General features: G+C 43.0%; 9 protein-coding genes across 11 annotated transcripts; 6 read left to right on the forward strand and 3 right to left on the reverse strand.

Annotated features, from left to right (window-relative positions):
- Positions 1-9,732: 9,732 nt before the first annotated feature.
- Positions 9,733-15,495, forward strand: LOC121581687 (cAMP-specific 3',5'-cyclic phosphodiesterase 4D-like). The gene is made up of 3 exons (XM_045224929.1): positions 9,733-9,746; positions 10,223-10,411; positions 15,387-15,495. The coding sequence occupies exons 1-3, from the start codon at positions 9,733-9,735 to the stop codon at positions 15,430-15,432; spliced, it is 249 nt and encodes an 82-aa protein (XP_045080864.1). The 3' UTR covers positions 15,433-15,495.
- A 421-nt stretch (positions 15,496-15,916) lies between these two features.
- Positions 15,917-31,918, forward strand: LOC121580767 (cAMP-specific 3',5'-cyclic phosphodiesterase 4D). Its single transcript, XM_041895793.2, has 12 exons — positions 15,917-16,032; positions 17,337-17,410; positions 17,548-17,594; positions 17,885-17,997; positions 20,292-20,385; positions 21,182-21,366; positions 21,539-21,637; positions 21,763-21,927; positions 23,847-23,946; positions 24,136-24,413; positions 28,045-28,227; positions 28,607-31,918. The coding sequence occupies exons 1-12, from the start codon at positions 16,009-16,011 to the stop codon at positions 29,138-29,140; spliced, it is 1,896 nt and encodes a 631-aa protein (XP_041751727.1). The 5' UTR covers positions 15,917-16,008; the 3' UTR covers positions 29,141-31,918.
- Positions 31,919-36,247: 4,329 nt separating this feature from the next.
- On the forward strand, positions 36,248-45,316 carry LOC121580769 (ras-related protein Rab-3A). The gene is made up of 5 exons (XM_041895794.2): positions 36,248-36,343; positions 38,263-38,487; positions 41,677-41,795; positions 42,031-42,155; positions 42,808-45,316. The coding sequence occupies exons 2-5, from the start codon at positions 38,263-38,265 to the stop codon at positions 42,996-42,998; spliced, it is 660 nt and encodes a 219-aa protein (XP_041751728.1). The 5' UTR covers positions 36,248-36,343; the 3' UTR covers positions 42,999-45,316.
- Positions 45,317-45,690: 374 nt separating this feature from the next.
- On the reverse strand, positions 45,691-47,528 carry LOC121581463 (transcription factor jun-D). Its single transcript, XM_041896958.2, has one exon. It carries the CDS (start codon positions 47,228-47,230, stop codon positions 46,325-46,327), a length of 906 nt encoding a protein of 301 aa, XP_041752892.1. The 5' UTR covers positions 47,231-47,528; the 3' UTR covers positions 45,691-46,324.
- A 5,026-nt stretch (positions 47,529-52,554) lies between these two features.
- On the forward strand, positions 52,555-55,751 carry LOC121580770 (pyroglutamyl-peptidase 1). Its single transcript, XM_041895795.2, has 5 exons — positions 52,555-52,989; positions 53,892-53,944; positions 54,516-54,632; positions 54,824-55,056; positions 55,387-55,751. Exons 1-5 carry the CDS (start codon positions 52,956-52,958, stop codon positions 55,610-55,612), a joined length of 663 nt encoding a protein of 220 aa, XP_041751729.1. The 5' UTR covers positions 52,555-52,955; the 3' UTR covers positions 55,613-55,751.
- A 1,713-nt stretch (positions 55,752-57,464) lies between these two features.
- On the forward strand, positions 57,465-67,180 carry LOC121580771 (regulator of nonsense transcripts 1). 2 transcript variants are annotated; one of them, XM_041895796.2, is made up of 23 exons: positions 57,465-57,812; positions 58,387-58,523; positions 58,649-58,738; positions 58,897-59,064; positions 59,252-59,432; positions 59,773-59,934; positions 60,057-60,144; positions 60,402-60,500; positions 60,715-60,823; positions 60,931-61,090; positions 61,192-61,310; positions 61,423-61,587; positions 61,864-61,978; positions 62,109-62,252; positions 62,593-62,806; positions 63,549-63,666; positions 63,805-63,961; positions 64,249-64,391; positions 64,667-64,841; positions 65,024-65,105; positions 65,192-65,592; positions 65,700-65,819; positions 65,999-67,180. In XM_041895796.2, the coding sequence occupies exons 1-22, from the start codon at positions 57,645-57,647 to the stop codon at positions 65,814-65,816; spliced, it is 3,312 nt and encodes a 1,103-aa protein (XP_041751730.2). In that variant the 5' UTR covers positions 57,465-57,644; the 3' UTR covers positions 65,817-65,819; positions 65,999-67,180. The 2 variants fall into 2 exon arrangements, with proteins under 2 accessions (XP_041751730.2, XP_041751732.2); XM_041895798.2 differs by having other exon boundaries at positions 60,057-60,141.
- Positions 67,181-75,519: 8,339 nt separating this feature from the next.
- LOC121580772 (homer protein homolog 3) lies at positions 75,520-100,727 on the forward strand. 2 transcript variants are annotated; one of them, XM_041895799.1, is made up of 11 exons: positions 75,520-76,028; positions 76,378-76,426; positions 80,396-80,552; positions 82,446-82,577; positions 82,671-82,778; positions 83,853-83,861; positions 86,361-86,494; positions 89,209-89,365; positions 99,085-99,192; positions 99,526-99,606; positions 99,729-100,727. In XM_041895799.1, exons 2-11 carry the CDS (start codon positions 76,404-76,406, stop codon positions 99,912-99,914), a joined length of 1,095 nt encoding a protein of 364 aa, XP_041751733.1. In that variant the 5' UTR covers positions 75,520-76,028; positions 76,378-76,403; the 3' UTR covers positions 99,915-100,727. The 2 variants fall into 2 exon arrangements, with proteins under 2 accessions (XP_041751733.1, XP_041751734.1); XM_041895800.1 differs by lacking the exon at positions 83,853-83,861.
- A 1,420-nt stretch (positions 100,728-102,147) lies between these two features.
- Positions 102,148-105,644, reverse strand: LOC121580773 (ubiquitin-60S ribosomal protein L40). The gene is made up of 5 exons (XM_041895801.2): positions 105,539-105,644; positions 104,671-104,782; positions 104,402-104,488; positions 103,778-103,880; positions 102,148-102,298 (listed from the first exon to the last, which is right to left on the reverse strand). Exons 1-5 carry the CDS (start codon positions 105,599-105,601, stop codon positions 102,205-102,207), a joined length of 459 nt encoding a protein of 152 aa, XP_041751735.1. The 5' UTR covers positions 105,602-105,644; the 3' UTR covers positions 102,148-102,204.
- Positions 105,645-114,445: 8,801 nt separating this feature from the next.
- LOC121580774 (ceramide synthase 2) lies at positions 114,446-121,443 on the reverse strand. Its single transcript, XM_045224930.1, has 9 exons — positions 121,378-121,443; positions 120,700-120,818; positions 120,046-120,109; positions 119,584-119,634; positions 116,959-117,051; positions 116,261-116,389; positions 115,671-115,780; positions 115,191-115,347; positions 114,446-115,098 (listed from the first exon to the last, which is right to left on the reverse strand). Exons 1-9 carry the CDS (start codon positions 121,441-121,443, stop codon positions 114,880-114,882), a joined length of 1,008 nt encoding a protein of 335 aa, XP_045080865.1. The 3' UTR covers positions 114,446-114,879.
- Between the last annotated feature and the right edge of the window lie 21,524 nt (positions 121,444-142,967).

Below are 142,967 nucleotides of genomic sequence, written 5' to 3' on the forward strand. Positions count from 1 at the left end.
ATGAGAATATCAATAGCTGTTTTTACTACCGTCTCTCCATTGTTCTAGGGAACTTGGTTTAGTTCATTCAAGATTTGTGATTTCAACAAAGCCCTGTAGAGGGACTCTATCCCAAGAAAGAAAAAAACAGTCTTACAACACAATCCTACAGCTCTCAGATCCCTCACTGTGCCGATATAGTGTTGAACACCCACTCCCCAGGATTATGTTGGACTGTTTTCCTTTCTGTTCTTTCTGTTCACACTTTGTCACGCTCGTTGATAGACGGATCGGACCAAGGTGCAGCGTGGTATGCATACATATTCCTTTATTAACTGAATACAAATCAAACCAACAAACAAACGTGAAGTTCAACAGGCTGCACAACCACAAGCCAAAACAGAAACAAGATCCCACAACTAAGGTAGGCAAAATGGCTGCCTAAGTATGATCCCCAATCAGAGACAACGATCGACAGCTGCCTCTGATTGGGAACCACACCCGGCCAACATAGAAATAAGGTAGGCAAAATTCACACCCTGACCAAACCAACGTGACAGTACCCCCCCAAAGGTGCATCTAGCCTCGGTGGCGGCTCCGGCTTCGGGCGCGATGTCGGTATTAACCTCTTCTCCCTTACTGCCTCCCCGTTACACACCCGGTCCGGTCTGGACCCCGGCACAATGCTTCCCCTCTCAGTCCTCCCACGATGCACCAAGCCCTGTCTGGACCCTGGTGTGGGAGCCCTCGACCCCGGAGAGGGGCCGACATCTGGTTCCGGCCCGGAAGTCCTCTCGCGATGCACCAAGCCCTGTCTGGACCCTGGTGTGGGAGACCCCGACCCTGGAGAGGGGTTGATGTCTGGTTCCGGCTCGGCAGTCCTCCCACGATGCACCAAGCCCTGTCTGGACCCTGGTGTGGGAGACCCCAACCCTGGAGAGGGGTTGACGTCTGGTTCCGGCTCGAACCCTGGTGGAGCGGATGGCTTCGGCATGGGGGAAGAGCAGATAACCGGAGCTGGACTAGATACCGGTGGAGCGGACTGCTCCAGCACAGGAGTGGAGCAGCTAACCGGAGCTGAATTTGGCACCGGTGAAACAGACTGCCCCGGCTCTGGTAGGGAGCAGATAACCGGAGCTGGACTAGACACTGGTGGAGCGGACTGCTCCAGCACTGGCGTGGAGCAGCTAACCGGAGCTGGACTGGATACATGCACCACTGGTTTGGTGCGAGGAGCAGGAACGGGCCCTCACCGGATTGGAGACACGCACCACTGGTTTGGTGCGAGGAGCAGGAATGGGCCGTACCGGGCTGGAGACACGCACCACTGGTCTGGTGCGAGGACCAAACCAGGCACGGGCCGTACCGGACTGGAGACACGCACCACTGGTTTGGTGCGAGGAGCAGGCACGAGCCGTACCGGGCTGGGGACACGCACCACTGGTCTGGTGCGAGGAGCAGGCACGGGCCATACCGGGCTGGGGACACGCTCCATTGGTTTGGTGCGAGGAGCAGGCATGGGCCGTACCAGGCTAGGGACACGCACCACAGGTTTGGTGCGAGGAGCAGGCACGGGCCGTACCGGACTGGAGACACGCACCACTGGTTTGGTGCGAGGAGCTGGCACAACCCGTCCTGGCTGGACGCTCACTTTAGCCCAGCAAGTGCGGGGCGCGGGCACCAAGCGCACCGGGCTGTGAATGCGCACTGGAGATACAGTGCGTATCACAGCATAACAGGGTGCCTGAATGGTCCTGCGCTCCTTAAAACGAGTGCGGGGAGTTGGCTCTACTCTGAAACCTGACTCCGCCAGCCTCTGCTCTAAGGACTGAGCTCTCTGCTGCTGGAGGGTTAACTCCGCTCTCAGCTCCTCCTGTTGCCTGGCCAGCTCCTCTCTCAGTGCATCCACTGACTCCCTCTCCCTGTGGGCCTTATGCAACGCCTCCCTCTGAAGGAAGATCTCTCTCTTAGCTATCAGCCCCCGGAAGGTGGTGGTCTCCTCTCTCAGAGAGCTGAGCTGCAGGTCTTGGAGGGCCTCTATCATAGCGGCCTCCTCTTCCTCCACAGTCAGTTCTTTCAGGGCCTCCTGCTGCTGCGCCAACCACCCTGTGTGCCCCCCAAAAATGTTTTCTTGGGGCTGCCTCTCGGGCTTCCTTCGCGGTCTTGAACTACGATGTCGCCGTTGATCCTTTCCTGCCTGGGCTTCTTCCTTCGCCCAGGGTCCCTTATCGGCCAATATCTCCTCCCATGTCCAGAATGTCTTCCCCACCTGTGTCCAGCATGTCTGCTCCTCCTGGCCACGCTGCTTGGTCCGTTGGTGGTGGGATCTTCTGTCACGCTCGTTGATAGACGGATCGGACCAAGGTGCAGCGTAGTATGCGTACATATTCCTTTATTAACTGAATACAAATCAAACAAACAAAATACAAACGAACGTGAAGTTCAACAGGCTGCACAACCACAAGCCAAAACAAGATCCCACAACTAAGGTAGGCAAAATGGCTGCCTAAGAATGATCCCCAATCAGAGACAACGATCGACAGCTGCCTCTGATTGGGAACCACACCCGGCCAACATAGAAATAGAAAATCTAGAATTCACACCCTGACCAAACCAACTAGAGAAAAACAGGGCTCTCAAGGTCAGGGCGTGACACACTTGTGTTTGTTTGTGCGTGAGGGTGTGACTGGTGGGCATGTGAATGAGAGAAGACAATGGCGTCTGTTTGTTTTTTTAAAGTCCAGAAGCACAAAGAGCCATGGTGGTGCTATAGGGGAGCTTCCTCTGCTCTGAACTTGACCCTGAACACCAAACAAATACAGATCTGACATATTCAGCATTTCATTATGGTGTCACGCCTCCATATAGAAGCCCTAGGTTGTACATGTAGACTTGTGGTCTTGCGTCTATAAGTGTATGAACACCATTTGAAACGTTAGAAAAATGCGTTCCAAAAGGGTTATTCGGCTGTCCCCATAGGATAACCCTTTTTGGGTCCAGGTAGAACCCTTTTTGGTTGCAGATAGAACTATTTTGGGTTCCATGTAGAGCCCTCTGTGAAAAGAGTCCTACATGGAACCCAAAGTGGTTCTACCTGGAACCAAAAGTGTCCTACCTGGAACCATTACATGGTTCTTCAAAGGGTTCTCCTATAGTGACAGCCGAAGAACCCATTTTGTGTTCTAGATAGCAAAAACAAAATTCTAAGATTGCACTCATGTTTGTTGATATGGCCAAAATTGGCCGACGCAACACTTCCAATGTGTCAAGTGTAACGGCAATCATATTTCATCTCAACATACTTTGAACATTTCCAAAATTGATTTTTTACTTTCAATACTTAGCAAACAAGATTAGCTCAGCAGTGCGCTAAGGAAACACTGTGTACTCTCGCACAATATGTGCTCCTGAGTGGCGCAGTGGTCTAAGGCACTGCATCGCAGTGCTAACTGTGCCACTAGAGATCCTGGTTCGAATCCAGGCTCTGTCGCAGCCGGCCGCGACCGGGAGACTCATGGGCGGCGCACAATTGGCCCAGCGTCGTCCAGGGTAGGGGAGGGAATGGCCGGCAGGGATGTAGCTCAGTTGATAGAGCATGGCGTTTGCAACGCCAGGGTTGTGGGTTCGTTTCCCACGGGGGGCCAAAAAAAAAAAAAAAAAAAAAAAAGATGTATTCACTAAACTGTAAGTCGCTCTGGATAAGAGCATCTGCTAAATGACTACAATGTAAATGTAATATGGTTTCCACGACACAACTACGCAAATGAACCGTAGTACGCTATCACTGTGTACACTCTAAAAAATTAGTGGTTCAACAAGGGTTCTTCTAAGATCCTCAAAGTTCTTTGAAGAACCTTAGGGTTCTTGGCACTGAAAATTGCCCCCAAAAGGTTCTTCCAAGAACCCCATAGGAGGTGGGGTTCATCGAGGAACCTCATTAGTTGGTGGGGGTTCTTGCAGGAACCTAACTGCCCAACTGAAACATTTGGATTTGAATTTGAAAGGACAGCAGGTGCAGGCACTTAACTGAAAAATGTAAAGATCTCCACAATTTAAGGTAAGGTTTGTGTCTTGTATGATCTAAATTGATATTGTTTTATGATGATACCATCTATCTTTTCATATTTGTGCAAATCTTTCTAAAACAGAAAATGGACACAATTCAATGGATATCAATCAACAAAGAGGTAAGAATATGTCTGCTATAAGAATATGTTGAAGGCTAGCTGTATTGGGTGCAGATGACTGAACTTTTGTTTCTGTGTCTGTAGGTATACAGAGGAGGAGGCATACAAAGGTATGTCAATTGGTGTTGGTATGTTATGCAGATCACATGTACCATCCTCCTCCCTTACCTCTTTAATGAAAATCCCATAGGCCTCTACATTATGGACAAGGTATGTGAATGAAAACCATTATCAAAACAGTTTTTTTTATTCACATTTACCACAAAAACCAAGGTATGAGTACTGTCGTGTGCATGTTTTGTTAATCATCTGTATAATTACAATTTTTTGGATTCACAGACTTCACCCTCCATACACCTCTGATGAATATAACAGGAAACCTGTTTGATCACCATGCACTGCAAAATCATTCTGTCTATGGATACGGAGAACATCAACACATTAACATCAACACGACAGAGGATATATCCATTGGACTTGGGGCTCTGCTGGGAGTTTACTTCATATTTTGATGTTTTTATTCTGCTTTGCTGCTAAAATCCTAATAAACACTGACAACTAAAATATTGTGTTATTGTTGTTATTATTATTATTAATAATAATAATAGGGGAGGGGGGGTAGTTCAAACATTTACCCCAAAAGGTTATTCAAAAAGGTTATTTGAGGATTCATTAAAAGGGGTTCTTTGAAGAACCCTTTCAAAGGGTTATTCTAAGAACTTGTAGGGGTTCCCCCACAGTTTCAATTTGAAGAACCCCTAAAGGATACTCCAGGAACCTTTTCTTTTTAGAGAGTAGTACTCAAGTGAAGGGTTAACAAAGTCCAACCTGATGATTAAGTCAGAAGGCCCACTCAGAAGGCTTTGAACCGGGCCGCTGAGTGGAAGCTCTGTAAGTGGCAGCGAGGGAATGACGGGCGGAGATTTGTTATGGAGACTAAATTTAGCTTGTCATCTGCTTCAAATAGAAACACTACATAAATATTCATGAATGGAGGGAAGAATCTGGCCTCGGCAATGCAGAGGGAGCGGGGGACACAGAGAGAGAGGGAACCTGTTCCACCTAAAAACCTATTTTTAGAACCTCTGATTCTATTTCCCGCACAAAGAGGCTATTTTTAGCAGAGGCAGAAGCGAGCGGAGGCAGAGACAGCAGCAACCATGCAGTCAGAGCATGTGGAATCAGCCAGAGGAGGGAGAGATTTTTTTAAATTTTTATTTCACCTTTATTTAACCAGGTAAGCCAGTTGAGAACAGGTTCTCATTTACAACTGCGACCTGGCCAAGACAAAGCAAAGTAGTGCAACAAAAACAACACAGAGTTACATATGGGGTAAAAAAAAAAAACATAAAGTCAGAAATACAACAGAAAAATATATATACAGTGTGTGCAAATGTAGCAAGTTATGGAGGTAAGGCAATAAATAGGCTATAGTGCAGAATAATTACAATAGTATTAACACTGGAATGCTAGATGTGCAAGAGATTATGTGCAAATAGAGATACTGGGGTGCAAAAGAGCAAATTAAATAACAATATAGGGGTGAGGTAGTTGGGTGGGCTAATTTCAGATGGGCTGCACCATTAGAGAGGAGGGATAGAGGAGGGAGAGATGCACCATTAGGGAGGAGGGATAGAGGAGGGAGAGGTGCACCATTAGGGAGGATGGATAGAGGAGGGAGAGGTGCACCATTAGGGAGGAGGGATAGAGAGAGAGAGGTGCACCATTAGGGAGGAGATATATAGAGAGGTGCACCATTAGGGAGGAGATATAGAGAGAGGTGCACCATTAGGGAGGAGGGATAGAGAGAGAGAGATGCACCATTAGGGAGGAGGGATAGAGGAGGGAGAGGTGCACCATTAGGGAGGAGGGATAGAGGAAGGAGAGATGCACCATTAGGGAGGAGGGATAGAGGAGGGAGAGGTGCACCATTAGGGAGGAGGGATAGAGGAGGGAGAGGTGCACCATTAGGGAGGAGGGATAGAGAGAGGTGCACCATTAGGGAGGAGGGATAGAGGAGGGAGAGATGCACCATTAGGGAGGAGGGATAGAGGAGGGAGAGGTGCACCATTAGGGAGGAGGGATAGAGGAGGGAGAGATGCACCATTAGGGAGGAGGGATAGAGAGAGAGAGGTGCACCATTAGGGAGGAGGGATAGAGGAGGGAGAGATGCACCATTAGGGAGGAGGGATAGAGGAGAGAGAGATGCACCATTAGGGAGGAGGGATAGAGGAGGGAGAGATGCACCATTAGGGAGGAGGGATAGAGAGAGAGAGGTGCACCATTAGGGAGGAGGGATAGAGAGAGAGAGGTGCACCATTAGGGAGGAGGGATAGAGGAGGGAGAGGTGCACCATTAGGGAGGAGGGATAGAGGAGGGATAGAGGAGGGAGAGTGACAGTACAAGCTACTGGCACAGGTATCTTTAGAACACATTCTCATTCCTTCTCTCTCACACACACACACACACACAGCTCCCCTCGCAATGCCACCTCATTCTTGCCAATGTAGAATCCTCTCTCTCTCTCACGCTCTCACACTCTCTCAATCTCACTCTCTTTCCCTCTCTCTCTTCATGTCTCTCTGCTTGTCTCAGCGTTTAACAGTCTGTGCTCTTACTCTTCCCTTCCGCACCCGTCTCTCTCTGTGTATTCTGTCTCTCTCTGTGTATTCTGTCTCTCTCTGTGTATTCTGTCTCTCTCTGTGTATTCTGTCTCTTTCTGTGTATTCTGTCTCTCTCTGTGTATTCTGTCTCTCTCTGTGCATTCTGTCTCTCTCTCTGTGTATTCTGTCTCTCTCCGTGTATTCTGTCTCTCTCTGTGTATTCCGTCTCTCTCTGTGTATTCTGTCTCTCTCTGTGTATTCTGTCTCTTTCTGTGTATTCTGTCTCTCTCTGTGTATTCTGTCTCTCTCTGTGTATTCTGTCTCTCTCTGTGTATTATGTCTCTCTCTGTGCATTCTGTCTCTCTCTGTGTATTCTGTCTCTCTCTGTGTATTCTGTCTCTCTCTGTGTATTCTGTCTCTCTGTGTATTCTGTCTCTCTCTGTGTATTCTGTCTCTCTCTGTGTATTCTGTCTCGCTCTGTGTATTCTGTCTCTCTCTGTGTATTCTGTCTCTTTCTGTGTATTCTGTCTCTCTCTGTGTATTCTGTCTCTCTCTGTGCATTCTGTCTCTCTCTCTGTGTATTCTGTCTCTCTCCGTGTATTCTGTCTCTCTCTGTGTATTCCGTCTCTCTCTGTGTATTCTGTCTCTCTCTGTGTATTCTGTCTCTTTCTGTGTATTCTGTCTCTCTCTGTGTATTCTGTCTCTCTCTGTGTATTCTGTCTCTCTCTGTGTATTCTGTCTCTCTCTGTGCATTCTGTCTCTCTCTGTGTATTCTGTCTCTCTCTGTGTATTCTGTCTCTCTCTGTGTATTCTGTCTCTCTCTGTGTATTCTGTCTCTCTCTGTGTATTCTGTCTCGCTCTGTGTATTCTGTCTCTCTCTGTGCATTCTGTCTCTCTCTGTTCTGTCACATGAATGGAGGGGGGCTTCTGCATCGATTACATAACACAATGTAACAGACTAGCGTCTTCATGCAACATCCCAGGGAATGAAGTGGGTGGAGAAATGATTGGAGTGCCTATTGTAGCCATTCTTACATTGTAGATTTGACATGGGTAAAATCTACATGGGTATAATTCCCACAATTTGACTTGCATGTGTTTGGTTTTAAAAAGTTAGAATGAGTTTAAAATATAAAGTATTTGAACTGTTTTGAAATATGCAGACAGACGGATTGAAAGTAAGTTTACATTGTAATACTTCTGACAGCCAACTTTCTAGCTCCGCCCATAACTGTTGGACTTTATAGCATTCCCAGAAAGCATGGATTATTGAGTCATTGTTAGTTTTACACTTAAGACATGACTGCCATTTGCTGTAGAATTTGTGATTTTTGTCTCTTGTATAATAAATTATATTTGTACATTTTCGTTAACTGTAATTGTGTTAGTTTAATATGCTCCAACATTCCCTCCATCTTGTGCCAACATCAGTTCTTCTTAAGTCTTGGTTCCAATAGTTTATATTTTTTTCATAGAGATTGTCAGTTAGATAGGCTCTCTGCAATGTTTTGTATATCTCACCTATCATATGAACATCCTTTTCTGACTCAAATAAGATTCCCTCAAGGTTGCTCTGATGTCCAAAATATTTCAAATCTAAATATCGTGATATGAAACCTTTACACTTTTTGGTCAGTGCAAAATTGCTTTTTAATTCTGGTGTGTCTTTGGCATTAAACATTTAGTATTTGTCCTGCTGAAAAATACAACTCTATCCTAGGGTTAGGTTTTCAGAAGACTGAGTCTGGTTTTCTTCAAATGTTTTACCTGGACTTTGCTCTTTTCATATTTATTTTGATCCTAAGAAACTCCTCAGTCCCTGCCCGTGACAAGCACAGGCCTACCCATAACCTGATGCTGCCACCACCACACTTGGAAATACAGAGAGTTTCACTCTGTGTTGTGTTGTATTGGATTTGACTAAGACTTTAGTTTTACATTTTTTAATTTAGGACAACTATCTGTTGTTCCATGTAATGAATCTGTTATTCAATGCGTTTGTATGGGCTAATAGCAGAAAGACCCAAAATATTTATTTCATCTAATGATAAAAAATACAAAAATGTTGATACTTCAAGGGGTCTTAAAATACAAAATCAAATAGCTAAATTATCCTTGGTATGACCTTCTTAAAACAATTCCATATAGCTTAGTGGGACAGTTCTGGCTCGGTTAGTTTCAATTCCATATTCCATAACTGTTTTAGCATGAGGGTTTTATTTTTTCATATCACTTTGCACTATTTCTTTTCAAAGGGCTCAAGCTAAATCCAATTTCTGTCCAAAAACCGCCACAGTTACTGCAATGGTTGTTTGCTAAAGCGCTGATTTAGGCTCTGGAGTTCATCAGAACCTGCATACCAAGTGGAGCTAAGCTTGGATGTTGGCGGAGGTTGTCGGAATGTGGATGTGGATCAAGGTGGAACTGCACAGAGAATGAGAAATGCCTTTATTTGGCCGGAGACGGACCATCTCTCCCCCTCGACTCCTACATCATCATGACCTTGCAGTGGGTTCCCGAGGAGAGTAAGCCCCTTTAGGCTAGTGAGATGCATTATTATCAAAGAGAACTGTTCACGCATGTCAGCCTGGGCTAGGCGGTGCAGAGCAGCACTAATCTTAGTGTAAATGATTCCGTTCATATCCATTTGAATGGCCTTAAAGATGGTTTATAGATCTGTGAATCTGTGCAGCAGGTGCCTCAGGCTGACCCTCGTCATTAAACAGCCAGTTCCCATGGTCTGACCAGCCAACACCATTCAGAAACACTGTTCTGACGTAGTCAACTCCACAATGTATTATGATACGTTTTTTTTCACCCTCTTCACCACTCGTTTTTTTCCTTCATATGGAGGGTTTGTCCGATGATTGACGCCATTGATATTTTTAGTTTGGGCTTCTCAAATGCACTCAATTTGTTTAGAGGGGGGAAAGGAGGTGTTTGAATCCTTTGTCCCGTTGGTGATGTCTGACTTGACGTCAGTCTCAAAGAAAAGTGCCTTGTTGCGAATTATTAAAATCGGTTGTGCATTGTGCTGTAACTATCTCTCTGTATGTGTGTGTGTGTGTGTGCACAAGGTGTGTTCCATTTATTAAGTGACGGAGCATAATTTGTGACGTGGATGATTTTTTGGAGCATGATTATTACAATTATAAATCATGATGATGACGATAATAAGCAGCTTTCATTGAAAGACGCTAAATCATGATACGTGTGGAGATCCACTGTGGCATATTCTCCATCCCTCTCCATCTCAGGGTACTCTTCGCTATACTCTCTTCACTCTCATTAAAGGGTGATACCCTTAGGGTGTTGTATGTGAAATTCATATTTACTGTAATTTGAACAGTTCTTAGATATTTATTGTCGAGTTGGAGCTTTGGTTTAGGCTACAAGTTTGAAACAGTGAATTGTTTTCTCATCTGCTCTCTCCCTCTTTCTCTCTCCCCATAGTTTTGATGCTGAGAATGGATTGTCGGTGGGTCGCAGCCCCCTGGACCCCCAGACCAGTCCTGGTTCCGGCCTGGTGCTCCAGGCCAACTACCACAGCCAGCGCCGCGAGTCCTTCCTCTACCGCTCCGACTCGGACTTTGACCTCTCACCCAAGGCCCCCTCGAGGAACTCATCCACTGCCAGCGAGCTGTAAGTGCCCCCCCCCCCCCCACCCTATTGGCACTGTCACCCTCTGTGACCTTTCACCTTCCACTCATATCTATTGGGAAGCGTCATGACAGAGATGTCTCAGTGTATGCCTTGATTTTGCAAGGTCTCCACTTTTCGTAATGTCCAAGGTTATATACAGATATGGTTTTGTGGAACAGATACAATTATATGTGGAAGGGAATTGCTTCTTGGAACACTTTCCAAAAGGGAATTCCGATAGAAAAGCATGGGGAATACATTAGGCCCATTTGAAAGTTTTCCCTTGTACTGTATAATCACAGTAAGGAATGGATAGAAATGTACAGAATGGTTACCTGGAGGAAAATGGGGGAGGGTCATGCTTTTAAAATTTCAGTCAAGAGGAGGGTTTAGTTTTTTTTTTTAAATCAAGTCCAGGGGAGGGTCATGCTTTTTCAATTTCAGTCAAGAGGAGGGTTTAGTTTTGTTTTAAATCTAGTCCAAGGGAGGGTCATGTAATTTGTAATTGATGAAATGTCAATATTTCTCAGTGTTTTAGAAGTAGTTGCTTATTAGGCTATACTGTATATCAATGTGTGCCCGATGCCGCAAGTCATCTCTGATTCTCTGCTGAGTGCGGAATATTAAGTGCGCCTATAGGCTATTTAGTGTGGTCTCAATCAAATTACCATAGCCTATAGGCTATAGGCTACGAAGTGCATGCTCGGAGAAGTGCAGTTGTATTTCTAAGATAGCTGCTGGGATGGTGTAAATAAAACTAGGCTGCATTACACACTGCAATGGACATTCCAACCCTGAGCCCCGGCCTCTCTGCTCTTGCTGATCAAAAACGTTTTTGTGTGCTGCCTAACCAATGGCCTACGGTTACAGTTCAGGAGGAGAGTCGAAGGCTTCTTAAGATTTATTTTATTTTATTAGGCTTAGTCCATAAAATTCACTATCTTGCACACGGACTAGCTTATAGCCTATGTTCTGTTCAGGTTAAGAAGGAGAGGTGGAAGATGAGGAGGAGTACTGGAGGTCAACTTTGATAGCTTGCTACTACTAGAATAGATTTTATTCAAAACAATATTTTATTCAAAACAATATGTTTTTTTGCCCATTATGTATTTATCAGAGTTATTCTCCTCACAATCAGCCAGATTCGAGTAACTTCCATTGTGGTGCTGAAACTTGAAGCAGCAGCTGCGGCACAATCAATCGGAAATGGACAGCTCATGGTGCTGAAAGTAGGCTAATTCGAGTAGGCATAATTCATTTCTGTCTTCATTTTAATTAGACTTTACTAACAAGAAGAGCCCCGTTGGTACTTTAAAGTCAACCCAAGTTGGGCTGGCCTTGGTGGGCTAGCTCAAATTGCGTTTCCACTGCTTTCAGAAATTAGAAATGATGTCATGTTGCTAGGTAGCCAATATGTGACTGCAGCTGGCTTCGCTAATGTTGCTAGCTAGCTAGCTAGCAAGATGTTGAATAATTTAATTCACCCTCACCATGCTGTAACTAACGTTTCCCCATACTCCTGCCCAGTGCCGATTTTAGCATGTAAATCTTCGTGGAGCAAAATAAATAAATATTGTATTTGTAATTAGATGCACGCCAGCAAAGCCACAACACAACACTAACAATACATTAATTGCACTATAACAGTGACAAACGGTGCCCACAAACTGTTAGGGCCTACATAAAGCTGTCCCAACAGCAGAGTCCCAACAGCAGTCCCAACACCTTACCACTGCTACACCTGGCTATCAGCGGAGCCTTGTCTGGCAGCGAAATAGTTCATTCAGCCTCATTTACTGCCATAAAAAAAACTGTTTATGGCTGACTTGATTAAACAAATGTGGTTTCTACTGACAATTGAGATGTACAAACTATGGCATAAGGGGACGACGAGCGGATAAGAGGCAATCTGTAATTTCGATTAAGACATGAATGAGCAAGCTAGGACGGACGTAGTCAATGTAACTATTTGTTCAGCACTTTTGAAATGTACAGCGACAGAATTCAGAACATGGGCCATTCTGTCCATTCTTAGCCTGTCATTTTGGTAATTTGTCATTTAAAAAAGATTCTGCTAATACGTAAAATGACGTAGAATTGCATGACATTTTTATAAAATGTTAATTTTTCTCTGACCTTTAAATACGATGATAGATTCATACAATGCTTTTACTATAAAGGAGATCTTTCCACCTCTACTCTTGTCCACGGTGGTCTGTGAACGCTCAACCTTCTGGCCCGCAGCCCTGTGCTCTATAAAAATTCCGGCATTGCCATGTAATGCTTACAGGATGAAGTACATTCAGTTTCTAAAACTGCTAATCTAAGGCTCTGGTCTGTCCAAGAAGTTGTCTGCTATCTACTTTGTTTTAATGATTATTTTGGGTATAGTGGAGGATCACTTGTTTTTTTTCAAGTGTTCAGGGAGGGTTTAGGTAAAATATATTTTTCTGAAGGGAGGGCCATCCATTTTCATTTTAGAGAGGTCTGATTTTCTACATGTAACCCCTTATTATAAATAACGTTCACTCCCTTAGAGCATCTTTTTTATGCAGTAGTTTGTGTGGTCTCTAAAGATATCCTTCGAAAGAGCTTACTTAGTGGACTGTATCTTAAGCTCATTATTGTGCTTTTATTCAAGAGCACAGTTTTATTAGGACATGCTATATGCTATATTAAACTGTATTGCTCTGCGGGTTTGCACAATCTATCATACTCCAGTTTGATAGCCCCTATTACTGCAACCAGCTGTTCTTTCCATCCCAGCACGCTTGCATGTCAACTCCGCTTCGGCAGGATTACACAAAGGCTGAAGTCCAAACTCAAAGTAGACAGCCCTCGACCCTAAACCCTCAGGCCTTAAACGAGGTTTTACATCGTCACATCCTAGTGTACCTTAAATGTCCCTTGCCCAAGCGAGGGAGAGTGATGATCGGAGAGGCAACGTCCTTGGTGGAAATCTTGAAGTTGACCTTAAAAACAACCAACCTAAAGCTATTAATGTACCTAGGTAGCTAACGTAGCTAGCTAGCGCTGCTGTCAGGTAGCTAGCTACCCATAGCTGGCAAGCAAGATTTATAGTTTAGTCATTAATTCCAATAATTTTCAGAATTCCCCAAAATATGTTTATAAAGCTAGCTATGTTTTATATGCTCCTCACTACGATCCAATTTGCCAACGCTAAAATCAATGTAATCTATACAGTGCATTCGGAAAGTTTTCAAACCCCTTGACCTTTTCCACATTTTGTTACGTTACAGCCTTATTCTAAAATGTATTAAATAAAAAATGTCCTCATCAATCTACACACAATACCCCATAATGACGAAGCGAAAACAGATTATAATTTTTTTGACGTTTTTTCACATTTATTAAAAATAAAAAAACATAAATACCTTATTCAAATAAGTATTCAGACCCTTTGCTATGAGACTCGAAATTGAGCTCAGGTGCATCCTGTTTCCATTGATCATCCTTGAGATGTTTCTACAACTTGATTGGAGTCAACCTGTGGTAAATTCAATTGATTGGACATGATTTGGAAAGGCACACGCCTGTCTATATAAGGTCCCACAGTTGACAGTGCATGTCAGAGCAAAAACCAAGCCATGACGTCGAAGGAATTGTCCGCAGAGCTCCGAGACAGGATTGTGTCGAGGCACAGATCTGGGGAAGGGTACCAAAACCTTTCTTCCAGAAGGACAACCATCTCTGCAGCACTCCACCAATCAGGCCTTTATGGTAGAGTGACCAGACAGAAGCCACTCCTCAGTAAAAGGCACATGACAGCCCGCTTGGAGTTTGCCAAAAGACACCTAAAGGACTCTGACCATGAGAAACAAGATTCTTTGGTCTGATGAAACCAAGATTGAACTCTTTGGCCTGAATGCCAAGCGTCACGTCTGGAGGAAACCTGGCACCATCCCTACGGTGAAGCATGGTGGTGGCAGCATCATGCTGTGGGGATGTTTTTCAGACTAGTCAGGATCGAGGGAAAGATGAACGGAGAAAATTACAGAGAGATCCTTGATGAAAACCTGCTCCAGAGCGCTCAGGACCTCAGACTGGGGGCGAAGGTTCACCTTCCAACAGGACAATAACCCTAAGCACACAGCCAAGACAACGCAGGAGTGGCTTCGGGACATGTCTCTGAATGTCCTTGAGTGGCCCAGCCAGAGCCCGGACTTGAACCCGATCAAACATCTCTGGAGAGACCTGAAAATAGCTGTGCAGCGACGCTCCCCATCCATCCTGCAGAGAAGAATGGGAGAAACTCCCCAAATACAGGTGTGCCAAGCTTGTAGCGTCATACCTAAGAAGACTCAAGGCTGTAATCGCTGCCAAAGGCTTTAACAAACTACTGAGTAAAGGGTCTGAATACTTATGTAAATGTGATATTTCCGTATGTATTTAAATTAAAAAAATTGTGCCAACATTTCTAAAAACCTGTTTTTGCTTTGTCATTATGGGATATTGTGTGTAGATTGATGAGGGGAAAAAAACAATTTAATCATTTTTAGAATAAGGCTGAAACGTAACAAAATGTGGAAAATGTCAAGGGGTCTGAATACTTTCCGAATGCACTGTATATATTTATTTGCAAGCTAGCGTCATAATTTTGTCTGACATGCCAAAAATGCAGCCGTGTTGATTAAATTTGAAACTTCGCGGCACCAGAGTTTGACAAGTGACTACAGTTTGCATTTAATTGTAGGTCATATCAACCCCACAAGTGATCAAAGTTCTTCAGTCGCTCTCTCGAGGGAAAGTGGCTAGCGCGAGGGCTGAGGGGGTAAAAATAACGTGTTTGTACTGCAGCCAAAGTTTGAAAAATGGGCGACTTTCTTGTTTTTGTACTTCTTTTGCTGTTTGTTTTTCCAGTCTACATCAGCCTAAGACAGTTTCCCTGTGTCTAAACACTTTAGTTTGTGATTAATCGGTTGCAGGTCACCAACTCTTGCCTCTGTTTTTAAAGGGAAGAAAGCTTGAAGCACTGGGAAGTCAACTGGTTGTCTCGGTGAGAAGAACTTGACAAAACTTTGATTTGTCCCCTCAAAGGCCTATCCCGCATTCTCCATTACAGGTTTCAGAGCCATCATCCCCTCCCCATGGCACCAGTGACTAAAAATTGACCCCTCCCCCAGGTTTTTCCTGTGACCCCAAGGAAAGTTGTTTTTCTTTTGCATGTGAAGCTTCAAGAAAAAGACGCTAGCATAACCCCAGCCCTGTAACTTTACCAGTTGGACTTTCATTTCTCCCTACCTCACGGTTCCTATAATGTACAGTGCATGTCATCCTTTGTTTGACCTCAATTTCACACTGTCTGGTCTACCTTTTTTTGTTGGATTCTTTGCTTTGATGTCAATCTGCAGGTTGTTGAAGTGTTTTTTCACAAACACTGATCAACTGTCTTGATTAATGATTATCATTCAATGCAAATGTGTAATGTGCACAGTAGACATTAATACCATAGTAGTCATGTTGGATTTAGGCTAAATATTGTATGCACACTAAATGGTTGCAATTTTTTCACTGTTTCTATTACTGTACTTTTTTTTTTATCTTTGTTTTTCCCCCATTATAGACATGGAGAAGACATGATTGTGACACCATTTGCACAGGTTAGTTTTTGAAATATTCTTCCCTTTCCTGTGTTTTTCAGCTGAACAAATGATTAACGAATTGGCCAAGGGTGGTCTAGGCCACTGCCTCTGGAGCACATGTACTGTACAATGTATTGCTGCCAGCATGGGTTAGAATCTGTCCCACTGCTCTTTAAGCACTCTCTGGTTTGCCAAGCCAAATTCTCCCTGTTATTTGTAACGTGCCCTCTAATCTGTCCAGTGGTTATGTAACTTCACCTTCATTAAGCACACCAACACAACAAGGAATAAATAATGTAACTGAACACTAACTGATTCTGAGTAATGTTAGCCTTTTTTTTTTTAAAGAGACCTACAAAAGGTTGTTGCCAGTGGGCCAGTGAAGTCACGGCTGTCACTATAGTGACACCAGTGACACTAGTAGAGGGCCACCGAAACAGCCTTTGGCATGCTGCTGGCACATCGCGGCATCCTGGCCTGTGACGGAGGACATGCGTCACAGCTGCACTCACTTTACTAAACAAGCGAGGAATCCAATATGGCGTTCCTCGATACGGCTCCTGACTGATAAAAAATCCACCCCGGCCGGGAAACCAGATACCGTATTTTTTTATGTGCTGACTCACGATTTAATATTGGTGCCCAGACTCTGACATGTGTGACGTATTGGAGCGAGGAGGCTCCCTCTTCTAACCACATTAGCCTGTAATTATGATGTCTCAGGGGCACTGCAAGTGCTCGCTTGTTTAGTAAACCTGTTGAAAATGAACTATTGCAAGCCACTATTTAACACTAATGCCTCGATCAAACCGACAGCGTTATTGCATTTTGGTACACCAGAAGTACATTCATTTCCAATGGAACGCTGCGTTTGCCTTGCAGCATTGCATTGCAGAGGCAGTTACGCTTTGAACACACCAACTGTGTCAGTGACGCTTTGAACACACCGACTGTGTCATTGCGCAAAATAGTATGCAGCATCATCTAGATATGTGTGCAAAAGTTAAACATTCACCTTCTGCTACCATTTCTGTCAACCCGTTTAGGCATACAGTTTGACGCATACGTTCGATAAATCCAACGTATGCACCACACAGAACACACTGCAACTGCCTCTGCAACGCAATGCTGCAAGGCAAACACAGGGTTTGTACTTCATTGCAATGTATGCGTAGCCCTTTTGTGGTGTAAAATGTTACATTGTAACACTTCACGGAGTATGCATATACATATTCTAAATGTTTTTATTCATACATGAAGGGCCTCGACTATCACAATGAGGCAGTAAAGAGGATGTATGTTAATCTTGTCCGTTCTTGTAGGTACTTGCCAGCTTGAGGACGGTAAGAAGCAACTTCGCCGTTTTGACCCATCAGCAAGATCGTCAACCCAGCAAGTAAGTTAAGTCTACACCACTCATTCCCAAACCCACGTGCCCCTCCAAATCTGTTGACTGTAATGATGAAGTGAACAATAGATATACAGTACATAGATATACATTTTACTCAAACTGGGATGTCTGTGTGTCCACAGGAGAACGGGCAGTAATCCACCGTCCATGTTCAAAACAAGCTTAGCAGGTGAGTGTTTGAAAAGGGTTTGCTTGGTTGAGTTCTATGCTACACAAAAAAATACACAGGCAAGCAAAAATACACACATTTCATTCAGCCATTTAGCAATTAGGGTAAGATTAGGATTACATTCAATCTGATTTTAAACCGAACTGATGATGTAACCATCGATATAAACAGCAAAGGGGACTTCTAGATTGAATAATTAATTATTGAATGAATGTTGAATGTTGAATGTTAAAAGAACATTAAATTGTGTGCTCATCGCATTGTGTGTTGTCCTTGTGTGGGTATGACAGAGGAGCCATTTCAGCAGCTGGCTGTGGAGACTCTGGATGAGCTGGACTGGTGTCTGGAGCAGCTGGATACTCTGAAGACACGCCACTCTGTCAGCGAGATGGCCTCCAACAAGGTACGGTCACAAACACACACACACTCATACACACACTCATAACAATGGGAGCTTTCATGACTCACTTGTACCGTTGACTTTAATGGTAAGGCTGAAGCTACTAATGTCATACATCAGTATTTGTTCAGTTTGAGTTAATTCACTATGATGGACTTAAAGGAGGTACAATACAAAAGCCCAAGGCCCACCATTGAGTCAGCGCCATCTTGGCTTTATGAAGAGTTGTCAAGAATGACTGCGATGTAGAACTCTGTATGCATCATGACTTAGCCAAATGAATCTACAGGGAATTTTTATAAAATTTTCTGTAGCTGCACAATATCTATAAAGACTCTCTTTCAGACTTTGATTTAATCTAATTTCCTAATTGTTTAGCCAAAACAAGTTACCTTTCCCTTCTCCATTAAAACAAAAGGGATATTATTAGTTCACTGTTATGTCAAAGTGAGCAATAAATAAATACAATATGTATATTTTGGCCAATGCACTTTCGGTGGTCTCCCAAATTAAAAAGAGCCCACTAAGCCAGCGACCGTGTCTCTCTGCAAACGCGTTTTGTGCTGATCCTGATTGGACAAATGTGAAAGGCCACTAATACAGTGCAACCATCCCATTCATCAGCGATTAGGAAATATGAATGAAATCGCCAATCCTTTCTGACGTTTGGAGCTCGTTCCATATGAATGAATGGGATGGTTGCATGTATGCATCGGTAGACACACACCCTTCCCTCAACTCCCAGTATCTAATGTGCAGAAAAATGATGGAGTTGGAGCTGTGTATAAAACTCCACCCCCCACCCCCCCCTCCATCCATCAATCCTCATCCCCCTCTCCCCTCCTTATTTCTCCAGACTGGAGTTTATAGCTTGTGTGATTCCATGATTAGCCTCCCCACGCAAGAGCCATGTGCGCTGGGTAAACACACACACACACCACACACAGTCTCTCCCTGGATGCACACACCACACACACATGCCAGGCACACACGTGGTGGTGTAGCGTGTGCTGTTCTCTAGAGTTGGGAGTAGCGTGTGCTGCGCTCTGTTTACACACGGAGCAGCAGGCAGAACAGTGCAGCTGAGGGAGAGAGGAGCGCAAGCGGCAGGAGTAGAGTGTGTGGATAAAACCTTCCTAGTGCACTGCGTGTTGACTGTCTGCTTGCAGTGGAATTAAGGAACTCAGGCAAGCAGGACAGGAACACAGTACGGGATGTAAACTCAGCGCAGTAGCTACAGGAAGGACTCTGCTCTTTTTCTCTTTTTTTTCGACCCCATGCTTTATTTAGTGCTGAAATGCTCGAAGTCATTTACTTGTTCTCTTTCAATTACTTGTTCTCTGTGTCGAGGATGTACATTCAGGTAAGACGGGATGGGATGGGATGGGATGCACGTGTTGCTTGGTGAATTAATGTGTAATACAGGTAGGTGTCTGTCCTTTGCAGAGTTATTTGCAATTAGTTGGGAAGTGATGCTGTTTTTGCAGCGTGCACGTGTGTGTGTGTGTGTCAGTAGTGCTTGTGCATGTGTGTAAGAGTGAGTCCATAAAGTGTGTGTTCAGATATGTGTCCATTCATCTTTGTGTGTGTGCAAGAAGTATGTGTGCCTGTGTGTACATGGCCCACCCACTTGGGAGCCAGGCCCACCCACTGGGGAGCCAGGCTCAGCCAATCAGAATGAGCTTTTCCCCACAAAAGGGCTTTATTACAAACAGAAATACTCCTCAGTTTCATCAGTTGTCTGGGCGTCTGGTCTCAGACAATCCCGCAGGTGAAGAAGCCTGATGTGGAGGTCCTGGGCTGGTGTGGTTACACGTGGTCTGCGGTTGTGAGGCCGTTTAGACGTACTGCCAAATTCTCTCAAACGACGTTGGAGGCAGCTTATGGTAGAGAAATGAACATTAAATTATCTGTCAACAGCTCTGGTGGACATTCCTGCAGTCAGCATGCCAATTGCACGCTCCCTCAACATTTTAGACATATGTGGCATTGTGTTGTGTGACAAAACTGTACATTTTAATGTGGCCTTTTATTGTCCCCAGCACAAGGTGCACCTGTGTAATGATCATGCTGTTTAGTCAGCTTCTTGAAATGCCACATCTGTCAGTTGGATGGATTATTTTGGCAAAGGAGAAATGCCCACTAACAGGGATGTAAACAAATTTGTGCAGAAAATATGAGAGAAATACGCTTTTTGTGCATATGGAACATATCTGGGATCTTTTATTTGAGCTCTACAGTAGAGACTATATTGTGACAGTCTGAGTGATGCAGTTTGTTGTTGTTTGTCTCACCAGTTCAAAAGGATGCTGAACAGAGAGCTCACTCAGCTATCAGAGACCAGCAGATCAGGGAACCAGGTGTCAGAGTTCATCTCCAGCACCTTCCTAGGTACGTCTCTCTCTCCACCACCCTTCACTGTCTGACTGTCTTAGTAGAGACATCTACCATATGTATGTACTGTAATGTGAACCTAATCGTTTCTAATGTATACTTATTGTATAGTTACTGTTATGTTCCCCAGCAAGAAAAACTAAAATTGTCGCTCAAACAGAAAGGGAAACTAACAACCAAAATGAAACAGGTGGGGTTTTAGGAGGGGCTCTGAAAGACACTCATGGGGGAGTGCACTGAAAGTTGACTAGCAACAACAAGTGGGACCTAAAAGACACCCACCATGAGCACCCACTAAATATGGCTGAGAAGAGGCAACCAAAATAAAAACCCAAACCAAACTTAAAGACAGGAACCAAACCACAAAGTGGAGCAAAATAAAAACAGGGAAGATCAGATAAAGGATTGTTTGTCTAGAAATCAAATAGGGAGAGCCAACTAAAGGTGTTAACCCTCCACGTCTCTCAAGACCAGCGGAGCACTGGGCCAGCCACTCTTAAATAGCACCTGAGCTTGCACAGCTAAAACACCTTCCCCCTAACGTCCAACCTCAAAATATAAATGGAGAAACCAAAGCCTGTAACATTACATGTGATTACACCAAGACAATACGAAACCAGGTAACTACATGATATCTGTGCAACTTCAACTCAGTGTAAAGGGTCACCAGCACTGGTTTCAATAGACAACCCTTCTGAACTCTATTGGTATTACTGTGGAATAACTGTGGAATAACTGTGGAATAACTGTGGAATAACTGTGGAATAATGCTCTGTGTCTGTCTGTAACACAGAAAAGCAACATGACATGGAGATCATGTCTCCGCCCACCAAGGAGAAGAAGGAGAAGATGGACAATAAGAAGCGCCCCATGTCCCAGATCGTGGGGGTGAAGAAGCCCAGAATCATCCCTAGTGTGGCCCCCTCCAGCATCCCCCGCTTTGGGGTCGCTTCCACTCAGGAGGGCTTTCTCTCCAAGGTAGTCTACACATCCCTTATTTTCGGACGATTTAACTATTAGAAAGTACCTCACTTTTAGGGTTCTGTTCTGCCACAAGTTCTGTCACTCTTTGGATCTAATAGTCCCCAGCACGTTTTGGAGTTAAAGGATCTGCTGTTTTTTCTAACTGAAATGTTTTTCCATCTGGCAGCAGTTGGAAGATATAAACCGATGGGGTGTGGATATTTTCAAAATATCTGAATATTCTGGGAATCGTCCACTGACGGTGGCGATTTATTCAATTTTCCAGGTATGTCATCCGCATGTTTCCAAATGAGTCCTCTTCTAAATGGGCCCTCTTACATGGCTAAACAAGTCACTGCAAAAAAATTATGAAAATCTTATATGTATTTTATCCCTCTGTTTTCCATATAGGAGCGAGAGCTGCTGAAGTCATTCAAGATCCCTGCAGACACCTTCATCACCTTTATGATGACCCTGGAGGACCACTACCACCACGACGTGGCCTACCACAACAACATCCACGCTGCAGACGTGGTCCAGTCCACCCACGTCCTCCTCTCCACGCCCGCCCTGGAGGTATGTCAATACAATACAATGTTTTAGCTAAAAACTGACAGTACTGTATTTTTGTTTTGTTTTAAAAATATTTTTATTACACATTTCAAATGTACAATTGCATCATTGTTACAGGTTATTTTTGTTTTCTTTTTTGACAATACTGTTTTTTGTTTTGTTTTTTACTGTAAAAAAAATAAAATTATAAACTGGGTGGTTCGAGCCCTGAAAGCCGATTGGCCGAAAGCCGTGGTATATCAGACCGTATACCACGGGTATGACAAAACATTTATTTTTACTGCTCTAATTAAGTTGCCAACCAGTTTATAATAGCAAAAAGGCACCTCCGGTTTGTGGTATATTGCCAAAATGCCACGGCTAAGAGCTGTATCCAGGCACTCCGTGTTGCGTCATGCATAAGAACAGCCCTTAGCCGTGGTATATTGGCCATATACCACACCCCCTCGGGCCTTATTGCTTAAGTATACGACAATGCATTGTAATGTTCAAAACAGTACACCTACTGTAGGGCTGTACACTACATCGAATAACTTCAAAGTTATGGGCATTAGAATAAAAATAAATTAATGAAAGTGGACCAATTGAGGTGTTTTGAAAATTGGGGGGACATGTGTCCCCCCTGTCCCATATTGTTGTTGCGCCTATGCACAAGTCCGACCACATTCTCACACACATACTGTACAACAGTGGTCACCAACCTTTTCTGAGTCAAGATCACTTTCTGAGTCAAAATGCAAGCCGAGATCTACCGCTAAGATTTTTTTTAACAGGACTTAAAAAACCTACGCCTATGCAACATTAACCTATTAAAAACAGTAATGTAACAATTAGGTTTGTGCAGTAGGCTATAGGCCCAATACATTATCACCGCATATTGGCTTTGCTTGAATTGCCCTGCCAATACATTGTTGTTCGGACCATTTAAGGTGGGCTATATGATCACACCGGTAATAGATCAGTTGATGTATTACTTGTGAAGCACAGCTGAGTGAGCATACATTTAAATAATGTGCTTTTTTATTTATTTTACTGGGCTGGTGGTGCCTGCATCTGATGGTCAGTCTCAGCAGAGGGAGAGAACAGCAGACTGAGGGTCCGCCTCTCAACGTCCCTTCGCTCTCCCTTTCCTCTGCTTACAATGACCAAAAAGGGACACCGTCTTCCAGCTAATAGTTAAACTCAAGTCACACCGTATTATTTCTGCCTCATGCACAAATTAATGTTGTTACTCCTAGGAACAGAGAAAGTTAAATATTTCTCTATATTAAAAAAGACCCAAGCCGCTAATAATAACACAAGCCTATCAATACACTTTCCTACTCATTCATTACAGCTGCAGTGTTGGTTGTAGTGCGAGTGGAAGTAGGAAGAACGCACATTTTAATAGCCTATAAAAGTGTTGAATAAACAGTGCTGAGTAAGAACTTAAACATGAACTCACTCATAAAAAACAGCAGCTCTTTGCTGTGTTCATTGACAGTCTCTCTCTAGTCATGGTTTTAAAAGTTTTGAAATCTCACAGTATCAACTTTGCTGCTGCTTTCTTTTACGCCTGTTACATTACTGCAGACACTGTAATCTGAGCCATCCAATTGGCCAGCGGTAGGCCTATAGTGCACTTGATTTGCTCTCCAGGCCCGCCGGGAAGGCACAGTTTGTACCTTCAGACACATGAAATGTTTCAAAATGGGAACATGTCGCCTACCCGGCGTGCAGCTGAATCAGGTGCACCTAACGCCAACAACGCAAGACAAAACAAAAAAGGGACCGTAAGGCTTCATTGTTGTTGTTTTTTACAGACATGTTTGCCGATCGACTAGGAATGCCATGGAGATCGACCAGTCGAGCGACCGGTTGGTGACCGCTGCTGTACAATATTTATCTGCATTAACATCCCTGTGTTCCTCCCATCTCTACAGGCTGTGTTCACTGACTTGGAGATCCTAGCTGCTCTGTTTGCAAGTGCTATACATGATGTGGACCACCCGGGGGTGTCCAACCAGTTCCTCATCAACACCAGTGAGTTCACATATCCCCCTGGGCACTAGGACGGAGATGTTTAAAATCTTGGAATCCTTTGTGGTTGTGTGTCCACATTAAACTGTCTCATGGGCCGCATCTGGCCCACACACCGCCAGTTTGAGACCCCTGCTGTAGAATGTCTATCCTTGTGTGTAAGCACTGTTCCTCTCCTGTGTGTCCATCCAGACTCAGAGCTGGCCCTGATGTACAACGACGTGTCGGTCCTGGAGAACCACCACCTGGCCGTGGGCTTCAAGCTGCTGCAGGAGGACAACTGTGACATCTTCCAGAACCTCAGCAAGAAACAGAGACAGTCCCTACGCAAGATGGTCATAGACATGGTGTTAGCCACAGACATGTCCAAACACATGAACCTGCTGGCTGATCTGAAGACCATGGTGGAGACCAAGAAGGTGACCAGTCTAGGAGTACTTCTACTAGACAACTATGGAGATCGTATCCAGGTAAGACTCACAGAATGATAAAATTCACTCTCATAGAAGGGATTCATATTCAGTATAACCGATGTGAATTAGATGATGATATGGCAATTTGTCTGACACTGTCATCCAAAGCGAATATTGCAGATAGATTGTAACTTCCATCAATGTAATTGTCTGCATCACTTCCAATTTCCCATATGTTTTTTTCTCTCGCAAATATATATATACACTACCTTTCAAAAGTTTGGGGTCACTTAGAAATGTCCTTGTTTTCGAAAGAAAAGCAATTTTTGTGTCCATTAAAAAAACATCAAATTGATCAGAAATACAGTGTAGACATTGTTTGTTGTAAATGGCTATTGTAGCTGGAAACGGCTGATTTTTTATGGAATATCTACATAGGCGTACAGAGGCCCATTATCAGCAACCATCAGTCCTGTGTTCCAATGGCACGTTGTGTTTGCTAATCCAAATTTATCATTTTATAAAAGGCTAATTGATCATTAGAAAACCCTTTTGCAATTATGTTAGCACAGCTGAAAACTGTTGTGCTGATTAAAGAAGCAATAAAACTGGCCTTCTTGAGACTAGTTGAGTATCTGGAGCATCAGCAATTGTGGGTTCGATTACAGGCTCAAAATGGCCAGAAACAAAAAACGTTCTTCTGAAACTCGTCAGTCTATTCATGTTCTGAGAAATGAAGGCTATTCCATGAGAGAAATTGCAAAGAAACTGAAGATCTCGTACAACGCTGTGTACTACTCCCTTCACAGAACAGCGCAAACTGGCTCTAACCAGAATAGAAAGAGGAGTGGGAGGCCCCGGTGCACAACTGAGCAAGAGGACAAATACTTAGAGTGTCTAGTTTGAGAAACAGACGCCTCACAGGTCCTCAACTGGCAGCGTCATTAAATAGAACCCGCAAAACACCAGTCTCAACGTCAACAGTGACGAGGCGACTCCGGGATGCTGACCTTCTAGGCAGAGTTGCAAAGAAAAAGCCATATCTCAGACTGCCCATCTTTTATTGGCCAGTCTGAGACATGGCTTTTTCTTTGTAACTCTGCCTAGAATTTTGTGTTTTTGTTAGCCGCATGTGCGACATAACTCCACCAGTCCTACATATAATATCATTTACGAAGATTTCACCTTTTTTTTTTATTTCTTCAAAAAAAAATTTTTTTAATCAATTACTATATTTCAGTTTAACCACAATATTTGTTGCATTATTTGTTCTGTCGTTTCTGGAGGATTAAATTGAAATTGCAACCAACTTTCTATGGCTTGTTTTAGAAATAGTGATATTTGGGAGATTATTTCCTTTTCAAATAACTGAAAGTGAGAGGTTGTAATCTGAATAAAGGGGAAAAGGCCATTCTTGAACATGGGGTGAGACAATCTTACTAATTTGCTAGAGAACCAGTGCAGATTTTAGTAAAACTTTTGTATGACTGAAGCTTTTAGTGATAGGTCTAATGCTTTCATATTTAATAATTTCTGTCCTCCGAATTCATATTCATGATATAAATAGGCCCGTCTAATTTTGTCTGGCTTGCCGTTCCAAATAAAATGGAATATTTTTTTCTCATATAATTTTAAACAACTGTTCGCTAGGCATAGGCAAGACCATAAGCAAATAGGTAAACTGGGATAATACTAAAGAGTTAATCAGGGTGATTTTCCACAAATAGACAGGTATTTACCTTTCCATGGTAGCAAGATCTTGCTAACTTTCTATTAAAATGTATTGTAGTGAGATCATTTATTTCATTTGGGATATGTATTCAGAGTATATCCACATCACCATCAGACCATTTTATTGGTAAACTACATGGTAATGTAAAAATTGTATTTTTTAGTGATCCAATACGTAATATAGTACATTTATCATAATTTGGTTGTAATCCAGAGAGGTTAGAAAATGTATCTAGATCCTCTATGAGGCTGTGGAGGGATTCAAGTTGTGGATTTAAAAGAAAACATGAATCATCAGAGAACAATGACACCTTTGTTTTTAAGCCCTGGATTTCTAATCCCTTGATATCATTGTTGGATCTGATTTTAATAGCTAACATTTCGATGGCCATAATAAATAGATATGCCGATAGTGGACAACCTTGTTTTACTCCTCTTGAAAGTTTAAAACTTTCTGAGAAATAGCCATTATTTACTATTTTACACCTAGGGTTACTATACATGATTTTAACCCATTTTATAAGAGATTCTCCAAAATTGAAATGCTCCAGGCATTTATATATAAACTCCAGTCGTACTTGATCAAATGCCTTTTCAAAGTCTGCTATGAATAGCAGGCCTGGTTTCCCAGATTTTTCATAGTGTTCTATTGTTTCCAGTACTTGCCTTATATTATCTCCAATGTATCGTCCATGTAAAAAACCTGTCTGATTAGAATGAATAATGTCCGACAATACCTTTTTTATTCTATGCGCTATACATTTTGCTAGAATTTTTGCATCACAACACTGAAGTGTAAGGGTCCTCCAAATTTGTTAATGGACTGGCTCTTTATATTTCTCACTTGTATCTGTTACGATCGTTACCGGAAGACACGGACCAAGGCGCAGCGTGATAAGCGCACATTTTATTTCAGTACACAACACGAACAAAACAACAAACCAAACGATACGTGAAGTCCTAGGTTATACACAAAACCTTACGGAACAAGATCCCACACTAAACTAGTGCCAAACAGGCTGCCTAAGTATGGTCCCCAATCAGAGACAACGAGCTACAGCAGTCTCTGATTGGGAACCACCCTGGCCAACATGGATCTAAACTATCTAGAACAAACACAATGAAAACTAAACATAGAAAATCCACACCCTGGCTCAACATTTAAGAGTCCCCAGAGCCAGGGCGTGACAGTATCCTGTTTCAGTAATAATGAAATTCAGACCTTCTTCTTGAGTGTCTGATAATCTACCATTTACATAGGAGTGGTTAAAACATGCTAATAACGGTCCTCTGAGTATATCAAAAAAGGTTTGTTATACCTCGACTGGTATGCCATCCTACCCTGGAATTTTCCCGGACTTAAAGTCTTTAATTGTATTCAGAAGTTCCTCCTCTGTCATTTCACCTTCACATGAGTATTTATGTATGGCTGTTAATTTTACATTATCAATAGAAAAAAAATCCCTACAATTAGCTTCAGTTAGAGGAGATAGAGGCGACTGAAACGAAAAAATATGCTTAAAGTACTTTGCTTCCTCCTTCAAAATATAATTTGGTGAATCATGGGTGACTCCGTCATTTGTAACCAGTTTCAGTAAATTATTTTTGGTAGCATTTCTATGTTGAAGATTTTAAAAAATGTGGTGTATTTTTCCCCATATTCGATCCAGTTTGCTTTATTTTTTATAATATATTACACTTGATCTTTCTTGAATAAGTTTCTCCATTTCTTTTTGTTTTTCCTCTAATTTATTCTGAATCTCATCCAAAGCTTCGTACAATTACCACATTAATTCAGTGTATGTGGCATATTTAGGAATTGAACTGAAAACACTGGTTTTGACTGACAGCACCCTGCTTCAGCCAACAGAACCATTGGGACCATATTATTGTCATATGATTGTATGGTCATTTAATTTCCTTGATGCTCAATAAGAACTGTTTTTGGTTTCTCTAGGTCCTCCAGAACATGGTTCACTGTGCAGACCTTAGTAACCCGACCAAGCCCCTGGAGGTCTACCGCCAGTGGACTGACCGCATCATGGTGGAGTTCTTCACCCAGGGGGACAGGGAAAGGGACAAGGGCATGGAGATCAGCCCCATGTGTGACAAACACAACGCCTCCATCGAGAAGAACCAGGTACAGTTATTGCACACACAGGCACTAAGACACATACAGTACAGTATGCCCACATAATGTACACATGCAGAGGAGAGACACACACACAATAATAATTATAATAGTTATAATAATGTGGATTCTTACATGTACAAGTGTGTATTATACTCGTGTGAATTGGAAATTAGTTTTTTTGCATATCCTGAGACACCCTCGGAGAGTGGGGTCACGGCCAGGGATCAGCCATTACTGACAGTGACCCTGGAGCAATTAGGGTTAAGTGCCTCGCTCAAGGGCACATCGACAGATTTTTCACCTCCTCTACAAACACACAGTCTGGGCTTTAAAATTCTGCCTCTTTTACTAATATGTCAATGACTATACTCCTCTTCCACTACAGGTGGGCTTCATAGACTACATCGTCCACCCTCTGTGGGAGACGTGGGCAGACCTGGTCCACCCTGATGCCCAGGACATCCTAGACACGCTGGAGGACAATCGCGAGTGGTACCAGAGCATGATCCCCCACAGCCCCTCGCCCACCCCCGAGGCCCAGGATAAGGTGGGCCTGTCTGGGGGAGCCATGGGGGCCGGAGGGGGTGGAGGTGGATCCTCCACAGGAGACAAGTTCCAGTTTGAGCTGACCCTAGAGGAGGAGGAGGGCGAGTCCGACACAGAGAGCCCTCCGGAAGAGGAGGGGTACAGTAGCACTGGGATGGAGCCTTCTAGGACTGACCCGGACAGCAGACTCCATTCCGTGTCTGCCACTGCTCACCCACACTTGCAAGTACTCTCCAAAATGGCCACCTCTGTCCTCAATCTTGGTGGCAGGACTTTGTCCACAGACTCTGACCCGGAAAGAGAGGCCGCCGAAGACAGAGAACATGACCAAGAAGGTAACGCCGGTGTGAGGCGCTTCAAGCTAGGTACATAACATCAGTGCAATGTAATTTTTTTGTTTTTGTTTTTTTGTTGAATTTCTGCACCTCACCCCTGACCCCTTCAACCCCCATCTCTGGCTTCCTTGGACTGAATGGCAGGACAAAGCTGGGGTAGAGAACGTAGAGGGGGTGCGTTCAGGAAATCTGCACTTACACAGCAATCAACTTGTACTGGAGAGAGGAGAGCCCCACTGTTCCTTCTTGTTCGGTTGCGGAGAACAGGAAACTGTGTTTTTGAGCTGGTCTTTTGTGTTTTACCGATACGTCTCTGAGTTGGACATGTGTTGTGTTCGGCTTATGTTTCTCAGAGACACTGAGAAAACCAACCTTTCTGTTTTGCCAGTCAACCTACGACAAAAGAGCGAGGAGTTTTGCGGAACACGTCTTCCTTTTCACTACTTATGACCGCTTGAAACAATTGACGAAGCGATGAACTTAGTAACAACAAACACCACAAAGGCTTTTGACACATTATACCAAACAGATTAATAAACAGGGACTTGGCCAATGGCAATATTTGCCTGCCTTTTCAACTGTTGGTCGTTTTGTCTTTCATTTAAGTCATTTTAAACTAGTGCAGAAAGTGGTTTAAACCGGTAAACTGCAGACCTTACCAAATTTGACCTACAAAGGACAAAGTACAGAGCAGGACCTCAGAATGGCTTGAGGAAGAGAATGTTTAATTGTAGCACAATACTTTTTGGGTACCTCTGTTGTAACAGCAACTGGGTGCCTCGCTGGGGGTCTCTCATCAGTCACACTCTTAACAACTGATTTAGGGTCAGTTCTTCCTTCCACAGTCCTAACCTGAACTGTTACGTGTAAACCAACAAAACCAACCCTGAGCCAGTCCTAATAGGGTCATATAAGTAACCAAAAGCTATGCGGTGTGCACCTGGCACCTCCCAGTGTTGAATATCGGAATTAAAGTCTGAACGTGTACTGCAATTCAAGACATTCAAAATGCCCATACCTACAGTAAATTGACTATAGGAATGTTAAATGGATTGGTTTTAGCTGTGTTGCTGTTGTAGGCAGGGGTATCCAAAACAAGCAATTCAGTTAAGATTTGTTTCCTATTTGAAGTCCCTCAAAGTGTATGCATACTGCTTTATCCTTAACCTTTTTTATGGCATCAGTCTGCCTCCACAATTTCACTCACAGCCAATCCCCATCCTGCTTGAAAGGGCTTGAGGCAATCCATAAACACATTTGCGTCATTTAACAGACGCTCTTATCTAGAGCGACTTACAGTGGTGAGTGCATACATTTTCATACTGGTTCCTGTGGGAATCGAACCCACAACCCTGGGGTTGCAAGGGCCATGCTCTACCTAGTGAGCCACACAGGACAATGAGCCAAACTCTACAATGTCTTTTCAAGTCTGTTATTGTTGTTACAGTACAGGTCTCACGTTTCCTACTAACTTCAGGTACCATCATCTGGTCACACTGTCAACCAGTTGAACTATTAAAAAAAGATACATTGGTAGCATTTACATATGTTATCTTGGTTTGTGAAGAAAATGATGTAATATTTGCCAAACTATTTCAGAGATGTGTGAATGATGTGCCACTCAAGCGCAATTGTAACTGTAAAAAAAAAAAAAAGACCGTTGGCCATGGGCCAGTTTTCTGTGCCGGAAGTTTGACTCCCTTTTCCTTTTGTCATTGGTCAATATTCTGCTTTTCACGGGGACATCGCCAATGACAGTACAAGTGCCAAGCAAGCATGACACAACTCGTACTGTAATTTCCATTTTGCCCCTGGCTAATTTCCACCAATGACTGACTGACAGCAATGTTGATCATGTCACCCTCCCTGTGTACCCTTTCTACCCCATAGGTTTTCTGTTTCAGAACAATAATCTACTGATAAGTGTACTTGTCTTAATGTTTGAATGGTTGGACATTTAGATTGATTGAATTTGTAAAGAAACCAAAGCACTTTCTACAGTACTTTTATAAGTCCGTGCTTCAAGGACAGTCGAGTGTGATGTAACTCTGTTGACTAATCCACATTAGTATTCCGTATTCTGATATTATGTGGCTTGATTATTCCAATTGATGCATAGCACAGACTGGACCACTGAAGCTAAATTGGGGGACTTGTGTTATGGAATTAAACCTTTTTTTGTAACTGCAAAATGTTTTGATAAAGATGCATGACATTGGCTGATTCATAAGGAAAGTATTCAATTATCTAAAATAAGCTAATCTGTGGACGAAACACAAACTTTTGAACCTACACCGTGGAGGAAATGTGTTTTTGTGTTTTTACGAAAGATCCAGAAATGTGACTTTCTGGAGCCTTATATTTGCATAAGTTTACTTTCCTCATAGATTGTATACTAGATATGGTGGGGAGACACCAGTGCCATGCACACAGTAGTTAAGGAGCACAAAGAGTTCAGAACTCAAGCAAGCCTTTCTGTCTTCCTCAGCTGTCATGCAAAATGTCTTCACCAGCCGTTGTTATGACAGTATTTTCACATGAGGATTCAGTTATGCTCTCTGTCTACCATGGATTGTTTTGTATCTTTTCCTCACAATGCTTTGTGTACAGTTTATTTATTATTTCTATATCTGTCCGAAAATGAAGAACTATAGACTTTGTCGGAGGCTGAGTATTTATTTGTAGCTACCTTCCGAGCTTTGGGAGAAAGAATGGGACAGATTTCAACTACAGTGCTCAACCGTGGAGGCTGGTGGGAGGAGCTATAGGAGGACTGGCTCATTGTAATGGCTGGAATGGAATGATTGGAACAGCGGCCCCGTGTAGCTCAGTTGATAGAGCATGGCGTTGCAACGCCAGGGTTGTGGGTTCAATTCCCACGGGAGGCCAGTATGAGAGAAAAAAATGCATGCGCTCACTAACTGGATAAGAGCATCTGCTAAATGACTAAAATGTTTTATGTGTTTGATTCCATTCCAGCCATTACAATGAACCCGTCCTCCTATAGATCTTGCCACCAGCCTCCTCTGGTACTCAACCAAATGTTTTATTCCTTATGTCTGCCATAAAAGAAAGCAGAAATACTCAAAGTTTCCGGTTCCCTTTCAGTCGGTCACTCGGTATAACAACTATGTGGGGTCAACGACCAATCCTATTCACCTGAACAAATTGAAATCACGCCCAACGGGCCAATAGATGCCGAGCCTGCCCTCGGAAGCCCCGCCTTCCTGGCTATAATACCGGGGCTCGCAAACATTTCCTAAATTCTTCGCTCTTCAGCTCGCCTGAAGGAAGAACGTGTCACGCAATTTACAATTTTTCAAGCACATGAAGGCTACGAGATTCGGCGCCGTCTTAGGTGTCTGTTAGTGGGGATAGACTCGTCCACCTAGATGTTGTGAGTTTTGGGTCTTGGTATCAATTTTTGTGTTTGCTAAAAGCAAACTACTTTGTGCTCTGCTTGTGTAGCCAGCACTCCGTTGCTTGAATAAGATGGCCAATGGTAGGAGGAAGTTCAAAAAGCCTAACCAGCCGAGTGTGAACCTCTGACCATGCCCTAGGGCATGTGGTTTCACAATAAAAAGTAAAGATACGAGTGCTGTCTTGCTTGCTTGGGGTGGAAACTCATTCAGATTCTGGTGGCTCCCCGTTGGCCCAGACAACCCTGATTCCCGGAGATCATCCGCCTGTTAGGCGGGGACCCGTGGAGGGGTTCCGTGTCGTCAAGATCTATTGTCGCAGGTGCATGGGAGAATTTGGCACCCACGACCACAGACATTGATCTGTCGGTTTGGCTCCTGAAAGGTTGAATTTGAGGACTAGGGGTTCACCCTCAAACGTGATTATGACTACAGTCGGCATATGCGACCTCTAGGAGAGGGTTGTATACATATAAGTGGCGCGTGTTTGAGGTTTGGTGTCAGGTTAAAGGAGTTTCTGATGTTCTTGCAAGAGATTTTTGAGCAGGGGCTTTCTTTTTCCATATTCAAGTTTATATGCCAGCCATTTTGGCGTGTCATGTAGGGATTGACGGCTCTACCCCGGGGTCCCATCCACTGGTGGTGCGGTTCCACATTGAGTAAGCCTCCTTTTTAACCAGTGGAGTCTGTAGACCTGAAGGTCCTTTCCTACAAGACTACCCTGCTCATGGCCTTGGCGTCAGCCAAGCGTGTTGGGGATTTCCACGTGCTATTAGACTCCAAAGTGTCACAGCAGGTGCCCTGTTGTTTTGGTTCCTTGTGTGAGTTCTGGCATTCCAGACTCCTTGGGTCTCTGTGTGAGACTTTTTGGAACCGCGAGGGCATAGCTGCAGGAAGTAGGGGTGCTGAGGGTGCTGCAGCACCCCTTGAAAAATCAGAATAATAATTATATATATTTTTATCTTCACAAAAGTAGTGCACTGGGCCTTTTACTAGTCCTGTATTAGCTGACTGTCCCGTCGGTGACAGAATAGCAGCACCCCCACCCCCAATTTTTTTTCCTGCGGCTATGCACGAGGGTCTATGGACTTGGGCCTCCGTGGTCAATGTTAGGCAGCGTTTTGTCCGGGTTACCACAGTTTCCTTGTGGGTTTGAGCCTTGGGCTGCTGTGGCAGCACGCGGGCTGCCTTGGTTCATTGTGCGCGTGCGCTTTACAGAGTCACGACAGGTGTTCTGTTGTTTTGGGCTTGCGGTTCCTTGTACGAGTTCTGACATTTCAGGCCTGCAAGGTAAGTATTGTTCTTGGAACTGTGGGGTCTATGGACTTGGGCTGCAGTGGCAGCTTGTCAGTGCGCATAGCCAAGTTGCAGCAGGTTCTAGGTCCCTATATGGGGCTCTGACAGTTCAGGCTTCTCGGGTAAGTATCAGGGAAAAAGGTGACTTCTGTAAACCCATTTTGGAGCCGGTGGAACCTGTGTGCTTGGGCTACCGTTCGGTACCCTCTGAGCCGGCTTGGGGCATGATTGTATGTCCCCATAGTATGTTATACCGAGTGACTGACTGAAAGGGAACTTACAGTTATGAATATAACTACTGTTCCCTGAAGGAGGGAACGAGGTATGACATATTTTAACCCCATGCCATCAGGGGGTTTGGGCTCGCTGATGAGCAGTACTGAATTTAGGAAATGTATGCGAGCTTCCGAGGGCGGGCTCTGCATTCATTGGCCCGTTGGGCTTGATTTCAGTTTGCTTCAGGTGAATAGGATTGGTCGTTGACCCCACATAGTATGTTATACCTTGTTCCTTCCTTCAGGGAACAGTAGTTATATTCATAACTGTACATTTTCTCGATAACATCAGTAGAGTAGGAGATTCCTCTGAGTTTCAGGCACGTTGTTCCTATGTTTTTCTCCTGACCAGAACTATTCAGTCTGCAGTCTCGACTATCCAAACACAACTGTTTACTATGGGTTCCAATGCTCTTACTGTAACTGTACGCCTGTCCACCTTGCCAATAAAGAAGTCTTCATGCTTTTTGACATCATGGATGCTTATTGGGAATAACGTTGACCATGGAATGCTGCAATGATATGCATGTTTTTTTTTCAACACAATTCAGATGACATATGTTTATCTGAACGTATTTCTATAGGACAATAATTCTAAATCAAAACATACTTATTCAAAATACAGTCATACCAGGATCCAGATGCAGAGGGAGGTGTTTAGTCCCAGGGTCCTTAGCTAAAAGTTCATCACTAAGCTAAGGACCCTGGGACTAAACACCTCCCTCTGCAACTGGATCCTGGACTTCCTGACGGGCCGTCCCCAGGTGGTAAGGGTAAGTAACAACACATCTGCCACATTGATCCTCAACACGGGAGCCCCTCAGCGGTGCATGCTCAGTCCCCCCCTGTACTCCCTGTTCACCCATGACTGCATGGCCAGGCACGACTCCAACATCATCAAGTTTGTCGACGACACAACAGTGGTAGGCCTGATCACCGACAACGATGAGACAGCCTATAGGGAGGAGGTCAGAGACCTGGCCGTGTGGTGCCAGGATAACAACCTCTCCCTCAATGTGATCAAGACAAAGGAGATGATTGTGGACTACAGGAAAAAAAGACTGAGCACGCCCACATTCTCATCGACGGGGCTGTAGTGGAACAGGTTGAGAGCTTCAAGTTCCTTGGTGTCCACATCACTAACAAACTCATGGTCCAAACACACCAAGACAGTCGTGAAGAGGGCATGACAAAGCCTATTTCCCCTCAGGAGACTGAAAATATTTGGCATGGGTCCTCAGATCCTCAAAAAGTTATACAGTTGCACCATCGAGAGCATCCTGACTGGTTGCATCACCGCCTGGTATGGCAACTGCTCGGCCTCCGACCGCAAGGCACTACAGAGGGTAGTGCATACGGCCCAGTACATCACTGGGGCCAAGCTTCCTGCCATCCAGGACCTCTATACCAGGTGTTGTCAGAGGAAGGCCCTAAAAATGGTCACCCTAGTCATATACTGTTTTCTCTGCTACTGCACGGCAAGCGGTACCGGAGTGCCAAGTCTAGGTCCAAAAGGCTTCTTAACAACTTCTACCACCAAGCCATAAGACTCCTGAACAGCTAATCATGTCTAACCGGACTATTTGTATTGCCCCCCCCACCACCCCCTCTTTTACGCTGCTGCAACTCTGTTTATTATCTATGCATAGTCACTTTAACTCTACCCACATGTACATATTACCTCAATTACCTCGACTAACCGGTGCCCCCGCACATTGACTCTGTACCGGTACCCCCTGTATATAGCCTCCCTACTGTTATTTTATTTTACTGCTGCTCTTTAATTATTTACTATTTTTATTTTTTACTTATCTATTTTTTACTTAACACTTTTTTTGTTCTTAAAACTGCATTGTTGGTCAAGGGCTTGTAAGTAAGCATTTCACTGTAAGGTCTACACCCGTTGTATTCGGCGCATGTGGCAAATAACATTTGATTTGATTTGAAGGGATAGGTGGCAACATATTTTTTATGAATCAGGAAATAATTATTTGACAATCGATTTTTACCTTTATCCATAACTAGTCCCCTCAATAATGGATTACCTTTCAGAGAGGTGTTGGTGGGTGGGCCCTAGAACGCTCAGCGAGCGTAAACAGTCTCGATTGGTATTTAAGACTGCCAGTAATCCTCTAGCTCTACTCTGAGCCCGCCCCCTCGGTGACAGTCAATCAAGTGACGCCCGAGCTTCTGCAGGTGCAACACTGGGTACTGCTGCGACGGAGCTGCAGATAAAAACAGACATTTCACGGTAAGCCGCAAGCTGTATTATCTTGCGAGGCATTTAAACAAATTATAATAGCACTAGAAAGTGTTCGATTATGTTGGCAGATGTAAATCAAAGAATGGAGAGGACAAATTTAGTCGCAAAATAAGGAAGAATAACCTTCATTTGACATATAGCGAGGCTAGGATGCTTCGCTAGCATCAATAGCCTAGTATGCTAGCTAAGCCTAATTGCAGGGAGCCGTGTATTTTCATTGGGTGAAAATGCTGTCAATGCGGCTGTTTAACAGAATGTAGCCTAGTTTTTCTGCCATTACAACAGCAATCCTATTGAATGACCAGCAGCAGCTGTTATTCGGGAAATAAACATATTTAGAAGTATGTTTTTTCTTCCCATTGAATGGTGCGCGAGCCATTCGAGCCCCATCTAACAAGCTTGAGGATAGCAGTAGCAACTGGCTGGCTAGCTAGATAGGCGTCTTTACTAGCCAGATAGCTAGCTAGCTAAACAGTGGCGACCCAATGGGTTGGTCTTAGCCTAATTGATCTCCCGGTGACCAAGACCGCTTACCCATGTAAGTACAATTATCTACATACATTGACCATAGCAAATGTCAAGTCAAACCGCCTGATGTAAATGCATGTCCCTGTCCATTCAATTATACGACATGCGCTAAAATATATTCTCAAGACACCCACTGACCCAGCCATAGCTGGTTAGCCAGTTTAGCGGACGCTTTGCCTAAGCCCCGCAGTTTCCGCCTCCTTTATCTTGGTCTGGGTGCGCATAGGCGATTTTACTGTCTGAAATGTCGGAGCAATGACTATCTATCTACGTTTATTTATAACAAAATGCTGTTTTCATTACATTGCTTTACTATGAAAGATATAAAGATTATTACAGCATCGTTTCTTTCTGTTTAAACGTTATAAGCGCACTAGAATGTGCAGGGACTGACTATACAGCGCCACAGGACACATATGATGTTTACAAGACTCTCACCTCTCAAGATAAGTGTTATGGAAATGTTATGAGGGTCAATCAGTTTTGATCCTGTGCTTTAGTGGATAGATTTCTTTGAAAGTAGGCTCGGCCTGACCTCACCTCCGTTAGTAACAATCAAAGATGCCTGTATTATCAGATCTGGGAGGAGTCCACATTTTCAATGTCAAAATTATTATTATGGTATTACTCAATGAAATCTAGTTGCATTTTAGATTCTTGAAAAGCAAGGATATGCAATGACATTCAAGCCATCGAAATCACACTGATGTGGATATGGGTCCTTAATACTGTAATTGGCCATAGAATCAAAGCATACGCCTATTTCCAAATTCAACTTTTATTTTGGTTTTAATTCAATATGTTGTACCATTCCATAGCCTTCCACAAAAATATATTGCTGTAGGCTATTTTAAAACATCCTTATCTTTAGTTGATTAAATACATTTGAAGGGTGTGACTGTAATCTCATGTCAATCATTCACTAAAAGGCTTTATGGCTCATTGAACATAGTCAACATCAATCAGTATGATCTGACACACATTTTTTATTGATTGTTGTCTGTCCCTTTCCCAGGGAGGTGTTAGATTATATTACTCATTCTATTGACCACTGCTGTTGGAAGCGTTTAGAAAAATTACTCCATAGTTATTAGTTTGATGTCAAAACATGCTGGCATATTTTGATGTAGCTATTTTTCATAGAGACAGTAGATGTTGGATATGGGTGGGATGAGTGATCATCATTTGGTAGTTCTACTTACCTGCCCATTTCCTCAGATATTTACCAAAGAGGTGCTCATGGATTTCTCTAAAAAACGATCCTCTGATTGTTGACAACGCAAATGGATAAATCTGCCATTTTGACTGAAGAAATGTTTCTATTTTAAATGGGCAACAAAGGCATTAATTCAATTTGTCGTCATTCTCTCCCTCCAAAGATGGCCTCCGCAACAGCCACCTATGGACAGAAGGAGACCTCAGACCAGAACTTTGACTACATGTTCAAGATCCTGATCATTGGCAACAGCAGTGTGGGTAAGACCTCCTTCCTGTTTCGCTACGCAGACGACTCATTCACACCGGCCTTCGTCAGCACGGTGGGCATCGACTTCAAGGTGAAGACCATCTACAGAAACGACAAGAGGATCAAGCTGCAGATCTGGGTAAGACACTGACCTTAACTGATTCAATCATCCCTCTGTTGAACACAAATGAGCTCATGTATGTTATTAGGGGTATTCTTGCTTTAAAGGGATTGCTCCACCAAATTATAATAATAATAATAATATGCCATTTAGCAGACGCTTTTATCCAAAGCGACTTACCGTCATGCGTGCATACAAATTACTGTCATACAAATTACACATTTACCTCATCTAATGGATATGTAGTCGGCTAGTTTGGGTGAAGAACAGACATTGACAGATTCAACCGCAGTGGTATCTAATCCCCAACCCTGGTCCTGGAGTGCTACTGTACAAGGTGTGCAGGCTCTTGACAAGAGCATGATCAGTTAAATCGGGTGTATTAGAGCTGGACTGGAACAAAAACCTACGTAACTTGTAGCATTCCAGGACCAGGGTTGGTGACAACTATTTTACCTTATGAAATATGAATGAGCACAAAGGTCTAGGCAAGTAGGCTAGTTCTCCAAGTTTGATATCAATACGCTATACAGTCGGGGGGGGAGACGAGACGACTGTATGGGAAATATCCCATGACAATAGGCTAGACTTGAAAGTTACGCTTTTTTAGGGGGTGAGTTTGTTTAGGATTTTGGCCAGTCAGACCTCTATACTTTCCTGCACTCATCTCCATTTGAGGCCTATGACAGCGGAGGGGGCAGAGAGGAGCAGTATCGGTACACTTGCAGGAGGTTTGTGTCTCCAGTCTCTCTCCCTCTCTCTCTCGCTCTGTCTGTCTGTGGCTCCTGTGAGGAATATGTTTAGTTCTGAAGAAGATTGGTTGTGACACTACGTGCGTCATGGTGAGGCATCTGCATCCACCCCCTTTATCAGAGTAGACCTCGCTTTGGAACAGCGCACACAGCTCTGATCTAGGGTGCTACCTTTATACACAAGAGATATTCTCATTATAAGGATTATGATTACTGTTTCTTGAAAAATGCAGTTTGAGGATTTGATGACACATGCTCACCTAGACCTACAGTCGTTCAGTGTTTTTAGATATTTTTGTCAGATGTTACTATGGTATACTGAAGTATAATTACAAGCATTCCATTCCAAGTGTCAAAGGCTTTTATTGACAATTACATTACGTTTATGCAAAGAGTCTATTTGCAGTGTTGACCCTTCTTTTTCAAGACCTCTGCAATCCGCCCTGGCATGCTGTCAATTAACTTCTGGGCCACAACCTGACTGATGGCAGCCCATTCTTGCATAATCAATGCTTGGAGTTTGTTAGAATTTGTGGGTTTTTGTTTGTCCACCTGCCTCTTGAGGATTGAGCACAAGTTCTCAATGGGATTAAGGTCTGGGGAGTTTCCTGGCCATGGACCCAAAATGTTGTTTTGTTCCCCAAGCCACTTAGTTATCACTTTTGCCTTATGGCAAGGTGCTCCATCATGCTGGAAAAGGCATTGTTCGACACCAAACTGTTCTTGGATGGTTGGGAGAAGTTGCTCTCTGAGGATGTGTTGGTACCATTATTTATTCATGGCTGTGTTCTTAGGCAAAGTTGTGAGTGAGTCCACTCCCTTGGCTGAGAAGCAACCCCACACATGAATGGTCTCAGGATGCTTTACTGTTGGCATGACACAGGACTGATGGTAGCGCTCACCTTGTCTTCTCCGGACAAGCTTTTTTCCGGATGCCCCAAACAATCGTAAAGGGATTTCATCAGAGAAAATGACTTTACCCCAGTCCTCAGCAGTCCAATCCCTGTACCTGTTGCACAATATCAGTCTGTCCCTGATGTTTTTCCTGGAGAGAAGTGGCTTCCTCACTGCCCTTCTTGATACCAGGCCATCCTCCAAAAGTATTCACCTCACTGTGCGTGCAGATGCACTCACACCTGCCTGCTGCCATTCCTGAGCAAGCTCTGGATTTTCTTGTGCTCCCTGAAGCCTTCTTCACAACAATTGAACCTCTCTCCTTGAAGTACTTGATGATCCGATAAATGGTTGATTTAGGTGCAATCTTACTAGCAGCAATATCCTTGCCTGTGAAGGCCTTTTTGTGCAAAGCAATGATGTCGGCACGTGTTTCCTTGCAGGTAACCATGGTTAACAGAGGAAGAACAATGATTTCAAGCACCACCCTCCTTTTAAAGCTTCCAGTCTGTTATTCTAACTCAATCAGCATGACAGAGTGATCTCCAGCCTTGTCCTCATCAACACTCTCACCTGTGTTAATGAGAGAATCACTGACATGATGTCAGCTGGTCCTTTTGTGGCAGGGCTGAAATGCAGTGGAAAAGTTTTTTTGGGATTAAGTTCATTTTCATGGCAAAGAGGGACATTGCAATTAATCGGATCACTCTTCATAACATTCTGGAGTATATGCAAATTGCCATCATAAAAACTGATGCAGCAGACTTTGTGAAAATTAATATTTGTGTCATTCTCAACTTTTGACCACATGTTTTTATAGAAATTTGAACGGTTTTCTCAGTTGCCAGATCCGAGGCGCATTTTAGTAAAGCGAGCAAATCCACTCTCCCAAGATATTATTTTGATTTATGTTGCTTGACATGTATGGAATAAATCAAGATTATATGCTGTCAATGTGGGTTTATATTCATATGATCCTGTGAACATGACCATGTCTCAGTGTTATAAGATCGCTGAAGCCAAAAAACAAACATGTATGCTGATAAATGTGTCTTGTTTTCCTAAATTGACCTCAATTCATTTTCCAAAGCGCCTGCCGTTGCTGTCTCTCCTACGTGCAGCGTCATTATGGCCTGGTGACGCCCATAAAACTTGCTTAAACACATCAGAAAATGGCTTCGAGAGCTATTGCATTTCTCTATGTGTTATGTTACTGTTATGTTCTATCGCACTGCCAACTCACTGCTTGTTTAAAACATAATCTTACACTGATATACTGCACTGCTGCATGTGCTGGCTATAAATTGATACTGTAACTACACTTCAGACATCACATGGAATATTGAAGTTAGTATCTGTCTTTTTTCTTTTTTTAATCCACAACTTCATTGTTATATCCAGCTGCAATGTTTAAAGATGGATGTGAGGTTAAACTTAGTGCATTGTTTTATGTGGTAGTACATTGGAGGGCCCTTCTGCTGCAGGGCTATTTTTGTGTCAGAGTATACGTGTGTGCATGATACAATGATTGATTGTGTGATATAATGTGTGCTTCTCCCAGGACACTGCCGGCCAGGAACGCTACAGGACTATCACCACAGCCTACTACAGAGGAGCCATGGGCTTCCTGCTCATGTATGACATCACCAACGAGGACTCTTTCAATGCTGTGCAGGACTGGTACGGCACCACTGGGCAATAGTGTGTGTGTGTACAACGACTGTACATTTGGCCTTGTATTGTATTTATGTTCTGCAAAAGTTACATAATTTGATGACTGGGTGAAAAATGACAGCACCAATCAAGCAGCTTTGCCTGTTGGATGAGGGTCCATGCATGGAACTAAAAAAAATGTGTATCTGGAAAGTTATGATAGGATCCTTAATACAACTCAATTTTGTATATGTGTGTTCAGGTCCACCCAGATTAAGACGTACTCATGGGACAACGCCCAGGTCCTGCTGGTGGGAAACAAGTGTGACATGGAGGATGAGAGGGTGGTGGCAGCAGACCGCGGCAGGCAGCTCTCTGACCAACTGGGTGAGTTGGAACACTGTACTTAATTACCCAGTAATATAATAATAACAAGTTACCAGTTTCCTTTCACTAGAAAACAAGTTTTATGTTCCTAACCTGCAGTAGTCTCGAAAACCCGGCCGTAGGCAACAGTGACTAGACTCTTGTTTGGCACCCAACATTTTTTATTTTGGCACAAAACATTTTTGGGTGCGGGTCCTCTTCAGACAGACAGGTCAACCAACAAATCACAAGGCAGACATGCCAAACCAAAGATTGCAGGCAAAACCGTTGCAGTGGTTTTAGTGAAGGTAGTTGATGTAAACTAGCCACTTGTGAAATGCACTCATTAAAAATAACCTCTGTGATCTCCATCTTGCTAGCTACTATTTTGTATTTTATTTAAGAGGATAAAGTAGTGATGTAGGTCTATGCCATAAAGAGTCCATAATTGAAACCAGACCCTAGTCACTGTTGCCTAGGGTTGGGTTTTCAAGGCTAAATCTGCAGTTACTGTGTACAGTATAGTAATGACATTCCAGTAGTTCTGGGGCAACTTCATGACATATGGACACATTAATGTAAAGTGTTGATGATTACAACAAGTAAACATCACTTGTTAGATTCAAATGACTCTTAATTCATCAGACATCTCTGGCTTTCCTCTCCTCTGCAGGCTTTGAGTACTTTGAGTGCAGTGCCAAGGACAACATCAATGTGAAGCAGACGTTTGAGCGGCTGGTGGACATCATCTGTGAGAAGATGTCGGAGAGCCTGGACAACGCCGACCCCGCCATCACAGGGGCCAAACAGGGGCCCCAGCTCACCGAGCAGCCCGAACGCCCCCACCAGGACTGTGCTTGCTAAACACGCACCACACACACACACACACACCTGACCTCTCACACACCCCATTCCTACAGCCTCCTCAGCTGGTGGTAGAGGTCTGTGATGGGTTTGTGTTTAGATGGAAGAGCTGAAAACTCCATTATTCCGTATTTCAGTCCATAGGTGTTCTACTGTAAGTTCAAAGTTCACATTCCTCTGACTCCCCTTACTGCGGCCTCGAACCTGAAAGGATTTCATGTCTTTTTTCGAAGGGCCACATTGCTGATTATCTGTTTACTGTCGATAGCTTTGCTGTTTTTTTTTATATGTCCCCGATTGGCTGGTGACCGAACATATTAAGCAACCAAATCCATTGGCGTGAGTGAGGATATGCTCCAAATTTGTGATAACAAAAATTGGATGAGATTGTGTTTTTAAACATATCCGACCAAAATCCCATGCATATTGGTTATCAATCATGGTCATTTTCTAATATTTGATCATTGCTGAATTTAAGAAAAAGACAACGTGATGATGTGTTATGTACTGGTCCCTGTCCCAGTTTTTTTGTTTAAATATATATATATTTATTTATTTATTTATTTATTTTTAATTTTTTAATTTTTTAAACCTTGATAGAAAATATTGATTGATGGAGAAAGGTGTCTTTAAGTATAAGAGAAGAATTGTATCTATAAATGTTCAGAGTATAATGAATATGCATTTTAAAATTCAAAAATATATAAAGAAATAGTATACAATTACAACATTTCTGTAGACATATCTGTGCTTTGTGAGAGGTGCATGTTGTTGTTGTTATAAAAAATGTTTTACATGGATATTCTGTAAAAGCTGTTGTGGGCCACGCCCCTCTGAATCAAACTGGTTTGTTTTGCTTTAAGAATGTAGCATGTGTGAAGAACAGTTGAAAATGAAGCTTCTAATTTCTTGTCAGTGTATAACACTGCTACTCTACAGCACAATTACCTCTTATTCATGTGTACAACACACACACAGTCAGAACGACACTGGATTACTGCACCCATATGCTACAACACTGATCAATTTTTACATCACGTTCCAATCACTTTCCGATGTCTGACAGTCAGTATGGTTTGTTTTTTATTTTGTGAGGAGGAAATTATGATTTTGTTGAAGCATGTTCAACGTCATGTTTATGTGATTTTGCTCTGTTTCAGTGTAGAGAGAATTGCTTGTTGGCATATACATGAGGAAAACACCTAGCTAGAGCCAAACTAAATGCACTCAGGCACATGAAGACATTTTGTCAATTGTCACGACCATCTATATTTACAAACAGTATTTATTATTTATTTATTTATTTATGAATTAGGTTCTTCATAGATTGTTGTTTGCGGGCACTATCACAGTTGAAAAAAAACGTATCATTATTGTATAGAGAGATTAGTTCAAAACCAGGATGTCCTTTGAAATGAACTTGTGTTGACATACTCCTGCTGAAGACACTTCCCATTCCACTGTATGTTCTCATGATCATGTACGAGCTGTTTCAATGGGAATTACTTTTACGTCCATTTTCCATGTTTTTAAACCAACTCTGAAGCCGTTAGGGTGGGTGTAATAATACCAGAATAAATACTGTATTCCTCTCAGAGCAATACTTTGTCCATTTCTGGTCTCTCCTGGATGGAAAATATTAACAGCCAACAAACCTGCTAAAGGGCATGTCTTTAACAAATACTGTTTGCGTGAAGGATTTAGGCAGGGTTCGTGCTATCCGGAATCCTTAGGACGTCCCTAGACTAAACTTAACCCGTACCCTAACCTTTTAACCATAACACTTACCTAACCATAAACTTAACCATTTTAAATGTAAACTTCAATGGGGGGTAGGGATGTCCTAAGGATCCCACATAGCGAGGACCCTTTAAACAGCTTTGCTTAGTCTTCTTTCCAAAAACGACACCCGCTAGAACAAGACTTGTTAGACACATTATTAGAGCTGAATAAAAGGCCTGCCATATTGTAGTAATGATAGAGAAGCATTTGGCATGTATGCCTACACTGTGGCAGTTTTCAAAAAGGGAAAAGTGTTCGAAGTAGGATCAGTACTTATCAAGTCCTATTATTTTGACTGCGTTGGTTAACTTTTGTTTTTTGTTGATTGTGTTTTTGCTACAGCTGTAAACTTGCCTCTGACTTAGGTATCTGTTCAATTCAGCTAGCTCTCTCTTAGCTCTCCTCCCCTCTGTCCTCTCTCCCCCCTGTAAATAATGTGGGGTTTTCTTCTTGGGTTTTAGTCGTGTGAATTGTTCTGTAATACTGTAACTCCAGGTTTGCTAAAACAAGGAATTAATAAACAAAACATAAAAGCAGTATGCGTGGAAACCTAGTCAACATTTATTCAAATCTGTCTTTGAGGCACATTTTTGTGTTAGGTGTAAAGTAGCCTCTCGGTCCAAACTGACAATGATATTACCTTCATCAAGCCAATAGGTGGCATAATAGTGTAGCACTCCCACTGCTACCCACCTCATCAAATACATTGAGGGATGCAGTTCAGTTCAAGCATTATTTTACTTTTTATTCTAATGTAACAAAGCCTGTAATACAACAGGATTGAGAAAAAACAATAATATGCACCTATTCTACAATAATCCATCTCTGGTAGAGGCTATAATAAATAGCTGGCACAATGTGTAATAGGACAATAAAGTACAGTCGGTCCACAATAACACTTGACAACAGATTAAATAATTCATAGAATTTAATAAACAGCTTTGAGAGGTAAAATCCCATTCAAAATGGCTACATAGGGCCAACAATGACGGCTACATTCATGGATGGTGACAGATACACAGAGTTGCGCAACATTACATTACTGTGGCCAACACAAGAGCTTACAAGACATGCACAATTCATATTTGCAGAAAATATAAAGACACTATGCAAAATAAGACATGTTTTGGTAAATAAAATGTACATTTATCATTGGTAAATAAGTGCTTGTAAACAAGTAAGGCATTATATATTACACAGTGGATGACATGTACTCAATGACATCCTGGTGTTTAGTTGCACTCATTGAGATTGTCCAGTTTACATGCAGATAATGCTATCCTTGTTGGCTATGTATTATTGTCCATTGGAGAGCTGATAGTGCATGTTCCTCCTAAGAGGGCAGCAAAATTAGTCTGTTTGCTACAAAATTATAGCCACATTTTTTAAGAGAGACCCATAGTGTTCCAGTTCTAATTGATTTTTAGCAATTAATTTGTATTCTATTAGAAAAGGCAAATAGCCTACTGAGTTTCAGTTAGTCCATATCCCCAGAGGATAACAAACCCCATGGTGGTGGGTGCCTCATAGGCCTACACTATCCTCTAGTAAGCTTGCACTTGGTTTGGGAGAAGTTGACATCCATTACTGACATGGTTCATAACCTTTTGTTTCAACTGGGCCACTTGCTGTCTAAGCACTCTGGCTGTGGAGGCCAGTTCAGTGTTCTGAGTCTTAAGGTTTTTGACCTTGTCTTCAAGACGGGATATTCTCTCCAGCTTTCTTTTGCGGCACTTGGACGCCGCTATTCTGTTGCGCAGCTTTTTCCTCTCTGCTTTGATGCGCTCCTGGTTGTCCATGTCAATAGGAGACAAAGGCGGGCTGTCTCCAAAGCACTGCATGTCGGGGACTGTCTGCGGTTCCTCCTTCAACGCCTGGAGTCGTGACAGCGCCGCCGCAGCCGCCTGTTGATGCGCGCTCATCAGATGAGAAGGTGGCGGTGGGAATGGAATTGTATCCGTGGAATAATTCACTGTGGTGCCCAGTGGGCTATTTCCATAGCCGTTCAACGTCGTGTACACTGGCAGATCTGACGGCAAGCCGACCGGGGCTGCGTTGGAGCCGATAAGGTCCAGTCTGTCCGGCGGTACGCACGTCCCCTCGCTCAGCTGGTTCTGCTTGTGAAGATCCTCAAGGGCCTTCACGAAGCCTTCCGCAAATTCCTGTTCGTCGCTGGCTGACTTTGGGTAGAGGAACTGAGAGGTTGGGATCGTGGTAACCATTCCATTCGATTGGATAATCAATCGTTCTAGGTCCGGAGTCGCCAATTTCAAGAGTCCCAAGTCCGGGGAGTTCAGAATTCCCTCTGCGTCCCGGAGATTTGGTTTCAGATTGGAGCTTTGGTCATCCAGGTTTAGACTCATGTCTTTCTTCATCATGCTGGTGTAGGAATAGAGGCTTGAAATCCCTCGAGTATTCAACACATTACAAGGGTAGAGGGTTGTTTCCATTCTAACCCCTCACACGAGGGTATGTTGAAGTTTACGCATAAACTAAGAAAATTCAACCGTTAAACTCCGGCAATAAAACACACAGTTCAGGTTACATTTCCTGTATTGTTCCTATCTTCAAACTCGGATTAAATTAATCGACTATTTCCCTTTACCTGTATCCCTGAGGCTAAAACAATAGTCGTGGCTTGGCTTTTCCTGTTCTTCTCGCCCGTACTAACGCTTTTCACAGATGGCACAACTGCTATGCGCACACCCAACCCTCTGTTGCTTTCTCTCCCTAAAAATTCCATTATGTCACTTTAGCGCGCTAAGATTGGCCCAAAATGACGTCTGATTTAAATAAGGGCCGAACCAGTCCATATTGCCATGGAGACTTTAGGTAAACTGCAAACAGTGCAGTGCATTGTGGTTTGATGTCATAAAATAGAACGCGCAGGGTCGCCAAAAGAAACTGGGCGGGGAAGGAACTAGGGAGGGGCACAGAAGGTTTCTTCAGCTCTCTTGACCAGCACAGTCTTTAGGGGAACTTAGACAATGTTCCCACGCCAACTTGACAGCTGTATGTGAATGAACACACTTATAAACTTTCATTTATCACCCCCAAACAAACACACACTCTTTCTGTCTGTCTGTGTGTGTGTGTGTGTGTGTGTGTGTGTGTGTGTGTGTGTGTGTGTGTGTGTGTGTGTCATTGTGTCATTGTGTCAGCCTACTGCAAGTGATCTATGGTGGTTCCAATTCCAAACATTCTCACAGCTCTGTCCAGTTTAGGATATATGATGACAACATTCTCATAGCTCTGTCCAGTTTAGGATATATGATGACAACATTCTCATAGCTCTGTCCAGTTTAGGATATATGATGACAACATTCTCATAGCTCTGTCCAGTTTAGGATATATGATGACAACATTATCATAGCTCTGTCCAGTTTAGGATATATGATGACAACATTCTCACAGCTCTGTCCAGTTTAGGATATATGATGACAACATTCTCATAGCTCTGTCCAGTTTAGGATATATGATGACAACATTCTCATAGCTCTGTCCAGTCTAGGATATATGATGACAACATTCTCACAGCTCTGTCCAGTTTAGGATATATGATGATAAAGAAGCAGACAAGGATACATCTGAGGATAGATTGTAGCAAGTCAAGGCACATAAAAAACATGGGCTCAGGAATCCTAGGTATGCAGTCAGTCACTGAATGTAAACATTTGACCTCATAAATTAATACTGTGTCTTCTAATCCAAACACATTTCTAAGAGTGATTGCACAGCTTGGTGCAAATAAACTAAGAGGTGCTTTATTGGGGAAGTAATTCCCGGTAGGTTTGAACAAAAATTAGGAAGGAGATACTGCAGAGGGATGAGGAAACCATGTTGTTCTTTTAGCAGCCAATGTTTGACAAAGAACTCAACTCAATATTCTTAGAATGGTTAGTAGCCTATAGACTGACCAGGTGAATCCAGGTGAAAGCTATGATCCCTTATTGATGTCACTTGTGAAATCCACTTCAATCAGTGTAGATGAAGGGGAGGAAACAGGAAAATTAAGGATTTTTAAGCCTTGAGACAATTGAGATATGGATTGTGTATGTGTGCCATTCACAGGGTGATTTAAGTGCCATTGCATGGGGTATGGTAGTAGGTGCCAGGTGCACCGGTTTGAGTGTGTCAAGAACTGCAACGCTGCTGGGTTTTTCATGCTCAACAGTTTCCAGTGTGTATCAAGAATGGTCCACCACCCAAAGGACATCCAGCCAACTTGACACAACTGTGGGAAGCATTTGAGTCAACATGGGCCGGCATCCCTGTGGAATGCTTCCGACACCTTGTAGAGTCCATGCCCCGACGAATTGAGGATGTTCTGAGGGCAAAAGGGGGTGCAACTTAATATTAGAAAGGTGTTCCTAATGTTTATACACTCAGTGTATAGCTCATCTGTTGGTTATGGCAGTGGATATTGTACACTACATGACCAAAAGTATGTGGACACCTGCTCGTCGAACATCTCATTCCAAAAGCATGGGCATTAATATGGAGCTGGTCCCCTCTTTGCTGCTATAACAGCTTCCACTCTTCTGGGAAGGCTTTCCACTAGATGTTGGAACATTGTTCCGGGGACTTACTTCCATTCAGCCTCTAGAGCATTAGTGAGGTCAGGCACTGATGTTGGGCGATTAGGCCTGGCTCGCAGTCTGCGTTCCAATTCATCCCAAAGGTGTTCGATGGGGTTGAGGTCAGGGCTCTGTGCAGGCAAGTCAAGTTCTTCCACACCGATCTCAACAAACTATTTCTGTATGGACCTCGCTATGGACGGGGGCATTGTCATGCTGAAACAGGAAAGGGCCTTCCCCAAACTGTTGGCACATAAATGGAAGCACAGAATCGTCTAGAATGTCATTGAAAAATGTCAAAATCAAAAATGTATACAAGAGCGTCTGCTAAATGACAAAAAAAAATATTGTTTTATTGTATGCTGTAGCGTTAAGATTTCCCTTCACTGGAACTAAGGGGCCTAGCTCGAACCATAAAAATCAACCCCAGAGCATTATTCTTCATCCACCAAACTTTACAGTTGGCACTATGCATTGGGGCAGGTAGCGTTCGCCTGGCATCTGCCAAACCCAGATTTGTCCGTCGGACTGCCAGATGGTGAAGCGTGATTCATCACTCCAGAGAATGCGTTTCCACTGCTCCAGAGTCCAACGGCGGCGAGCTTAACACCACTCCAGCCGACGCTGTTCAGCCATGGAAACCCCTTTCATGAAGCTCCCGACGAACAGTTCTTGTGCTGACGTTTATACACCTGTCAGCAATCAGTGTGGCTGAAATAGCTGAATCCACTCATTTGAAAGGGTGTCCACATACTTTTGTATATATAGTGTATCTGCCCAGAAATATCAGATATCTGCTGGATAAGACATGAGAGATACACCACCTCAGAACAGAAAGCCCCAAACGGTGATGGCTGTCTGCTGTTGCTATGAATAGCCCAGTGCAGCGGGTGGTTCTAGGCAGCCATAATAGACAATAACCCCCCGTAGGAAGGGATGATGTCCGTAGACTGTCTGTATCAGCACCACAGAATAGCAAGGGCATCATTTGTTTCCATGGCAACGTTGACATAGGCTGTGACGCAAGAGCAGGTGAATGAATGGGGGAAGGGGATTGAGGTTGTTGAAGGATGCGAGGGTGGTGAATGGGCGATTGGGCTGTGTGTCTGTGTGTACGTGTTTAACTATACTAAGACTGTGTGTGTGTGTGTGTGTGTGTGTGTGTGTGTGTATTTATAAGTGGGCGTCAATATTCAGATAAAAATCTTCCAGCATTCTGTATATGGTGTATTAAATAGCCTATGATGGTTCGTTCAGGGAAAATCAGATTTTGTAGAATAGAATGAATTCAAAATACATATGGTTAGGATGTCATCAATTGAAAGATGTTCCGTTAGTGAAGTAATCTCCCTTTGATGTCAATTTTTTTGGAATAGATTACACCTTTCTTCACAGCACATTAAAAACGAACACCAACCAAAAGCTTCCTATTTTTGACAGAAACAACTGCCTTTTATTTTTTTCATCCATATTCAGCATGGCATTTAGAATCAGGCATTCAGAAGGCAGTGGCTAGAATGTATGAGTCATGTCCTGAAACAGGGGTATGGACTGAATATAAACCATAAGTTGTTACGGTAAACAGATATCAAAATGGGAGTGCCTTTATGAAAACATAAACACCAACCCAGCTGGTTTTAAAGAGTATTTCAACATAATACAAATGTTTTTCATTATATATTTTTCCACTCAAATTCTATTTACGGATTAATTTCTTGCTTTACAGAAATGTGATAAAGCTAAGATGAGAGCTAAAGTGAGATGTAACAACATTTACATGCTTGTACTGAAGTGTACAATAGCTGACACAATGAATACCCTACCAGGTGCTATGACTTTAAAGGCTTCTACGGCTGGGATTGCTCAATTCTGCTGAAGCTGTCCCAATTTTGCGAGTTGGGAAAACATTAGATTTTATTACAGGCAAAGTGTCAATATTACCAAATAAAGCGATTATAAATGCATGGGGGAAATCAATCTGATTCTGAACATAAGAATTGAAAGGCCTAATAAACAAAATTTTATTAAAATGTGCTATCTTGTGGCTTTGGAAAGCCTTTAAAAATGTATCAATATGCGACCGGGAGACCCATGGGGCGGCAATTGGCCCAGCGTCGTCCAGGGTAGGGGAGGGAATGGCCGGCAGGGATGTAGCATGGCGTTTGCAACGCCAGGGTTATGGGTTTGATTCCCACAAGGGGTATGAAAAAAATAATGTATGCACTAACTGTAAGTCGCTCTGGATAAGAGCGTCTGCTAAATGACTAAAATGTAAATGTAAATGTACTTCAAGGTCTCAGAGGGAGTGAAGCCACCGATTGAACGCTACTAGTGGGCACCGCTAACTAGCTAGCCATTTCACATCGGTTACACTCACCCCCCTTTGACCTCCACCTTCTCCGCAGCAATCCCAGCAGCTGGGGAAGCCAGAGAGGAAGAGGCGAAGAGGGAGGATTGACTCCACCCAAAATCTGTCCTCGTGAGATAAGCCATTTTTTGTATGGTGGTCTATGAGAGAGTGTCAAATAATGTAAGGCTTATTTGATCTAATAGAAGTTTAGTAATGTGGGCCTCTTGAGTGGCGCAGTTGAACTGTGTTTCCTTTCGACACATTGGTGCGGCTGGCTTCCGGGTTAAGTGGGAAGGTGTTAAGGAGTGAGTTTTGGAGGACGCATGACTTGACCTTTGTCTCTCCCGAGCCCGTTGGGGAGTTGCAGCGATGAGACAAGATCGTAATTGGATTGCAATTGGATATCACGAAATTGGGGAGAAAAAAACAAATACAGGCGAATATATAGATGAAAGTCACCTTGTCCTAGAGAGATTTACATGGTTATCAAAATGTCACGGCAGGGAAAGCCTACACGAAACACAGACCTTATTTTAAGTGTTTATAAAATCCCCTATGGGGAAAATGAATGGTGAAAAAACGATTGGAACCATTTCCCTGTTTGACCGCTAGTCTTTATGGGTATTACGACTCATACTGTCGACTATTGAGGACATGTATTTCCACTGGGCTATCTTGTCAATATAATAGCATTTGGCAGAGCAAAACTGATTGATCCTGGTCAACAGCATCAATATAACAGAGATTTGCTTCCATCCCTCAACTTGGCCTCGAACCAGGAACCCTCAAAACACATTGATATCAGTCACCCACGAAGCATAGCTATCTATCGTTCCACAAAAGCCACCGCCCGTACAGGGTTAACGTAAACAACTACTTCAGTCTCAGAGCGAGTGACGTCGCCGATTAAACGCTACTAGCGCGCACAGCTAACTAGCTAGACATTTCACATCGGTTATAATATGTCATTTCAACAAAAGGTTAAGCCAAATTGGACAAGTTAATGAGCTCATGCGCTATGTGGGGAGCATGAATTCCATTGCAGTAGATGGTGATAGGTGGCTGGATGTTGAGGTATAGACTAGTGTTGTCAACAGCGTAGAAGGACCGGAAAAAACCGAGAACGCTCGCTCGAGCTCTTGCAAAAATAATGAATAGATAGCGGAAGAGAATCGAGGAAGAATTCTCAACTCATCAGGTTTTTAAAAGAGTAGATTACATTCTTGTTGAATTTACTATAACTCACAAATGATGTCGACTAAAAGGACGGTAATAGTGACAGGTAAGTGATTTATGTACCCTATACTATCTTATAGTTTGCTGACAGTTCTCTATAAACTGTTGATTAAAATGAGTTGCCTGACTATTAAAGCTTGGAATGACTTGTATATTGTGTCATCTTGAAAACGACATTGTTCCTCAACTACTGTACAACTACTGACAGTCTACTGTACAGTATTATGCATCTTCATCTTACATTCACAAAGCCTGTCTGTCAGGTTGAAATGTGTGAATTGTAATGGTGAGGCAGAGGAGCAAACCAACCTATGACAGACAGATCAAGGCAGAGGCGACAATGTAACGTTAGCCATTTATGGATCGTTGTAGCCATTCAGCCATTTATAGATACATTTTTGCCTTGTCGTGATACTATTGCGATATTATTGTGAATGATGCTGGCTACATTCGTGTTGACAAGAAGCATATTCTTAGCCTACTCTTCTCCGATATAATTTAAATGGAAATTGTAGTATAGTGTCATCTCATCTATAAAACCCATGCATTCACTGGCATATATTGTGTTACAATTGACTGTACGTGTCAGCTGTTGTAATAGGTCATATTTAACTTGATATAACCTTTAGACTTCGAATTAAGATAATAATAATATGCCATTTAGCAGACGCTTTTATCCAAAGCGACTTACAGTCATGCGTGCATACATTTTTGTGTATGGGTGGTCCCGGGGATTGAACCCACTACCTTGGCGTTACAAGCGCCGTGCTCGCCGTGCTCTACCAGCTGAGCTACAGAGGACCAAGATTATTGTGACTTTCATTTAGATAGGCCTAGAGTGATAAGCAGCTATAAAAAATAGTTTTTATTCTTCGTGTACATTGGTGTATACTGGTGTTACTAGGTGAGGACTTAAAAGACTATCAATATCATCTATATTTTTTTAAGGGTTTGAACCTTTTGGCGATCACACCGTGAATGCTAGCTGGGTGGCAGTGCAGGTAAGTGAGTTTGTTGCGTGTTCTGTATGGTGCATTATTAAGAGGTCTCTTCTTATTGGTAACACCTTACATTGATTTCCACATGAGTAGTAACACAAAATTGTATCACATTTAAGAATAATTACTTTATTGCATAGTAGAGCCTAATGGATATTAGCGTTTCCTGTTAATACACAAGTGGATATTAGCGTTTCATGTTAATACACAAGTGGATATTAGCGTTTCATGTTAATACACAAGTCGAAATTAGCGTTTCATGTTAATACACAAGTGGATATTAGCGTTTCATGTTAATACACAAGTGGAATAAGGAATGGTCTGCTTTAGCACTTCTGTCATAACAGCAAATGCTTAATTACTTAACAATGAATAAGTAATCACTTTTCACTATTTAACAATGTATGAATACAATGTTGTTACTATAGTAATTAGTGTTATCACAACAGGTGTAAAAGCAACCGGTTTTTACAATCATGAGGCACAACAAATATCTCAAATGGAACAATAAAGCTTTATCGAATTAAATAGGGTTTGTTGTTCCTTACACACTTCCTGTTTCCTCTGTGTACAGGAACTGGAGCGGTTGGGCTTGGGTCAGAGTGTGGATCTATATGTCTGTGAGGTGCCAGTGGAGTACCAGGCAGTTCAGAGTCTACTGCCATTGCTATGGAAACAGCATCAGCCACAGGTAGCCACAGGAAATCACAGCAAATGTCAAGTGTTGTTCCTCACAGTATATTTTTTTACTGCATGGTTAAAGGCATTAGTAATAGTGTTCGGCAGGTGAACCCTTAATGACATGATGTAGAGTCTTTATTGGTATAACTCATTTAACGGTGGCTACATTTAATACACATCCTCTTCTCCATGGGTCAACAGTTGGTGGTCCATGTCGGGGTCTCTGGGATAGCCACCACGGTCACCCTGGAGAAATGTGGCCACAACCACGGCTACAAGCGGGTGGACAACTGCAGCTTCTGTCCAGACTCTCAGTGCTGCATGGACGGTGGTCCTGACTGCATCGATTCAGTCATAGACATGGACCTGGTCTGCAAGAGGGTCAACTCCTCAAGGCTGGGCGTGGCAGTGTCAGTATCAAAGGACGCAGGCCGGTGAGTGCCGTGCTCGACTCTACTCTCATTCAACCTGTCACATGCCACTATTTTTGATCTCATAGTTTTTCAATGAAACTACATTAAAGGGATAGTTCACCCAAATTACAAATGTATCCTATCTATGAACGTCAAAATCTTTAATTGTAGCATACTTTATAGGTATTGATAAGATAGTGTTATATAATAATGTGGGTGATCTATCCCTTTGTAATCTGAAGTTGCCGCTTCAGAAATCCCATTTACCTAAATGGCAAATCCATTGATTCTGATAAAAGCGAATGTCTTCTGTTGTCTCTTTAACCCTAACTTAACCTTTGTCCCGGTCAGATACCTGTGTGACTACACCTACTACACGTCGCTGTACCTGGGGAAGGGCAGGTCAGCGTTTGTGCACGTTCCTCCTCTGGAGAAGCCCTACAGTGCCCAGGACCTAGGCAGAGCCTTGCAGGCCGTAGTGGGGGAGATGCTGGAGCTTGTGGGTCAAGCTGAGGATGATGACCACCACCACGACCACCACCACTGCAGCCACCAGCACCATCAGCACGCTCACTAAAGAAGGACTTCTGGTGACCTCTGTCCTCAACTCACTGCTCCTGTCCCCAATTGACAGATAAAGCACTTAAAGCTGGAATCCGTAATTGAAACAATAACAAAACAGAGACCCAGCCTCTGTTTTGGTAAAAAGCTGAGGGATGGGCCTGAAGAAATGTAACCACTTTCAAATTCATAGACAGAGCTATATTCAAGGACCATCCATGATATAGTTTTAACCATGTTTTGAGGCTATACAGAGTTTGTTTACATTTAGTTTGTTTACAAACATTGGAGTACAATAAGCTTATATTTTGGGTTCTGATGGGGTATGAAAGTTGAACTAAGCTCATGAGGCATTTATAAGTTATATTCTTCAAGAATCAATGGTAATATAGCATTAATTTATAAGTCCCGAAATGGATGTAGCAACTAAGGATTCTAGATTTAAGGACAGATAACGCTGATAGCCCTCTCTTTAGTCATTACAATGAGCCCATCCTCCTATAGCTCCTCCCACCAGCCTCCTCTGGTATCCACATATAGTATATCTATGGCTCTGGGTATGGATATTTGACTGTATTTCACAAAGCGACTGTAATGGTCCAATGAACGGTGCTGTAGATGAGAGAATCATCTTTGTATATCCAGTGTGCACTGGTGTGCTTTTAAGCCACATCCTCCTGACAACTGTATGACTGGCTATTTTAAATAGTTCCCTTTTTAGTTCCTTATTCCCCTCACTAATCACTCTCGCTTTGACATAATGGTTAATGTAGCGTGCCATTTCTTGTATCATCTCTAAACATGTGTTTAATATTTGTTGTGAAATTGTACAATATCTGTATATTGTATAGTGTACAATATAAGGACGCAACAATATGTTTTCTTTGATTAATATACTTCAATCATGTGTTATTATCTCAGGTAATTTTTTGCATATACAATCAATATTTGTAATGTGATGAATAATGATATGAAAATGTTTATTTTGTCTTCGGTATCAGTATTCTCTACTTAAGCAATAAGGCCCGAGGAGGTGTGGTATATGGCCAATATACCATGGCTAAGGACTGTTCTTAAGCACGACGCAATGTGGAGTGCCTGGACCCAGCCCTTAGCCTTGGTAAATTGGCCATATACCACAAACCCCCAAGGTGCCTTATTGCTATTATAAACTGGTTACCAACGTAATTAGAGCAGTAAAAATAAATGTTTTGTCATACCCGTGGTATACGGTCTGATGTACCACGGCTGTCAGCCAATCAGCATTCAGGGCTTGAACCACCCAGTTTATAATTCAGAATATGGAACAGGTCTAATGCTGTGATTAAACCACTTAAAGAAAAATGTGCCAATAAGCTTAATCCAGACCAAGTAAAATAACTATTGGTATACCTATAGTAGGCTACTGTATGTGCTCTTCTTCCTATGAATTCATCATTTACATCTATTGCAATTGGAAAGCATTCGATTGAACTTCATCTTACTTACATAATATTATCAGGAAAGAGTAAGCATTTGCGAGACGTCAGTTAGCCCAGCGGTTAAGAGAGTTTGGTTAATAACCAAAAGGTTGCTGGTTTGATACCTTGAGCCAACTAGGTAAAACATCTATCGGTGTGACCCTTGAACAAGGCATTTAATCCTAACTTCTCCGGTAAGTCTCTCTGGATAATAGCATATGCTAAATGACCGTTCATGATAAACAAATTCTGACTGTAGGCCTAATCAAGGATTGTGAAAAATATTCACCTTATGTGTAAACGTCATGCCATGGACACTCTTTGAATGTGGTTCTGGCTAGAAGGGATCCAGCTTTTGTCAAATTTAACGACCTTTTATGTGTTCTATGCATTTTGTGCGGTGTGCAAGGTGTTACGTCATTACTTCGAGTGGGAGTTGAGGCTAACGAGGCCGTGTGTTCTCAGTTTATTCATGTACTTAGGTTTTTCGATATTTGTTCGTTTAATTTTGGCAGGAATATCTACACATTGCTGCGTTAGCTATCGAATTTAAAATAGAATTCTGAAATATCACTGTTGGTGTAGAAAATGAGTGTTGAGGCGTACGGGCCGAGCTCGCAGACTCTCACGTTCCTGGACACGGAGGAAGCGGAGTTGCTTGGAGCGGATACCCAGGGTTCGGAGTATGAGTTCACGGATTTTACTCTGCCGAGCCAGACTCAAACAGGCCAAACGCAGAGTCAGTTGGACAACCAGGTTCGTGTAATTTTTGTTGCCTGTTTGGTTTCAAACTAGCGAGTAAAAACTCGCTAACAAGCTATAGGGTATTGTAAATACGGAACCTTGTAGGTAGCTAGCTAGCCAGCCAGCGTGCTAACTAGTTTAGCAGAAGGAACTATGTAAGCACAGCTAGCACGCTAGTAGCTGTATAGTTACAAAGAAAACACATGCATCTGTCCCAGAGGCCACGCAGCTGGCTAACCAGTTAGCTTAGCTAGCATGTTTACATATAATTTAGCAGTTAGCATGAGCTAATCTGCATGTACTCGTTGTGGGATGGACACCAGGAGTGTCAATCAGCCTGTCATTTTCTTGATAACGCCATGGCACTGAGTGTAGCATTCTTAAATTCATTATCTGCCTGCTTTACATAGCAGGTATGCTAGCTAGCTGCTGTGAGCTTGCTACAAGTACATTTGATAGTAAATTAGTTAGCTAGCTGTCAAATGCACTTGTAGTTAAAACATTTTTTATCTGTGGTGTCCATTTCCAGGTTATTGACATTATTTTGCCCGCAGCTATTGTCTTGACATTTCCATGTTTTCTCCAGGCGAATGGGCCTGATGGAGTTCTGCAGAATGGGGATGACCCTGTTGTGAAAGCAAGTCAACTTCTTGCAGAGTTGAACTTTGAAGAAGATGAGGAAGACAGCTATTATACTAAAGACCTCCCAGTTCATGCATGCAGGTAATGTTCATAAATAGATTTGATGCATCGTATAGTGCTGTCTTGCAGATTTTTAAAGAAAAAATAGTTTTCCTACCCATAAAGATTTGAGAGTTGTGACATTATCCTTGTTTTGCTTCCCCCAGTTACTGTGGCATTCACGATCCTGCTTGCGTGGTGTATTGCAACACCAGCAAGAAGTGGTTTTGCAATGGACGTGGCAATACGTCTGGCAGGTAAGTTTCAAAGACCAACCAACCCGCTCCTGTCTGTTGTGTAGCTTAAATGTCTACGTGGTAGACTATACACACACATAAAGAGGCACATGTAGACTTGGAGTCCCAAAGGACATTTTATAAATGTTGATACATCTTTTCATATTCTTCTCTCTCAGCCACATTGTGAACCACCTGGTCAGAGCCAAGTCCAAGGAGGTGACTCTGCACAAGGACGGTCCTCTGGGGGAGACGGTGCTGGAGTGCTACAACTGTGGCTGTCGCAACGTCTTCCTCCTGGGCTTCATCCCTGCCAAGGCAGACTCTGTGGTGGTACTGCTTTGCAGGTAAAGCAGATCTATGGTGTTTACTAACCTTCGTTGTACCATTCTGTTTCACAATGATCCGATATCATATTTCTCTAAATGTTCTTGGCCCTTTTTAGACCCATAATCCAATTGCTCTTATCATTGAATCAAAGGGATTTTGTAGTAGAGTGCGTTAATGGACGTATTGTTTGTTTTGGTAATGCAGGCAGCCATGTGCCAGTCAGAGCAGTCTGAAGGACATCAACTGGGACAGCTCCCAGTGGCAGCCGCTGATCCAGGACCGCTGCTTCCTGTCCTGGCTGGTTAAGATCCCCTCAGAGCAGGAGCAGCTCCGGGCCCGCCAGATCACCGCCCAGCAGATAAACAAGCTGGAGGAGCTCTGGAAGGTTCATAAGCTACCTTAGTTACCTTATGGTCCTGTGTGGCTCAATTGATAGAGCATGGTGCTAGCAACTCCAGGGCTGTGGGTTCGATTCCCACGGGGGACTAGTACGTGAAAATATATGCACTCACTACTGTAAGTGGCTCTGGATAAGAGCGTCTGCTAAATGACTTAAATGTACATTTAGCATGAGTTAACCCAGCAGCTTACTGTAGGCCAGTGGCCTTTTACTTTGGTCGTGTAGAGCTACTGGCTTTTATTTTGGAATTTTAAATCTCAAACGGAGTAAGCAGCACTCTCTTTATCTATGGCTGTTGTTTGACTGTCTGTCTGGGTGTCTTCAGGAAAACCCCACAGCCACTCTGGAGGACCTGGAGAAGCCCGGCGTGGACGAGGAGCCTCAGCACGTGTTGCTGCGCTATGAGGATGCCTACCAGTACCAGAACATCTTTGGCCCCCTGGTCAAACTGGAGGCCGACTACGATAAGAAACTCAAAGAGTCCCAGGTAAGTTCCGCTGTTTTCTGCTGGAGTGTTCAGGCTAGCTCCTCATGCTTTTGGATGTGAAGGTAAAGGCAGTTTTGTTTTAAATGGTAAATTAATTGCTGTCTTGTCTGTTTGTTTCACAGACCCAAGACAATATAACTGTCAGGTGGGACTTGGGACTCAATAAAAAGCGGATTGCTTATTTCAGCCTTCCCAAGACGGACTCAGGTGGTAATTCATTTTTTGTTCATCAACGTCACAAAGTGTCCACGAGTGGTCCATGTCCATTCCATTCCGGCCACAACCTCCCTCGCATTCTCACTGACGAGCATGCCGGAGTGTCTTATAGTCTGAGTCTGAATGTGTACGATTATGTGTTTGTATGACTAATGTCCTAAAATCTTAAAATTCTAAATTGTGCCTTTCATCAGCTAATTCCCTTGCCCTCGCTTTCCTTCTTTTTTCTACTATTCACTGTGTTTCTGTAGACATGCGCCTGATGCAGGGTGATGAGATTTGCCTGAGGTATAAGGGAGACCTTGCCCCACTCTGGAAAGGCATTGGACATGTCATCAAAGTCCCAGACAGTATCTTTTCTGTTGTTTTTTAATCGTTATGCTCTTATTTTATATTACCGTTTACTCTTCAGTTACTCATTTTATTCAAATTCAAACATTTGATTGGAAATGATTGTCTCTCTGTTTGACTTTGTCCTTTCAGTAGCACCCCAATATCTCTGCATTAGTCTCTGGAAGGAATAGGTGTTTTGTTTGTGTGTAGTCCTTAATCCTGTGACAATAGACTATGGTGATGAGATAGCCATTGAGCTGAGGAGCAGTGCTGGGGCTCCCGTGGAAGTACCACATAACTTCCAGGTTGACTTTGTGTGGAAATCCACCTCCTTTGACCGGTAGGAACCTTCTGACACCAATCGATATGAAACGCAACAAATGGGTTGAGCTCGGTTTGCTTGGCAATGGACTTCACTATTACACACTGTTTCAAACTTTCCTCCAGGATGCAGAGTGCCCTGAAGACCTTTGCCGTGGATGAGACCTCTGTGTCCGGGTACATCTACCACAAGCTGCTGGGTCACGAGGTGGAGGACGTGGTCATCAAGTGTCAGCTGCCCAAACGCTTCACCGCCCAGGGCTTGCCTGACCTCAACCACTCACAGGTGGGTGTTACCAAATGCAGAAGCTATGAGTAGATTTGAGTTATCCCATCTAAAACTATATTTGCTGAATGTTTGGCATTTTAAAATGTGTCATCACAAAGGTGTATGCTGTGAAGACTGTGCTGCAGCGTCCTCTCAGTCTCATCCAGGGGCCCCCTGGCACTGGGAAAACTGTCACCTCCGCCACTGTAGTGTATCACCTGGCCAGACAGGGCAACGGGTAAGATGTGCTCACTTAATAGGGGACACCATATACAGATTTTCTAAATTCACCAACCTAAAGGTTTATAAGCACTTTGTCCATCCCTAACACTAGTTGTGTGTGTCCTCAGGCCTGTGCTGGTGTGCGCTCCCAGTAACATTGCGGTAGACCAGCTGACTGAGAAGATCCACATGTCAGGTCTGAAAGTGGTGAGGCTGTCTGCCAAGAGCAGAGAGGCCATCGACTCCCCTGTGTCCTTCCTGGCTCTGCACAACCAGATCCGCAACATGGACAGGTAACCTGGGACTGCTATCGAGAGAGGAACGGTGTCTTTATCTTATCAGGTGTCCCGCTATCTCAGTAGACAAATGATCGATTCCACTTGAGAACTTGGCTATGGGCAATGAGAGTTGCCTCAGTTTGAAAGCATAGATCCTCAGTTCATGTTCAGAGGCCTTTCCTCTGTCTTGCAGCTTTTCTGAACCTGAACCTTCATCATAGGCTACATCATTTCTCCACACTAAAGAGTACTGGTTTGTCAGTTTGTGTTTTTTGTTGTATCTGTGTGCAGTATACCAGAGCTTCAGAAGCTCCAGCAGCTGAAGGACGAGACTGGGGAGCTGTCCTCCTCTGATGAGAAGCGCTACAGGGCCCTGAAGCGCACCGCCGAGAGGGAACTACTCATGGTAACACCTGTCCCTATTCCACACTCTCCCTTAAAACAAAGTCCTAAAAATGACATAATTCCACTGTAAATAAATGTCTACTTCCTCAAGTTGATTATCACTGACCACGTCTCCCATCTCTGCTCCACAGAATGCTGACGTGATCTGCTGTACCTGTGTGGGGGCAGGAGACCCCCGCCTGGCCAAGATGCAGTTCCGCTCAATCCTCATCGATGAGAGCACCCAGGCCACTGAGCCAGAGTGTATGGTGCCTGTCATACTGGGGGCCAAGCAGGTACGTCTCAGGGCAATCTCTAAGAAAAATGATGTCCAGTCAGTTAGCTCCATGACAGGTCCCAACTTCTCCCTCTTTCTCGTACAGAATGTTTATCAAAGGTTGTTGCTGAGGGAAAAGTGCAGTTACATTTATCACCTTGCTCCGGATGTCTGTGCTTGGTTGAATTTGACGTTGTTGCAAGAGCAGAACACTGAGACAGGGGCTAAGTTCTCTGAGATGTGATATGCAAACACTACACCCAATGCTAGTTTCCACACCACACAACATTGGATTTGAATTGGAATGGCCTTTCTATTCATACTAAATCTATGATTTCTCTCTGTTTGTTTCTTTCCAGCTGATCCTGGTGGGAGACCACTGCCAGCTGGGTCCAGTAGTGATGTGTAAAAAGGCAGCCAAGGCAGGCCTGTCCCAGTCCCTGTTTGAGCGTCTGGTGGTGCTGGGCATCAGGCCCATCCGTCTGCAGGTGCAGTACCGTATGCACCCGGCCCTCAGCGCCTTCCCCTCCAACATCTTCTATGAGGGCTCCCTGCAGAACGGAGTCACCGCAGGTAAGTCAGTGAGGCATGGAAGTCGGGGTCAGTGTGTAGACGGGTTGGTTGTTTACCAACAAAACCGACACGTGCGCAACTATGGGGCAGAACAGACTGAGTTGGCTTAGATTGTTGACAACATGTAAACTATATTCAGTTTTCAAATGTTTAATGAAAACATAAATACATTTGCACAATGAGGACTTGTTGTCGCTCAAATACATCGTTACAGTTGCTGGATAGCTAGCTAGTGAATTTGAGCCATATTAGCATAGACATGACATGAGTCAAGACATGGTATCAATAACAAGATACAACGAGCTGACACGAGCCAACTATGATTTACAACATGGCAGCTTCTAGTCATTATTGCAAGCGATCTAACCGTTCAAAATCATAACACCACACTTACTACGCGCATCATTTTTGGAACGTTGTCAACCAACCCGTCTATAGAACCTTCATAAACACAGGTGAGGGTGAGCTTGCCCTGCTGATGTGCTTGGCCAGCAAGAGGGGAATGGACTCCCTGTTGTGTACAAACTGGTTGGGAAGTTTAGATAGTCCGTCTCGAAGGACAAAGAAAACAAAACAATCATGTATTTCCTTATAACAGCCAGATTTACTCAGTTTTCACCAAGTTTCAAACACCCAAAACAAAGGTAAAACATGACATTGGCTTCATTTATACTTAAATCTGGATTAACCTTAATGTACATTTTACTAACTCCCTTTCCCCATTTCTATTTTATTTACACAGCTGACCGCATCAAGAAAGGCTTTGACTTCCAGTGGCCACAGCCAGACAAGCCCATGTTCTTCTACGTGACCCTGGGCCAGGAGGAAATCGCAAGCTCTGGAACCTCCTATCTAAACAGGTATTTGACAAACTAAAGCATTTGTCATGTCATTTCAGTGCTTTCGTACACTGACCAAACGGACAGACTCCAGTCATAAAAAGGGCATATTTTGCTTGTTTCGTGAATTTGCTTTCTTCTCTCTCTCCCGCTGTACAGGACTGAGGCTTCCAACGTGGAGAAGATCACCACCAGGCTGCTGAAGGCTGGGGCCAAGCCTGACCAGATAGGGATCATCACCCCCTACGAGGGCCAGCGGTCCTACCTGGTGCAGTACATGCAGTTTAGTGGCTCCCTCCACACCAAGCTCTACCAGGTACAACACACAGGCTTGGATGTAAAATGTGTGATCAATCTGGTCCGCTGCGGCACTCAAGTCTGTCAGTCATATTCTCACTGTAATGTAGCAGGTTTTAAAGATAATTATAGCTTGTAATGTGAGTCCATAAATATAAATAAACCAGTTTACATTGGTTTAGTAATGTGCTCATGGAATCATTCATCCATTCGAATGTTTTAAGTGAAGGCCAGATGATGACTGGAATGGTGCATACGTCTATGTTAGCTTATCTAATTGCTTTCCTGTTTCTTGGCTGTCCTTAGGAGGTGGAGATAGCCAGCGTTGATGCGTTCCAGGGCAGAGAGAAGGACTTCATCATCCTGTCCTGTGTCAGAGCCAACGAGCACCAGGGCATCGGCTTCCTCAACGACCCGCGCCGTCTCAACGTGGCTCTCACCAGGGCCAGGTAAACAACACCTGGACCATTCTCTTTGTCTCCTGATGCTCAACAGATAATGAGAAAAATCGTAGCATTATCCTGTCTTTCAAGTTTTGCAAGACTTTGAATATTTGTCTTTGGAATTATGTCAACGTTTTGCTGTGAGGATTTAGAAGTTATCATTACTCGGGCAGTAACAAAGTACTGTCACACTGCAAAGAGTAATTATTTACGTCATATTATTTTCTGTATCTGTGAAGGAAGTGTTTGAATGGAAGTGTGTCCTATCTGTGTGTGTGTAGGTATGGGGTTATCATTGTGGGCAACCCCAAAGCCCTGTCCAAGCAGCCTCTGTGGAACCACCTGCTCAACTACTACAAGGAGCAGAAGGTTCTGGTGGAGGGACCCCTCAACAACCTGAGAGAGAGCCTCATGCAGTTCAGCAAGCCCCGCAAGCTAGTCAACGCCATCAACCCTGTGAGTCTCGCCCACCCCTTAAACACGTGTGTTGGATTATGTACATGTTTATGTGGTGTTTTACTTTCATGATTTACTTTGGCTGTAGACAGTACACCATTGTTAAAAGAACATGGGCTACTGTGTGTGTGTTACAGTTTACAGACTTACTGAAATGTTTGTTCTATGTGTGGGTTCTTCAGGGGGGCCGTTTCATGAGCACAGCCATGTATGATGCCAGAGAGGCTCTTATTCCTGGATCTGTGTATGACCGCAGCAACACTGGTGAGAGATGACGTCAAACTGTAAACTTGTGTGTCTCTGTACCTGTTTTGCCGTTGTTCAATATGGTCTCTTTGTTTTCCTTCTAGGACGTACATCCAACATGTACTTCCAGACCCACGACCAGATCGGCATGATTGGCCCGGGCCCCATGGCCTCCATGAACATCCCCATCCCCTTCAACCTGGTCATGCCTCCCATGCCCCCGCCAGGCTACCTGGGCCAGGTCAACGGCCCCCAAGCAGGCCGTGGTGGAGGTATGAAGGGTAAGGCAGGCGGCGGAGGGGCGCGAGGTGGGCGCCAGAGGAGCCGTGGCATGGGGAACCACGGCGGGGGCAGCGTGCATCAGGGCCTCATGAGTGGCAGCCAGGCCAGCCAGGACCTGGGCTCCCAGCCCTTCTCCCAGGGACCACTCACCCAGGGCTACATCACCATGAGCCAGCCCTCCCAGATGAGCCAGCCTGGCCTCTCCCAGCCTGAACTCTCTCAGGTAAGGCAGCAGAACGTTTCCATTGGTGTCTTATAGCAGACGTTCTTGGTCTGACATAGACATGTACATGCAGGCTAAAAGCTTCTCCGTTGCTGTTTTTCTTACAGGACAGCTACCTTGGCGATGAGTTCAAGTCCCAGATTGACGTGGCCCTCTCCCAAGACTCCACCTACCAAGGGGAAAGAGCCTATCAACATGGTGTGACTGGACTGTCCCAGTACTAGAGTGTAAGAGACTACATTTGAACGTTTTGCTCTATATTCTATGAGCTAAGCCAACAGTTACTGTAAGATGTGTTGTTTAGTAATATCATAATATCAGGTGGAGTAAATAGGATACCAGAAGCTGTTTTAGATCTACTCTTTGTCAGGGTATAAAAGTAATCTTTGTTTTATTTGACTCTTAGGTTGTGGGAAAAGGAGCTAAGCCTGTGCTGAGCTTAGTTCGTCGGCATTTTAATCTGGGTAATATTTAAAAAAAGAACAAACATGGATACCCGTTTTCCACTGCTACAACTGAAGCACCACTGTGTGAAAGCAACAGGAAAGAGACCGAGAGAAACCAACCAATCACAAGAGTGAGAGCAAAATGGGGGTAGAGCTGGACAGACGAGAGAGGAGGAGGGAGAGAGAAGGCGCTGCTCGCACACTGAGAAAAGGAGAAGCAGCATACGCCCGGGTAGCACCGTCGGAGCGACGAGCCCTTCGATGATGAGTCGAGGGGTGAAAGGTCGTGGATCCTCATTGGGGACACAGGAGTCACATCCCTGCCACCTCTCCTCCACACCAAAAGTTTGTTGGCTGAGGACATTGTTCTCGGAGCAGAGAGACTGAGAAGAGGAGTTCTCACACCCCTCCAACCTCACTCTACAAAACCGCCTCCTGCCAGACAGAGAGGGAAAGAAGGGGAGGAAACTCTTGAAGCAGTCAGTCGATTTGGGAAAAATTCTAACCTCAAAGTTGATCCGTGCTCATGCTCTGCATTTGAACATGTTTGAGAGAAAGAAGGAGAGAGGGTTTGGGCAGACCAAAAGTGGTCTTGTTGAATGTCTCAAACGGAATCAAATGGTGCAGGAGCCGGAAGAATACTGACCATTCATCTTTTTCAACTTTGAGTTGGAAAGTTTTCTACATGAGGTCTGTTGTCGCAGATGTTCTGAAACGGAAAGCTGGTGAATTTCACTGGCTTTCCGCTCTGGTCTTTCTGAAGGAAAGTGGTGGAATGGCTCTTGAAACAATTAAAGGAAAACATTATTGTCTCGAGATCTGAAGTGGTGGACTTGAAAGATCTGTAGTTTGCGAGACAAGTTAGAGTTTTTTTCTTAAGTCTATCTTTCTGTAGTAGAGTAAAAAGAACACCATAACCAACTTATTGTAATCACTTGCTCTTTAAAATGACCTCCAAATTATTAGTTTAAAAATAATCACAGCTCCACATATATGTAATGCCACAAAGAAAGCACTTGTAGAACGCACTTATCTTTTGCATGGCTACATGGCTAATTCATTAATCCACAGTAAGCAGGGAGGTTTTCCTTAGAGCTCCAAGTTTAAACATGAAATGATGTATTAAATCATGTTTTCCTTTATTGGTCAGCTACTCATAAGAGGTGTTGCATGGGAACATTAATTTATGTTCAGAGAGGTTATAGACATGAAGTGTGTGAATACTACTGGGATAAGACTCAGTGGAAGTCTGGACCTGACTACTAAGGAAAGTTAGAAGCCTCTGGCAGCTGCTAAATGTAGGTATTCAGTGCCAGCTATCATTGTCCCATGTGAAAATGATAACTGAATGAAGGATATGAACTCACTTTGAAAAAATATAATTTCTGGCCATACCTTGACGAGTTTCTTGACCGACGGGAGGCATTTCTGTCAGTATGTGGCAGAGGATGAGAATAAATATTAGTCCATTTGTATATTGATGTTGTAGACACAGTAGTTAGTTTATATTTAGTGAAAGGGTGTAGATTTGTGTAGCCCCCACCACAGATCTAGTCTCAAACCTGACCCTAGGGAAACTAGTGGGTGCGTTCCTCTGCCCGTTGCTGACGCAGGCCAGATATTACAACGCCTGGATAGATATTTTACGTATCAGCTAACCACATCATATTTATAGCAATCTGGTGCCCGACGACACAGTCGGATGTGGCACGCAACCAATGGTTGATGCATGCAACGTCTGAGCAGGGGAACGCGACCAGTGACTAGGGTCTGGTTTCAATGGTTGCGTTCCCCTGCTCAGACATTGCATGTATCAACTGTGTCATCGACTGACAGATTTCTATAACATATGATGTGGTTAGCTGATACTTAAAATGCCTATCCAGGCGTTGTAAGATCTGTCAGGAATGCCCCTAATGATGGACACTTTTGGCATAGAGGAACTGTCACTACCTACACTATATACAAATGTATGTGGACAACCCTTCAAATGAGTGGATTTGGCTATTTCAGCCCCACCCATTGCTGACAGGTGTGAAATCGAGCACACAGACATGCAATCTCCATATACAAACATTGGCAGTAGAATGGCCTTACTGAAGAGCTCAGTGACTTTCAACGTGGCAGTTATAGGATGCCACTTTTCCAACAAGTCCGTTCATCAAATTTCTGCCCTGCTAGAGCTTCCCCGGTCAAATGTAAGTGCTGTTATTGTGAAGTGGAAACGTCTAGGAGCAACAACGCCTCAGCCGCAAAGTGGTAGGCTACACAAGCTCACAGAACGTGACCGCGGAGTGCTGAAGGGCGTAGCGCGTAAAAATAGTCTCTCCTCGGTTGCAACACTGTCTGTGTTGCAATCGTCTGTCCTCAGTTGCAACACTGAGTTCCAAACTGCCTGTGGAAGCAACATCAGCACAATAACTGTTAGTCGGGAGCTTCATGAAATGGGTTTCCATGGCCGAGCAGCTGCACACAAGCCTAAGATCACCATGCATAGTGCCAACTGTAAAGTTTGGTGGAGGAGGAATAATGGTCTGGGGCTATTTTTCATGGTTCGGGATAGGCCCCTTAGTTCCAGTGAAGGGACATCTTAACGTTACAGCATACAGTGACATTCTAGTCGATTCTGTGCTTCCAACTTTGTTGCAACAGTTTGGGGAAACCCTTTCCTGTTTCAGCATGACAATGCCCCTGTGCACAAAGCGAGGTCCATACAGAAATTGTTTGTCGAGCTCGGTGTGGAAGAACTTGACTGGCCTGCACAGAGCCTTGACCTCAACCCCATCAAACACCTTTGGGATGATTTGGAATTGCGACTGCGAGCCAGGCCTATTCAGTGCCCGACCTCACTAATGCTCTTATGGCTGAATGGAAGCAAGTCCCCGCAGCAATGTTCCAAGGAAACCTTCCCAGAAGAGAGGAGGCTGTTATAGCAGAAAGGGGGTGACCAACTCCATATTAATGCCCATGATTTTGGAATGATGAGCAGGTGTCCACATACTTTTGGTCATGTAGTGTATGTTGATAAGGGGAAAAAATTACATTTTCCGGGTACTCTTCCAACAAACCACGAGGCAGACATGCCAGAATGTCGCGATTCTAAACCAAAGTTTGCAGGCAAAACCTTTGCAGTGGTTTTATTTGAGGTAGTTTATGCAAACTAGCCACTTGCTAAATGCACTCATTAAAAATAAGCTCTGTGATCTCCATCTTGCTAGCTACTATTTTGTATTTTATTTAAGTGGATAAAGTAGTGACGTAGTTCCATTATGCCAAGAGTCCATACTTCAAACCAGACCCTAGTCACTGTGTTGCCTAGGTTCGGGTTTTCGAGACTACCACATAACCCCTTTGAAAAAAAAATATTTGATTGCGTGAACCCTTTTTTCCAGTTGAAGTTGACATTTTACTTTCCCCTTTGAATGTCCTTTTAGTTTTTATGAAACTACCAATACATACATCTTCAAACCTGTAGTAGGCCTACCCTGTCACACATAGAGAAACAATATTGATGTACAGTGCCTTCAGAAAGTATTTATACCTCTTGACTTATTCCACATTTTGTTGTATTTCTATTGTATTTATTAAGGATACCCATTAGTTCCTGTTCCTGATTACAGTTGCCAGGTAACAAGGTAAACAATGGGCCACATGTCATTCCTAGCCTAAATGTGTATTTTTATTTATTAAGGATCCTCAGTTCCTGCCAAGGCAGAAGCTACTCTTCCTGGGGTCCAGCAACATTAAGGCAGTTATATACAATTTGAAATATACATTACATTTCATAACACTTTTCACAACATGTTAAGTGTGTGCCCTCAGGCCACTACTCTACTACCATATATCTACAATACAACGTCCATGTGTACGTGTGTGTAGAGTGCGTCACTTATTATGTGTGTCTGTGCCTGTGTGTGTCTGCCCTGTTCTGAACAAATTGTAATTTTCCTAAGTCCCTCTTTGTGGCACCTGACCACACGACTGGACAGTAGTCCAGGTGCGACAAAACTAGGGCCTGTAGGACCTGCCTTGTTGATAGTTAAGAAGGCAGAGCAGCACTTTATTATGGACGGACTTCTCCCCAATTTAGCTACTGTTGCATCAACATGTTTTGACCATGACAGTTTACAATCCAGGGTTACTCAAAGCAGTTTAGTCTCCTCAACTTGCTCAATTTCCACATTATTCATTACAAGATTTAGTTGACGTTTAGTGAATGATTTGTCCCAAATACAATGCTTTTAATTTTAGAAATATTTAGGACTAAGTTAATTCAAAATGGATTTAAAAAATGTAAAAATCACCCATCTACACACAATACCCCATAATGACAAAGTGAAAACATGTTTTTTGAAATAATAGCAAATGTATTGAAAAGGAAATACAGAAATATCTTATTTACATAAGTATTCACTTATTAATACACGTTAGAATCACCTTTGGTAGTGATTACAGCTGTGAGTCTTTCTGGTTAAGTCTCTAAGAGCTTTGCACACCTGGATTGTACAACATTTGCATATTATTCTTTTTAAAATTCTTCAAGCTCTGTCAAGTTGGTTGTTGATCATTGCTAGACAGCCATTTTCGAGTCTTGCCATATATTTTCAAGCCGATTTTAAGTCAAAACTGTAGCTAGACCACACCGGAACATTCAATGACAACTTGGTAAGCAACCCCAGTGTATATTTGGCCTTGTGTTTTAGGTTATTGTCCTGCTGAAAGGTGAATGTGTCTCCCAGTGTCTGTTGGAAAGAAGACTGAACCAGGTTTTCCTCTAGGATTTTGCCTGTTCTTAGCTCTGTTTATTTTTATCCTAAAAAAAACTCCCTAATCTTTGCTGATGACAAGCATACCCATAACATGATGCAGCCACCACCATGCTTGAAAATATGGGGAGTGGTACTCTGTGATGTGTTGTTGGATTTGCCCCAAACATAACACTTTGTATTCGGGACATAAAGTTAATTTCTTTACCACATTTATTGCAGTTTTATTTTAGTGCCTTATTGCAATAGGATGCATGTTTTGCGATATTTTTCATTCTGTACAGGCTTCCTCCTTTTCACTATCATTTAGGTTAGTATTGTGAGTAACTAGAATGTTGTTGATCCTCCCTCAATTTTCTCCTGTCACATCCATTAAAGTCACCATTGGTCTCATGGTGAAATCCCTGAGTTGTTTCCTTCCTCTCCGGCAACTGAGTTAGGAAGGACGCATGTATCTTTGTAGTGACTGGTTGTATTGATACACCATCCAAAGTGTAATATTAACTTCACCATGCTCAAAGGGATATTACATGTCTGTGTTTTTTTTGGGAAAACCTCCCTGGTCTTGGAAAACCACCCTGGTCTTTGTGGTTGAATCTGCGTTTGAAATTCACTGCTCGACTGAGGGACCTTACAGATACTTGTATGTGTGGGGAACAGAGATGAGGTAGTCATAAAAAAATCATGTTAAACAGTATTATTGCACACAGGGAGTCTATGCACATTTTTACTCCTGAATTTATTTAGGCTTGCCATAACAAAGGGGTTGAATACTTATTGACTCAAGACATTTCAGCTTTTTGTTTTGTATTAATTTAAAAATATTTAAAAAACCTAATTCCACTTTGACATTATAGGGTATTGTGTGTAGGCCAGTGACACAAAAGCTCAATTTCATCGATTTTACATTCAGGCTGTAACACAACAAAATGTGGAAAAAGACAAGCGGTGTAAATACTTTCTGAAGGCACTGTAATTTGTATCATTGATGGTAAGATTTCTCACGTGTAAAAGTAGTATTTTGTGTAAATCCTATTTGTCACTTCCCTGCCGTGTTGAGTTTTAGGTCTGGGATCTTTCACTCTATTATTATGAGTTGTATGTAACCATCACTCATTATTCATTACGGTACCCTCCATTCCATGCGTGTGATAGTGTCAGCTGACAATCATTTTCATGTAATTTTGCTGAATCGTGTGAGGCTATGATTTTCAGAAGTCATTGTCGTATGCTAGTGACATGGTTAAACATTTTCTGTTATGAACACCTGTGAAAATACGTTTAAGATGCTGCACATTCTGACTAAATGTGTTTGTACCTACCAAAAAGATCTGCTGATATCCATATCTTCTAGACATTAACCCCTTCCCTCAGATAAATTATGAAAATGTGTTCTTATTTGTGACAGCGTTCCCTATCTGACAATCTGTGCATGTGCTATTCAATAGTACACCTCAATTATCAGGTTTCATCACTAAACATTAATGTGTCTTTATGAAATTAGCCTATTGTTTCAAAGGGGGAGCTACTGAAGAGAAAATAACATGTTGCTGTAATACAACTAAATGGAGAGGGTATGACATTAATTCAAGTAGATTAAATGTTGGTCCAAATACAACTAAATGGGGAGGGTATGAAATGAATTCAAGTAGATTGTTGGTCCAAATACAACTAAATGGGGAGGGTATGAAATGAATTCAAGTAGATTAAATGTTGGTCCAAATACAACTAAATGGAGAGGGTATGAAATGAATTCAAGTAGATTAAATATTGGTCCAAATACAACTAAATGGAGAGGGTATGACATTAATTCAAGTAGATTAAATGTTGGTCCAAATACAACTAAATGGAGAGGGTATGAAATGAATTCAAGTAGATTGTTGGTCCAAATACAACTAAATGGGGAGGGTATGAAATTAATTCAAGTAGATTAAATATTGGTCCAAATACAACTAAATGGAGAGGGTATGAAATGAATTCAAGTAGATTGTTGGTCCAAATACAACTAAATGGGGAGGGTATGAAATTAATTCAAGTAGATTAAATATTGGTCCAAATACAACTAAATGGAGAGGGTATGAAATGAATTCAAGTAGATTAAATATTGGTCCAAATACAACTAAATGGAGAGGGTATGACATTAATTCAAGTAGATTAAATGTTGGTCCAAATACAACTAAATGGAGAGGGTATGAAATGAATTCAAGTAGATTGTTGGTCCAAATACAACTAAATGGGGAGGGTATGAAATTAATTCAAGTAGATTAAATATTGGTCCAAATACAACTAAATGGAGAGGGTATGAAATGAATTCAAGTAGATTGTTGGTCCAAATACAACTAAATGGGGAGGGTATGAAATTAATTCAAGTAGATTAAATATTGGTCCAAATACAACTAAATGGAGAGGGTATGAAATGAATTCAAGTAGATTAAATGTTGGTCCAAATACAACTAAATGGGGAGGGTATGAAATGAATTAAAGTAGATTAAATGTTGGTCCAAATACAACTAAATGGGGAGGGTATGAAATGAATTCAAGTAGATTAAATGTTGGTCCACTGCAAATGGAAACTGATCCTTTGAACTATATTGGAAGATGAGCAAACAAAACTCCACTTTTGAGGGTTCAATGGTGTGCAGGGAACCTTAAATTAGGACACAAAATAGCCTATATTTTTCTTTCTTCATGGAAATTGTTTGATTTATGATTATGTAGTTCTTTGGTCATCTGTTACTCTCACTGAAATGTCATCCTTGTAAAATCTTTGAAAAAAATAAAGGTTTCTTTTCGCTCATGTTAAGTGATGGACAATTCAACTTGTTTTTACAAAAGACAGGAATTACACTGCTCAAAAAAATAAAGGGAACACTTAAACAACACAATGTAACTCCAAGTCAATCACACTTATGTGAAATCAAACTGTCCACTTAGGAAGCAACACTGATTGACAATAAATTGCACATGCTGTTGTGCAAATGGAATAGACAACAGGTGGAAATTATAGGCAATTAGCAAGACACCCCCAATAAAGGACTGGTTTTGCAGGTGGTGACCACAGACCACTTCTCAGTTCCTATGCTTCCTGGCTGATGTTTTGGTCACTTTTGAATGCTGGCGGTGCTTTTACTCTAGTGGTAGCATGAGACGGAGTCTACAACCCACACAAGTGGCTCAGGTAGTGCAGCTCATCCAGCTGTGGCAAGAAGGTTTGCTGTGTCTGTCAGCGTAGTGTCCAGAGCATGGAGGCACTACCAGGAGACAGGCCAGTACATCAGGAGATGTGGAGGAGGCCGTAGGAGGGCAACAACCCAGCAGCAGGACCGCTACCTCCGCCATTGTGCAAGGAGGAGCAGGAGGAGCACTGCCAGAGCCCTGCAAAATGACCTCCAGCAGGCCACAAATGTGCATGTGTCTGCTCAAACGGTCAGAAACCGACTCCATGAGGGTGGTATGAGGGCCCGACGTCCACAGGTGGGGGTTGTGCTTTTCAGCCCAACACCGTGCAGGACGTTTGGCATTTGCCAGAGAACACCAAGATTGGCAAATTCGCCACTGGCGCCCTGTGCTCTTCACAGATGAAAGCAGGTTCACACTGAGCACATGTGACAGACGTCTGGAGACGCCGTGGAGAATGTTCTGCTGCCTGCAACATCCTCCAGCATGACCGGTTTGGCGGTGGGTCAGTCATGGTGTGGGGTGGCATTTCTTTGGGGGGCCGCACAGCCCTCCATGTGCTCGCCAGAGGTAGCCTGACTGCCATTAGGTACCGAGATGAGATCCTCAGACCCCTTGTGAGACCATATGCTGGTGCGGTTGGCCCTGGGTTCCTCCTAATGCAAGACAATGCTAGACCTCGTGGCTGGAGTGTGTCAGCAGTTCCTGCAAGAGGAAGGCATTGATGCTATGGACTGGCCCGCCCGTTCCCCAGACCTGAATCCAATTGAGCACATCTGGGACATCATGTCTCGCTCCATCCACCAACGCCACGTTGTACCACAGACTGTCCAGGAGTTGGCGGATGCTTTAGTCCAGGTCTGGGAGGAGATCCCTCAGGAGACCATCCGCCACCTCATCAGGAGCATGCCCAGGCGTTGTAGGGAGGTCATACAGGCACGTGGAGGCCACACACACTACTGAGCCTCATTTTGACTTGTTTTAAGGACATTACATCAAAGTTGGATCAGCCTGTAGTGTTGTTTTCCACTTTAATTTTGAGGGTGACTCCAAATCCAGACCTCCATGGGTTGATAAATTTGATTTCCATTTATAATTTTTGTGTGCTTTTGTTGTCAGCACATTCAACTATGTAAAGAAAAAAGTATTTAATAAGATTATTTCATTCATTCAGATCTAGGATGTGTTGTTTAAGTGTTCCCTTTATTTTTTTGAGCAGTGTATGATTAACTCGACTACTAGCACTGAGCTCATAGACTTTACATCTGGGCCGTGCCCCCTAGGCAATTGTGGCCTAAGGAATTTGTTTTAGTGTGAGGTATGTGAAAATGAAATACAGATTGGTTAGTGTTTACTAGGCCTAATCTATTTGCTAATGGTCAACAGTGAAGTAGACTCTAAACTACTGTAGTGAGTTTTGTCTGTTAGATTAAATGTAATTTGACCCACCACCAAACGGTAACCAGCAGGTGGTGGTATATAGACGGGTTGAAAACCGAACTGTATTAAATTGTAGCCATAAAGCGTTGCACCGCGCACAGCTGGTGGTGTCGGGATATGAAATGTAACCAATAAAAAAAGTATCTCACGCCAAGCGATACTTTGTAACCAGTGCAGAAGACTGCACGCTTTGGACTCACACATTGCACCTTCAAGAGGAATACAACCTGAGCTTCGCGGGGCACTGCGCTACAAGGTTACTGATGTGCAGTCAAAGAGAAGAAAAGCAGAGAAATCTACACATGATGACTGCCGGACTGTGGCCAACGAAACACATTGCTCCAGTTTCGTGATGGCATCGATGTCCGACGTCGTGGCAAGATTTTTCAAGTGAAGGGACAGCGCATATAATTTTTATTGACAGCGAATGTCCACAGTATTCATAGACAATTATTGCCCTTTGCAGTGACATTTCTGTGGAATACGGAAGCATCCGTATACGGACACAAATAAGAGGAAGGATTACAGCTCCAGTGTTCAACAACATAAAGGAGCCCACATTACAGCTGGACCAATAGATCTTATTAATCTTTTACAACGAAATGGGGTGAGTGTTTCGAGTAACTCTATTCAACTCACACTGACTCATTGCATTGGACGCTGGTAAATGACTTGCTATGAGAGAGAAAAGTTGAGGCTATGCTGCAGTCAATCAGGACCATATCTCAAAAGGTCAGGACAATGCTTTTTAATATTGTGGTACCTTGATCTTGAGTTAGGGTACCTATAAATTGCTACTGATAAATTGAAAAACAGTGAGGGCACCTTGAACACTTTGATCTATCATTGTTATTTTCTACTCCAGTTGTCTATTCATGTTAACATATTTTTGTTGTTGTATGAAAACATAATCTTGATGTATGCAGTCAGTGTGTGCTAATTTCCTTCTTCCATAGAAAGAATACCTCTACTGCCTTATAAGATGTATTCTCAACATCGAGAAAGGTGAGTTGCTGTTATATTACATCCTGTGCACCTACTCAATAGCCCCTTCTGTCTGTGTCCTTGTTTCAGTTGTGGCATATTGACCACATAGTCCAAATGAAGAGATCCATCCCAACATTTGGCAGTATGGGGGTGGGGTGCTTATATTTATCCTGTTATACACGTGTGTAATGGATGTTTGTTTTTTTTTGCCTATCCCAACTCCCCCTGAGACACCCGCAGGGAGTGGAATCATAGCTAGTGTCACCATTGTCCAGGTCCCCTGGAGAAATTGGGGTTAACTGCTCAAGGGCACAGCAACAGGTTTTCACCTTTTCAGCCGCAGGATATGAACCAGCGGCCTTTCAGATACTGGCCCAACGTTCTAACCTTGAGACTATATCTGCCACCCCATGCTTGAGTCTAATAATAGTGTGCGGATGTTTGATCATAAAGCAAGTATGTAGAATGGCTCTGGAATTACATCTCAAAGTTTTGGAGTGATGTTGATATGCATCTAATGAGAATATATCACACTAGCTATATTGTTTATTGATGTTATATTGATAATAAGTGGTTTCAAACTTGATTTTCAAAGTAAACCAGTTAGTTTTTGTGCTGTTTATCTGTTTATCCCACATGATGTTAGTGGTACTGCAGAGACCACCACTACCTTATTTGAGCAGTACATTTCTGTAATAACTCTACTGAGGCCCTGACCTATTATTGCTGTATTAATTCAGGGAGAGAAGTTCTCCCAGCGCAGTGTGCCCCAGAATCTCCTCTAGAAAAGCATCCATGTAAATTATTCATTTTACAGCGTAACACTTCTACAACAAGGGTACATTAATTAACATGAATTAAAGCAGTTGTAAACCGTAATAGATTATTAGGTAATGTATTTATCAGGTTATCGATAAAGCAGTGTTGTGGAATTTCCATCGCCAGAATATGTAGTTTTTTAATTATCTGAAATCTGATCTTCTCGCTATCTCCTATCATGGTGGAATTCTGCTCACCTATTTAACCGCTGGAGCATATACAGTATAATTAAACCAATCAATATTGTTTAACTGTGTGCAGAGTTGAAATTACAGAGGGGCTGGGCACCCCATAACAAGGCCCTCTTATAACAATTGAAATATCAATGTGAGCCCCCCCCAAAATGGTCAAATATTTTAGACACCCCTGAGAGTCGATGTATAATTTGAACCCTGGTTGTGTGTGTGTGCGAATGTGCGCATACAGTGTGTGTGTGTGTGTAGCATATGTACACACAACATATGTACACCACATCCTACTAAGCCATGTCCATCTGTCTAACATGAAGGATGAATAGCGGATCCTGGAAAGAGAGCCGTTATACAGTTAGCTTCCACAGAGAGACAGTCGTCTAAAACATGATGCATTTCCTCTGGTCTCTCATAACGCTACACCTCCTTTGCACTCTGGGAATGTGTGTGGACCTAAAAGGGGCAGCTTTGATGGCTCGCTGGCATCCCAGTGGCTCAGGCTGTGCAAGGTGATCTCATCGCATTGGGGTGATCCCTGTGGAGCCAGGATCCAGTGATAGTCAAAGTTGCTCCCTATGATAGTGTACTGAGACCCAGCAAATCATTTTTGTCCACTCCAATGGACATTGGTTTTTGGTCCGTATCTTTGAGGCCATACATGTCACTGTGTTAAGGCCTGTTGTTCCTTTGAGAGGACATTCTGCGCTTTTCAATGATATCAAGTGTGGTGGTGTGACCTGGATAACTTTTTCAAAATGGCAGCCAACACAATTAGCACATTTTATGGTAAGAAAGGTAAGTGTGTAGTTGTGTATTCATAATTTGTGTGAGTTTGATATTCAGATTGCTTCTAGTAAGGTACCAAAAGCTCCACGATGAAAATAGCCTTACCATAGAGAGAGGCATTTTAGTTTAACCCAACAATGTCAGTCAATTGCAACATATCTAAGCTAATGATCGGGAAGCTTTGGTGGCAAGTGGCAACATGGTAGCCATTACATTTTCTTGTCTCAATGTGAGTTTGCCAAACTGTGTAGCCTATCTCCCGAGTGGCGCAGCAATCTAAGGCACTGCATCTCAGTGCTTGAGGCGTCTCTACAGACCCCCTGGTTCGATTCCAGGCTGTATCACAACCGGCCGTGATTGGGAGTCCCATAGGGCGGTGCACAATTGGCCCAGCGTCATCCGGGTTTGGCCGGTGTAGGCCGTCATTGTAAATAAGAATTTGTTCTTAACTGACTTGCCTAGTTAAATAAAAAATTAATCTCTCTGACTCTGTTCCACAGTACTGCTCCCGTCCCCTGTCTGGCCAACCCTCTGATCAGTGTCTGTCTGAGCCTGGGGGTGGCTGCCTGCCTTATAGAAGCTGGTTATTAAGCATGAGATCAGCTGACGAGGGGGATTACCATGTGATGAGACAGAGAATTCTGCTGTCTCGGTCCAAAAGCCCATCGTGTGTGTGTTTGAGAGAGAGGGAGTATGTGAGTCTGCTTTGATGGTGATAGTTGTTATTAGCAGTAGGGTTAATGTGACGAAAAGTCTTGACATGGAAGGTAATAACGCAGGCTAGCTGGCAACCAATAGTTGTCATTGTAAGCAAATTATTTTTGTATACTTGGGATTCTTGCAGTTAAAATGGTACACCAAAACACCAAAACTCCTGAGATTTAGAGATCCTGGCACATAGAATCAGAGCAAGGATTCAATCCCATGACCTTAAATCCATCCTTCAAAGATATTGTGTCTGCTTACCTCCATCACTGGATTTGTGTGTCACTGAAGAGGTCAGACTTGAGTTTCATTTGGATACAACTTAATGTCCACAGTGACCTGGTATTTGTCATGCCATGTCTTAAATCATCCATCAATTCTTTAGTTGATATTTGTGATAGATTTATTTTACTTATTAGCTTTCATTAGCCAACGAAATGGACAGGATCGTCACTACCATATGTTGTTATAATAATCCACTACTGCTCATCCATACGTAATAAACTACAGACACTTAAGATCATGTTGCTCATGTCAGTATGACATTTGGTGGGTTACTTTGTACCAACAAGCCTCTAACTGCAGCGGATTGTATGTCCTGCATAGCTTCTCAGCTTTTAATTGAATATGATGAAAAGGCAAACTATCAATCTGTAGCGTCAAGGTATAATCCTTTTGACTTTATTGTGTACGTAATCCAATGGCTTTTCGAATGAACTTTTTTTTTACAAAGCCTAGACTTCCGTAGTTTGTGATCTCCTCTTGAGCTATTGTCTGCTCTGCTCCGTACAGTCTCTGGATTTTAACTCTCCCTCTGTGTGAGATCTTTCCACTGTTGTCATTCGGATTTGGTTGAGTTTACATTTTCCGTGCCACAGTTGCCAAACCGTACTCGAACAACAGTGACATTGTTGCTTTGAAATATTTACCTCGTATCTAGGATACTTAGCATGGTCACACTGGCAGGAGAAGGGATGGGGAGGGGACTTGGCCAAAGGTTCAGAGCTTTTTAGTCAACGGTCTTATGCCAACCACAACCACAGGCAAATTAGGGTAGGACTGAGAGAGCTGCCAAAGGTGACACCAACATCTGTAGCATTATGGCAGCCAGTCAAGTATGGGAGCTGTGTCCCATTATGGGAGGATTAGGAGGTTGTTGTTCCTCCACGAAAGCACAAAGAAATTGCAGACATTTCTTATTCATCAGAACATGAACAGTAAGTAATGCGTTTGTCCGCAAGTATGAATTGTCAATTTGTTTAGTGAACAGTATTCAATCTTTCAAAGAATGGAAGAAATGTGTCACTCTCCCACTGCACTGATAATAAAATAATTATTCAGAAAAATCTTGATTTGTGAGTCAGAAACAAAGTTGTCTTTTCGTTAGTCTTCACATACTCAAATTTGCAGGGCTTTGTAGGGAATAGGAAACTCTTGGCCACCATTTGTCTTCACATGCTTAGCTCCGTGTCCACGCTTTCCCCAGGGAGCAGCCAATCTTCAGCGCCAGGGCCCATGTGTTCCAGATCGACCCGAACACCAAGAGGAACTGGATCCCCGCCAGCAAGCATGCCGTCACCGTCTCCTTCTTCTATGATGGCAACAGGAACGTGTACCGCATCATCAGCGTGGGTGGTACCAAGGTGAGCCAGGCAGCTGTACTGTGGTCGTCACTAGTTACCACAGCCACAAAGTCATAAACCCAGCCTATTTCTACAATTTGTCTTCTTAAAATGTGATTTGAAACCACAGGAGGCTGCTGAGGGGGGAACGGCGCAAATGGAATGGCATCAAACACCTGAAAACATGTGTTTGATGTATTTGACACCATTCCACGGATTCCTCTCCAGTCATTACCACGACGAGCCAGTTCTCCCCAATTAACCACACAGCTAACCTTATGCCAAACTTCAATTAAGACCAAAAAGCACATTTTCTTTTTGATGAACTTTTACAATGTAGCCAATTTTGACTTTGTGGCTGTGGTAACTAGTGGAAACCCTGTACTGTGTAGTGGGCTGACTCTCTGGAACATGAATGCAGGCCACAGTTAGATTATGTGAATGTGTGGTCTTGTTGAAAACTGTGATTAAGGGAAAACATCCCTTTTCAGGGATTTTCATAGGATTATGTGCATTTGTTAAGAATATGGTCTCAAGTTCACAATCATTTGCTTCTAGCCAATATAGCATTGTCCAGCTTGGAAAGGAGAGTAGCTAAATATGGGTCTGGAATATGTAGCAGGTCAGCCTGGGCCTGTTTAAGATTGTTTGTGTTCACTCTTACTTTCTGCTGTAAAGTTATTATCCTTCCAGACCTTGGTTAATAATAATATAATAATAATATATAAATAATAATATGCCATTTAGCAGACGCTTTTATCCAAAGCGACTTACAGTCATGTGTGCATACTTTTTTACGTATGGGTGGTCCCGGGGATCGAAGCCACTACCCTGGCGTTACATGCGCCATGCTCTACCAATTGAGCTACAGAGGACCACTTGTCCTCGATGCTAGACATAAAAGCAGTGGTTCTACACTTTTATTAATTTAAAACCAATTAAGCCATTGTTATGTCAAGAAGAACTGGATCAACGCTCATCTTCCTCACAAGCTTTGGATTTGGATAGACTCCCCATGCCGCCCTGGAATGTATCTGATCTCCCCTTAACACCTCTGGTCTGACCCACATTCCCCACTCCCTGCAGACCCTGTGGTCAGCAGCCCAATTCCCCCCGTCTTGTGTCTGGCAACGTGGTAATCTTTTGTACCATGTCATGTGAAACATGTTGGCCCAGACTCTCGTAATCGTTTGTTAAAAAACCTCCTCTTCTTTAAGCTGCCCTTGCCCTCTGATTCTGGGTGTTTAAGTCAGTTATATTATAGTAATTCTGCAGCTGACGCAAAAGGTTATAAATAGGTCTGCTTAATGTTTTTTCTCATGTGACCTGAAACAAAATGAGGGACTGTAGCCACGTCTCTGGCTGCCTGATGCAATGTTTTTTAATCTGTTGAAAGGGTAGGTCAGTCAAAGAAATGCCATTTGTTGGTTACATCTGAAAAATAATGCAAACCATTGATTGCCAATGCATCCACAGTCCAATCTGAAACATGGGCATGTCACATTATCATAATATTAGGCTCAAAAGACCTTTCCAAAGGAGTTAACTGTTTTTTAAAACTCCAGATGTGTATAAACATCTGTTTGTACAATGCATTTGCAACCATCCGTTGGGATATTCTGTAAATACAAACAGATGCTCCCGTAATGAGCCCAGAGGTTTTACTTCTGTTCTGAGAAAACAAGTCCTCGCTTTGGCGTAAACATTAATCATTATTTGTATTGCATGATAGCTATTGATGTTCATCAGGTGAGGTGAGGAAGTGCTACTGCAGTAAGTAATGATTTTGTCCAGAAAAGGGTTAGCTAAAATGCTAAAATTGTCCCTGACGCAACTCGAACATTTCTAGCTACAGCCAAGTCTGCCCTGAGAACAGTCTTGGTTTCCACCAATGCGATTCTGCTCTTTCCTCAGGCCATTATCAACTGCACCATCACAGCTAGCATGACGTTCACCAGGACCTCGCAGAAGTTTGGCCAGTGGGCGGACAGCAGGGCCAACACGGTCTACGGCCTGGGCTTCGCTACAGAGCAGCAGCTGCATCAGGTGATGATCTCAATTCACTCCACATTAACGGTCTGGTGTCCTAAAATAATGTAGTTCATTATGGACAAGCATTTATCTCTTCTCCCTCCTCAGTTTTCTGAGCGGTTTAAGGAGGTGAAAGAGGCTGCCCGTCTTGCACGTGAAAAGTCCCAGGATAAGATGGAGTTGGTCAACACTGCTCTCAGCATCGCTGCCCCACAGGTGAGCTCTGACATAAGCACAGTGCCTCAGTGCAAAAACTCCAGTGGTCTTTCAGAAACATTAGGGAAATTGTCAAAGTATAGTGGCCAGTTATTCCACAACTATTTAAGCTGCTTTTAAGAGAAAAGCCTCTGAGGAATCTTATAGAGACAGCCATGTCTGAGGAATGTTTGAGAGTCTGTGGAACTCATGCAGTGGTACACATCGAGGTACTGCTATCTCCCAGGCATTTTCGCAGGCTGGGAAAGAGGAAAGAGATGGGAAGGAAGGCGTAAGAAGGATGAGTTGGGTCATTTGTCTCTAAGGAAAGTGAAAGGAAAACTAGGGCGATGGTAAAATTATCCAATGCAGCCCAGTGCTCTGCCTGGCTGGCTGTGTCTGCTCACTGCAGAAGCCCCTGAAATGATGAAAATGTAGTCTCGCTCACGTCAATTGATCAATAGAGAACAATTATCGGTCAGCTACATCTGCCTGGTCATGAGAAACTTGCCTGACCCTCCTCAATTTTGTGGCTGAGTCGTTTTCAAGTGGTGTCTCTCATTCCTCATCCAGCACAATTAGTGATGTAATGGCGATGTTGAAAAACCAAACCTCTGGAAAATTGTGAACTAGTCAATTAGATGCATTTCTACTAAGTAGCACTCTCTTAAACATTTTAATTTCATTGATCACTAGACTATTATGATTATGGCGGTCAGAGGTTAACAAAATGTTTAATATAAACTGGGTGGTTTGAGCCCTGAATGCTGATTGGCTGACAGCTGTGGTATATCAGACCGTATACCATGGGTATGACAAAACACTTATTTTTACTGCTCTAATTACATTGGGAACCAGTTCATAATAGCAATAAGGCACCTCAGGGGTTTATGGTATATGGCCAATAAACCACGGCTAAGGGCTGTGTCCAGTCACTCCACGTTGCGTCGTGCATAGGAACAGCCCTTAGCCGTGGTATATTGGCCATATACCACACCTCCTCGGGCCTTATTGCTTAAATATACAGTGTGTTGAATTGATATTGGTGTGTTCTTTATTCTCTTGCTATCGGATGACTTGGGGTTTCTCCTCCAGTTCTCACAGGTGGGTCTCATGTTTGTTCGATTTCCAACCTTCGCCATTCACGTCTAAGAATGGCCAATTGTGGTGCCATTGTGCTATGACAAAGAATAGTCCACCAAGCCAAACAAATCCAGTGTCTTTGTCTTCGTGAGGTTGAGTTGCTTAGAGTTTGATTAACATAACAGTAGTATGGTCGATCCTCAAAATTTGGCATGCTGCTGAAATTGATGTCCTTGAAATATCTTCCGGTGACATCAGCCTCTCTGATGCTGCTGTTGTGACAGAGGGCTACAGTGCCGGGGAAGGTGTCCACAGCGTAGACGCTCAGAGGAAAACAAGCTGTTGCTTTATCTCACAACAGCAAACACCTACTCCGTCATGAAGGGGTAGATATCATTCACTCCCCATGGCAAAACTATCGCGTACTGAAAAGTGTAGATAGGAGTGATGTAACTGTGTAAGGATGACGTATAAACCACGACAGGTAGGGAATATTTAGCCAGATAGCGCCAGACTACGTCATTATATTACTCATACTTTTCCCATTAAGGATGGTAAAGTCAGGACATTATATACAGTGCATTCGGAAAGTATTCAGACCCCTTCACTTTTTGTTACATTACAGCCTTAATTCTAAAATGGATTAAAATTCCCTCGTCAATCTACACACAATACCCCATAATGACAAAGCAAAAAACAGTTTTTTTGAAATTGTTGTTAAACTTACATAAGTATTCAGACCCTTTACTCAGTGCTTTGTTGAAGCACCTTTGACAGCGATTACAGCCTCAAATCTTCTTGGGTATGACACTACAAGCTTGGCACACCTGTATTTGGGGAGTTTCTCCCATTCTTCTCTGCAGATCCTCTCAAGCTCTGTCAGGTTGGATGGGGAGCATCGCTGAACAGTTATTTTCAGGTCTCTCCAGAGATGTTCGATCGGGTTCAAGTCCGGGCTCTGGCTGGGCCACTCAAGGACATTCAGAGACTTGTCCCAAAGCCACTCCTGCGTTGTCTTGGCTGTGTGCTTAGGATCGTTGTCCTGTTAGAAGGTGAACCTTCGCCACAGTCTGAGGTCCTGAGAGCTCTGGAGCAGGTTTTCATCAAGGATCTCTTTGTACATCTTTCCCTCGATCCTGACTAGTCTCCCAGTCCCTGCAGCTGAAAAACATTGCCACAGCATGATGCTGTCACCACCATGCTTCATCGTAGGGATGGGGCCAGGTTTCCTCCAGACATGATGCTTGGCATTCAGGCCAAAGAGTTCAATCTTGGTTTCATCAGACCAGAGAATCTTGTTTCTCATGGTCTGAGAGTCCTTTAGGTGCCTTTTGGCAAACTACAAGTAGGCTGTCATGTGCCTTTTACTGAGGAGTGGCTTCCGTCTTGCCACTGTACCATAAAGGCCTGATTGGTGGAATGCTGCAGAGATGGTTGTCCTTCTGAAAGGTTCTCTCATCTCCACAGAGGAACTCTGGAGCTCTGTCAGAGTGACCATCGGGTTCTTGGTCACCTCCCTGACCAAGGCCCTTCTCCCCGATCGCTCAGTTTGGCCGGGCGGCCAGCTCTAGGAAGAGTCTTGGTGGTTCCAAACTTCTTCCATTTAAGAATGATGTAGGCCAGTGTGTTCTTGGGGACCTTCAATGCTGCAGAATTTTTTTGGTACCCTTCCCCAGATCTGTGCCTCGACACAATCCTGTCTCAGAGCTCTATGGACAATTCCTTCAACCTCATGGCTTGGTTTTTGCTCTGTGACATGCACTGTCCACTGTGGGACCTTATATAGACAGGTGTGTGCTTTTCCAAATCATGTCCAATCAATTGAATTTACCACAGGTGGACTCCAATCAAGTTGTAGAAACATCTTAAGGATGATCAATGGAAGCAGGATGCACCTGAGCTCAATTTCAAGTCTCATAGCATTTAGAATAAGGCTGTAACGTAACAAAATGTGCAAAAAGTGAAGGGGTCTGAATACCTTCTGAATGCAGCCTCAGCTGGTCTTCCTCCTTTTCCTTTTACCTGTTACTGATTTCGATCTGGTGAGGGACCTGGATCTGTCAATCAGGTAGCTTAAGTTGAAAGAATGAACAAAAACCAGCAGACACTGCAGCCCCCGGGCTTATTTGGTATTGGTTTAAAGGGGAAATCTGCAGTTTTGGACTTATAATTTAGTGATATGTATGTACCCATTGATTGTTGAAGAATATAACTTATAAATGCCTCATGAGCTTAGTTCAACTGTCGTACCCCATCAGCACCCAAAATATACACTTGTTTTGCTCCAGTGGTTGTAAACAAAGTAAATGTAAATAAACACTGTAGAGCCTCAAAACATGGTTAAAACTATCATTTTCATATCATGGATGGTCAGTCCTTACCTCAATAGCTCTGTCTATGAATTTGAGAGTGGTTACATTTCTCCAGCCACATCCCTCAGCTTTTTACTAAAACAGTGTTATGTTATTGTTTTAACGGCAGATTGCCCCTTTAAAGTGTATTATTTGTGTTGTGTTTTAGGACCTCGGTGACGAGCTCCAGTCTCCGCCGGTGATGTGTGTGAACGGTCCTGAGGACAAGATGTTCCGCAGCCAAAGCGCAGACATCACACTGTCTTCTGAGAAGGAGCGCATTAAAAAGATGCTTTCTGAAGGGTAACCCACTTATACACACTCTTGCCCTCAAAGTTTCACTCAAGCCAGGGTTTTTTTCGTTGTCTGAAAGTACACAGAATGTTTTGTGGAAATGTTCTTGGTCTTAAACTCGAGTGTTCCATTTTATAAGGTAAGATAACGGTCTGGGTCTCTAAGGTTCAGACACAAAAACAGCATTTAGGCAAATGCCAGAGCCGGTGCTTTCAAATCAAATCAAATGTTATTGGTTGCGTACAAATATTTTGCAGATGCAGCAGAATGCTTATGTTTCTAGCTCGAACAGTGCTGTATTCCTAACAATACAAAACAATACACACAAATCCAAAACTAAATTATTAAGAAATATCAGAACAAGCAATGTCAGAGTCCGGAATATAAATATATATATATAATGGTGTGTATAGACAGTATGGACAGTATATGAATAGGAAAGGTGTGTACAGCAGTAGTTATATAGGATGAGCCTTGACTACAATACAGTTTATACATATAAAGTGGGTAAAACAGTATGTAAACATTATTAAACTGACCAGTGTTCAATGACTATGTATATAGGGCAGCAGTCTCTAAGGTGCAGGGTAGAGTACCGGGTGGTAGCCGGTTAATAACAGTGACTAAGTTCATGGCAGGGTACTGGGCGGAGGCCGGCTAGTGGTGACTATTTAACAGTCTGATGGCCTGGAGATAGACGCTGTTTTTCAGTCTCTCCATCCCAGTTTTGATGCACCTGTACTGTCTCCGCCTTCTACATGGTAGCGGGGTGAACAGGCCGTGGCTCGGGTGGCTGAGGTCCTTGATGATCTTCTTGGCTTTCCTGTGACACTGGGTGCTGTTGATCTCTTGGAGGGCAGGCAGTGTGCCCCCGGTGATGTGTTGGCTGACCACACCACCCTCTGGACAGCTCTGCGGTTGCGGATGGTGCAATTGCCATAACAGGCAGTGAAACAGCCCAATAGGATGCTCTCGATGGTGCATCTGTAGAAGTTAGTGAGGGTCTAAGGGGCCATGATGAATTTCTTCAGCCTCCTGAGGTTGAAGAGGCGATGTTGTGCCTTCTTCATCACACTGTCTCTGTGGATGGAACATTTCAGGTTGTCAGTGATGAGCGCGCCAAGGAACTTTAATCTTTTCACCCTTTCGACTGCGGCCCTATCAATGTGGATGGGGGCGTGCTCTCTCTGCTGTCTCCTGAAGTCCACAATCAGCTCCTTCGTTTTGTTGAGGGAGAGGTTATTTTTCTGACAGCACTGTGCCAGGGCCCTCACCTCCTCCCTGTAGGCTGTTTCGTCATTGTTGGTAATCAGGCCTACCACTGTTGTGTCGTCAGCAAACGTCATGATTGAGTTGGAGACGTGTGTGGCCACGCAGTCATGGGTGAACAGTGAGTGCAAGAGGGGGCTGAGCACGCACCCTTGTGGGGCCCTAGTGTTGAGGATCAGCGTGGCGGAGGTGTTGTTGCCTACCTTCACCACCTGTGGTCAGCCCGTCAGGAAGTCCAGGACCCAGTTGCACAGGGAGGGGTTCAGACCCAGGGCCCTGAGCTTAGTGATGAGCTTGGAGGGCACTATGGTGGCCCGTGTCGGCGGCTCAATGTTTTCCTCGAAGAGGGCGAAGACGGTGTTTAGCTTTTCCGGAAGCGAGGCAGCGGTGTGCGCGGTGTGGCTGCCTTTCCCTTTTTAATCCATGATTGTCTGGAGTCCCTGCCACACGCGTCTCGTGTCTGAGCCGTTGACTCCACTTTGTCCCTGTACTGGGGTTTTGCTTCTCTGGTTGCCTTACGGAGGTCATAGCCGGTCGGTTTGTACACGTTCCCAGTCACCTTGCCTTCGTTAAATGCGGTGGTTCGCGCTTTCAGTTTTGCGCGAATGCTGCCATCTATCCACAGTTTTTGGTTTGGATAAGTTCTAATCATCACAGTGGGAACAACATCCTCTATGCACTTCCTGATGAACTTAGTCACTGAGTCAGTGTATATGTCGATACTATTTTCAGAGGCAACCCGGAACATTTCCCAGTCCACGTGATCAAAACAATCTTGTAGTATAGATTCCAATTGGTCAGATCAACGTTAAACAGTCCTTACTACGGGTTAAAGTTTCTGCCTACTGCAAAGTTGGCTAGGAGCTAGGAACAGGGTGACCATGTCTGTCGGCGACATCTTGCTTTAGTTATGATTACCTGTTTTTATGAAGTTTTTCCCATTTAATAAACATGTTAATAGAAACAGGGTCCAGACAAGAGAAAAAGGTGCAAAGCTAATGTGATGACTCACACAGAGGGAGAAGGTTACCCACATGCACTCACTACTGTAAGTCACTCTGGATAAGAGCGTCTGTTAAATGACTAAAATGTGAATATTACCCTGCCATTCAGTCACCCATTCTACTCTGCTTTTGTCCCTGTTGTCCATTATCCTGTTATCCATTATCACTACACAAGGCTTATTTTATGGTTGCTATGGTGAGTTGCTATGATTGGATAACCTCAAGCTTTCTAATACTAGAATAACATGGCATCTAAGAACATGGAACAGGAACATATTTAATGGACCAATTGCACAAATTATACCCCAGAGTTGAACAAGTACGGACACTCTTGATTGCCAGTCTTTATCATTAAGCCTCTCTCCAGCATGTAGTGAATGTCCCCTCAATCTGTTCCTTTCCAGAGTGGCCAGAGAATGTTTTTCTGAGGTCTTTGTCAATGTCTTCCAGGTCTATCTGTGAGATGAACCTGGAGGCAGAGCTCTTCACCCTGCAGGACAGCAACTCCAAGCTGGTGGCAGCGTTACATGAAGCTAATACCAACGTGGAGCAGTGGAAGAAGCAGCTAGCTGCCTACCAGGAGGAGACGGAGAAGCTACGAGACCAGGTGAGTGTTGTCATGATGAAAGGTCCACCGGATCCCTTCACTTTCTTTAGCATACAACTATGGACGCCATGTCAGATCCGTTTCCACAAATGTTGAGTGGACCAAATCTCAGTGGAATGCTGGGTAAATGTTAAAGTTTGTATTTATGCAAGTGCATGCAACCACTCAAGAAAACAGAATTGTGAAAAAGACATTTGTAGAAATGTAAAGAAATGTTACCTGGATGTAGGTATGTTCTTCAGCTTTTGTACATTCCCAGTTGTGCAATGGAAAGTACAATAAAATTCATTACCATAGTGCATGATGAAGATTTTAAGTTATTTTCAGCCTCTTGAGGAATAGGCACGTGCCTGATGCCTCGCCTCACGTCACGTTCGCTCACTCCATAAATATCTCCACGCTGTGACCTGGAGGTCAGATGTTGATAGTTAAGGTCACATCTAATTATCAATGCTGGTGCTGTAAAACGCTGCAGTCTGAGTGGAGAGAGAATGCGGTGGACCACTGTAGCAGCAAAGTCTTGTTCAAACATGATTGGCTGATGAGTCACTGCTGCTGATAATGACAATGTTTGAAAGTCTCCGGCGTGTCCGTTCTCTGCCGGGGGAGGTCATGCAGGTTTTGATTGGGTCATCGTTTTCATGCAATGTTTTTTTTTTTGTCTTGTGAAAGTCTTTGGGGAAAAAAGTGAAAGGACACATCGGTTGGTTGCTCACTTTATCATCCTCTGACAACACTGTCCTTGTCAGGCTGCAGGCTTTTCCCCTGAAGCTTTATTCAAGGTGTGTCGGTTGGTTTGGATTACTGGGCAGTATAAACATGCTCTCTTTGCATGCTCTCACTATCACACCTAGTTCTCTAAGGCGTCATTAGTCTGAATGCAGAGAATGTCATCCATCTGTGGCTTGGAGTACACATGGAATCCCATTTACCTCCAATCCCTGAGATATACATGTGATACATGGGATTACTAGACAAGTGGATGATGAGACATTCTCCATTGCGTCAATACTAAATGGGTCCAGTCAATTGAAATGTTTTGTCTGTTTTTTCCACTTCTATGTCATCAATATAATGTATTTTCAGGGTTGCTGGCTGCTTAGAACTTATGGAATATGCTGGCTCTGAGCCGTTGATTAAAAACCTTTGGATTCGAACACTTCAATTGTTAGAGTGGTCTGGGCTTATAATGCCTAGTCTAGCCCGAGAAATTGATCTCCACTATTATTCTACCATTTCATACAGTGTTTCTGTCGTTGTTTAACTGTACTGTGGATATATATCAGTAGTCCCAGAAAATGTTTATCCTCCACGTCTTTACATTAATCTTCCTCTAAAAATGCAAGCCAACCAGGGCCCGGTTTCCCGATAGCGATAGAACCTAGGCTTACGAGTGATTTAACAATGAATCTTTCCTACAACAAATGAAGATGTAACATAGTGTTGATAGTGATTGGATCGAAAGAAAGGAAGCGCTGCTCTCAGATCAGCTTTATCCATTCAAATCTTACCTTAACATTAGAATGATTTCACAATACTGGCGATGTATCAGCTCTTACGAGTTCAAGTGCAACGTTAATAACGATGGTTTTGGGAAACAGCTCAGAGATTTAACGATTCTACAATGAAGGTTCTAATGATGAACTTAGCCTTAAGATGTTTTTGGGAAACTGGGCCCTGGTTTCCCAAAAGCTGCAAATATTGCCTACCCAATACAAATGCACTAAATCACCGATTTGGCACATCATTGCGCACATTAGGCTACACATCATGAAATATATTGAGACAAATTACAGACAGTAACCTACAAGTAGAGGAATAAAACTCAGTTGATTGAACATATGATCGAAAGAGGTCTATAGCCTACTGTTTATATTTGAATGCAGTTTTCATTTGAAGTATATTTGTATACATCGCTTGTTTATATCAATTGCATAGACATTGACAACTTTGTATTTGTAGCAGTAGTGGAAAAAGTACCCAATTGCAGTGGTGGTAAAAGTATGCAATTGTCATACTTGAGTAAAAGTAAAAATACCTTAATAGAAAATACTTAAGTATCAAAACTAAATGTAATTGCTAAAATATACTTAAGTATCAAAAGTAAAAGTATAAATTATTTCAAATTACTTACACTACCGGTCAAAAGTTTTAGAACACTTACTCAATCAAGGGTTTTTCTTTATTTTTACTATTTTCTACATTGTAGAATAATAGTGAAAACATTAAAACTATGAAATAACACATATGGAATCGTGTACAGTAGGGAAAGTATTTGATCCCCTGCTGATTTTGTACGTTTGCCCACTGACAAAGAAATGATCAGTCTATAATTTTAATGGTAGGTTTATTTGAACAGTGAGAGACAGAATAACAACAAAAAAATCCAGAAAAACGCATGTAAAAATTTTAATAAATTGATTTGCATTTTAATGAGGGAAATAAGTATTTGACCCCCTGTCAATCAGAAAGATTTCTGGCTCCCAGGTGTCTTTTATACAGGTAACGAGCTGAGATTAGGAGCACACTCTTAAAGGGAGTGCTCCTAATCTCAGTTTGTTACCTGTATCAAAGACACCTGTCCACAGAAGCAATCAATCAATCAGATTCCAAACTCTCCACCATGGCCAAGACCAAAGAGCTCTCCAAGGATGTCAAGGACAAGATTGTAGACCTACACAAGGCTGGAATGGGCTACAAGACCATCGCCAAGCAGCTTGGTGAGAAGGTGACAACAGTTGGTGCGATTATTCGCAAATGGAAGAAACACAATATAACTGTCAATCTCCCTCGGCCTGGGGCTCCATGCAAGATCTCACCTCGTGGAGTTGCAATGATCATTAGAATGGTGAGCAATCAGCCCAGAACTACACGGGAGGATCTTGTCAATGATCTCAAGGCAGCTGGGACCATAGTCACCAAGAAAACAATTGGTAACACACTACGCTGTGAAAGACTGAAATCCTGCAGCGCCCGCAAGGTCCCCCTGCTCAAAAAAACATATATACATGCCCGTCTGAAGTTAGCCAATGAACATCTGAATGATTCAGAGGAGAACTGGGTGAAAGTGTTGTGGTCAGATGAGACCAAAATGGAGCTCTTTGGCATCAACTCAACTCGCCGTGTTTGGAGGAGGAGGAATGCTGCCTATGACCCCAAGAACACCATCCCCACCGTCAAACATGGGAGGTGGAAACAGTATGCTTTGGGGGTGTTTTTCTGCTAAGGGGACAGGACAACTTCACCGCATCAAAGGGATGATGGATGGGGACATGTACCGTCAAATCTTGGGTGAGAACCTTCTTCCCTCAGCCAGGGCATTGAAAATGGGTCGTGGATGGGTATTCTAGCATGACAATGACCCAAAACACACGGCCAAGGCAACAAAGGAGTGGCTCAAGAAGAAGCACATTAAGGTCCTGGAGTGGCCTAGCCAGTCTCCAGACCTTAATCCAATAGAAAATCTGTGGAGGGAGCTGAAGGTTCGAGTTGCCAAACGTCAGCCTCGAAACCTTAATGACTTGGAGAAGATCTGCAAAGAGGAGTGGGACAAAATCCCTCCTGAGATGTGTGCAAACCTGGTGGCCAACTACAAGAAACATCTGACCTCTATGATTGCCAACAAGGGTTTTGCCACCAAGTACTAAGTCATGTTTTGCAGAGGGGTCAAATACTTATTTCCCTCATTAAAATGCAAATAAATTTATAACATTTTTGACATGTGTTTTTCTGGATTTTTTTGTTGTTATTCTGTCTCTCACTGTTCAAATAAACCTACCATTAAATGTATAGACTGATCATTTCTTTGTCAGTGGGCAAACTTACAAAATCAGTAGGGGATCAAATACTTTTTTCCCTCACTGTAGTAACCAAAAAAGTATTAAACAAATCAAAATATATTTTATATTTGAGGTTCTTCAAAAAGCCACCATTTGCCTTGATGACAGCTTAGCACACTCTTGGCATCCTCTCAACCTGCTTCATGAGGTAGTCACCTGGAATGCATTTCAATTAACAGGTGTGCCTTCTAAAAAGTTAATTTATGGAATTTATTTCCTTCTTAATGCATTTGAGCCAATCAGTTGTGTTGTGACAAGGTAGGGGGGTATACAGAAGATAGCCTTATTTGGTAAAAGACCAAGTCCATATTATGGCAAGAACAGCTCAAATAAGCAAAGAGAAACGACAGTCCATCATTACTTTAAGACATGAAGGTCAGTCAATATGGAACATTTCAAGAACTTTGAAAGTTTCTTCAAGTGCAGACGCAAAAACCATCAAGCGCTATGATGAAACTGGCTCTAATGAGGACCACCACAGGAAAGGAAGACCCAGAGTTACAGTTGAAGTCGGAAGTTTACAAACACTTAGGTTGGAGTCATTAAAACTCATTTTTCAACCACTCCACAAATTTCTTGTTAACAAACTATAGTTTTGGCAAGTCGGTTAGGACATCTACTTTGTGCATGACACAAGTAATTTTTCCAACAATTGTTTACAGACAGATTATTTCACTTATAATTCACTGTATCACAATTCCAGTGGGTCAGAAGTTTACATACACTAAGTTGACTGTGCCTTTTAAACAGCTTGGAAAATTCCAGAAAATTATGTCATGGCTTTAGAAGCTTCTGATAGGCTAATTGACATCATTTGAGTCAATTGGAGGTGTACCTGTGGATGTATTTCAAGGCCTATCTTCAAACTCAGGCCTCTTTGCTTGACATCATGGGAAAATCAAAAGAAATCATCCAAGACCTCCGAAAAAATGTTGTAGACCTCCACAAGTCTGGTTCATCCTTGGGAGCAATTTCCAAACGCCTGAAGGTACCACGTTCATCTGTACAAACAATAGTACGCAAGTATAAACACCGTGGGACCACGCAGCCGTCATACCGCTCAGGAAGGAGACGTGTTCTGTCTCCTAGAGATGAACGTATTTTGGTGCGAAAAGTGCAAATCAATCCCAGAACAACAGCAAAGGACCTTGTGAAGATGCTGGAGGAAACAGGTACAAAAGTATCTATATCCACAGTAAAACGAGTCCTATATCGACATAACCTGAAAGGCCGCTCAGCAAGGAAGAAGTCACTGCTCTAAAACCGCCATAAAAAAGCCAGACTACGGTTTGCAACTGCACATGGGGACAAAGATCATACTTTTTGGAGAAATGTCCTCTGGTCTGATGAAACAAAAATAGAACTGTTTGGCCATAATGACCATCGTTATATTTGGAGGAAAAAGGGGGACGCTTGCAAGCCGAAGAACACCATCCCAACCGTGAAGCACGGGGGTGGCAGCATCATGCTGTTGGGGTGCTTTGCTACAGGAGGGACTGGTGTACTTCACAAAATAGATGGCATCATGAGGAAGGAAAATTATGTGGATATATTGAAGCAACATCTCAAGACATCAGTCAGGAAGTTAAAGCTTGGTCGCAAATGGGTCTTCCAAATGGACAATGACCCCAAGCATACTTCCACAGTTGTGGCAAAATGGCTTAAGGACAACAAAGTCAAGGTATTGGAGTGGCCATCACAAAGCCCTGACCTCAATCCTATAGAAAATTTGTGGGCAGAACTGAAAAAGCGTGCGCGAGCAAGGAGGCCTTCAAACCTGACTCAGTTACACCAGCTCTGTCAGGAGGAATGGGACAAAATTCACCCAACTTATTGTGGGAAGCTTGTGGAAGGCTACCCGAAACGTTTGACCCAAGTTAAACAATTTAAAGGCAATGCTACCAAATACTAATTGAGTGTATGTAAACTTCTGACCCACTGGGAATGTAATGAAAGAAATAAAAGCTGAAATAAATCATTCTCTCTACAATTATTCTGACATTCACATTCTTAAAATAAAGTGGTGATCCTAACTGACCTAAACAGGGAATTTTTACTAGGATTAAATGTTAGGAAAAAGAGTTTAAATGTATTTGGCTAAGGTGTATGTAAACTTCCGACTTCAACTCTACCTCTGCTGCAGAGGATACGTTCATTAGAGTTACCAGCCTCAGAAATTGCAGCCCAAATAAATGTCCCACCTTTAAAGCATGGAGGAGGAGGTGTTATGGTGTGGGGGTGCTTCGCTGGTGACACTGTCTGTGATTTTATTTAGAATTCAAAGCACACTTAACCAGCATGGCTACCACAGCATTCTGCAGCGATACGCCATCCCATCTGGTTTGGGCTTAGTGGGACTAACATTTGTTTTTCAACAGGACAATGACCCAACACACCTCCAGGCTGTGTGGGGGCTATTTTACCAAGAAGGAGAGTGATGGAGTGCTGCATCAGATGACCTGGCCTCCACAATCCCCTGACCTCAACCCAATTGAGATGGTTTGGGATGAGTCGGACAGCAGAGTGAAGGAAAAGCAGTCAAAAGTGTTCAGAAAATGTGGGAACTCCTTCAAGACTGTTGGAAAAGCATTCCAGGTGAAGCTGGTTGAAAGAATGCCAAGAGTGTGCAAAGCTGTCAAGGCAAAGGGTGGCTATTTGAAGAATCTCAAATATAAAATATATTTTGATTTGTTTAAAACTTTTTTAGTTACTACATGATTCCATATGTGATATTTCATAGTTCTGATGTCTTCACTATTATTCTTCAATGTAGAAAATAGTAAAAATAAAGAAAAACTCTTTAATGAGTAGGTGTTCTAAAACTTTTGACCGGTAGTGTATATTAAGCAAACCAGACGGCACAATTTTTAAAATTGATTTGTGGATAGATAGGGGGACACTCCAACACTCAGACATAATTTACAAATGAATAATTTGTGTTTAGTGAGTCCACCAGATCAGAGGCAGAAGGGATGACCAGGGATGCTCTCTTGATAAGTGCATGAATTGGACAATTTTCCTGTCCTGCTAAGCATAAATGTAACGAGTACTTTTGGGTGTCAGGGAAAATGTATGGAGTAAAAAGTACATTATTTAAAAGTAGTCAATAATATAAATAGTAAAGTACAAATACCCTCAAAAAAGGACTTAAGTAGTACTTTAAAGTATTTTTACTTAAGTACTTTACACCACTGATTTGTAGTCAACTTTGTTCTGTAGTTATCAGCAATCACAGAGAAGGATAAACCATGTGATTATATGTTTAGCAGAGGAATGTGTATAAAGTGATGCGGGAGGGCAAAAAAGCATCTAACAATACACATAGATGTTATCAAATCTAATTTTATTTGCCACATGTGCCGAATACAACAGGTGTAGTAGACCTTACAGTGAAATGCTTACTTACAAGCCCTTAACCAACAATGCAGTTTTTTAAGAAAATAAAAAAAGTGTTAAGTAAAAAATAGATAAGTAAAAAATAGAAAATAATTAAAGAGCAGCAGTAAAATAAAATAACAGTAGGGAGGCTATATACAGGGGGTACCGGTACAGAGTCAATTTGCGAGGGCACCGGTTAGTCAAGGTAATATGTACATGTGGATAGAGTTAAACTGACTATGCATAAATAATAAACAGAGTTGCAGCAGCGTAAAAGAGAGGGTTGGGGTGGGGTGGCAATGCAAATAGTCCGGGTAGCCATGATTAGCTGTTCAGGAGTCTTATGGCTTGGGGGTAGAAGCTGTTAAGAAGCCTTTTGGACCTAGACTTGGCGCTCCGGTACCTCTTGCCGTGCGGTAGCAGAGAGAACAGTCTATGACTAGGGTGGCTGGAGTCGTTGATAATTTTTAGGGCCTTCCTCTGACACTGCCTGGTATAAAGGTCCTGGATGGCAGGAAGCTTGGCCCCAGTGATGTACTGGGCCGTACGCACTACCCTCTGTAGTGCCTTGCGGTTGGAGGCCGAGCAGTTGCCATACCAGGCGGTGATGCAACCAGTCAGGATGCTCTCGATGGTGCAGCTGTAGAACTTTTTGAGGATCTGAGGACCCATGCCAAATCTTTTCAGTCTCCTGAGGGGGAATAGGCTTTGTTTTGAGTGGTCTGAGGCAGTTGTTAGATTCAGAGCATTTAAGTGCAATGTTAATAATGATGGTTGTGTGAAACAGCTCAGAGATTTTAAGATGCTTTTGGGAAACCGGGCCCTGGTCTGGTGGACCAAGTTCTCTCGATCTGTAGTTGGCGACCAGGTGGCTGAACATGGTTCACATCTCAGAAAATGGTTCACATCTCCAGGGGGTGAAAGAGAGAGGGGTTTGTAGGACAGCGATATCCTACTTTCAATGCCCTAGATAGGAGAAAAATGAAAAATCACCAGAGGGAGCTGGCAGCTACTCCTTTAGTCCCCCCCCTTCCTACCGCACACAGTTAAAAATAATCCAGCCTCCTTCGAGGCTCTCCAAGAAGCAGAGACCTTTTAAAGGTCTCCTTTTAGTTTTGCTCCTATTTTACAGACTGAGTTGACACTGCAGTGAGGTTTCAATTCTCAGTTACCTGATAATGGTGGTGTCTCGGTTCTTGGCTTGCGCATTGGAAGGCAGCAGCCTTGGTCACGGTAAAGGAGGATCAAAGGGATGGTGTATGTTGTGTGTATTATTGAGACCTCAATGTCTGATGGGGGGGTCAAGTGTTGTGTGTGTTTTGGGGGTGGGGGGGTATGAGAGTGTAGTTTGCTTGCAGAGAGAGCAGTAATGAGAGAACTTGGGAAGGTCGACAACCAGGAGTGCTGCTGAGTTCTGGATAAGTTGCAGGGGTTTGATGGCACAAGCGGGGAGCCCAGCCAACAGCGAGTTGCAGTAGTCCAGACGGGAGATGACAAGTGCCTGGATTAGGACCTGCGCCACTTCCTGTATGAGGTAGGGTCGTACTCTACGGATGTTGTAGAGCATGAACCTGCAGGAGCGGGTCACTGCTTTGATGTTTGCAGAGAACAACAGGGTGTTGTCCAGGGTCACGCCAAGGTTCTTTGCACTCTTGGAGGGCGACACTTTGGAGTTGTCAACCGTGATGGAGAGGTCTTTGAGCAGCAGGCCTTCCCGGGAGGAAGAGCAGTTCCGTCTTGTCGAGGTTGAGGGCCGACATCCAAGCTGAGATGTCTGCTAGGCACGCAGAGATGCGTTGCCACCTGGGTGTCAGAAGTGGGGAAGGAGAAAAGTAGGTAATTCTTTATCCGGAGCTGGATTTTCCTTTTCCTGCAGTGTGGTACTGCTACATGGTGATATTATATATGATGCATTTTGTGTGGGGAGAAGTTGTGAATTGAGTTGATAAAAGAAAGGCCTGGAGAACAACAGACCTATCGCTCATTGCGGTTGGTCTTGCCAGACAGCTAGAATGGCTTAATGAAGAGAAAGATTCTGACGGATTTGAATGACCACAACTGGGTATACACTGTTAAAATTTATAAAAATGTATATAACATTTAATGGCAGGGGCAAGCTGTAAAGGCAAGGGATAATTCCTTTCTGGACTCCTACCTGTCCCAATTACAGTACCATTCAGGAGTGTATAGCAAATGAGTTCTGCACACACGTCAAAATAAGGTTCACATTCCCTCTAGAGATCTGACAGGAGCTGCAGAACAGTCTCAAGTCTATGCTGATTTCTCCTGGGGTGTATTCATTATGTCTTGCAACGGAAACTGTTTACCGTTTAAGAACCAAACGGAAGCAAACAGAAGGAAACGGGACCTACCTGAATTTGTCCAATAGAAACCTTGTTTTCTTTGCAAACCGTTTTCGTTGCAACAGACAAATGTTTTGCAACATAATCGGCGTAATGAATACACCCCTGGTCTTGACTGAAACTTCTCCTCTGTTGGCAGGTGGCTGATCTGGAGGCACATGGCGGCCATGGCCCTAGTGACATGCTGAAGGACGAGCTGACTCGTTCTCTGGAGGAACTGGAGGCCCTGCTCAAGGCTAAAGACGAGGTCAGAGGGCAAGAGACACACAGGGGAAAGGGGAGGTATTGTAGGTACATCTCAGAGGAGGCTGGTGGGAGGAACTATAGGTAGATGGGCTCATTGTAATGGCTGGAATGGAATTAATGGAACAGAGCTGGGGTTGAAATTGAATTTTATGCAATTATAGATGGAGAACAGTCTTATCACAAAGATGGCATAACCAGGCAACTGAGATCAAATCAGTTGTGGTCTTTAAATAGACGAAATAAAGGCAAATGTGAAAACCTGTACCTTCCTTTGTTTTGTGTTGCTGATCGCAAAGGTCCTAATGTGCGAATGATCATGTATTTTCTATCCCAGGAAATCCACATTCTGCAGGACAAGAAATCAGAATACCATGAGATGGAGCAGGAGAGAGAAGAAGCCATACATAGACTACAGGTAGACCTGCACACTGAAGAAGACTTTGCTGAAACCTTGCAAGAACAAGCAGCAAGTAGGATGCAATAAGGGTGAATTAAGACGGGTGACATTGTCTTCCATTTCCCCCTGTTTTTCTTCAGGAGATGGAGATGCGTAACCTGGAGCTGGAGCGGCGGGTGCAGAATGCCGAGCAGAACCTGGCCGCCTCCCTGGAGGAACGGGACCGCACGGAGAGTGAGGTGCAGAGGGCCATCGAGATCCTGGACGTCAAGCTCTTTGACCTGAACGACCTCCGGCAGAGCCTGGTCAAGCTGATTGACAAATGATGCGAAAGAGAAGAGGGGTCTGTTGGGGACGGCCAATGCAAAGAGAGGGAAGAGGAGGAGCTGGTCCTCTCCTGCTATAAAGCACAACACTGCTTCTGCTGCGGGAAGATGGCTGCATCGCTGTACTGTACTTTCCAGCTTGTTAAGCAATAGGTTGTGGTGTTACCTAGGCAGTGTTTCCCAACCCTGGTCCTCCATTACACATTTTTATTGTAATCTGGACAAGAACACCTGACTCAACTTGTCAACTAATCATTAAGCCCTCAATGAGTTGAATGAGGTGTTTGTCAAGGACTACAACGAAACTGTGTACTGTTGGGGGTACTGGAGGACCAGGGTTGAGAAACACTGACCTAGGCAGTGTATCTGCTGTGTCCGGTGTTGTGCTGTATTTCATGTTGCTTTCTTAAGCAACATTCAAGGCAATAGTCTAAATGCTAGGCTGTTTATTTGAGATTAGGAATATTGTCAAGAATGAGAACAATAATAACATCATTAGGTGCTTGTAGATTTTGAATTCAACTGATTTTATACACATTTGGTAATGTAATGGTATAATGAGCAATGTGGATGATCTATTTACATTTTCCAGTGAGATGAGTTGATTTTGTTGTTGTTGAGAGAGATCTTTCAGTGCAACCAAAGCATGTATTTGGAAAGGAGCAGTACATGACGCAGATGGATAATTTAAAAAAATGTGGTTGACAGAATTTCACATCAAATTATCATACAACTCAAGATAATGTGGTCCTCTGTAGCTCAGCTGGTAGAGCACGGCGCTTGTAACGCCAAGGTAGTGGGTTCGATCCCCGGGACCACCCATACACAAAAAATGTATGCACGCATGACTGTAAGTCGCTTTGGATAAAAGCGTCTGCTAAATGGCATATTATTATTATTATTATTATTGGTATTCAATCACAAGAAAGTAAAGAATTAGCCTTGTTATCAAAATATTCTTTTTTTTTATACATCTGAGCAAAGTTAGTGTCACAGAGACCAAAAGATATGCCTCTGCAATAATCTTGGAATATCAGTATGATTAGTATAGTTAGGGCTAGATTCAATCCATAGCGCTGAAGATCAGCGCTGTAGTGCGATTGAAATGTAAGTTTCCTTTACATTTCTATTGCGCAGGCCTTCAGCACTACAGATTGAAGAGTCCTTAACCTGTGACATGTTAACGACTCATGTCTGTTAATTGTATCAAAAAAAATTTTAAACAATGCATGTGAAGTGCTCTGAGCGATAAACAATCTGTAAAGAAACATGTTTATTGACACAAACGTTAGATGTGTCCGGGTTACGGGTATGAGTTGTAAATATATAAAACTTTATTGGTACTATGGCATGCTGGTAATAGTATGATACAATATGTATGGGAGGGTAACCTGCATACATGCGAATATGTTCCAACTATCTAAGAACTAAAAGACACCAAAGAGAGTCGAGTTCTCAAAGTAAGAGCTTTCGAAAGCTTGACTCAACAGATTCTCATTTGTGTTAATAGAATGTTAAATTAAAGCTAGATTAGACCTGATAATTAGGTAGATGATTTAGATAAGCGATAAGATTTAAGACATTTAAGTGCTTGTTCTTGCAACAAGTCAATGTGAAATGAAGACTTCTTAAAGAGCTATTGTCTCTAGCCAGATTGTCCAATAATTGATGTAAAATTGATCAATCCATAGCGCTGAAAATCTGCGCCATACCGCAATTTACATTTAAAGCCAATGTTCCCACAGTCGTGGAGATTGCATTCACGGAGAACGCTGCATGTCGGCGCAATCGGAAATGACCTTTCAATTTCAATCATGCTATAGCGTGGATCTTCAGCGCTACGGATTTAACGGAGCCCTTCATTTATGAGGTTTACGTAAATGTAACTATCATTGAGACTTGAATGCATTTGATCAGTTCTTATTTCCCTCCAGCATCTACAATCATTAACAGCAGTAGAAGGGGCTTGATGTTCAGTTTATAGGGGACAATGCTATAGGCCTTGTGTAAGTGGTTGTATGTATTTGCATTTACTGTAAAAAAAAAAATATATATATATATGTGATGAAAGTGAAAGTTTCATTGCACAAATTATATTTAGATGAAGCAACTCAAGTGAAGTGGAGCAAAATAATAAACTGGCAAAAAAATAAAAGGGCATGGAATAATCTGATCAAAACTGCCTTGTTCTGTGTAATAAGTCAAGGTTTGTGACAGCAAGAATGAGCCTTCCCTTTTTCCCATGTCAATTTTATTTTAAACATTGACAAAAGATCGAAAGGATGCAAGTTTACTTCAGCTTCTTCTTGGGGCGCAGGTTGCTGGTGTGCCCACACTTCTTTTTGCGGCAGTTGACTGCACGGGGGTGAAGACGTGCATAGCATCTGAAATGCAGAGAATGCGCCACATCATCAATGACAAGAACCCAAACTCCACAGACCTGGATCAGTAGATAGCTGTAATTCTACACTGAAATTTTTTTTTACGCAACATGTAAAGTGTTGCATTTTAGATGTTTCATGAGATGAAATAAAAGACCCCAGAAATGTTCCATAGGCACCAAAAACTTCTCAAATGTTGTGCACAAATTTGTTTACATCCCTGTTAGTGAGCATTTCTCCTTTGCCAAGATTATCCATCCACCTGACAGGTGTGGCATATCAAGAAGCTGATTAAACAGGATGATCATTACACAGGTGCACCTTGTGCTGGGGACAATAACAGGACACTAAAATGTGCAGTTGTCACACCAGAGTTGTTGCCAGAAAATGTAATGTTCAATTCAATTTTAGAGAATTTAGCAGTAAGTCCAACCGGCCTCACAACCGCAGACTACGTGTAACCACGCCATCCCAGGACCTCCACATCCAGCTTCTTCACCTGCGGGATCATCTGAGACCAGCCACCCAGACAGCTGATGAAACTGTGGGTTTGCACAACCGAAGGATTTCTGCTCAAACTGCCAGAAACCGTCTCAGGGAAGCTCATCTGCGTGCTTGTCGTACTCACAAGGGTCTTGACCTGACTGGATTTCGGTGTCTTAACCAACTTCAGTGGGCAAATGCTCACCTTCGATGTCCACTGGCACACTGGAGAAGTGTGCTCTTCACGGATGAATCCCGGTATCAACTGTACCGGGCAGATGGCAGACCATGGCGTTGTGTGGGCGAGTGGTTTGCTGATGTCAACGTTGTGAACAAAGTGCCCCATGGTGGCGGTGGGGTTATGGTATGGGCAGTCATAAGCTATGGACAATGAACTCAATTGCATTTTATCGATGGCTATATGATTGCACAGAGATACCGTGATGAGATCCTGAGGCCCATTGTCATGCCATCACCTCATGTTTCAGCATGATAATGCACAGCCCCATGTCGCAAGGATTTGTACACAATTCCTGGAAGCTGAAAATGTCCCAGTTCTTCCATGGCCTGCATACTCACCAGACATGTCACCCATTGAGTATGTTTGGGATGCTCTTGATCGACGTGTACGACAGTGTGTTCTAGTTCCCGCCAATATCCAGCAACTTCGCACAGCCTTTGAAGATGAGTGGGACAACATTCCACAGGCCACAATGCGAAGGAGATGTGTCACGCTGCATGAGGCAAATGGTGGTCACATCAGCTACGGACTGGTTTTCTGATCCACACCCCTACCTTTTTTTAAGGTATTGTGACCAACAGATGCATATCTGTATTCCCAGTCATGTGAAATCCATAAATTAGGGCCTAATGAATTTCTTTATATTGACTGATTTCCTTATATGAACTGTAACTCAGTAAAATCATAGAAATTGTTGCATGCTGCGTTTATATTTTTGTTCAGTGTATTTTGTCTTTAGTTAATTAAAGCAGTCATACTTGCGGCAGATCATTTTGTCACAGTTGTATTTCTGTGCAAGCTGTCTCAGGGAAGGCTCGATGATACCTCCTCTCAGACGCAGGACGAGATGAAGAGTGGACTCTGGGAAGCAAAGTTGTGACACATTAACAAGATTACACAGTATCATTTATTTTGCCAGGATAGTCCACTAAGTAACACTTGACACTGTTTTCCAGGTAGTATCACAAGTTGTCTGAAATTTGTACTGAAATTTTTATATAAACATGTTTTTTTAAATGTAGAGTCAGGGGCATTAACTGCTTATGACTATTACAGCATGCATAATTTTACATTTGCATTTTAGTAATTTAGCAGACGCTCTTATCCAATTAGGGTTAAGTGCATTGCTCAAGGGCACGTCGGCAGATTTTTCACCTAGTCATCTTGGGGATTTGAACAAACAACCTTTTAGTTACTGGTCCAACGTTCTTAATCGCTAGGCTACCTGCCGCCCCCCAGACAGACGGTCTACATGTTCCCATGGACTAAGAGATGTGATATAAGCCTCAATGCCATGACGGATCAGTGTAAACACTGAAGACTTGTCTGTCATTGTCTGAACGAACAGTATTATCTCCATCATTGGATTCGTCAAGAAGTACCTTTCTGAATGTTGTAGTCTGACAATGTGCGGCCATCCTCCAACTGTTTGCCAGCGAAGATGAGTCGCTGTTGGTCAGGAGGAATACCTGAAAGGGAAGGCAGCAAACTAAGTAGGTTGTTTGGCAGAAACCATCCACATCACCCCAACTGGAGTAGTTGTACATTATACACAGATGTTATGTCGATTTACGGTTCTACTCAGGTGGAAGGTACACTGATCCTAGATCAGTGCCGACCAACTTTTACTGTTGCTGAGATGGAGAGTTACCTTCTTTGTCTTGAATCTTGGCCTTCACATTCTCGATGGTGTCACTGGGTTCCACCTCAAGGGTGATGGTTTTACCCGTCAACGTTTTCACAAAGATCTGCATATTTGATGGCTGTAGAAACAAGGCGGTTGCATTAATTTATTGAAAGAAGTTGCTTGGTTGGTAACGTTAAACATTATAGGCCAGTTTCCTGGACACAGATTAAGCCTGGTCCTGGAATAAAAAGCATGTTCAACGGAGAATATCTAGCTAACGTTAGTTAGCTTTATGTCTGTCTGGGAAATCAGCAGGCTAACGTTACTAGTTTCATACAGCTAACGTTAGTACGTTAGCTAGCTAATCAAACTGGCAATGCTTGTACGTTTTGGGCTGTTTAGCCAGCTGGCTAGTTAATGTCTGAATAACGTTAGTCAATTATTTCACCAGTCACTTGTCATCTGACAATTACTGGAAGATATGTTGTAATGGTTTAGCTACACACTCGTAATATGGCTGTAGCTATGAGTTTAGCTAGCTCATTAGCTAGCGCACATGGCACACGGGGCCACGGTTGTTAGCAAGCTAGCTAGCTATTAGGCATGCCCGGTTCTCACACACTGATTAGCAATCAGCCAGTCAGTCCTCAATTTTTATTATTTTTATTTCACCTTTATTTAACCAGGTAAGCCAGTTGAGAACAAGTTCTCATTTACAACTGCGACCTGGCCAAGATAAAGCAAAGCAGTGCGATAAAAACAACAACAGAGTTACATTTTATCTGACAATAAATGTCAGATATCTAGACATAAGTTAGATATCGCTGATAGTCAATCCTCAAAATACATCCATAATGTTGAAGATACGCTTAGCTTGTTAAACAACACTCACCGTCAGACAACTGTCTCTGGAGAACAGGAAATCAAGAACTTGAAGGTTTTCATCGTTCTTCATAGGGCTCAGGGTTGCCAGGTCTAGCTAACATTTCTAGAGCCTGACCTTTGAAAACCCGCACACAAGGCAGAAAACTAGCTCAAATTATTATTTTTTTGCATCAAGAGAGGAGTTGCCACATTTATCCATTAAACCCTTATTCTATAACGTTATCCAGCGAATTAAGAAGGATTATCGACGTCATTCTTAACGACATAGGCTAATAAGCAAAATTCGGTTTTCCATCTAAATAATAATTATTGCAAGTTTAAGAATATTTCACAAGAGAAAAGATAAATCGAATTTATTAAACACTCCAGATCATTTTTTATCAATGGATGTCAATTTAACTTGTTTTGACTGCTATGATTAAGTAATAAGGCCCGAGGAGGTGTAATATATGGTCAAAAATGTTATTTCAAGAGGCATAGGTTTCTGACTAAAAACTTGTGTTTATAATTGCAATTCAAATTTGCCATGGTTTGCTGAGCTAGAAGCAGATAGCCCCTTATAGGCCAACATCTCATTTCAGGGAAAGTCCACAATGCAACTGACATTAAATGTGGAAAATGATACATTTGCGATAGAGCTGTGACCATGATCACAAGTGATAACTTCCCATTTAATTAACTAAACATGGCCATTAACAACTGCATAATAGCACAAGGCTACAACACATTGACTCTGTACCGGTACACCCTGTATATAGCCTCCCTGCTGTTATTTTATTTTACTGCTGCTCTTTAATTATTAGCTCTTTTTTTATTTATATATTTTTTAACTGCGTTGTTGGTTAAGGGCTTGTAAGTAAGCATTTCACTGTAATGTCTACACCTGTTGTATTCGGCGCATGTGGCAAATAAAGTTTGATTTCAAACTGAGTTATAGGCTATTTATTAAATCCGTTTGCCAGCTCCAGGTAGGCTGCACAAGTGGCACAAATTGAGTTGCAATACTCAAGTGATATCGTCATTTCAACATATTTATTGTATCAAATGGTAGGCTACAGTAGCCTACAATGGCATAGCAAGTAATAGCCTACTTGATGGCCAACAAATTCAAATGTAGTCTATCATTCTACACATTTAATGTAATTTTGATTGTGGACTCAGAAAAACAGGCACGCGAGGGAGTTCTATATCCTCCATTTAACATTTCCACTTGCGCAGCGCTCCAGACTATAGAACTGAGCATGAGTAAAACCCTTCGCTTAATACGGTTATCCATAAGAAAAGTCGACATTAGAATGTAGTTTACTTTAAACCACATCTGAGCGAATTGATCAAAAGGGCTCTAGTGCGCCTAAAGTTATTTTCCAACGCTTTGTCGCCGTTATATCAGTTCGAGCGCGTTAATATGCTTTATGGGAAAAGTGACTCCATAATGACCTATCTAAATAGCCTACCTACAACTGATAAAACAATTGTCACGACGTGCGCGCGTGTCTCAGTGCTCTCAACGCAAGACGAAGATAATTGCCTTCATCTCCCGGGCTTTGTTTATTAAAAAAGTATGTGTTGTCTTTGGAGAGCAATCCTGCAAGTAGATGTCATAGATGTTACAATGTCTCCCCCTTGCTGTTTCCATAAGATTGATACTCACCAACAACAGATCAATAGAGTACCACAGTATGATTCATGATACCCATAAAAACTAGCGGTCAAACAAGGAAATGGTTCCAATCGTTTTTCCACCATTATTTTTTCCCATAGGGGATATTAGAAACACTTACAATAAGGGCTGTGTTTCATGTAGGCTTACCCTGGCGTGACATTTTGATAACCGTGTAAATCTCTCTAGGACAAGGTGAAGTTTATCAATATATTTGCCTGTATTTAATCCCCCAAAGTGAAATGCTCTGAATCAGAGTGGTGCGGGGGGCTGCCTTAATCGACAACCACGTCATCGGTGCCCGGGGAACAGTGGGTTAACTGCCTTGCTCAGGGGCAGAACGACAGATTTGTACCTTGTCAGCTCGGGGATTAGATCCAGCAACCTTTAGGATTTGTAGTCTTGCATGTCTACTTTGATGCTAATTAGCATTTTCGAATCTGAGAGTAAATAGAGCCGAATATATTGATAAAAATCACCTTGTCCGAGAGAGATTTACATGGTTATCAAAACGTCACGCCAGGGTAAGCCTACCTGAAACACAGCCCTTATTTTAAGTGTTTTCTAAAATCCCCTATGGGAAAAATCAATGGTGGAAAAACGTTTGGAACCATTTTTCTGTTTGACCGCTAGGTTTTATGGGTATTTTGACATCGCCACTGTGGGGATCTATAGCCTTTGCTTTCAGCGCTCATGCGCTCACTCACCTGGTGGTGCAGGTGTGCGTTTGGCCACCAGCCGAGGAGGCCGATGTGGCTCAGGTCAAGTTTAGCTTATTCAGTCAAAGGTAAAGTTCTGCTTCTTCAGTCGTACATAAAATATGGATAAAGGCTGACATTTAATACCACTTCATCCAAATATACTCACGTTAGGCTAGTCAAATCACGCAGTTTAAAGACCTTCCTCTGAAGTGAACCCTGAAGGCAGGAAAACCATAGCCTAGTAAAAACAAGTATGCCTAGTCTGTGGGACCATGCAAACAACACACATGTATGAGTTATCCTTAGTTCTGTAACATGCAACAATTGATACATTGCAGATGATTCAAAGTTTCACCCCTGAAATGATGGAAGTCACTGAAGGCATCATTTCCGAAATTATGTAGGTTTATTCACTGTTTAACAGACGCTATTAGGCCAAGCATTTGGTATGACCCAATAACCTGCACCACCTTCCCCAAAGGTCAATTGAATAAATTAAATACACAAGATCATTAAACATTGGAAACTCAAAGCATTAGTATAGCAGGCCTACATATCATTCCAATCTCATACTTTAACCAATGTCTTGGTAAAGAAAAAAGTCATAAATTGGTCACATGAAAATAACACCAACTACACTCTGTGATACAATTTTGTAGGACTTGTTATAGGCTAGCTAGGCTATATACAGTAATTCATGCATCCATGTAAAACTAGTAAAATAATTTTTTTCTGCAATGACATTACATATGTTATAGCCATATCATGTACAACAGTGTAGCCTACTCTAACAAACAGTTTATCCCTGACAAGTCATACAATTATATACAGGCTCCTTGTAATGGCTGGAATGGAATACATGGAAAGGAGTCAAAGTGTCACGGTTCCCTCAGACAGAACCCAGAAGCAGACCAGGACAAGGAGAGTTGAACGAAGGTGAGGGTTTATTACAGATTCAAAAAAAGGTGCAGGATAATCCAGGGAACAGAGCGGGCGGCGTGAATGAGTTGTTGAGGGTGCAGTTGTTGGTCCAATGATGGCTCGGCAGCCGCCGACCATCAGGCAGAGGTAGGGGGAGGGTTCCGGACGAGTGACTGGAGATGGAACAAAAACGGAGGTAAGTCAACAATAAACCAACAAGGTACAAAACTAACGCTAGAAGCTCTAGGACTGATACTCTGATAAACCTACTGTTCATGGCTAACGATCCGGCAGGAACTGGATGTTTGGCCAGAGCCTAAGAAGGGTGATGATCAGGACCAGGTGTGCAGATTGCTGATGGGATGCAGGTGCGGAAAACAAGAGAGCTCCCCCGGAGCGTTCCCGAACCCTCGGGAAACTGGAGATCACGAACAGGAAAAACTAGTCACCAGACAGGACCCGACTCAGACTGCCGGGATCGTTACAGTACCCCCCCTCCGACGAACGCCACCGGGCGGACCTCCCGGAGCGCCAGGATGGAGGCGGTAGAAATCACTGATGAGGTCAGCATCTAGGACCTGTCGCCGCGGAATCCAACTCCTCTCTTCAGGACCATACCCCTCCCAGTCCACGAGATACTGGAAACCCCGGCCCCGCCGTCTGGAATCCATGATGCGACGCACCGTGTAGGCAGGACCACCTCCGATCATCCGAGGAGGAGGAGGAGGAGGCGGAGGAGGCAACAGAGGACTGAGGAAGACAGGCTTGAGGCAGGAGACATGAAAGGTGGGATGGACTCTGAGCGTCCTCGGTAGTTTGAGTCGAACTGCCACTGGATTGATCACCTTCTCCACCACAAACGGACCAATGAACTTCGGTAACAACTTCCTAGACTCAGTCCGTAGAGGAAGATCCCGTGTGGCCAACCAGACCCTATCTCCGATGGTGTAGGTGGGAGCGGGGATCCGCGGCGACGATTCGCCTGGAGCTGATACCGGTCCGAAACTCTAAGGAGTGCCTTTCTGGCCCGATGCCAGGTCCGGTGGCAACGACTAATATGGGCCTGAACAGAAGGCACTGAGAGCTCCTTCTCCTGAGAAGGGAACAAGGGAGGTTGGTAGCCATACAGGCACTGGAAGGGAGACATCCCAGTGGCAGATGTAGGGAGAGTATTGTGGGCATACTCAACCCAAGGCAACTGAGAGACCCAGGAGGTGGGGTTGGAAGAGACCAGACAGCGTAGCGTGGATTCCATCTTCTGGTTGGCTCTCTCCGCCTGACCATTGGATTGGGGGTGAAAACCAGATGTGAGACTGACTGTAGCTCCAATGGCCAAACAGAAGGACTTCCAGACAGCAGAGGTAAACTGAGGGCCACGGTCGGAAACGATATCACTGGGCAAACCGTGGACCCTGAAAACCTCCCTAACCAGGATCTCGGACGTCTCCGAGGCAGAGGGAAGCTTGGCAATTGGCACAAAGTGGGCGAACTTGCTGAATCTGTCCACGATAGTCAGAACGACCGTGTTCCCCTCAGAAGCCGGGCAACCCAGTGACGAAGTCCAGGGCCAGATGCGACCATGGTCGCCGGGGAATAGGAAGGGGGTGAAGTAGTCCAGAGCTGGGCCGATTGGTACTCTTATTCTGCGCACACACTGGACAGGCAGCAACAAAACCCCGAGTATCCTCGGCCATGGCAGGCCACCAAAAAGCGTCTGCGAAGAAACGCCATTGTCCGAGCCACGCCAGGGTGACAAGCCATCTTACTGGCGTGGGACCATTTGAGGACAGCAGGACGAACCGACTCAGGCACAAACAACCGACCGGGTGGACCGTTACCGGGACCGGGCTGAGTCCGAAGGGCCGCCAGCACCTCCTCCTCAATCTTCCACATAACTGCTCCCACGACGCAGTTCCGGGGGAGAATTGTCTCGGTCTTGGACCCACTCTCCTCCGTCTTGGAGAACATCCGGGACAAGGCGTCCGCCTTGCCGTTCTTAGATCCAGGTCGGAACGTCAGGGGAAAACTTGAATCGTCCGAAAAACAACGCCCACCTGGCCTGACGGGGAGTTGAGACGTTTAGCCGATTGCACGTAAGCAAGATTCTTGTGGTCAGTCCAGACAATAAACGGTTGCTCCGCCCCTCCAACCAGTGGCGCCACTCCTCCAAGGCAAGTTTCACCGCGAGAAGCTCCCGGTTACCCACATCGTAATTCCTCTCCGCAGGCGAAAGGCGACGAGAGTAGTAGGCGCAGGGATGGAGTTTACTGTCCGTGGAGCATCGCTGCGACAGGATGGCGCCAACTCCCACATCAGACGCGTCCACTTCAACGACGAACTGACGGGCCGTGTCCGGTTGAGAGAGAATCGGTGCGTTGGTGAATCGCCTCTTCAAATCCAGAAACGCTCGATCCGCCTCCGGATTCCACTTGAAGGTCCTGATACTGGAAGTCAAGGCAGTTAATGGAGCGGCCACACGGCTGTAATCCCGGATGAATCTGCGGTAGAAATTCGCAAACCCCAAAAATCTCTGGAGCTGCAATCTCGCATCGGGCTGGGCCCATTCCAGAACCGCTCTAACCTTCTCCTGGTCCATCCTAATCTCTCCCCTGGAGATGATGTACCCGAGAAAGGATGTCGTGTGGGCGTGAAACTCGCACTTCTCGGCCTTCACGAACAGGCGATTCTCCAACAATCGCTGCAGAACCTGCCGGACATGCTGGACGTGGTCGGAAGGTTCCTTCGAGAAGATCAGAATGTCATCCAGGTAAACAAACACAAAGAGACCGATCATATCTCTCAGGACGTCGTTCACCATACTCTGGAATACCGCTGGAGCATTGGTCAGTCCAAACGGCATCACCTGATACTCGAGTGACCCATCGGTGTATTGAAACCCGTCAACCACTCGCCCCCTCTCTGATCCGGACCAGGTGATACGCATTGCGTAGGTCTAGCTTGGTGAACACCGTAGCACCCTGTAAGGAGTCGAAGGCAGAACTCATCAAGGGTAGGGGATACTTGTTCTTGACCGTGATGTCATTCAACCCCCGATAATCAATACACGGTCGAAGAGAGCCATCCTTCTTACCCACAAAGAAGAATCCTGCCCCCAGGGGTGATGACGAGGACGAACGAGACCAGCAGCTAGGGACTCCTTGATGTAGGTCTCCAACGCCTCACGTTCAGGTCGGGAGATACTGTATAACCTTCCCTTGGGGTAGACAGCTCCAGGAACCAGGTTGATGGCACAATCATATGGTCGGTGGGGAGGGAGTGACAGAGCCTTCTGCTTACTGAAAACTTCCCCCAAATCGTGATATGTCTCGGGAACCAGGGACAAATCTGGGGGGTTTAGCCTCAATCACCTGACTGGGAACCGAATGGGGGCAGGCAGTCTTGAGACAGTTAGCATGACAATCAAGGCTCCAACTCGTTACCTTGCCCGTCACCCAATCGAACGTGGGATTGTGTTCCTTCAGCCAGGGGTATCCAAGGACCAGAGGAACATGGGAAGACGGCAGAATGAAGAATGAAATCATCTCAGAATGATTCCCGACAACCGCATCTTAACCGGTTCAGTCCTCATCGTGATACGTGCCAGACTACTGCCGTTCAGAGTGGTCGCTTCAATGGCTTCCGGCAATTGCTCCTTGGAAAGCCCCAGCTGTTCCACCAACTCGGCATCAAGAAAGCTTCCATCGGCACCTGAATCGATAAAAGCGTTAAGCGCTAAGCTCTGATTCCTGTTCACAAGGGTAGCCGGAAACGGGGTCTGACAGAGGTACTGAGAGGTTGAAACTGGCTCGCTAAAAGTCCTCCCAACTTTAGCGAGCCGGGCAGTTTGACGACCGCCGGGAACAAGTGGAGATGTAATGTCCCGAGCTACCACAGTAGAGGCAGCAGTTGGTCTTACGTCTATGTTGACGCTCCTCCTTGGTTAACCCGTGCCGCCCCCACTTGCATGGGTTCAGAATCGGGAGAGGACCTCTCCACTAATCCATTGTGGTGGAGAATGATCGACGTGTTCTGGTCCACCACCCGACCCGACTGGGAACTGAGAAGCTGATCGATTGGACGGACCCCATTGCTTCTCCCTCCTTCGCTCTCGGACTCGATTATCCACCCGAATAGACAAGGCTACCAAGCTGTCCAGGTCACTAGGCTCCGGGTAGGAGATCAACTCATCCTTGAGCTGCTCCGACAGACCCTGGTAAAAGGCCGCTTGCAGAGACTCCTCGTTCCACCCACTCTCCACCGCCAACGTCTTGAACTCGATCACGAAGTCGGCCACGCTGCGAGTTCCTTGGTGAAGCGAAAACAGGCGCCTAGCTGCGTCCCTCCCTCGGACGGAATGGTCGAAGAGCTTCCTCATCTCGGCCGTGAACCCCTGGTATGAAGCCATGCAGGGGTCTTGTCGTTCCCAAACGGCTGAAGCCCACTCCAGCGCTCGACCACGCAGCAACGCAATCACAAAGGCTATCCTAGCCTTGTCTGTGGCATAAGAGTAGGGCTGTAGATCGAACACTAATCCACACTGCATAAGGAAGGAACGGCATCTTCCCAGCTCCCCCTCATATCTATCCGGCGTCGGAACCTCGGGCTCACGGAAGGACACAGCTCCAGAAGCGGCAGGCGAGATGGGTGAAACCGGTAGTGGATCCTCCACCGGAAACTTGCGTTGGTTCTGGACCTCCGTCAGACCGGTAGAAAGGTTCCGAACTGACAACGCGATCTCCTGTAGTACCGTGCTGTGATGGCCCAACATCTTCTCCTGATGGGTAATGGCATGGCGAACAGAGTCCAGGTCCGCTGGGTTCATTACTGGCCGGATCGTTCTGTCACGGTTCCCTCAGACAGAACCCAGAAGCAGACCAGGACAAGGAGAGTTGAACGAAGGTGAGGGTTTATTACAGATTCAAAAAAAGGTGCAGGATAATCCAGGGAACAGAGCGGGCGGCGTGAATGAGTTGTTGAGGGTGCAGTTGTTGGTCCAATGATGGCTCGGCAGCCGCCGACCATCAGGCAGAGGTAGGGGGAGGGTTCCGGACGAGTGACTGGAGATGGAACAAAAACGGAGGTAAGTCAACAATAAACCAACAAGGTACAAAACAACAAAACTAACGCTAGAAGCTCTAGGACTGATACTCTGATAAACCTACTGTTCATGGCTAACGATCCGGCAGGAACTGGATGTTTGGCCAGAGCCTAAGAAGGGTGATGATCAGGACCAGGTGTGCAGATTGCTGATGGGATGCAGGTGCGGAAAACAAGAGAGCTCCCCGGAGCGTTCCCGAACCCTCGGGAAACTGGAGATCACGAACAGGAAAAACTAGTCACCAGACAGGACCCGACTCAGACTGCCGGGATCGTTACACAAAGGCGTGGTTTCCATATGTTTGTGTGTTTGATACATTCCATTAATTCCATTCCAGCCATCACAAAGAGCCTGTATATAATTGTATAATAATAATAATAATATGCCATTTAGCAGACGCTTTTATCCAAAGCGACTTACAGTCATGCATGCATACATTTTTTTTTTTTGTGTGTATGGGTGGTCCCGGGGATCGAACCCACTACCTTGGCGTTACAAGCGCCGTGCTCTACCAGTTGAGCTACAGAGGACCACATCAGAGATAAATCCTCCTATTGCTCCTCCCACAATTCTTACTGAATTCGTAATTCAACAAGTAATCTGTATCCAAAAAGTGAAAGCAATCTCTTTCATACACTCTTCCAGTCCTAAAAGGCCTGAAATAGGCAGACCCATTGTTATCAAGTAGACTATGCTGAGAGGAATAGTGGCCAAGGAACCCACAGATGGAGGAAAAAGTACCCTATTCAAACTTTTAATTGTTGACAAAAAACATTAATTTGAAATGATAAAAATACATACAGTACTTCCTATTCATATTTTATACAGTAGGACAATTAATGTGCATGTGTCCATATGTGACTGGAGTTACAGCTTTATTGTGCTTAGATGGTTATGGTTATCTCTATCCCGTATTTAAAGCCTTTTATCTGTGTTGTCTTACAATCACTCTGTCTAGGTTCATAGTTCTACTGTGCTTTGCGCATCTTGCTCACAACAGCAGCTCTGTGATTTGTTAGGTTGTTTAAGACACAGCTATTGGTCAGAATTTTCAGTTTGAGGTTTAGGGCCTCTTTACTTCTCTCCCCAAAATACTCCACCTCTTCGTCTTCCTCCTCCCCGTCTCCCTTGTCGTCCTCCCCCTCTTCCGGCTCACTCTCTTCATCACTGCGTTCATCTTTATCCAGCTGAAGACACAAACAGATACACATCATGAACACTCATGGAACACGTGTTAGGCTATTTGTGTCCTGGTCATTTTGTGACCTCATTTACTCACCTTGCCCAAGAAGAGAAACTTGTAGGCCATCCGTAGGATTAACACAGCCCAGAAGACATGAAGTGCTTGTAGCACCATCAGAAGAACATTGAAAAAATAGTAGCCAGTGAAGGGTTCAAATACTTCCATGGACAGCACAAGGGTTGTGTGGATTATTCTAGAAATCAAGGCAGGGGAAGAGGAAGCAATTCATGCAATGATTAGAAGTCAATTCAAAGCATTCCAGTTAGTAAATTATCATATTCTAAGACATTTTGTTTGTTACATTGTTGCTCAACCAAACATTGTTCTAGATTAGTGGCCGATTTAGTTGCCTTGACACAATTAGGTAATCAATTAATATGTTTAAGTAGTGTTGCATTCTCTATCAAATATCAATACTAATACATTCACAATTGCACATCATTTAAAGATGTTAATTGTATTATAATGTCATGAAAAAACTATTAGAACTAAGAGATACCACTGAGATGGTCTTACTTGCTGGGAAACACCACCAGGCGAGTCACCAGGAAGACAGCAGCAAAAATGACAAACAACGTGTCGCAGGTCTTCCTCCAGCCCGTGCCGTAGTTGAACATCTTGGCAGACTGTAAAAACAAAGAGATATTCTAAGATGGCTCCCTAATGTAAACAAATGCAAACATTGAAATATGTTTCTATTGGGTGAATTAGGTGACGAGGCTTTTATGTATGAATGTGCATAAAATTCATTACACACAGCTTTTGGTCTCTTGTATTCTCTCTCTATTGGTAATTAATGATTATCGACAGACTGGTTCACATTCCTGGCACTACAGGTAAACCAAGGTCACCCCACACTAATGTCTGACTATGACTAATAGAGTCATAAGACATGCCATGCTAAATTGACCATTCTGTTCCTCATTGACCCTCAATGACAAAAATACAATTTGCAAGTGAGACCAGTGTCGGACAAGTGCTAACCTCTTGTAAGTGCAGTGCAGTTCACCAGTCCCAAATTAAATGCATGATTTGCAAATTTCTTACGATTTAGCTACATACTGACGTTAATGGGGAGATTGGCTGGACTGTGATCCAGCTCTTACCTCTAGGAGGAAGTCAGAGGAGTCGTGAAGCAGCATCACCAGAGTGCCTATCCGTACATAGTTGGAACAGTAGGAGAAACCAAGCAGGAAGATGGTGGCAATGTGGTGAATCACCTGCTCCTTGAAATCCTAGAAATGAAAGAGAAGCAAAACCAGTTTAAAAGTCGAGTAATGTAATAGCCAATGGCAATAGTATGACTTTATGTACATCCAAATGCTTTGCTGTATTTGTTCAACATGATATCAATGACTATTCAGACAAGGGATTAATTCATTGAAAGACCATGTCTGAGGAAGACATGTGAGCTTTAAAGTAGATTATGCATTCATTCACCGTACAGGTCTTTGAGTCAATTTTTAACTGGGACCCAAATAAAGTAGAGCTAACCATGTATAAAATGTGAGCGGGAGCAAATAATGTCTTACCCTGATCCTTGCCTTGTCGTACCCTGATCTCTATTAGTAAGTGATGTGTTATAAATGGGGACTGCTTGTTATCATGGTCCCACCCTCGGCGGGGTCTGTAGAAACCGGAAGAATCCGGTTTTCAGGGGAACAACAGAGAGGAAGAGGTGAAGCCTGAAAACCAGATGCTTCTGGTTTCTCCCAAGCCCGCTCAGGTGTTTCTTTTACGCCTGCTATGTTAGGTTATCATGGTCCTGGCAGGACGTGAATAGCAGGCAGATGAAGGGACTTACTTTCCTCTTGACGTCCACAGAGACACAGAGAAGCAGAGAGAAGTAGAAGCCCAACTCCAGCTGGTAGTACCAGAAGTGGGCCCTCTCAATGGGCTGCAGAGGACAAGGAAGCACAGTGGGAAGATCTCAATTGCATTTTCTTAGTTTCCTCTCTCCTGTCTCCTCGTCTCCTTCTCAAAACCCATTGGATGAGAACGCCAGAGGTCCCTCTCCTCTGACCTTCTCCTACAATGGGTTTTGAGGAGTCGAGGAGAGAGGACGCGAGAAGTATGCAGTTGAGATCTTCCCAGAGTTAGTGTAAAGGACGTTGCGCTGCTTGCTTAGCTCGCTTCCTCCTGATTCGGCTCACACCGAGGCTCAAACCCAGGACCTCTGCTTTGCTAGCACATGTGACCGCCCTACCGAAGCGTCTTACCAGTCGTGCCACACGAAAAGCTAGCTATTCCGCGACACAAGTGGGGACACTTCAGGCTGAGGAGTAAGTTTCACACATCCCCAAATGCTACATTAGCCTACTGGATTACTATGATTGGCTATAACATATACCCACATCCAATGGCTATGTACCGATGCTGAATATCAAGGAAAATATACGTTTTCAAATGCAAAAATAAGATTCACAACCATAACAGGAAAGGATAGGCCCAGTAGTGTAGTGGAAAGTAAACGCACACAAATACCATTTCCACACCTTATTTACTTTGCGTGAGGGTTTACCCACTTTTAGCAGAAAAATGCATTGAAAGTATAGGGAGTGTTACTTTACTCACCGCGAACACCGATCAGCGTTTACCTACCTATTTTTTTACCACTACATCACTGTATAGTCCTAGATACACTACATTACCAAAACGTATGTGGACACCTGCTCGTCGAACATCTCATTCCAAAATCATGGGTATTATTATAGAGTTGGTCCCCCCTTTGCTTCTATAACAGCCTCTACTCTTCTGGGAAGGCTTTCCACTAGATGTTGGAACAACATTGCTGCGGGGACTTGCTTCCATTCAGCCACAAGAGCATTAGTGAGGTCGGGCACTGATGTTGGCCGATTAGGCCTGGCTCGCAGTCGGCGTTCCAATTAATCCCAAAGGTGTTCGATTGGGTTGAGGTCAAGGCCCTGTGCAGGCCAGTCAAGTTCTTCCACACCGATCTCAACAAACCATTTCTGTATGGACCTCGCTTTGTGCACAGGGGCATTGTTATGCTGAAACAGGAAAGGGCCTTCCCCAAACTGTTGCCAAAAAGTTGGAAGCACAGAATCGTCTAGAATGTAATTTCCCTTCACTGGAACTAAGGGGCCTAGCCCGAACCATGAAAAACAGCCCCAGACCATTATTCCTCCTCCACCAAACTTTACAGTTGCCACTATGCATTCGGGCAGGTAGCGTTCTCCTGGCATCCGCCAAACCCAGATTCGTCCGTCGGACTGCCAGATGGTGAAGCATGATTCATCACTCCAGAGAACCCGTTTCCACTGCTCCAGAGTCCAATGGCGGCAAGCTTTACACCACTTCAGCCGACGCTTGGCATTGCGCATGGTGATCTTAGGCTTGTGTGCAGCTGCACAGCCATGGAAACCCATTTTATGAAGCTCCCGACAGACAGTTATTGTGCTGATGTTTCTTCCAGAGGCAGTCTGGAACTCGGTAGTGAGTGTTGCAACCGAGGACAGACGATTTTTACGCGCTACGTGCTTCAGCACTCAGCGGTCCCGTTCTGTGAGCTTGTGTGGCCTACCATTTCGCGGCTGAGCCATTGTTGCTCCTAGACGTTTCCACTTCACAATAAGAGCACTTATAGTTAACCGGGGCAGCTCTAACAGGGCAGAAATTTGACAAATTGACTTGTTGGAAAGGTGGCATCTTATGACGGTGCAACGTTGAAAGTCACTGAGCAGTTCAGTAAGGCCATTCTACTGCCAATGTTTGTCTATGGAGAGCGCATGGCTGTGTGCTCGATTTTATACACCTGTCAGCAACGGGTGTGGCTGAAATAGCCGAATCCACTAATTTGAAGGGGTGTCCACATACTTTTGTACATATAGTGTAGTAGGTTTATAAGCACACTTGGGATCCTACAGCAAAAGTGTACAATTCATAGCCATGAGAGCTAAGTGTTAAAGTGGAATGTCTTTATCCACCGCTAAATGAATGTGGAAATGAATGAGTGGGAATTTCCAACCAGAATCAACCATACTGTACTACCTCAACAACAACTGTTCCCCGGGCGCCGATGACGTGGATGTCGATTAACACAGCCCCCTGCACCTCTCTGATTCAGAGGGATTGGGTTAAATGCGGAAGACACATTTCGGTTGAATGCATTCAGTTGTGTAACTGACTAGGTATCCGCTTTCCCTTTCCCTTTCCTGTACTTAGGTAGGGCCATGAGTTTTTTCCTGGTCATTGATGTCTTGTTCCATCATGATTCTGTACAAAATAACGCCTGGTTATTGATTGCCAGAGATACAGTATGATCTAATAGAGATTAATTCTATACTGTAGTAAATTATACCATCAAGTCACTATACACCTGAGGGACAAAAACAGTACAGAAAAGTACATATTTGTGCTCTGTAAGTTAAAAGGTAGATTGAAGGGAAAACAGAACATAGGAGCTCACCTGTTGTGGATATCCTCTCCAGCATTCCCTCTGGTCCCAAAACCAGGATCTCTGTAGGGAAAGGAGATGGAATAAATTAATCACATGTGACCTAAAGTTAAGCAATAAGTAAGGGCTGGATTCAATCCGTATTGCCAAAGTATCGCCGAAGATCTGCATTAAAACGTAAAGGTAATTTTCTATTGAGCCGACATATGCAGCGTTTACCGTGAATACAGTCTCCGCAACCGCGGGAACATTGCCTTTAATTGTCAATCGCGCTATAAAGCGGAATCTCAGCGCTACGGATTGAATAGAGCTCTATGACTTAAAAACCAGTAAGCCTCCCTGCAAAAGTATCACTTAACTTTGGACAAGTAGCTGAGGATTCAGTCATTGTTATTTTAGCGTCCATATTCCTACACTTCAAAGCTGTCCCAAACTAGTCCCAAACTATCAATACTGGTTCATACTAATACTTACATCAATCAAAGTTCGGAGTCCAGCTAGGAATGCTATGAGGTAGAAGAAAAACCTCCAACTGCAAAATGACAGGTTTTAGAGTTACAATGTAAGGTCTTACAACTGGAGCTGCATTGGCAACATGTGAAAATGGAATGACTTATTAAGTATCATTGAATTTCACAGGACTTTTCCCGATGACCAAGGTGGCATTGTAAATAAATAAGAATTTGTTCTTAAAGCTGCAATATGTAACTTTTTGGGCGACCCAACCAAATTCACATAGAAATGTATATTATAGCTATGTCATTCTCATTTAAAGCAAGTCTAAGAAGCGGTAGATCTGTTCTATGTGCGCTTTTTCTATGTTTCCCGTTCTTATGTTTCATTTTTGCGTCTTTTACTTTCAGTTTTCTACACCAGCTTCAAACAGCTGAAAATACAATATTTTTGGGGAATGGAAAAGATATTTCAAGTATTACACTATACTTGCTTGTTTAGTCACATAAACTGAAGTTAGGCGAACTATTAGAATGTTAGCAACCAGGAAATGGTGGAGCGATTTCTGCATAGTGCATCTTTAACTGACTTGCCTGGTTAAACAAAGGTTCAAATAAATACATAATTTTTAAAATGTGGTTATACAAGTGATTGAAGATCAATGAAAGACCTTACGAAGCCTCGCAGAACCTCTTGGTGTGGCTAGGCCTGTCTTGATTTCTGCGGTGACGGAACCAGGTCTCAATTTGTCTCTGGGTTTTGTCACATTGTGCCATTAGACTGACGATCTCACTCTAAATATGAAGGGATATAGAGAGAACATTATTACAGCTATAAATGTAATAATACACGGTTTTAAAAAAATCCTGTTGTTTTTATGGTAACTTACTGGCAGACAGTTACTTGTAAGTTACTGTAAAAAAAAAAAAAAGTACAGTATGTAACTGTAAATTCCAGTAATGTACTGTTAAACCAAAGTACTGTTAAACTGACAGTAAGTTACTGTAGAAACAACAGGATTTTACAGTGTACAGCTCCCGCTAAAAGTTATTGTATATTAGTCCAATATGTTCAAACCTATTTGTTTTCCTATGTAATCTGTTACATACAGTAGAGGGCGCTATTCAAGTGTAGGTACACAGTAACTTTATTCTAAGTGGTATCACTTGTACCAATATTTTCTAGGAACTCGTAGACCAGGATGCTGATGCAGTATCTATTTCACCATCATAGCAGGCATGTCCCCGTCACCGTTCCATTCCCACAGTGCAAACACTTCCAGCAGCTATGTTGACGGTGAGAGATCAAGACTGGCATATATCATTATCAGAGTTTGATGTCTCTGACACTAACCTGAGATGGTTGTCGTTTTTTTTGGGTGTAGAAGGACTCAAGCTTTGGGGAGGGAGTGGCAGCCATGTGTAATCTGTTCCGCAACCCCACATATCTGCCCAAGGGGGGAGCCACAACCCTGGCAGTGAGGAAAACATAAACACAGTTATTGATCTCCTCGACAAGAGGTGAAGTATTACTAATGACAATATGACAATATGTGTGTGTCTGTATAGCTCTTTGTTAATCTATACATGATGTGTGTGTGTGTATGTGTGTACCGGTGTGTGCATGTGTGTGCATGTGTGTGTGCACAGCATGTGTCTGTATACAGAAAATCTGTGCTTATGTCTGTGTTGCTGTAATAACCTCTAAGCCATTTATTAGGCCAGAGAAAGCTTCTCAGGTTACCGTAGGAAACAGCTGCTGTAGCAACAGAGCCCATCTTCTCTCCAATCTACCTGCTACTGTTCTCTCATTTAGCAAACCGCTCACACCTGTTCTCTCTACTATTCCCAACTGACCTGAGATACCAATAACAATACCTGCCAAATCACCTGTAGGCATACAGATGTAGGATCTTAATTTGATCACCCTGTTGCAGGAGAACATGCCTGCAATGAAATTAAAAAACATGTAGTGTATTTTAGGTTTAAAGAGGCTTCTGAAGTTTGTAATTTCAAAGCACTTTCACATTTCAGACTTGATTTTCCCTTACAAAAAATGTATCAACCAATACAAAAATGTCCATTAATTATAATAATTAACATTTCCTGTTGCTGCAAGATTAATTTCCTGCTGTTGCAAACTGGTTCAAATTAAGATCCTACATCTGTACAGTGCAGGTCAACCAACAAAACAGCATCCTCCAATGAGGATGGAGCTCATTTCACTCCTACTATTTGTTGTGAGGTGATGGAGCATGACAAGACTTCATCAAGAATTCAATCAAACCTGTGATGCGGAACAGTCACACTGTGGAGAAATCATGCTATTATTCAACTATAAAAATGCTAGATACCGGTATGCCATTACTCAAACATTTTCACTGGGTAAACAAAATTAGAGTAATCTTGATGTCAATGAAAGGGTGCAGTTTTGCAGTGTACAATCAGATTGCTCCTCTGTGTGAGTTGAATTGGTAACATTTTATTTGGATAGTGCATCTGTAGATGCTCAGTAACATTTCAACTAACTATGTACTAACCCTAGCCCTAACCTTAATCCTTATCCTAACCCTTAACTTAACCCTAACCCTAACCTTAACCTAATCCTTATTCTAAACCTAACGCTAACCCTAAACCTAACCGTAAACTTAGCAAGCAGTTGCTTATCAACAGATAGTTTGTTGATGGTATAACCATCTCTAGAGTATCTACAGATGGACTATCAGGACTTTCCAAATAAAGTTTGACCCAATCTTCCCCTTTTTAGAAGTCACTGACTCATATTTCAGACACACATTCCTTTGTTGATTACATTTTTTAAAATATCAATTTATCCAGAGTAGTGAGTACATATATTATCATATTTCAATTGAACCCACAACCCTGGCATTACAAGTGACACGCTCTACCAACTGAGCCACATGAGACCACAGCCAAAGTATTGTTGCAAACCAACACGGAAGGTATCCAAGATGGAGTCCATACAGTAGTTCTTTAAAAAGTTACGTGTCAAATACATAGCGGAGGGCAATGAACCCCAGAGCCAGAGGCAAGGCAAACAGCAGGTCACGGGGACGCGGATACTCCTCCATCTGCTCCATGTCTTTCCAGGTGATCCCAGGAGGCAGCCAGTACTCATGCTTCCACAGATCAGGCAAGAGGTCCATGCTGGATGGAGGCAGGAAGCGGGATAAGTGGCTTAATGATATATCATTGATTACTGCTGAATGAGCTGGAGCAGAAGAAACTTCAGTATCCTAGGGACATTTGTGTGTGTACTTGTGTGTGTGTGTGTTTGCATTCATGCCTTTGCAATTATTTTAAGCTATGCAAGAATATTGCTTGATGCTCAGTGCTTTTACATTTAATCAAATACTGAATCATGTGACTATGTTATGAATGTTTCTTAATCAGTTACACATTTTGACATACTCTTCAAGATAATGCTGACAAATAGCAGGTATAAGCTACAAATGTCTGGTTTGCAGGGGTCATTGATTTAACAATGAAAAACCCATCAGCATTGTTGGGAAGTTAACTTCAAGTTATCTTTTTTTTTTTTTTTATCATGCGATCATGAGAAACAATAATTTTGGTTGAAACAAACGTAATTAACGAGACCAATGCATGTTGTTATTATAGTGGAAAGTCAAATAGGCAACTGTATTTCTCCTGGTTGGCCTATATGAAATATATATTATTTATGTATCTTAAAATTTGTTGACTGGTGATTCTATGAATAGCTATATTTATATTGAGAACTAATATTTCATGTGAAAACAGTTGCAACAAGAACAGTTATAACGACGACCTACCTGTCAGAGATTCGCTGCAGTAATTGAGGATTGCGTTGCCAAAGAAAAAGACGAATCACCGATTAATCAATATAACTGGACGTTTTTCCTCTCTCATGTCTTTTGTGAAACTCTGTTGGTGATCAATAGCAGATTCACAACTGTGCTGTGAACCTTTGATTCCACTGATGCCCAAGAGGCAACAAAAGGGGTGTGTTCAGTTAATGCACTGTAGCCTACTTAGGAATGACGACAAGAGGGGTAAAAAGGGGAAAACAGTAATGGTTTTAAGAAAGAAAAAGAAAAAAGTGCACTCTTAATCAGCGAGGAAAAATGAGTCTATCTACCAGTAATGGAAAAATGTGAATGAAATTTGGCATAATAGAATATTGATGGTAATTGGGTTATACACAATAGCTTGTTTGAGGATAACACTGCCCAACCTTGAAGCCAGGCCGAAGTTAATGTGAAGTGTACTACTTGCAGGGCCGGCGCTAGCCTTTTGGGGGCCCTAAGCAATTTCCTGCAATTCTACACATTTTGCCAGGGAGAATAGAGAACATTTTGAAGTTTTAAAGCAAGTGTTCTGCAATTCAATTTATTTTGCCAAGGGGCGAGAGAACTTTAGCAAATTTATAACAAATGTCATGCAATTGTAATCATTTTGCCATGGGGCAGAGAGAAAAATATCTGAGTGAGAGTGACTAACAAAATAAATGAGGGCCCCCTGGGCACATGCCCTGCGTGCCCGGTCAGTATTCGACCATACTACAAGTTTAGATAGCTGGCTAGACTAACTTACCAATCAAAAAATTGTTAGTTGACATGGCTAATTGAGTGACTGTCAGTGACTGACATAAGAGAAGAAACTGCGGATGCACAACCACATTTCGAAATTGCACGTTATGTATTCTACTATTCTAACTCTCAACAGTAAGTTGATACCCAGACAGTTCCTAAAAAAACTTTTTAAAAACATTATTTAATTATTTTTGGGTCTGGGGCCCCCTAGCGGCTGGGGGCCCTAAGTGACCGCATAACGTGAAATTTCGAAATGTGGTTGTGCATCCGCAGTTTTTTCTCTTATGTCAGTCACTGACAGTCACTCAATAATTTTTTGATTGGTAAGTTAGTCTAGCCAGCTATCAAAACTGTTCGCTGCTCTGGCACCCCAATGGTGGAACAAGCTCCCTCACGACGCCAGGACAGCGGAGTCACTCACCACCTTCCGGAGACATTTGAAACCCCACCTCTTTAAGGAATACCTGGGATAGGATAAAGTAATCCTTCTAACCCCCCCCAAATTGTAAAGTGGTTATCCCACTGGCTATAGGGTGAACGTACCAATTTGTGAGTCGCTCTGGCTAAGAGCGTCTGCTAAATGACGTTAATGTGCCCTTGAGCAAGGCACTTGACCCTAATTGCTCCTGTAAGTCGCTCTGGTTAAGAGCGTCTGCTAAATGACTAAAATGTAAATGTAATGTAAATGTAAATGTTGGAGCCGGCCCTGACTACTTGACCGCTGTGTGACACAGAGTTACATTATTTAGTACCTGTATGGGGTTACTTTGTATTGTTGTGAGGAATGCATTAACTTTATCCTGTCACTGTTCCTAATAGTATGCCATCAACATTAACATTAACATGTCACTGTTCCTGAATAGCATGTCATCAACATGCATTTAAATGAAGCCTAAGATATTTGTTGTGAGGTCACAAGTTTAGAGATCTAATAGATATGATGTTCTTTTTGAGAAGCAGGGACCATAGCTCTCTGTCTCCGAACATCATACAAGAAACATTTCTAAATTGTACTCAAATTCTACAAATGTAAGGCAGGTTTTATTTGACCTATATTTGTATTTGACCTTTACTTTAACAGTCTCTTCTGCAAGGGAGCCCTGCATGCACACCATTTACAAAATGCACTACAATACAAATATACAAAATTACAAATACACTCAAGAAAAACAATAATATTCCTCAGCACAGAGGTCCTCAATTAACAGGTTAATTGGAATCCCTTCAACGATAATGAAAATCTATTCAAAAGACAGCCTTTCTCAACATTAATTTGTCAAACAAACATGGCACTCACAGTCACAACCACTTTGTTTTAAGTTTCAAGTTTTATTGTCACGTGCACAAGTACAGTGAAATGCATTTCTCGCAAGCTCTTTGCCAACAATGCAGTAATCAATATCGGTAGTTTTAATTTTTAATTTTTTAAAGTAGAACAAAAACACACGAGAAATATAAATACTTATCAGTTAAAGCAATAACTGTAAATGCCCTAGGGCTGCAAAGTTAGTCCCCTCTTCACCGTGGAGGCTTTGTTGGCATAGTGACGCTTGCTTACCTTTACTTTGAAGAGGTCTAAAGATTGAAGAGGTCTAAAGAAGCCAAACCGACTTGAATTATAGGCCTATGTTTGGTTGGCCACTCTTTGTGTGTTCTCAAGTACATCAACAGTCAAGGAACATAAAGGTGTGTCGAGTACACTGCCGCCCACCCTCCAACATTACTGTCTGTTAACAGCCACACAGATCGGTAAGATGGGGAGGCTGGTGTGATAAGGATCCGGAAGACTGTCTGCAGATGTAATACACACACGTACACATGGATTTTGTGTTGTAGATATGTGGTGTTGGAGTAGGGGCCTGAGGGCACACACTTAATGTGTTGTGAAATCTGTTATGAATGTATTGTAATGTTTTTAAAATTGTATAACTGCCTTAATTTTGGCATTGCGCATGGTGATCCTAGGCTTGTGTGCAGCTGCACGGCCATGGAAACCCATTTTATTAAGCTCCCGACAAACAGTTATTGTGCTGATGTTTCTTCCAGAGGCAGTCTGGAACTCGGTAGTGAGTGTTGCAACCGAGGACAGACGATTGTTACACGCTACGTGCTTCAGCACTCGGCGGTCCCGTTCTGTGAGCTTGTGTGGCCTACCATTTCGCGGCTGAGCCATTGTTGCTCCTAGACGTTTCCACTTGACAATAACAGCACTTACAGTTGACCGGGGCAGCTCTAGCAGGGCAGAAATTGACTTGTTGGAAAGGTGGCATCTTATGACGGTGCAACGTTGAAAGTCACTGAGCAGTTCAGTAAGGCCATTCTACTGCCAATGTTTGTCTATGGAGAGCGCATGGCTGTGTGCTCGATTTTATACACCTGTCAGCAACGGGTGTGGCTGAAATAGCCAAATCCACCAATTTGAAGGGGTGTCCACATACTTTTGTACATATAGTGTAGTAGGTTTATAAGCACACTTGGGATCCTACAGCAAAAGTGTACAATTCATAGCCATGAGAGCTAAGTGTTTAATTCTATACTGTAGTAAATTATACCATCAAGTCACTATACACCTGAGGGTCAAAAACAGTACAGAAAAGTACATATTTGTGCTCTGTAAGTTAAAAGATAGATGTGAGTTGAAGGGATAACAGAACATAGGAGCTCACCTGTTGTGGATATCCTCTCCAGCATTCCCTCTGGTCCCAAAACCAGGATCTCTGTAGGGAAAGGAGATGGAATAAACAAGTTTCTCATGCAAATTAATCACATGTGACCTAAAGTTAAGCAATAAGTAAGGGCTGGATTCAATCCGTATTGCCAAAGTATCGCCGAAGATCTGCATTAAAACGTAAAGGTAATTTTCTATTGAGCCGACATATGCAGCGTTTACCGTGAATACAGTCTCCGCAACCATGGGAACATTGCCTTTAATTGTCAATCGCGCTATAAAGCGGAATCTCAGCGCTACGGATTGAATAGAGCTCTATGACTTAAAAACCAGTAAGCCTTCCTGCAAAAGTATCACTTAACTTTGGACAAGTAGCTGAGGATTCAGTCATTGTTATTTTGGTCTGTGTATGAAAGGCATATCAGAGTTGATGTATGAATTAACAGCAGTTGGCGCTACATTGGTGGCAGAAGGGGTGAGTAACCCAAACCCAATGGCATACTGAGAGCCACTAGTTCAGGGATCTCCAACCTTTTGTAGCATGAGAGCTACTTAAAAAAAATTAAACATGATCATTTTTGCTAGCTTTCCAATAGGCACATTCTTCTCTTCTCCTCTCCCCTGCAACTCTTCCCCCGGTCCTTAGTGTACAAGAGAAAGTAGTTCATTATGTGTTCTGTCAATAGACCTTGCAAAAATAATGGTTAAGAAACAACTCTAAGGGGGGCCCTATACATTTGTGATTTTATCCCCCAGAATTCTGTTTTATATTTTCCCAAATTCTGTTTTCTGAGTTTTATTTTTCCTGGTTTTAGATTTGTTTTGTTTTTCACTCTCAAAATTACAATTGTTCAAAGAGAAACAACGAAATGTTGTGGATGTTCTGAGTGCATGTCAATGCTTAAATCACATCTGGATACCATTTTCTTTAGGTCTGGAAGAAAACGAACAAATGTAGATTTATTTGTGTAATTCCCTTTAATTGTGCGTCTAATGAGTGAGGAATGTGCCATCTAATGTGCCGGTCTACACTAAAAAATGTAGGGGTTCAACAATGGTTCTTCTAAGATTCTCAAAGGTCTTTGAAGAACCTTAGGGTTCTTGGCTCTGAAAAGTGCCCCCAAAATGTTAACCCCATAGGTTAACCCCATAGGAGGTGGGGTTCATCGAGGAACCTCCTTAGTTGGTGGGGGTTCTTGCAGGAACCTAACTGCCCAACTGAAACATTTGGATATGAATTTGAAAGGACAGCAGGTGCAGGCACTTAACTGAAACATTTAAAGAGCTCCTCAATTTAAGGAAAGGTTTGTCCCTTGTATGATCTAAATTGATATTGTTTTATGATGATACCATCTATCTTTTCATATTTGTGCAAAACAGAAAACAGAAAATGGACACAATTCAATGGATATCAATCAACAAAGAGGTAAGAAGAATATGTCTGCTATAAGAATATGTTGAAGGCTAGCTGTATTGGGTACAGATGACTGAACTTTTGTTTCTGTGTCTGCAGGTATACAGACAAGGAGGCATACAAAGGTATGTCAATTGGTATTGGTATGTTATGCAGATCACATGTACCATCCTCCTCCCTTACCTCTTAAATGAAAATCCCATAGGCCTCTACATTATGGACAAGGTATGTGAATGAAAACCATTCTCAAAACAGTTTTTTTTATTCACATTTACCACAAAAACCAAGGTATGAATACTGTCGTGTGCATGTTTTGTTAATCATCTGTATAATTACTATTTTGGGGATTCACAGACTTCACCCTCCCTACACCTCTGATGAATTTAACAGGAAACCTGTTTGATCACCATGCACTGCAAAATCATTCTGTCTATGGATACGGAGAACATCAGCACATTAACATCAACACGACAGAGGATATATCCATTGGACTTGGGGCTCTGCTGGGAGTTTACTTCATATTTTGATGTTTTTATTCTGCTTTGATGCTAAAATCCTAATAAACACTGACAACTAAAATATTGTGTTATTGTTGTTATTGTTGTTATGGTTATTATTATTATTAGCGGAGGGGGGGTAGTTAAACAATTTACACCAAAAGATTATTCAAAAAGGTTATTTGAGGATCCATTAAAGGGTTCTTCGAATAACTTATAGGGGTTCCCCCACAGTTTCAATTTGAAGAACCCCTAAAGGATACTCCAGGAACCTTTATTTTTAGAGTCTAGTGATGGTTTTGTACTGCTGCTGCTTTCATGGCCAAGTTTGCAAATAACAAATAATAGATACAAATGATATACTTACTCATGATATACTTCTGCCAGGTAAGCCTACTTTGCAGTTAACATTTAATTGAGAAGGTTTTGGGGAAAGTATTTCTGTCAAAACACAAGAAGGTTATCACATCAACTGGCTACACATGGAGTGATACACAAACTTGCACACTACACAGACAGGGGCAATTTTGCTGGAAATTAATTGACAAATATTGTGTTAGATTTGGCTTTTTAAGCCAATAGTGGCTAACCAGGGGTGGGATAATGTAAATGTTGCGTTGATTAGATAGTAGTTATTGCACATATTTTCCCTTATTTTTGGGGGGGAATACATACTGGAATATTTATTTTCTAAGCATGTCAGCCATGCAAAATGTTTAAAGGTTACGGTTCAAGACTTCTGTATTATTTCATCCAGTGTGTCAATGCTTTGGTCTGTAGTAGTGAATGAAGAGTCCCATTGGCTTTGTGCCTACCAGGTTACTACATTGTGACATAATCTGCATCGATAATTGCTTGCCTAATGAGATGGGAGGTGTGGCTGTTATTCAGTTCATCCTATTGGGCTCCCTTCATCTGGAAGCAATTAGCATGCAATTTTAATTTGGTTATTACAATAGCAGCATGTGTCACTGGTCACACACCATTCATTTACAATGCTTAACGTGTAATTACAAAGGGCCAATGGATATGCCTTCACAGAGGCCCATTGTTGATTTTTGTAGGTTACTCACTCACTAGGAGGGGGAATTGCAGGAGAGATATTAGAATAACGCTCCTGGAGTTTGCAGTGTGTACACCAATTTACCTGGTAAAATAAAGGTACAGAAATTAATAATAGTCCTAGAAATGTCAGGAGTCAGGGCAGAGAGTTTTTCCTGGTCACTTCACATGGTGTTTACATGCCAATGTCATCATCACATGTCATGAGTTCATGGGTTTCTGTTTGTCTGTCTGCATTCCCACAAAACAATGCTGGTGATGCCACAAACTACGAAGGACTGGCACTGAATGGAGCTGTAATTACCCCAGATTACCAGAAGAGGTCATTGGTTAGCAGAAATCGAAAAGACTACCAGCTCTGAACTACTCATTGTCCACCTCCAGAAATTGTCCTGACTTGAGGCAAGAAGATAAGACAAGACTAATGCAAGTTAAAATAATTCATTTAGGGACCAATTTATTAGAATAAAATACATCAAATGTAACAATCAAGCTGTTTACAAATCATGATACCATATAGGTGCAGGTAGAGCATCAGCTACATACAGTATCTTATCTGTCTCTCTGGGAGCGCTGATCCTCATTAATTAGCTGGCAGTGTCTCTTTACGAGGCACCTATTGATTATTCAATTGATTACGTTTGCTTTCAATCTCACTGCTACTGATCAGCGGTGGAAAAAGTACCCAATTGTCATACTTGAGTAAAAGTAAAGATACCTTAAAAGAAAATGACTCAAGTAAAAGTGAAAGTCACTACTTGAGTAAAAGTCTAAAAGTATTTGGTTTTAAATGTACTTAAGTATCAAAAGTAAATGTAATCGCTAAAATATACTTAAGTATCAAAAGTAAAAGTATAAATCATTTCAAATTCCATATATTAAGTAAACCAGATGGCACGATTTTCTTGTGTTTTAAATTTACGGATAGCCAGGAGCACACTTCAACACTTAGACATCATTTACAAACGAAGCATTTGTGTTTAGTGAGTCCGCCAGATCAGAGGCAGTATGGATGACCAGGGATGTTCTCTTGATAAGTGCGTGAATTAGACCATTTTCCTGTCCTGCTAAGCATTCAAAATGTAACTAGTACTTTTGGGTGTCAGGGAAAATGTAAGGAGTAAAAAGTACATTATTTTCTTTAGGAATGTAGTGAAGTAAAAGTAAAAGTTGTCAAAAATATAAATAGTAAAGTAAAGTACAGATACCCCAAAAACTACTTAAGTAGTACTTTAAAGTATTTTTACTGAAGTACTTTACACCACTGCTACTGATAGAGAGCAACAGAGGGGACAACCTGTTCTAAATGGAAATCAGAAATGTCATGGGGGCTTGGTCTGTGGGTTTCGTGTGTGTGTGTTTGTGTGTGTGTGTGTGTGTGTGTGTGTGTGTGTGTGTGTGTGTGTGTGTGTGTGTGTGTGTGTGTGTGCTGAGAGGATGAAATAAAAATGACCGTAAGATTAAAGGTTTTATATAATTTATAGGAATGTTTATTGAGAAAACGACAGTAGGAACAACCACTACTCTTCAAGCAAACATAAATGGTTCAAAACGCAAAGAGGAGTCTATATGACAATCAGTCTCTGGATGATGTACCTTCCAACTATCTGGCAACTTAGATGACAACAGTGTCTTGAAAACTGGAAAATACTAGAGAAAAAGCCTCTAGTGTTCTGAAAGACACTGCTGGTCACTATATTGTTCACCAAGGCTAAACTAATTGAAAGAGGATGAGGTGATGACGTTGATAGACATGACGCTTCATGAACACAATAACCAATAGACATCCAGAACATGCTGTGATAAAACCTCCATATACAGACAGTATAACCTATGGCTTAACGGTACAGGGGAAATAAAAAAGATTAGCACGATAACAACACATTGGATAACATCAATAGTAGTCTGTATCAGTTCCTGTGAACCATGTATTAACTTGAAGAACAGTAAATGTTTGTGGAATGTAAATGGAATAGTTGCATCTGTTTTCTTGATATGCAGGGGATAGATAGGCCATACAACATTAGGGCCAAGATTAAATCCGAAACCGAGCTAAAGCGTGCTTCACATTTAAAGGTAATTTCCAATTAAGCTGACATCTGCAACATTTATGGGATCTCCACAAATGCTGTAACACTTCCCTTAAAAGCCAGGTGTATAACAAACGAGTAACAAGCAGTGAAATCTCAGCTTTTTTCTTCTTAGTATCCTCTCTCTGAGTCTGACTTTCATGTCCAACATGGCTACTGCCTACCTCTGTCCATCTGTCTATCAGCTGACTAAACTCATTACATTTCACTGAGTTTTATTAAATCAAAGATTTCCCTCTCAGAAATAACGGTCACTGTTTCTCAGGGAGTCCTGTGATCCATAAATGACTGATGCCAGGGGTCACAATTACATGGATCAAGGAGTGGACAGATGTTCTGCTCTTTCCTGTCCCGGGGTACGTTCCAAATGGCATTCTATTCACTATATAGTGTTGTCTCTCTAGACAGATGGGTTGTCTCCCACAATTTTTCAATGTTCCGGCTTTCGCCTCATGTCCACTAGATACATCAAACTCTTTGCATTTGGAGGAAGTTATTCATTGTCAATGGATCAGTCCGCAACAATACATTGGGGGTGCCACACTAGGCTGCAGTGCATTCTGTGTACCACATGCGTTTAATATTTTCCACTTGTGCGTAGCTTTACCATGCGATGGAACAAACGGAAGTACACACACAGACTCCAACTAGCTAGCTTTGAGCAAGTTGAAAAGTGAAGCGCGTGTGTCAAGTACAGAAAATGCAGGCTATGGGGCCTCCCGAGTGGTGTGGTGGTCTAAGGCGCTGCATCGCAGTGCTAGCTGTGCCATTAGAGATCCTGGTTTGAGTCCAGGCTCTGTCGCAGCCGGCCGCGACTGGGAAACCCATGGGGCGGGGCACAATTGGCCAAGCATCGTCCAGGGTAGGGGAGGGTTTGGCCGGCAGGGATGTTCTTGTCCCATCGTGTACTAGCGGCTCCTGTGGCGGGCCGGGCGCAGTGCACGCTGACACGGTCGCCAGGTGTATGGTGTTTCCTCCGACACATTGGTGTGGCTGGCTTTCGGGTTAAGCGGGCATTGTGTCAAGAAGCGGCTCGGCTGGGTTGTGTTTTGGAGGACGCACGGCTCTCCACCTTCGCCTCTCAAGAGTCGGTACGGGAGTTGCAGCGATGGGACAAGACTGTAACTACTACCAATTGGATACCACAAAAAAGGGGGTAAAAATAAATGCGGCCTTCACATCCAGCAAAACAAAACGCGTGGGCATCATAGTCCACAGACACTGAGACGCGATAGTCTAGCACAGCCCAAATGTGCACCTCTCCACAATTCCCAACCAACGCGGCTCCGGGTATGCTTCCTCTATTCATTTGAATGTGTTGATAGTTGGAGAAATTGCTTGAGAATTCGAAAAGATTAAGCCAACGGTCCAATACTCTAGAACACTGCTGTGCATACACATACATGTTTTGGACTATGATAGACGCTTAATACGTCTGTATGTAATAAGGCATAGCATAGAGGAACTACATCACTGTTTTATCCGCTTCTTGGCCACATCCCCCAGACATAATAAGTAGTTAGCAACAGAGATTATTTTTAAAGAGTGAAGTTTGCATCAACTACCTTCACTAAAACCACTGCAAAGGTTTTGCCTGTGAACTTTGATTTTGAATTGCGACGTCTGGCACGTCTGCCTCGTGATTTGTTGGGAGAGTTGTCTGTCTGAAGATGACCCACCCCAGATTTTGTTTTCCTTATTGAAGTTACCAAGATAGTCACATCTATCAGACCCTAGTCACTGCTGTTGCCTAGGGTCACATCTACCAGACCCTAGTCACTGCTGTTGCCTACGGTCATATCTACCATACCCTAGTCACTGCTGTTGCCTAGGGTCACATCTACCAGACCCTAGTCACTGCTGTTGCCTAGGGTCACATCTACCAGACCCTAGTCACTGCTGTTGCCTAGGGTCATATCTACCAGACCCTAGTCACTGCTGTTGCCTAGGGTTGGTTTTATGAGACTATATATAGTGCACTACTTTTGACCCTGGTCAAATGGGCCCTGGTCAAAAGTAGTGCACTACCAGAGAGCCCCTAGACTTTAGAATGGTCTGCCAGAGGAGTGCAGGCTTGTACATTTACATTTACATCATTTAGCTAGTGACTACTGAAGACACACTTTCATAAAGATGCTTTCAATGTAGGATTTTAATGTAGGATTTCAATGTAGGATTTTAGTGTAGGATTTTAATTAGCTATCTTAAGTCATTCTCCTTCCTCCTGTCTTTGTTTCTTTGTTAGTACTTTTATTTTATTGTATTATTTGTTACCTGTATTGAAAAGCTCTATACAAATAAAGTTATTATTATATAATTATTATGAAGCAGACTATCTAATGCTGCATTCAAGTAGGCCACTCATGATGGCAGGACCAAACCGGATGTCATTGTTTTCAGCGAGACAGCGACAGCAAATTCCGTCCACACGTTCTCCACACGTTCGTCTTCTTCTACCAAAACCTCCTACACCAGCGTGTAGTCGAACCTGCCCTTCTCTAGCTACATATGTAGGATCTTAATTTGACCCAGTTTGCTACAGCAGGAAAATAATCCTGAAGCAACAGGAAATGTAAATTATTATGTGGATTATAATTAATAGACATTTTTGCAGGGGTTGATATATTTTTCATAAGAGATATTTCAAAGTGGAAATTACAATCTTCAGAAGCCTTTTTAAACCGCAAATACACTACAAGTTCTCCTACTTTTTTTGGTCTCTGAAGGTTAGGGGCAACCTCCCCCTTGAACCTGCTTCACAGTCCCAAAACTCTCCACATCCCTCTTCTTCTCCCAAACCCTCCTACACCAGGGCATAGTCAAACTGGCCCCTCTCCAACGGGTCCTTGGGGTCATTGGTCCAGGACACGGCGGGCATACTGTTGTAGGGGTCCAGCAGGATGCGGATGCAGCGCACTATCAGGAAGAGCAGGAGGAGCAGCAGGACGCCCACGAAGCACAGGGCCGTACCCTGCTCCGCGTGGCCCGCTACGGGCAGCAGCCCCGTGCCTGAGGGGCCCCTGGGGAAACTTGCTGGGGTCGGGGACAACAGTTCATAGTGTTCATAGTCCAGCCACGAGGGCACATTGCTCATCTTGGAGTTGGAGTGTCAGAAATGTGACCTACTCTGAAAAATGTCCTTTGCTGTTGAGGTTCTATTTTTATTTTTGTATTTTATTTAAGGTAGAAAACAGAGTTTGGGCATAAAAAAGAGTTTGCGCATCGCTCATCATCTAAAAGGTGCCTTTGTGCGGAGTGGACTGGGGGATTTGGGGGTCAATTCAGTTCACCCTTTGGCCGCCTAGGCAACGACAGTGATAGAAGCCTAACAGGGATGACATGATGATAAGCAGTCATATAGATTTATGAACACTTAAGTAAACCAATAACAGACTAGTTGGAACAGGCTCACTGGGGCTTAATTAGTTTTCAGGGACTCGTCGTGTTCTGGTGTCCATGTGGGATGGTAGCAGCCAAGGGACACAGCCCTGCACAGTACACACAAGCTGAATGTGACAGTTGTACCAAAGTCCTCCCTGCATGCCACTGTCTCCTGCACTGGAAGTTGTAGACTCACTAACCTGTCACATCTACTTCTTCAAGCAATGGTCCAACTGTGCCCGGGGCCTTGTGAATAATTGGAAACAGGAGGCGGGGCGAGGGGGATACATCTATCTGATTGGTTGAAGAGGGATTATGGATCAATGACCTAGTATATAGTGCTTGTACATTCAAAGGTTCACAGCTTAATAAGCTTCAGGTCAGGGTAAGTGGAGCGCGAGATTTTCCTTAGAAGCTTGGCTGTGTGTGCCAATATGACAAGGGAGAGTATTTCCTTAAGTCTTATCCCCATCCTCAAACAATAGCATGGTATTTTTTTGCTGTAATAGCTACTGTAAATTGGACACTGCAGTTAGATTAACAATAATTTAAGCTTTCTGCCCTTATAAGACATGTCTACATCCCGGAAAGTTGGCGTTGTTTATTGAGCAGCAACCGTCCCGGTATAGGGACACCGATCCCGTAGAGGTTAAGTCTTATCCCCAAACTAATAATAACATTATAACACACTCATAAAGTCCATTGAGATTTCTGACAGGGCTCACCAATAAGTTAGAAGTACTGTCACACAGGAAATGTCGGTATTGTATTACTATGAATCCTTATCCTTGGCTAAGTAGTTAAAACGCCTGGTTGGTTATTGCCAGAAAGATGATCGAAGAGTGATTGCAAGGTCTGATTGACAGGTGAGCTCGAACAGGGATAGAGTAGTCAGAGGCATCTCTTCACTGTCGGGCTGAATAATTGCTCCTCTCTGTTGGGGATGCTGTAGTCATTCATCATTGGCGCCATCGATGCTGTGTGTCTCCATTTGGGACACTTCAGCAGACAACCTGAAAGAAAAAGCAACCGAGTCAAACAAAACACTACAGTCACTCAGTGCCCAGCATGAAGTGAACAAAGTAAAGTTGAGGAACTCTGATTATTCTACTGTATATGAATCTTTAAAAAATATAAAGGCACTTCATTTAAAGTAATGTTCAGACTTCAGATAACACAAACAAATGTCTGCAGGTCCGACACTTATGTGTATTTCATCTCGGAGAATGAACTCAAACATTTGTCTCAAACACTTCAGACTGACTGAGAAAGTCAACAACACAATGTGTTCAGAAAAGCCAATCCATTTAATGGGTGATGAGAGCTTAGCAGAAGCAGCTCACTCTGCAGTCTGCTATGTCTATTCCATGAGGCTTCTCCTCCTCTCCGGCTCCTCACAAAGACAAGTTAATAGCCCTGCATGGGCTCAGGACAGGCTGAAGGGCTAGCTATAATGGAGACTGGACAAAATAAGGAGATGATAAACCCTGGTCCTGTCATTTATCAAATAGCTCCAGCTTATAGAGTTGGACAGTTGAGGAAACCAAAATAAAACGTTTGATCAACATTGAGTGCTGAAATTTACGTCAGGCTCTATGGTGAATGACTACAGGGAAAAGAAAGGGTGATAGGAAATCTCAATCCTGAACAGTATTGGGCCGGGGGAAGTTCCATTGACTTCTATTAACTTTAAAACAGGACCGAAAAGAAAGAAAAATATTAAGGAAAATATGTAAGGAAATATTCATGCAAAGCTTTTTCAAGGGCAGGGGTGTGAGGAAAACAGAACAGAGCAGAACCATGAATGTTTGGAATAACCACATTAAAATTCTCATCTTGAAAAGCAAACAAATACAGCTTTAGGAATAGATTTTGCTCAACAACAAAAAACAAGTTAGACAGGCCCACTGGGCTTGTCTCGAAGCTATTGCATGTGCTGATGTGCATCACATACTGTAAAAACACTTCAAATGTCAGTGGCCTTGGCATAGGCTTTACATTTTCTCAAATGTAAATTCCATAGGCAGTGGCACCTATATGTTCAATAAATGATGTTTATTTTTATTTTTATAAGATGTGTCTGAACCAAAATGTTTATCTTGTATGGTATAAGGTGTAGTTTACAGAAATTTGACCTAAATGAAATAGAACTTATAAAAGATTAGTTGGCCCAGAAACACGTGAACATTTATAATTTGAAAAAAGTTTTCAGCCATAGACACCCGCCATTGAGTTATTTGCATGCAAATCGAATCAAAATATCGTCAGCATCTGCATTTCATTAAACCTCTATAAAGTGGACAAAGTCTCTCAGAACACGGAATAACTGACGACAATTGAACTGTTGAATTGATTGACTTACTTCGGTTTCGTGGAGTCTCTTGGTCGCGGCAGACGCGCAAGTCTTCTGGTCCACTTGACTGGAATCCCTTGTGAAGTCCTGTACTCAACACCACGGACAGCGCTCCTTTTATTACCGCGCTCGCTCGCGGTGTCCTATATGTTCGCGCGCAGTCTATCCAAGGGCCAGCCTCTCCAACCTTTCAACCCCAATCCCACTCATTCCCTCCGATCTCATCCACTTTCTCAACAGCTACTACATAGGTACATCAGTGAAGGTAAACTCTTATGTACAGGTGCGCTTAATTTAATTTGACCCTTATTCTCACAGAAGGAAAATAATCCTGCAGCAACAGGAAATGTGAATTATTATGTGGATTATAATTAGTGGACATTTTTGTAGGGGTTGAGATCAAGGGGCTGGTGGAGATCTTTGTTCATATGATTGCATAAAGTGCCTTCGGCTAGAAGGCCATCTCGTTAATTATGTAACATGAGTGACCAGGCCTTTGAGTGACTCTCAACGGCCTGCAGGGCCCCTTTCGCACCAATGCTCTGCAAGTAAAGCCTACCACACGAGAATAATGCCATAAAAATGGTTAACTTACAATTCAGGAGGCACTTATATAAGCTCTTCACTTGAAATGTAGCATAATGAATGATGCCAAAGCCCCATGACTTTAATTTTAAAGATCTAAAAACATTCAAAAGCTGGACTGACCTTTTTAGTATATAGGCTAGACCAAGAATATCCCTTATTATTCCCTCTCCTTTCAAACGTCTGTTAAGCCTATTTCATATCTGAGGGACAACTTGGTTGATACATGTATGACCTAATTGAAGAACCCCTAATTGGAAGAAAGATGTTACAACACAAGGATCTCAGGGTGTTCTCCCTTCCAATTAATTAATGACTCCTCAATTACAATAATTACTACTTTACAATAACAGTCTATTATTGATTCAAAACACTATGGGTCCTTGAAAGTCCTGTCTCAGCACTCTATGGGGTCTCCCTATAGGTTTAATTAATGGTCCCTGGTTCATTACAGACAGTTTAATGATGGGAGATAATCTCACGCCAAGCAGCTCCTCCAGGTATTCCACCATGGAGGGTAATAATTGATAGGAACCCCGCAGCTTTCAGAAAGGTTATTCAATCTGCATCGATATCAGTATTATTGTGATTATTGATGGTGCGCTGGGAGGAAGAACTTCAGCTTGGCGAGGGTCTGTTCTCACCTGTTACCCTGTCCTACACCAGTATTGATTTACTGTAGATTCAACACTAGGCTTTGCTCTGACCATGTCAAACAAAGGTTGTGTTCCCCTGCTCAGATGTGCCTTTCAAAAGTATTTATCCCACTTGGTGTTTTTTTCTATTTTGTTGAATTACAACCTGTAATTTAAATGGATTTTTATTTGGATTTCATGTAAATAGTCCAAATTGGTGAAGTGAAATGAAAAAAATAACTTGTTTCAAAAAATTATAAAAAATAAATAACGGAAAAGTGGTGCGTGCATATGTATTCACCCCCTTTGCTATGAAGCCCCTAAATAAGATCTGGTGCAACCAGTTACCTTCAGAAGTCACATAATTAGTTAAATAAAGTCCACCTGTGTGCAATCTAAGTGTCACATGATCTGTCACATGATCTCAGTATATATACACCTGTTCTGAAAGGCCCCAGAGTCTGCAACATCACTAAGCAAGGGGCACCACCAAGCAAGCGGCACCATGAAGACCAAGGAGCTCTCCAAACAGGTCAGGGACAAAGTTGTGGAGAAGTACAGATCAGGGTTGGGTTATAAAAAAATATCAGAAACTTTGGACATCCCAAGGAGCACCATTAAATCCATTATAAAAAAATGGAAAGAATATGGCACCACAACAAACCTGCCAAGAGATGGCTGCCCACCAAAACTCATGGACCAGGCAAGGAGGGCATTGATCAGAGGCAACAAAGAGACCAAAGATAACCCTGAAGGAGCTGCAAAGCTCCACAGTGGAGATCGGAGTATCTGTCCATAGGACCCCTTTAAGCCGTACACTCCACAGAGCTGGGCTTTACGGAAGAGTGGCCAGAAAAAAAGCCATTGCTTAAAGAAAAACAATTTGCAAACACGTTTGGTGTTCACCAAAAGCCATGTGGGAGACTCCCCAAACATATGGAAGAAGGTACTCTGGAACAAATATTGTGGTTAAACTCAAATATACAAATTGACCCAAAAACTTTTTTTGGGGACAAAATGTATAAAAAAGGTATAATCTTCGTAAATGATATCATCGGTAGGACTGGTGGAGTTATGTCGCACATGCAGCTAACAAAAACATATGGAAATGTCTGCTCTACCCAAAATTACAACCAAATAATTGCAGCCTTACCACAAAAAGGAAAGTGGAAGGGGGAGAAAGTAAGGAACTTGTCTGTCGGCCTTGCATTAAAGAACATAATTGGTTAAGGAAAACTGTGATAAATAAAAAAGTATATCAGTTTCATTTAAGGACCAAAGGATTGACAGCCGTCCCATGTAGATTGCAAAATAGTTGGGAAGAGATCTTTAACGTACCGATCCCATGGCATAGTGTTTATGAACTGATACGCAAAACGACACCGGATTCAAAACTTAGAATCTTTCAATTTAAATTATTATATACAATTCTTGCTACCAATAGAATATTATTTATATGGGGGATACAATCTTCCCAGCCCTGCAGATTTTGCTGCGAAGAGACAGAATCATTAGATCATTTGTTTTGGTACTGTCCATTTGTAGCTTGTTTTTGGACACAGGTCCAGGAATGGCTAAAGGATTGCAATATTTACCTGGAGCTAACCTTACAGATAGCATTACTGGGTGATCTGAAAAGTCATAGTTAATCGATCAATAACATAATAATACTTTCAGCAAAAATGTTTATTTTCAATTCACAATTTGTAGAAACAATGAGAATAGAAAGGTTCAGAACTTTTGTAAGACATCACAGTACAGTTGACATATATATGGCAAATAGAAATCCTATATGGATGGTGTTAAAAGATAGATAGGAGGTGTTGAATGGAATTGAAGGATGGGACTAATAACAACTAACAACAAACAATAACAAGATAACTAATAATGTAAGCATACTGTGTCCATAATAAGTATATAGGTTGTAGGTTGGGAGCTTTTGTGAAAGAGCACAGTTAGAAAGATATGGCATGTACAGTGGGGAAAAAAAGTATTTAGTCAGCCGCCAATTGTGCAAGTTCTCCCACTTAAAAAGATGAGAGAGGCCTGTAATTTTCATCATAGGTACACGTCAACTATGACAGACAAAATGAGAAAAGAAAATCCAGAAAATCACATTGTAGGATTTTTTATGAATTTATTTGCAAATTATGGTGGAAAATAAGTATTTGGTCAATAACAAAAGTTTCTCAATACTTTGTTATATACCCTTTGTTGGCAATGACACAGGTCAAACGTTTTCTGTAAGTCTTCACAAGGTTTTCACACACTGTTGCTGGTATTTTGGCCCATTCCTCCATGCAGATCTCCTCTAGAGCAGTGATGTTTTGGGGGCTGTCGCAGGCAACACAGACTTTCAACTCCCTCCAAAGATTTTCTATGGGGGTTGAGATCTGGAGACTGGCTAGGCCACTCCAGGACCTTGAAATGCTTCTTACGAAGCCACTCCTTCGTTGCCCGGGCGGTGTGTTTGGGATCATTGTCATGCTGAAAGACCCAGCCACGTTTCATCTTCAATGCCCTTGCTGATGGAAGGAGGTTTTCACTCAAAATCTCACGATACATGGCCCCATTCATTCTTTCCTTTACACGGATCAGTCGTCCTGGTCCCTTTGCAGAAAAACAGCCCCAAAGCATGATGTTTCCACCCCCATGCTTCACAGTAGGTATGGTGTTCTTTGGATGCAACTCAGCATTCTTTGTCCTCCAAACACGACGAGTAGAGTTTTTACCAATGACCATATGACATTCTCCCAATCCTCTTCTGGATCATCCAAATGCACTCTAGCAAACTTCAGACGGGCCTGGACATGTACTGGTTTAAGCAGGGGGACACGTCTGGCACTGCAGGATTTGAGTCCCTGGCGGCGTAGTGTGTTACTGATGGTAGGCTTTGTTACTTTGATCCCAGCTCTCTGCAGGTCATTCACTAGGTCCCCCCGTGTGGTTCTGGGATTTTTGCTCACCGTTCTTGTGATCATTTTGACCCCACGGGGTGAGATCTTGCGTGGGGCCCCAGATCGAGGGAGATTATCAGTGGTCTTGTATGTCTTCCATTTCCTAATAATTGCTCCCACAGTTGATTTCTTCAAACCAAGCTGCTTACCTATTGCAGATTCAGTCTTCCCAGCCTGGTGTAGGTCTACAATTTTGTTTCTGGTGTCCTTTGACAGCTCTTTGGTCTTGGCCATAGTGGAGTTTGGAGTGTGACTGTTTGAGGTTGTGGACAGGTGTCTTTTATACTGATAACAAGTTCAAACAGGTGCCATTAATACAGGTAACGAGTGGAGGACAGAGGAGCCTCTTAAAGAAGAAGTTACAGGTCTGTGAGAGCCAGAAATCTTGCTTGTTTGTAGGTGACCAAATACTTATTTTCCACCATAATTTGCAAATAAATTCATTAAAAATCCTACAATGTGATTTTCTGGATCTTTCTCTCTCAATTTGTCTGTCATAGTTGACGTGTACCTATGATGAAAATTACAGGCCTCTCTCAAATTTTTAAGTGGGAGAACTTGCACAATTGGTGGCTGACTAAATACTTTTTTCCCCAGTGGGGAAAAAAAACATATATATATATATATATATAACATGGGGGATTGGAAGTGATGCAGACAATTACATTGATGGAAGTTACAATTCAAGGAAAACGCTATATCTGGCG

The sequence above is a fragment of the Coregonus clupeaformis genome, chromosome 14 (assembly GCF_020615455.1).
Source record: "Coregonus clupeaformis isolate EN_2021a chromosome 14, ASM2061545v1, whole genome shotgun sequence".
NCBI classification, from domain to species: domain Eukaryota; kingdom Metazoa; phylum Chordata; class Actinopteri; order Salmoniformes; family Salmonidae; genus Coregonus; species Coregonus clupeaformis.

Excerpts from the sequence above, each read along its gene's own strand:
- LOC121581687 (XM_045224929.1), top strand. Across the intron at positions 10,412-15,386 it reads TCATCCACTGCCAGCGAGCT|GGAAGAAAGCTTGAAGCACT; the intron begins GTAAGTGCCCCC and ends CTGTTTTTAAAG.
- LOC121580767 (XM_041895793.2), top strand. The coding sequence starts at position 16,009 with ATGATTGTGACACCATTTGCACAG. Across the intron at positions 17,411-17,547 it reads CAAGATCGTCAACCCAGCAA|GAGAACGGGCAGTAATCCAC; the intron begins GTAAGTTAAGTC and ends GTGTGTCCACAG. Across the intron at positions 21,928-23,846 it reads TCTCCACGCCCGCCCTGGAG|GCTGTGTTCACTGACTTGGA; the intron begins GTATGTCAATAC and ends CCATCTCTACAG.
- LOC121580769 (XM_041895794.2), top strand. The coding sequence starts at position 38,263 with ATGGCCTCCGCAACAGCCACCTATGGACAGAAGGAGACCTCAGACCAG. Across the intron at positions 41,796-42,030 it reads TTCAATGCTGTGCAGGACTG|GTCCACCCAGATTAAGACGT; the intron begins GTACGGCACCAC and ends ATGTGTGTTCAG. Across the intron at positions 42,156-42,807 it reads GCAGCTCTCTGACCAACTGG|GCTTTGAGTACTTTGAGTGC; the intron begins GTGAGTTGGAAC and ends TCTCCTCTGCAG.
- LOC121581463 (XM_041896958.2), bottom strand. The coding sequence starts at position 47,230 with ATGGAAACAACCCTCTACCCTTGTAATGTGTTGAATACTCGAGGGATT.
- LOC121580770 (XM_041895795.2), top strand. The coding sequence starts at position 52,956 with ATGATGTCGACTAAAAGGACGGTAATAGTGACAG. Across the intron at positions 54,633-54,823 it reads GGAAACAGCATCAGCCACAG|TTGGTGGTCCATGTCGGGGT; the intron begins GTAGCCACAGGA and ends ATGGGTCAACAG. Across the intron at positions 55,057-55,386 it reads GTATCAAAGGACGCAGGCCG|ATACCTGTGTGACTACACCT; the intron begins GTGAGTGCCGTG and ends TGTCCCGGTCAG.
- LOC121580771 (XM_041895796.2), top strand. The coding sequence starts at position 57,645 with ATGAGTGTTGAGGCGTACGGGCCGAGCTCGCAGACTCTCACGTTCCTG. Across the intron at positions 61,091-61,191 it reads CTGACCTCAACCACTCACAG|GTGTATGCTGTGAAGACTGT; the intron begins GTGGGTGTTACC and ends GTCATCACAAAG. Across the intron at positions 61,979-62,108 it reads CCGAGAGGGAACTACTCATG|AATGCTGACGTGATCTGCTG; the intron begins GTAACACCTGTC and ends TCTGCTCCACAG.
- LOC121580772 (XM_041895799.1), top strand. The coding sequence starts at position 76,404 with ATGTATTCTCAACATCGAGAAAG. Across the intron at positions 80,553-82,445 it reads TCAGCGTGGGTGGTACCAAG|GCCATTATCAACTGCACCAT; the intron begins GTGAGCCAGGCA and ends CTCTTTCCTCAG. Across the intron at positions 82,578-82,670 it reads CAGAGCAGCAGCTGCATCAG|TTTTCTGAGCGGTTTAAGGA; the intron begins GTGATGATCTCA and ends CTCCCTCCTCAG.
- LOC121580773 (XM_041895801.2), bottom strand. The coding sequence starts at position 105,601 with ATGAAGAACGATGAAAACCTTCAAGTTCTTGATTTCCTGTTCTCCAGA. Across the intron at positions 104,489-104,670 it reads CAAGATTCAAGACAAAGAAG|GTATTCCTCCTGACCAACAG; the intron begins GTAACTCTCCAT and ends CTTCCCTTTCAG. Across the intron at positions 102,299-103,777 it reads GACAAAATGATCTGCCGCAA|ATGCTATGCACGTCTTCACC; the intron begins GTATGACTGCTT and ends TCTGCATTTCAG.
- LOC121580774 (XM_045224930.1), bottom strand. The coding sequence starts at position 121,443 with ATGGCTGCCACTCCCTCCCCAAAGCTTGAGTCCTTCTACACCCAAAAA. Across the intron at positions 120,110-120,699 it reads AAGAGGTTCTGCGAGGCTTC|TTGCAGTTGGAGGTTTTTCT; the intron begins GTAAGGTCTTTC and ends AAACCTGTCATT. Across the intron at positions 116,390-116,958 it reads CTGTGGACGTCAAGAGGAAA|GATTTCAAGGAGCAGGTGAT; the intron begins GTAAGTCCCTTC and ends TTTCATTTCTAG.